This window comes from Equus caballus, chromosome 22, assembly GCF_041296265.1.
Source record: "Equus caballus isolate H_3958 breed thoroughbred chromosome 22, TB-T2T, whole genome shotgun sequence".
NCBI lineage: Eukaryota > Metazoa > Chordata > Mammalia > Perissodactyla > Equidae > Equus > Equus caballus.
Genome location: NC_091705.1, coordinates 35,555,922 through 35,686,790, shown reverse-complemented (window position 1 = coordinate 35,686,790; position 130,869 = coordinate 35,555,922). Strand labels below are relative to the sequence as shown.

Genomic DNA, 130,869 nt, shown 5'->3' with positions numbered 1-130,869 from the left:
TGCCCTCAGGGTGGGTACTCTGAACTTCCAGAATGATTCCTCCTTCTGCTATCCTCAGTATCCTCTTATTCCTGCCAGGTCAGTTCTGTCTGCCTGGCAGTTTTACCTGGATAACATTACTCATATCCTGAGGTTTCAGGTAATGCAAGGCAGGTTTCCTACTCGTGTAGTTTCCCTAATTATATCTGAATTTCTACCATTTGTCATTAGTATCTTGAAATTTATTTAAAAAATATATCTTCCCCCAGATGAAGAGATTATAGACTACCTACTATGTATCTAGGCTTGTGCCTCTTCCTCGCCCAGAGGACAAGATATTCTCACTTGGATGGATGAGTCAGCACATCACACTTACCAACTGGATAGCCCAAGGAAAGGCTTTGGAATGTGATGCAGCAAAGACCAAGGCCAGGCAAGGGACTAAGGCCTAACAGAACACTGGCCACTGTCCTAGCGCTCAGAGCAATGAGAAGGGACAATGGCCCAGGGGCTCAGTAAACGTCCCTCAGGAGTGGGACTTTGTACTGACCTTCAGGTATAGGAAGGACTTGGAGCTCTTTTGAGTGAAAGTGGTTATTTCTTCCTGACAAAAAAAGTAAAGAAGAAAAAACGTTAGGAACCCCCACAGGAAGGACTAGGGGAGGAAAGGGTTGTCCTCTGGGGTATCCTTGATATTGTGAGGGAGGAAAAACAATTTCTCCTCTACCCTTCTAGGTTTTGGCTGAGATCATTGCCCCCTGCAATAAAAGACAGATTAGCAGGAGAAAAACAAACAGGAGTTTAACAACATTTATTCTTCCTGTGTACGTGGGAGATAACCAGGAAAACTGAGTAACTCCCTGAAATGTCCAAGTCCTCACCTAAGTACCATCTTCAGCTGGAGATAAAAAATGTTGGGGGGCCAGCCCCATGGCCTAGTGGTTAAGTTTGGCATGCTCTGCTCTGGCAGCCCAGGTTCATGGCTTCCGTTCCCAGGTGCAGACCTACATCACTCATCAGCCATGCTGTGGCAGCAACTCACATGTAAAATAGAAGAAGATTGGCACAGACGTTAGCTTAGAGCTAATCTTCCTCAGCAAAAAAAAAAGAAAAAAAAAAAGATGTTGGGGGAAGGGAAAGGTCATTTATGGGAGGTTACTCTGAAAGGCACAGTAACAAGGGTAAGGTTGTTATGCAGTTTTAAGTTATTGCCTTCTCCAGTGACAAAGAGTTTCTAGAGATTTAGAGTCATCCTTCTCTTCCTGGTACAGAGAAGAGGACACCCTTACAAATGGAGATTTCCCTTATAAATGTAAATGTCTCTTACAAAAGAGTAACTTTTGCTCAGTTTTCAGAGCTTCTCCTGTGTCTGCACCTTCTTAAAAATAACCAGGCTAGAATAGTCCTTATGCCAAAGAGGTGTATTTTGGGATGACAAATTCTGCTCCCCTTCAATATCGTTTCTCATTCATGCCTTCATCTGCCAAGTCTGGGTCATGAGAGGTGGAAGGGAGAGATGTTGCTTGGCCAATATTAACAAAAGAATAATTGCCACGGATAAGTGGAAGGGCACCAAAGGGGTCAGTAAAATGTGGACACACAGGGCCCGTGGCCTAGTGGTTAAGTTCAGCGCGCTCCACTTCAGTGGCCCAGGTTTCGTTCCCAGGCATGGACCTATGCTGTGGCGGCAACCCACATACTGAAAAAAAAAAAAAAAGAAAAGAGGAAGATTGGCACAGATGTTAGATCAGGGCAAATCTTCCTCAGGCAAAAAAAAGAAGGTTGGCAACAGATGTTAGCTCAGGGTGAATCTTCCTCAGCAAAAAAAAAAGAAAAAGAAAAAAGAAAAGTGGACACACAGACAGCACTGCCCTTCTGCCAGACACATAGAGACAGAACACAAGGGTTATGGATTGTGTAGACTGAGCATCACTGAACTTTCATCTGTGCCACCCACTGAAGAAGATATGAAGCCCATATTGTCCTTCCTTGTCATGGTGGTTAATGTTAAGCCTAACCTGAAGGATGGGCTGTGGAGAGAACACCAACATCTTTGTTACTGACACTGAAGTGGTAGTAAATGCTGAGATTATCACCTGTTAGCATAACCCATCACTTTTGCCCAGCGGCACCAAGTGTATATGTCAATGAGTTACCGTAGAAGACACTCTTGGTACTCTGATCAGACACCCATCTTTCAGCTCCTGCTAGTGCTGTGGTTAACGGTGTACACCTGCAACCTTCCCCAGCTAATTCCTCTCAGTTGCTGGGAGTCGCCTCAGCTAGATATGCCTGCCTCTTGGGGTGATGGAGCCTACTACAGGGATACAGAGCCTGACTCCTTTGCCTCCAGGTGGGACAACTCTGTAGAGAGATATACACTCTAGAGCTTTGTCTGAGGCCGAAGGTGGACTTTACCTGAGATCGCATCCTTGCTCAGTCCCTGCCATAGTCTGCTTCCCTCACTCCCTTAGACATTTTCGCTGAAGGGCATTACCTTGTGAAGGGCACTCCCTCACACGCACCTGAGATCCTGTCTCAGGTCTGCTTCTAGGAAACCTGATCTAAGACTAGGGTGACCAAGTCATTGTGGTTTGTTGAGATTTTCCTGGTTTTAGCACTAAAAGTCTCACATCCAGGGAACCCCCTCAGTCCTGGGCAAACTGGAATGGTTGGTTGCCCTGCCTAAGACAATTGTCAGGTTTAATTTAGAAAAATGCCCCATACATATACCCCTGAACTCAAACCTATTGGCCTCATTAGTTCCTGAAAGATGTATTTGTGAATAGGGTATTAAGACTATATTTCAGTTGGATTGTGACTGGTTAATGCAATGGGCTTCTTTCTCCTGACATGGAACAATTCTGGGTGTAGAGTGATCCTAAGACCCTCAAAATTGGCATCAGTGTATGAGATAAATAGCTTGATGCCTAAAATAGCAAATTCTAGAAAAGGAGCTTTAAACAAAATGGTTACTGAAGTCCAATCAGCCTGTCCACACTACCTCCCTCCCCCAACAAATTCCAAGGAGCTCAAGAGGGCATGAAATCAAAGCCAATTTTGTTCCCTAAAATGCCCTTGTGTAAGGCCTGATAACATTGGATCAATTCACTGAAGCACTTGATAAGCATGGAGAAATCTTAGTCAAGTCTTGCTTATTAGCTTTGAATTTCCAGATATCTTCAAAGTTGATGGACAAGGTCAGGCAGGAAGAAAGAGCTTTCTGCAGGATCTATCCTTATCTCTTGCTGCAATAATATATGCCTAAGATAGTTTATTGGGACCTATCAGATTTGACATTAAATGACAGATAACTTCAAATGCACATACTCAGACAAATGACAATCCAGCAGCATGAGGAAACATTCCTTGTGTTCCTCCATAGTCCTGCCTAAAGCAATTATATTTTCAAGATGAAAGAGTTCATCTGATTCACCCACCTCTCTTTTTCTCTCCATCAGCCACTGATAGTTGGCTGGGGCCCCAGGTAAGCAATTGCTTAAATCTTGAGTTTTGACTTTTTTTTTCTTATTTAAAGACATCTGTTTTTCCTCCCTTTGAACATTTGAAGGGATTTTATCCAGTTCATCTGATGCATTCCGAAGAGGCAGCCAGTTTTAGGGGGACAATTAGTTCCTTGACAATCAAAACATCAGAACTGTACACTTTTGGTTACTTCTTCTAGTTCCCTTTCTACTTGGGACAGAAATAGGAGGATACTGGTAGTAAGGTGGTAGAGCCAAAGAATGCACACTCAACTTCATCAGCTCATCTTACGCATCCTGTAAGTAGTTACTTTTCTTCCGTGGGGACTCCTAATGTTCTCCAGCCTCCCGCTCCAGTGTGTCTGAGCTGTGCTCCCGGCCCATGATGCAGTGTCAGTGAGGATTGCCCTTCACCATCATAGCAGTATTTCACCTTCTCCCAGATTAGAGATCCTGTTTCCTAGCTCCTACCTCTCCCTCATTCTTAACAACCTCATTTTGGTAATACACACCCTACAGGAGCATCTTGAGAGAGGTTACCTGAGAAATAAATAAGCAAATAAATAAATAAAAATTTTGAGACTTCTCATGCCTTCATTCTACCCTTACATTTAACATAGAGTTTGGCTGATATATCAGTTTGGATTAGTTTTGACTACATATAACAACAGCAGCAAAGAAAATAGTGGCTTAAATAAGAGGTTAATTTTTTTCCAAGCATGAGATTCAGGATTCCAGAACAAGTATGAAGACAAAGCTGTGGAAGATCAAGGCCCCTTCACCTTTCTGCTCCACTGTCCTTGGTATGGGGCTTCCATTTTCAGGGGCACCTCACGACCCACAAGGACTAAGAAAGATATTAGATAGTCCCCTCACCCAAGTATAAACTTCAAGACAGGTTAAAAATTTAAATCAAAGTAAGAAAATTCAAACCATAGCAAAACTAGAGGAAAATGGAACAGACTATTCCTTAAAACTGGAGGAGGAAAGACTCTGTGGTGTTAATAATAAAAATGACATTGTAGTGTAGCATTTCCGGAATATTAATCCAGTTATTTTTTTTCATTCTCTGCAATTCCTTTTTTTCATCAAGCCCTTTCCCCCATGAAACTAGGACATGAGGCTGAGGTTTATTTCCCCAGGGAAAAGGGATCACAAAACAAACCAGTGAGAGCAGAGTCACGTTCATGGGTTCGAGGTTTTGAACGCTATTACTGGTACTTGAGAGAGAAAAGTTGTTTTTCGGTTTTTGTCTTGTGTTTGAAATGACAAAGACTTGGCTTTGACTGTCAAGTGTATGGAGTTTATACAATAACCTTAGAGTTAGGAATAAAGCTAAATAACTAAAGAACAGTTTTTGTTTACTGCAAAAGTTACAAACATCTCACCAGTTGGTGGGAGGCAGAACACTGGAGTGGATTAGGATAGAAACAGAAACATCTAGATATGTTTGGAAATTCCAAAACAGAAAGCAGACCTACAGTTAAATGGGATATTTGAATATGAACATATTTGTTTTCTATTGCTGCTGGAACAAATCACCATAAATTTAGTAGCTTAAACAACACAAATTATTATTTTACACTTCTGTAGGTCAGGAGTGAGACACCGGTCTCATCAGATTAAAAAAAACGTCAGCAGGGCTGCTTCAGAATTCAGTTCCTTGAAGTTACATGACAGATCTCCATTTCTTTGCAGGCTGTCAGCTGCAGGCTGTTTTCAGCTTTTGGAACCCACTCAAATTCCTTGGCTAGTGGCTCTGTCCCTCCATCTTCAGAGCCAACAATGGCGAGTTGATGGATTTCTTTAGCAATATGTTTGATTTCTTTCCTCTTACTTACTTGTTTATTTATTATAGGTTTCTGGTTTCTGATTACCCTGAGGTTCACATATAATATTCTACGTACATAGCAATCTATATGGAGTTGACAGTCTCTTTAGTGAGACTTCTTTCTAAAAGCTCTTCTCTTTTACTCCCCTCCTCCCACATTTTATGTTTTTGAAATCATATCTTATCTCTTATTTTGTATATGTCTATCCATTACCCTCTTATCATTGAAATACGTAATTTTAGTACTTTTCTCTTTTAACCTTCATAATATCTTCATAGGTAGTTGATCTACTACCTTTACTGTATTTTTGCCTTTACCACTGGTTGTATTGCCTGTTTGGGGTTTTTTTGTTTTTTGTTTTTTTTTTGGATAATTTTCTTATCCTTATTTGTGGTCTTCTCTTTCCCACTTAAATAAGTCCCTTCAGCATTTCTTGTAGAACTGATTTCTCCATGATAAACTGCTTGAATTTTTGCTTGTCTAGGAAACTCTTTATCTCTCTTTCCATTCTGAATGATAACCTTGATGGATAGAGTATTCTTGGCTGTAGGATTTTTCCTTTTAGCACTTTAAATACGTCATTCCATTCTCTTCTCACCTGTAGGGTTTCAGCTGAGAAGTCAGCTGATAGCCTTATGGGCTTTGCTTTGTATGTCACTTGCCTTTCTCTTGCAGCTTTTAGGGTTCTCTCTTTATCTTTAATTTTGGATGTTTTAATTATAATGTGTCTTGATGTGGGCCTCTTTGGGTTTACCTTGTTTGGTGCTTTTTGTGCTTCCTGTATTTGGATGTCTGTTTCCTTCCTTAGGTTAGGAAAGTTTTCAGCTATTATTTCTTCAAACAGATTCTCTGCCCCTTTGTCTCTCTCTTCTCTTTCTGGGACACCTATGATACAAATGTTAGTGCACTTGATATTGTCCCAGAGGTCCCTTAGACTGTCCTCATTCTTTTTAATTCTTTTTTCTTTTATCTGTTCAGCTTGGTAATTTCCTCTAGTCTTTCGCCCAGCTTGCTGATCCATTCTTCTGTATCATCTACTCTGCTATTGAGTCCCTCTAGTGAATGTTTCATTTCCAGTATTGTATTCTTCATTTCTGATTGGTTCTTTTTTATATTTTCCAATTTTTTGTTGACATTCTCACTGTGTTCATCTAGTCTTCTCCCGAGATCAGTGAGCATCCTTATGAGTTTTTGTTTGAACTCTTTGTCAGGTAGATTGCTTATTTCTGTTTCATTTAGTTCTTTTTCTGGATTTTGTCCTGTTCCCTTGCTTGGAATGCATTCCTTTGCCTCCTCATTATGCCTCTTTCTCTACTTATATCTATGTACTAGGTGAGTCAGCTATGTCTCCTGAGCTTAGAGAAGTGGCCTTATGTAAGAGATGCCTTTTGAGGCCCAGCAGTGTGCTTCCCTCTCATCATAGTCCAAATGTTCCAGGAGTGACCCCTGTGTGGGTTACTTGTGTCCTTCTGCTGTGGCAGGGTTGCTCTTACTACAGGAACCCAGGGAGTCTAGGCTTTCCCTCCCTGGCTGGCTGTTTGTAAATCAGGTTTGAGGAGCCCCAGCACCGTTGGCTACAAGGTCTAATAGCACACTCCTGTTGTATCTTTCCCATTAAATGAGTAAGCACCCAGTGTAGCTGGTTGCTAGGTCCAGTGGCTTACAATTACTGTAGGCCTCTGGCCTGCAAGCTGTTGTCAGATCTCTTAGGATTGCAGCCGAGTGGGGCTGGCCCCAGGCACAGGATCACCCAGTTGTTTCAGGCTTTGGAAGGTGGGGCCAATACCTTTTGTGGCTGTTTAAGAAGCACAGGTATTCTGCCACTGATAAGCCCCAACCCCCACAGGTCCACACACACCATCAACACTTGTCCTGGCCCATGCACACTTCCTGAACCCCTGGAGCATACCCAGTCACCCCACTGCAGAGGTCTCCACCTCTCCACCACCACCCCCAACAGTTAACCTGGTCCTCACACAGGCCCTGCCCCACAGAGGTGGACAAACTTTCTTGCCTGTAGAGGATCCAGGTACCCAGTCTATTCAGGCTGAAAAGTTGCCTGAGGGCTTGCTGTTGGGTGGGGCCAGTCCCTAGGGCAGGCTGCCTGCCCTAGCTGAACTGGATTAAATCTGCACTCTAGTGGGTGTGGCAGACCCCTGGGCTAACAGGCCAGGGGAAGAACTCCAATGGCATCTCCCAGCATCTGTGTCAGCAAGCCTGTACTAGGTCACAACAAGGGCCACCACCAATGTCTCTGTCTCTGGAGAGGTCTCACCTCTCAACGAGATGCACCCAGAGCCTACCAGGTGAGTCTCTTTTCACTAAAGGACTGTGCACCTTTCTTTCTGGTGATTTTAGGTTGCTCTCTGAGATGGGTGAATTTTTGCCTGGGTCCTTTAAGAGCTGGCTTTATTCCACTTATGTGGATAGCTTTTCTGGGGGTATTCCCCATTGTAGTTAGTAGACAGTGACGCCAGATAGTATGACACTAGTCTCAGTTGTGCTGAGTCTGAAGGGTGCTTACTGCAATAATATGCCCCTGCTAAGGTCCCCACTTCTCTACAGAGGGCTGCATACCTTAGGGTGGCTCCTGCCTGGCTCACTGTGAAGCTCTGTTCCTGGCAAAGATGGTTTTTTTCTCTCCAGAAGGAATTTCTGCCTCTTCTGCCTCAGTCAGAACTGACCCTTGTTGTGGGGGTTCTTTTTATCCAGTTTTCAGTTCTTTCCCTGGGGTAATTTTTCCAAGAAGAGTTTTCAGCTTGTGTTTGTGGGAGTTTTCAGTTGTGTTTGTGGGAGGAGGTGAGTTCAGAGTTCACCTATGCTGCCATCTTGACAAGATCTCTCCAATGGCAAGTTGAGTCTTTCTCACACTTTGACTCTCGCCTCCTGTCTCATCTCTCTAACCCACTTCAGCTAGGAAAGGTTCCCTGCTTTGAAGGACTCATGATTACATTGGGCCCACCTGTTTCCCCAGCTCAAGGCCCCTACCCTTAATCACACCTGCAAATCCCCTTTACCATGTAAGGTGATGTAGTCACAGGTTCCAGGGGTGAGGACATGAGCATCTTCAGAGAGAGCCGTTATTCTGCCTACTAAAATGTGTTTATCTCTGCTTGCAAATAAACCTCACTAAAATGATTTGATAAGAAACATTAAGACACAAGGTCAAAGAGAACAGGAGAGGAAACATAGTAAATAAGCAATTTCAAGAAATTGAAAACTGGAAAGCAATAGATAAATTAGTAAGTATCTTACTAAACTGGAAGAGGTAAAACCAAACTGCCTGGAGAATATGTCTGTATTGTATTGAGTCTTGGGCAGGGCTAGGGTGAGGACTGGAAAGGCAGCTGAATTAAGCCAAAGAAGCACAAAAAGTCTCAGTAACTGAAGGCACTAAGTGTCTCTGAAGATGGGAATGTGGATGTGGTTGAGAACTTGTTAAATGAGCAGTTGAACCTTGCTTTTATTGATTTCTTTATGTTATATATGTAAATTAAGCAATTTTTCACAGTCCTTCAATCCCTCGAAACTATTCCAGAGTCTTTGAAATTCAACTTCTTCACAGAACTGTCTCCTTCCTCCATTGCATTCTTCTTGAGATATTTGAAGATGGTCAACACCATCTGCTGTATCAACCTGGTGCTCGATCCCCTCCCACAGTGATTGTGGTTATCAATCTATATACATATTGTCTCTAGCATTCAAAAATGTTATGCCATGCTCCAGTGACTTAAGTAGAGCCTTAAGAACTTTCATAATTTATTTTCTTGTGCATAGAAGAATCATGCACAAGACATGAAAACATGTATGTGGCAAAGCTTATATCTTTTATGAGTTCATCATTCTCAATATGCTGAATACTTACGATTTTTCTTCTAATATTATATGCTTTTCTAGTCCTCTTTGGCTCATGCACTTTATTCACAAGGTTTTAATTTTCACAGAAGATATTTGTACTTAGTAATGTGAGGGAGATGATACCAACAATGCACAATATGTTTAAACAACGTGAGCATGAAACAAACTGAATGACGACTCAGTGACTATACATCCTCTTGCCTGGATTCACAGGTAACTTAAATGATTTTGCCTGCACAGTTCCCTAGCATATTTTTTGAAAAATCTGAATCGAGGTGATGCAGGTAAAGTCAAACTCTTTCTCTTAACCTCGCCAATGCATCAAAACTTGTATTTTTTTTGTTCCAACAATGTGATGGAGCTTCTCTGTTGGACTCCAGGTCTTCCACAAAGGGTCTCTCATCTGTGAGTGATCATCTAAATGAGTGTTTTCCAGTGGCTCCTGGACTGTGGCCAAGTGGGGCTAGAGCCAGTTCACAGGCCACTTCAGGGTCCTATGCCGGGACCGAGGTCTGTATGCCTATCACCCAACTCCTGGGTGAAACTCCTCCCAGGATCCCTGGGTGTAGGGTGTTGGACCCCACAGCTCCCAGAAAGGTGCTTTTCTTCTTGGGTGGATGCCAGATTGTTGTTGTGGAGGGATGGGGGGGGATTCCAGCAGGGGCGTCTTGTTCAGCTATCTTGCTGATGTCACTCCTGAAAATCACTTTAATGAAACTGAGTGATATAAAGTTGATATATCTATAGAAAATTTAAATTAAGTATGCTTAAAAAATGGAATATGCTGGTATCATTTAGGAGCTAATTATTGTGAAACACAGAAAACTTTGGGGAAATTTAGACTTAGAAAAAGTTGTTCCACTTCAATTTTTGTGGTCAATTTTTAAAAGTCTCTGATGATTTTCAAATTTCAATTTACTTATATTTACTGATATTCTTAAGTCGCTTTAAAAATGCAGTAAAATAGGGGGCAACCCGGTGGCATAGTGGTTAAGTTCAGGCTCTCCACTTTGGCAGGCCACCTCCCAACCCCCGGACCTATGCACCACTTACAAAGCCATGTCGTGGCAGGTGTCCCACATATAAGATGGAGGAAGATGCACACAGACGTTAGGTCAGGGCTAATCTTCCTCAAAACAAAAACAAAACCCAGTAAAATGCTTATATAATAAATGTGTATATATATTTTTTATTGGGGAGTTTAAAGGTATCTTTCATGACAAATAAATGATACTGGTATCTATCTAGGTGTGGATAGCTGATAATACCTTATTAAATTTCTTTGTACTTTTCTGTTTTTCAAATTTCTAAAGGAAAAAATTTTAAAATTACAGAGAATTCGTTTCTGCAATGAGAGGAATATAAAGTATAAGAGAAGGAAAGTATCTCATGAGGCACCAATGCCCAGCCAAGGAGTGGTGGACAGAGAAGGAGAGGAAGCAGAACTGGATGGGGTAGTTAGAGAGCAGTCACGTGTTCTCCTGGCTCCGCACCCTGAAACTCTTCTCTTCCCCCAGCTGAACCTGGTGAAATCCTGGGGCTCCTCCCAAGCTCATGCTCAGACACTCAGAGCCAACATCATGAAGTGGTTGGTTCTCCAGCTGCTGACACTCTACTGCTTGGGGATCCTGCCAGCGTCAGGAAACTGGAAGGAAAGAATTGATTCTTTAGTTGAATTTCCAATTTACAGTAGGTATTCTGGCTGGGCTTCAAGGCGAAGTTGGGTAGAAAACAAAAGGATCTTTCCTAGTCCAATTGCAGGGAGGAACCAGGGGCTGGCAGATATAAAAACATTGGCTCCTTTTTTAAGCCAGGATACTCAAGGAAAGCTGAATGTTTAGTTCTGAAACTTGAGGGTCTCCTGACACTACAGGTAACAGAACGTTTGATGTGTGTTGTGGGGGCTGTAGTGGCCACATGGTGTTTTTGTCCAGGAGGACATTTGCGGTTGAAAGCTTCACAGGGTTCAGAGCCAGTGTGGAGGGTGCCTAGCTTGAGCTAGCAGGAATTTATGTCCTCAGTTAGGAGTTCCAAGGATGAGCACCAAACTGGAAAAAGCCTATTAATTATTTCTTGAAATACGCCCTTTGTTTAGGGACTTGAGTATTTCAGAACATCGGGCATGGGGAGGAGAAATAAAATGCATGCTTGGTGAAGACAAGTTTGGAACCAGTGGGGTAAAAATTGAAATCAGCAGAATTTAAGTGGGTTCCATCGTGTAATATTTAGCACTCTGGACTCTGAAATCAGCAGAATTGAGGGCAGAGTAGTGGGTTAATAACTAGTGATAAAGGTTTCCAGGGGGAAGAGCGAGGTTTGGAGGGCCATCTCAGCCAGGGGCAGAGCAGTGGAGGTGCAAGGCAGTTTCTTTCCCTGCTCTGTGACTCAGTTCCTCCCACCCTTTGAAACAGGAGTGGGAGACTAGAAGGTGTCTTGGCACCCTTTGTTCTGAGAATTGGGTTTCAGGACTCAGGTTCTGTGAGTTTAAATTCCATGGGAGTACCTTCAGGGTAGGTGGGTTGGTTAGAGAGTGGGAGCTGGATCTTGACTCCAGGAACCAAAAAGGCCACCATATTCCTTCTCAGTTTTTCCAAAGCTGAAATTGAAACCCTGCCCAAAGATTCCCACAGACGAGCATTGTGTCACCAATTGTCAGTTACACTCGGAATGTCAAATTGGTCATCGTTGCTGCAGGGCCTTCTGTGGAAATGTCTGCATGCTTCTCAAAGAAACTGGTAGGATCTAAGAAACACCTTTCCCTTGGCATTTGGTTCTCAAAGACTATGGCCTCCCAAACTGTGGGCAGACAGACAGCAGGAGACTATGCCTCCTCAGTCCCAGTATCCAATCCAGCCTGGGGACCCCTGCCTCTTCATCCAAACCTCGGAGCCCCCACTTTCCACTTGCAGGCTTAACTGATTTATCCAAACTCTAGGAGGTCTGACATTTAAGTCTCTTTGCTCATTGGACTTAAAATATCCTAAGAGAAGCCTTGAGTGGATATCTCCTAAACAACAGAAAACATCCTCCTCCAGGGTTTGGACGGATCTGTTACACTTAAAGAAATGTGCTTCTCTAGACTGTGTGGCTACTGAATACCTACCCCTTCTCTCTTCCAGGAAGCAGCAGTAGGAACAATAAAATCAGCAACATGATGTCCACTGTTGAGCCCTTGAACCGCCAGTGAGAGTTGGAGAATACCTGGGAGGCCTTGGAAGAATGCTACATGACCTTCAGTAGAATTGTCTTCTTGCCCCAGCTGTGGATAGGGGAGTGGACCCAGCCAATGTCTCTCCTACCTGCCAACTCTCTTCCCTGAACTATTATATTTTCAGGCTCAATTCCTTGACAAATAAGCTGTGACAGTAACCTAGAACCTCTGTTTCTTCTTCTATAGTCCCAGTTCCATTCGCTGTCCCTAATCTTTTACCTAACCCCCCAATGCCTGCCTCCAGTTTGGATCTCCTTGCCTTCTCACCCTTTAGAGGCTTGATCTCCTTAGCAGAACTTCTGAACTCTACTCTTTGTTCATGGACTAATATAGCTGGGGAAAACTGCTAATGTGTGGGATGTTTTTATGGCTACAGAAAACCTTGTCCCTCTGAGACTCGCAAAACTTGATGCAGCCTTTCTCCCATTATTTCAGGCCTGTGATTCTAGTAGTTCCCCAAAAGCTTCCTCTCCTTTTAACTAATCCATGGAGGTATAATCTTCCCTGAAGGTGACGGCACCAATCGTCTAGAATCGAAAGGAAATGCCATTGGCCTCCCTAAGTTCTCTTCCCAGACAATGCCTAATTTGTTACCATTCTTTATTCAATCATTTGGGGTCTACAGGGATTTCAAATGTAAGAACTCCTACAAAGAAAAAGCATCCTTCAGAGAACTTACCACGTGCCCAGGCTTGTGGCAAGGGCCACTCCATGTGAGTAGAGGTGTCACTAACTCTATCTGTTGGCATATAGCTCAAGGAAGAGTTAAGTCTTATGATCCAGACAAGTAGAAACCAGGATGGGGCATGACAAGAAGGGACCAATGGGACATACAGGCAGTGCGTTAAAGTATAGAAGACAGGGGTTGCTATGGGTTGTGGTATCAGGCTTCCTGGAAGAAGAGATGATTGGTCCTACCTTGAGGGATGGAGAGGAAGTGTATAGCTCAGAGTGACAGTTATTTTCCTCCTTGACAGGATTAAATATAGAATTGGGAGCAGAGGGGAGGAAAGGGAACTTGAAGGAAATGAAAAGTTGACACCTTATCTTCCCCCTGCCCCTAGCAACAACAGATGAAGTTGCAAACAAGCTTGGATCAGGAATTTGCTATTAAGCTCTAGGTCCGTGGCATGTTATAGTCTGCCTTTTCTGATTTTCCTTTCTGGTCTCTGTTATACCCACAAAACCTGTAGGCAGAGGTATCGTTTGCTAAAATTAGCAAGGAGAACCAATAGGGAAGACTGTTCACAGGCTGAACCCACCTGAGTTCACTCGGTAAGTTGAAGACAAACGGATACACAGACTTCATTCTCCAAACACCTCTGTACTTGAGTCTCCTGAAACACATCTATGTCAGAGGCTGGAGATGTGCTTGAAGTAGGGGTTCCAGTGGGGAATAGGGTCGGGGAGGGGCACTGTCCAGAGACAGCGTTAACTGAGATGGGCAAAGGAGGACAGATCCTTAGTGTTCTCCTGGATGAGCAAGGGGTGATTGCCTTAGGACAAAACCAATGAACTGTTTCCTGCTGAGCAGTTAGAAATGAGAAGCAGTTGAGAAAAAACTCTGGAGCCACCTGGCAGATAGGACATTTTCCTTCACCCCCAGGTACACCAAGGAACACTCTGAGCCTTTGCAGTTGGTTGCCTTGCTTCAAAGCCTAGAGCTAACCCACTCTGGATGCTGCAGAAGTGGGAGGTGACTGGTATCCAAAGGTGTGGACTGGGAGTCCTCCAGGGGGGTCTCATTCTAGCTTTACTGGAAGGATCGGTCCCAAGTAAACTGGCCTGCCATTGTCAGAAGCACGGCTGACAAGCAGACAATTTTAACACACTTCTCTCAGTAACTGATAGACTAATACAAAAAAAAAAAAAAACTTAGCAAGGCTACAGAAGATTTGAACAACTGTGAATAAATAAAAGAGTAACCAATCAACTTATCTGGAAACGAATTCAGAATTACTGTGGAATATACATTCTTTTCCAGAGCACGTGGGACATTTAAAAAATGTCTCAACAAATGTCAATAAATTGAAATCAAACTGACCACTGTGGAAATAAGCTAGAAGTAAATAAAATAGCTAGAAAAATTTTCCATTAATTAAAAATTAAGCAAAACAATTCTAAGGAACCATGATCAAAATGAAATCACAATAGGAAACAGAAAATATTTTTAACTGATAAATGAAAATCTGGCGTACCAAAATATGTGGATACAGAGTGATGCCAACAAAATGGTGACATAGGAGACCCCAACCTCTGTCCTCCAACAAATATCAACAATTAGACAGCTATCTAGGAGCAAAAACAGCTCCGGGAGAGTCTAGAGTCCATTTAAGCAACACACTGGAACAAAACCCCTGAGAATAACCCCATGAGAAGGAAGAACAGCTACATTTTGCCTGCATCACCCTATCCCCTAGGCCAGCGTTGCTCAGCACCAAGAGGAAACCTCCCAGTTAGAAAGAATTCCTTTCACTAGGAAAGGAAGAGCGGGAGGAGGGGACAAGTTCTCAGCCTTTTGGGGTTTCTGTTTCACCCCACCCAAACCAGCAAAACTGAGAAATAGACACAGGTAGGAAAAAGGAAGAAAACCAGGGCCTACCGGTAGCAGCCACACAGTAGGAGTGATTGTGATACACAGTAGGAGTGATTGTGATAAACAGTGAACTTCTCTGCAGACAAACCCAGCAGATTCCACCACTGAAGAAACTAATGGCCAGCATAGCCACCACAGACCCCTGAAGATGTCACTAGATTTTGCCCCACAGGTATTCACAGTCACTGAACCAGACATCTTAGTCCCTCCCTACTCCTTACCCCCTACTCCAACTGGAGCCCAGAAACCGTATTGGTAGCCAGTCCAGGCCTCTGTGGCTGTGTGACTGCAAAATGCCAACCTAGACCCCCACAGCTGACCACCACCACAGTGTGCATGCTTGGGGCTGGCCCCTCCATCTGTGCACTTGCATGCTACCAGCCTGACGCCCATGACAGGCCTCCACTGCAGTGCACACACCCCGGGGGAGATTGTGAAGCCACAGGAAAGCACGCGGACAGCTAGGGTCCCTGCAGCTGCTTGTGGTCCAGGCTCAGGATGTGTCTCTAGTCACCAGCCTGCACCACTGCACTCGTCTGCAGATAGCCCCTCCAGCTGTGCAACTGCACACCCCTGGCCCAAACCCAGGCTTTCAATAACAATCACAGGCTTCCAATGCCATGTGCCCATGACAAGACCCAGCAGCCACGGTTGTGCATTCCCACCGCCAGGGTCCCTGCAGCTTCCAATGAGCCCATAGTTGGCTCCTGCACTTGCTGCATGCCCTGCCCCACCCCCACTATGTATGTGTCTGCAACTGGTGCCTACCACTGCACAGGCACCTCCAGCCAGCCCCTGCAGCCAAGAGTGTGCACACCACCAGCTCTGGCCACCAACACTGCCTGCCCTGGTCCCTAACTGCTGGACCTGGAGGTGCTGCTGAGGATCACAACAGCCCTTGAAGCCACTCCGGCCCCCCCGAAGTACTCACAAGGGCCACACAGTTGTTGATGCTGTGAATTCTGTCAGCCTGAGCCAAAGAGACATCATGCTCCTCTGGACCTGGTGCTGCCATATGCCCCTGCTTGACATCCTGCACCACTAGACCCAGGGTCACAACACGCTCTAGTATGCTCCCACCTGCAGGTGAAAGCCTTCCCTTATTGTAGTCAGTCAGTAAAGTATGGAAGTGTTGACTGCTTCTTCAAATGCTCAGACATCTAAGCAAGGCTACAGAGATCATGAAGAATCAAGGAAACACGACTCCACAAAAGACATACAGCAAACCTCTAGTAAATGGCCCCAAAGAAATGGAGATCCAGGAATTGCTCAAGAAATAATGAACAAATTTGTTCTAAAGATGCTTAGAGAGCTGTCATAGAACATAGATAAACAATTTAACAATATCAGGAAAACAATTCAAGAACAAAATGAGAAGTTCGACAAAGAGATAGAAAAGAACCAAAATATTTTGGAGCTGAAGAGTATAGTGATGGAATTGAAAAATTCAACAGAGAGCTTCAAAAGCAGACTTGGCCAAGCAGAAGAATGAGTCAGCTGGCTAGAACACAGATCAATTGAAACTATTCCATCAGAGGAGTAGAAAGAAAAAAGCGTGAAAAGGAATGAAGAAAGTCTACAGGACTTATGGAACACCATTAAAAGAAACAATCTATGTATCATTGGAGTCCTGGAAGGAAAAGAGAGGGAGAAAGAGGAAGAAAGTTTATTTAAAGAAATATTGGCTGAGAACTTCACAAACCTTGGAGAGATTTGGACAGCTAAGTTTATGAAGTTAATAAGTCACCCAAAAATTTCAGTCCAAAATGATCTTCACCAATACATCTTATAATTATAAACCATCTAAAATCAAAGACAAAGAGAAAATTTTTTTTAAAGGTAATCTGCATTTTTAAAGGTTTTTTAATATTAATGCTAAATATTAATATCATTTTAATAAGCTATTAAAGAAAAATGTCTTATTTCTTCAAAGAAATATAAAACAGAACATAAAGATTCTGGGTAACTTGAAAGAATGGCAAGACAGTTCTAAATTCACAGAAATTGGCTTCAACTATTTTCTTTTTTTTTTCAGTTTCTTTTTTTTTGTTGCAGTAACATTGGTTTATAACATTATATAAATTTCAGGTGTATGTCATTATATATTTCAATTTCTGTGTAGATTACATCATGTTCACCACCCAAAGACTAATTACCATCCATCACCACACACGTGTGCCTGAACACCCCTTTCGCCCTCCTCCCTCCCCACTTCCTCTCTGGTAACCACTAAACCAATCTCTGTTTCTATGTGTTTGTTTGTCATTGTTTTTATCTTCTACTTTTGAGTAAGATCATATGGTATTTTACTTTCTCCCTCTGATTTATTTCACTTAGCGTAATACCCTCAAGATCCATCCACGTTGTTACAAATAGCCAGATTTCATAATTTCTTATGGCTGAGCACTATTCCATTGTGTGTATATACCACATCTTCTTTATCCATTTGTCCCTTAATGGGCACCTAGGTTGCTTCCAAGTCTTGGTTATTGTGAATAATGCTGCGATGAACATAGAGGTGCATGTATCTTTAGGCCTTCGTGTTTTCATGTTTGACAAAGAGAAAATTTTAAAAGCAGCAAGAGTAAAAAAAATTATTTTTTCATAAAAAGGAACCCTTGTATGGCTATCAGTGGATTTCTCAGCAGACACTTTTCAGGCCAGGAGAGAATGGGATGGTATATCCAAAGTGCTGAAAGAAAGAAACTGCTAACAAAGAGTACTTTACCCAGGAAAGTTGTTCTTCAGAAATGAAGGTAAGATAAAGACTTTCCTTAACCAACAAAAGACGAGGGTGTTCGTCAAACTAGACCTGCCTTACAAGAAATGCTGATAGGAGATCTTCAAGCTGAAATAAAGGGACAGTAATCGGTAACATGAAAACGTACAAAAATATACAACATGCTGGTAAAGGTAAGTACATAGATAGATTCAGAATACTCTAACACAGTAATACGGTGGTGTGTTCACCACTTAACCCTAGTATGAAAGTTAAAGGACAAAAGCATGAAAAATAGCTGTAGTTACAATGATTTGTTAATGAATACATAACATAAAAAGATGTATATTGTGACACCCAAAAATTAAAAAGGTGGAAGTAATAGGGTAGAGATTTATATGTGATTGAAGTTAAATTGTTGTCAGCATAAAATAGACTGTTATTTCTATAAGATCTTTTATGTAATCCTCGTGGAAACCACAAAGCAAAAACCTCCAGTAATCACAAAAGATAAAGAGAAGGTAATTAAAGTGTACCAATATTTAAAATTATCAATTCACAAAGGAAGTCAGCAGGAGAGAAAGGAAGGAGCAAAGGAACTATAAAACATTCAGGAAATAATTAATAGGATGGCATTAGTAAGTGCTTATCTGTAAATAATTACTCTAAATGTAAATGATAGACTTCTCCAATCAAAATGCATATAGTGGTTGGATGGATAAAAAAACAAGAGCTAACTATATGCTGTCTACAAGAGGTTCACATCAGCTTTAAGGGCATACATAGGCACAAAGTGAAGGGATGGAAAAAGATATTCCATGCAAGTGGAAACCAAAAGAGAGTAAGTGTAGCTATATTTTTTACAAAATGGACTAAGCCAAAAACAGTAATAATTACAAACAAGGTCCTTATATAATGATAAAGAGGTCAATTCATCAAGAAGATATGTCTATTGCAAACATATATGCACCCAATATCGGAGCACCTAAATAGATTAAACAAATGCTAATGGATTTGAAAAGAGAACTAGACAGTAATACAATAATAGTAGGGGACTTTAGTACCCCACTTTCAACAATGGATAGATCATTCAGACAGAAAATCAACAAGGAAACATTGGACTTGAACTGTACTTTAGACCAAATGGACCTAACAGACATGTACAGAACATTCCATCCAATAGCAGCAGAATACACATTCTTTTTAAGTGCACACGGAACATTCTCCAGTATAGGTCATGTGATAGGTTACTAAACAAGTCTTAGAAAATTTAAGAAGATTGAAATCATACCAAATATCTTCTCTGACTACAATAGTATGAAATCAGAAATCAATAACATGAGGAAAGCTGGGAAATTAGTAAATATGTGGAAATTAACACACTCCTGGGCAAACAATAGGTCAAAGTAGAAATCAAAAGAGAAATTAAAAAAATCTTGAAATAAATGAAAATGGGAGCACAACATACTAAAAACTATGGGATGCTGCAAAAGCAGTTCTAAGAAAGAAGTTTATAGAAATTAACACCCAAATTAAGAAAAAGAGAGATCTCAAATAAACAACCTAACTTTACACTTCAGGGAACTAGAAACGAAGAACAAACTAAGCCCAAAGTTAGCAAAGGAAGGAAATAACAAAGATCAGAGCAGAAATAAATGAAACAATAGAAAGAATTAATGAAACTAACAGCTGGTTTTTTGAAAAGATAAACAAAATTGAGAAACCATTAACCAGACTAAGTAAGAAAAAATAAGAGAAGACAAATAATTAAAATCAGAAATGAAAGAGTGACATTACAATTGATACTACAAAAATACAAAGAATCGTAACAGACCACTACGAACAACTATATAACAACAAATTGGATAACCTAGAAGAAATGGGTAAATTCCTAGAAACATTCAACCCGCCAAGACTGAATCATGAAGAAATAAAAAATCTGAACAGACCAATATCAAGAAGGAAATTGAATCAGTAATCAAAAATTTTCCAATACAGAAAAGCCCAGGATCAGATGATTTCACTAGTAAATTCTACCAAACATTTAAAGAAGAATTAATGCCAATTCTTCTCAAAGTCCTCCAAAAAATAGAGGGGAGTGAAACTCCCAAACTCATCTTGTGAGGCCAGCATTACCCTGATGCCAAAGCCAGAGAAGGACACTACAAGAAAAGAAAACTACAGGCCAATATCCCTGATGAATATAGATTCAAAAATTCTCAACAAAATACTAGTAAACCAAATTCAACAGCATATTCAAGATTGCAACATGACCAAGTGGAATTTATGCCTGGGATGCAAGCATGGTTCAACACATACATCAATAAATATGATACAACATATTAATAGAATAAAAGATAAAAATAATATAATCATCTCAATAGATGCAAAAAAAGCATTTGACAAAATACAACATGCTTTCATGATAAAACCTCAACAAACTGGGTAGAGCAGGAACATACCTCAATATAATAAAGACCAAATATGACAAGCCCACAGCTTGTCATCATATTCAATGGTGAAAGGTTGAAATCTTTTCTTTTAAGTTCAGCAACAAGACAAGGGTGCCCTCTCTCATCCTATCTTACACATATTTATTCAACATAGTACTGGAAGTCCAAGCCAGAACAATTAGGCAAGATAAAAATAAAAGGCATCCAAACAGAAAGGAAGAAGTAAAATCTTCTCTATTTGCAGATGATATAATCTGACATATAGACTATTCTAAAGAATCACCAAAAAACTGTTAGAACTAGGAAACAAATTCAGTAAACTTTTAGGATAGAAAATCAATATACAGAAAGCAGTTGCACATCTATACACTAACAACAAACTCTCTAAAAAAGAAACAAAGAAAACAATTCCATTCACAATGGCATCAAGGACAATAAATAATTTAGGAATAATTTAAACAATGAGGTGAAAGATCTGTACACTGAAAACTATGAGACTTTGATGAAAGAAATTGAAGATGATACAAATATCCTATGTTCATGGATTGGAAGAATTAACATTGTTAAAATGTCCATGCTACCCAAAGCCATCTATAGATCCTTTGGATAGATCTATAGATTCAATGTAATCCCTACCAAAATTCCACTGGCATTTTTCACAGAAATAGAAAAAACAATTGTAAAATTTGTATGGAACCACAGACACCCTGAAGAGACAAAGCAATTCTGAGAAAAAAGAACAAAGCTGGAGGTATCACACTTCCCGATTTCAAACTATATTACAAAGCTATTTTAATCGAAACAGTCTGGTATTGACATAAAATAGACACATAGATCAGTAGAACAGAATCATGAAGCCCGAAATAAGGGACAGGCCTGGTGGCATAGTGGTTAAGTTTGTGTGCTTGGCTTCTGTGGCCTGGGGTTTGCGAGTTTGGATCCTGGGACAACACACTGCTCATCAAGCCATGCTATGGCAGCATCCCATATACAAAAAGTAGAGGAAGATTGGCACAGATGTTAGCTCAGGGACAATCTTCTTCACCAAAAAAAAAGAAGCCAGAAATAAATCCTTGCCTATACAGTCAACTAATATTTGACAAAGGAGCCAAGAATACTCAATGGGGAGAGGACAGTTTCTTCAATAAATGGTGTTGGGAAAACTTGATGACTACATGCAGAAGAATGAAATCAGACCACTATCTTACAAGATACAGAAAAATCAACTCAAGATGCATTAAAGACTTTAACATAGACATGAAATTGTAAGCTCTAAGAAGTAAACATAGAAAAAAGCTCCTTGACATTGGTCTTGGCAATGACTTTTTGGATATGACACCATAAGAATAAGCAACAAAAATGAAAATCAACAAGTGGCAATATATCAAAGTAAAAAATCTTTGCGTGGCAAAATCAGGAATCAACAAAATTAAAAGGCAAACTATGGGATGGGAGAAAATATCTGCAAAACATATATCTGATAAGAGGTTAATATCCAAAATATATAGGGAACTCAAACAACTCAGTGGGCAAAAAAACAATGATTTAAAAACATGGCTTCATACAAATTTTATGATTGCTTTGTCTATTTTTTCCAGAGAAGAAATACAAATGGCCAATAGGTACATGAAAAGATGCTCAACGTCACTCATCATCAGGAAAATGCAAAGCAAAACCGCAATGAGATATCACCACACATCTATTAGAATGCCCATCATCCAAAGGACATGAGCTAACAAGTATTGGCAAAGATGTGGAGAAAAGGGAACCCTTGTGCACTGTTTGTGAGAATGTGAATTGGGACAGCCACTATGGAAAATAGTCTGGAGTTTTCTCAAAAAGTTAAATAGAACTACTGTATGATCCAACAATCCCACTTCTTTCCATATATCCAAAGGAAATGAAATCAGGTTCTTGAAGAGATATCTGTACTCCCATGTTCACTGCGGCATTATTCACAACAGCCAAGATATGGAAACCACTTAAGTTCCATTCAATTCATGAATGGATGAAGAAGATGTGGTGTATATATACAATGGAATATGGAATATTATTCAGCCATGAGAAAAAAGAAATCTTCCACTTGTGACAACAGGGTCAAAACTTGAGGGTCTTATTCTAAGTGAAAAATGTCAGACAGAGAAAGACAAATACTGCATGATATCACTTACGTGTGGAATCTAAAAAAAGCTTAACTCATAGAAACAGAAAGTAGAATAGTAGGTACCAGGGGCTAAGGGTTGGGGGAAGAGAGAGATGTTGGTCAAATGCTAAACACTTCCAGTTACAAGCTAAGTTCTGGGTATCTAATATACAGCGTGTTGACTATAGTTAATAACAGTGTATTATATACTTGAAAGTTGCTAAGAGAGTAAATCTTAAATGTTCACACAAGCTTCTTGAGTCTATAGGCTTATGTCTTCTAACAAATTTGGAAATTTTCAGCCATTATTTCCTCAAATTTTTTTTAGCATTGTACTCTTTCTCCCCTCCTTCCAGGACTGTGACACAGATGTCAGAACTTTTGTCATTGTCCTTGAGACTCTGTACATCTTATTTCAGTATATTTTTCTCTGTTGTTCAAATTGGATAATTTCTATTAATCTGTCTTTAAGTTCCTTCTCTTTTCTCTGTCATCTGCATTCTTTTTTTTTCATTTATTTGTTTATTTTCGGATGTACATCATAATATATTTCAAATTCTGTGTAGATTACATCATGTTCACGGTCTGAAAACTAATTATAGTCCATCCCCTCACATGTGAGCTTAATCACCCCTTTTGCCCTCCCTCCTGCCCCCTTCCCCTATGGTAACCACCAATCCAATCTCCAATGCTATGTGTTTGTTTGCCATTGTTTTTATCTTCTACTTATAAGTGAGATCATATGGTATCTGACTTTCTCCCTCTGACTTATTTCACTTGGCATAATACCCTCAAGGTCCATCCATGTTGTCACAAATGGCCAGATTTCATCACTTTTTGTGGCTGAGTAGTATTCCATCGTGTATAAATACCACATCTTCTTTATCCATTCGTCCCTTGATGGGCACCTAGGTTGCTTCCAAGTCTTGGCTATTGTGTGTAATGCTGCAATGAACATAGGGGTGCAAGTATCTTTATGCCTTTGTGCTTTCAAGTTCTTTGGATAAATACCCAGCAGTGGGATAGCTGGATCATATGGCAGATCTATCCTTAATTTTCTGAGGATACTCCATACTGCTTTCCATAGTGGCTGCACCAGTTTGCACTCCCACCAGCAGTGAACAAGGGTTCCCTTCTCTCCACACCCTCTCCAACATTTGCTGTTTCCTGTCTTGTTAATTATAGCCATTCTGACCGGAGTGAGGTGATACCTCATTGTAGTTTTGATTTGCATTTCCCTGATAGCTAATGATGTTGAGCATCTTTTCATATGCCTGTTGGCCATCTGTATATCTTCTTTGGAGAAATCTCTGTTCAGATCTTTTGCCCATTTTCTAATTGGATAGTTGTTTTTTTTGTTTTTGTTAAGCTGTATTAGTTCTTTGTATATTTTGGATATTAACCCCTTATCTGATATATGGTTTGCAAATATCTTCTCCCAATTGTTAGGTTGTCTTTTTGTTTTGTTGACGATTTCCTTTGCTGTGCAGAAGCTTTTTGTTTTTACGCAATCCCATTTGTTCATTTTTTCTTTTGTTTCCCTTGACTGGTCAGACATGGGACTTGAAAATATGCTGCTCAGACCGATGTCAAAGAGGATACTGCCTATGTTTTCTTCTAGAAGTTTCATGGTTTCTGGTCTTACATTCAATTCTTTAATCCATTTTGAGTTGATTTTTGTGCATGGTGTAAGGGAATGGTCTACTTTCATTCTTTTGCGTGTGGCTGTCCAGTTTTCCCAACACCATTTATTGAAGAGACTTTCCTTTCTCCATCGTATGCTCTTGTCTCCCTTGTCGAATATTAGCTGTCCATAAATGTGTGGGTTTACTTCTGGGCTCTCAATTCTGTTCCATTGATCTGTGTGTCTGTTTTTGTGCCAGTACCATGCTGTTTTGGTTACTATGGCTTTGTAGTATATTTTGAAATCAGGGAGTGTGATACCTCCAGCTTTGTTCTTTTTTCTCAGGAATCCTTTGGCTATTCAGGGTCTTTTGTTGTTCCATACAAATTTTAAGATTCTTTGTTCTATTTCTGTGAAAAATGCTGTTGGAACTTTGATAGGAATTGCGTTGAATCTATAGATTGCTTTAGGAAGTATGGACATTTTAACGACGTTAGTTCTTTCAATCCAAGAGTACGGAATATCTTTCCATTTCTTTGTGTCTTCTTCAATTTCTTTCAACAATGTTTTATAGTTTTAGGTGTACAGATCTTTCACCTCTTTGGTTAAGTTTATTCCTAGGTATTTTATTCTTTTTGTTGCAATTGTAAATGGGATTGTGTTCTTAATTTCTCTTTCTGCTATTTCGTTGTTAGTGTATAGAAATGCAACTGATTTTTGTACGTTGATTTTGTATCCCTCAACTTGACTGTATTCCTTTACTGTTTCTAAAAGTTTTTTAGTGGAATCTTTAGGGTTTTCTAGATATTTCTCTGTCATCTGCATTCTGATATTAAGCCTAGGCAGTGAGTTTTTAATTTCCATTATGTTCTTCCCTTATAAAATTTCCATTTCATTCTTTATATCTTCTGTCTCCTTGCTGAGACTATTTTTCCATCAGTTTCAAGAGTGTTCATGATTACTTGCTGCAGAATTTTTATAATAGCTGCTTTAAAGTCTATGTCAGATAAATATAACATTTATTTCACCTTGAAATTGGAGTCTTTTTATAGTCTTTTTCCATATGAATTGGTATTTTCCTTTTCTTTCATATGCTACATAATTTTGGAGTATTTATGGGGTATTTTGAATATTATATTATGAAACTCTGGGTCTTGTTTAAATCCAATAGAGAAGGTTGATATTTTGTTCTCAAAGGTAACTGAAATGGTCAGGTTCAGGTTGAAAGGTTCATCTGTCTTCTGTGGGTTGTGGTTCCAATGTTGGTTCAGTTCAAAGCCTTTCCAGTTCATTTAGGTCTTCCCTGCATAGGCACCACCTAGTGGCTAGTCTGGGACCCAGGTGGGGTGTATCTGTTAGTTCATTTCTCAAAGTATGTCAAATAGGATCGCATCCATACATGCACAGCTTGGAGGTGAATCCAGGAGTAAATAAACAACTGCATAAGTTCACTTTCCTGAGCTCCCCCTCCCTGTGATCTCCCCAGTACCTTCTGTTTCCCCAAGGCTCCTAACAGCTGGGGCTTTGGTTACCCTGCTCTGCTAGGCACTTGCATAACTGCATCCACTTCCAGGGCAAGGGGTGGGAGAACAAAGAGAGAAAAAACAAACAGGGCAATGAAGGTCCACCCACTCTTTTAGAAGTACAGCTGCACCCAACAGAGGAAGATTTCCCTCCCTCCGAGTTTTGGCTCTTTCCACCTGCCCAATACCCACTGCTGCCATCACAGCCATAGGATTTCTTAGGAGCTAGGGTGCAGAAGAACAAAGGAGAGAAAGAGAAAAAACGGGATTTCTGGCCCCCTTCTGAGCATTACAAATTCCCTTTCCCATGCATGAAGCCCAGGTTAGAGGGTTTCTCTTGAAGTTCTCTATCTGCACCCTAGCACTTATTTCCAGGTTGGCCTGGGGATACCAGATGGAAAAAATCGCAGCAAACTCATGGCCAGTAATGTGGTGCTTGAACTGTAATCTTCTTTCCCAGCTTGCCTACAATTACTTACTTTTCAGTTTTTATAGCTGTGTTCAGTGGGAGAGACAATGAACCAGAACCAGGAAATAGTTTTTATCCCTGGGAATGAGCTCACCTTTCTTCTACTAGCCTTTAGTGTGAGAGTCAGTGTTAATCTAATTCAGAGCCAGGGTAAGTCTGTGGTTTATTGGTTTATTGTCGCTGTAGCAACCTTGAGTGCACCGCAAAGTTCAAATTCCATCTTCAGAACACACATACCTGTGTTTAGGGTGAAGCTGGGGTCCCAGAGGGTTTTTTTCCAGATGACTGCTCCACTCTCAGCTTTGTGCTGTGTCTCTGAGAATGACTGTTCCGAGTTACTTGTCACTGGTGCTTTCAGCCTGGTGGGGGTGGTTGGGGTCTGTTCTGACTAAGCCTCAGTCTTACGCACACATGGTGTCCTTGGGTCTTAGAGATGTGGTCTTCTTAGTGATCCTGCCCTTCCCCCAGCCCCAGGACAAAGTTCTGAATCTGGTGAATATTTTTGCCCCTCCCACAGCCGCAATGAGATTTCACTTGAACCCTTAGGACAATAGTGTGCTCCTCTCTCCCAAGATGAAAGCTTTCACTCAGTAGGAAAGAAAGGAAAGCTTCCAGATAGAATTTCTCACCCCTTCTGTAGTGGCTCCTGCCCTTCTGTCCCCTCCCCAGTTCTGTACCACAAGGGAGACTTTTTTAGAACTCTAAAAATTTTCTCTAAGAAAGCCCAGTGGGATTCCCGGAGAAAAAGTCTACAAGAGGGTGTGGACTCCTCCCCGGTATTTGCAGCCCCAGGGACTTCACTTTCTTTTGCCAGTGCACGCTCAGCCTCCAGCAATTTGCCAACCACCCTAGCTGAACTCTTCTTACTGGTGCCTGGCTGGATGTCCTACAGGTAATCAATGCTCATGGCTTATCTCTCCCTGCAGGTGCGTGTCTTTCCATAGATTCTGGACTGGTTGTTTGCCTTGTGGTCTTAGCACTCTGGTGAGTTCAAGAAAAGTCATCCAGCTTTTTTCAATGTAAGTTTGGGAGGTTTATTCAGCTCTCTACATCTCTGAGCAGAAATCAAAAGTGTCTTTTCTTTTATTATTAATTGTGGAAAAATACACATCATACAAAGTTTACCGTCCTACCTATTCTTAACTACACAGTTCAGTGGTATAAGTGCATTCACATTGTTGTGTAACCATCACCACCACCCATCTCCATAAGTCTTTTCATCTTGCAAGACTGAAACTCTGTACCCATTGATCAATTATTCCCCATTTCCTCCTCCCTCGGGCCCTGGAAATGCCGTTCTACTTTCTGTCTCTATAAATTTGACTACTCTAGGTACCTCATGTAAGTGGAATCATAGAGTATTTGTCTTTTTGCGACTGGCTTATTTCACTTAGCATAACGTCCTCAAGGATCATCCATCTTGGAGCACGTGTCAGAATTTCCTTCTTTTTGAAGGTTGAATAATGTTCCATTGGATATACATTCCACACTTTATTTATTCATTCAGTAGAGTGGGGGAAAAAAGACTCCTCCAAGAATTTTTAACTACAGGCTAATTTCTTTACATGACAGTGGAACAGGAATTAGCGCATGTGTGTAGTCTGAGAAATCTGAAGCTATGAATTCAACTCAAAACAGCCTGAGTTGTTAGGGTAATGTGTAAAACAAACTGATTTTGGAAATGCTTTCTTAAATACAGAATTCCAAGAAATTCTATCGATAAAGTACCTTTAAAGACAAGCTTTGATTAAATATAAGAGCTCTCAAGAAAAAAAAATCCACACACAGTTTAAGAAAACAAGAAAAGATGAAAGTCAAGAGAAATAGCAGAGATTCACAAAGGATTCAGATACTGGTATTATTGTATACAGAGTGCAAAATAAAAGTGCTCAGGAAAGAAAACAAAAGATGGTAGTAACAGCATGACTAGTCAAAGAGAACATAAAAATGACCTGAATATTTAAAAAGTACCAAATAGCATACCCAGAAATATATAACTGAAGTAAAAAAAACAAAACAAAAAGAAAGAAATCATTTGATCAACAGAAGATTTCTCCAGAGTTGCCAGGGAAGCCTAAAGACAGTAGAAATATATTTTCAAAGTGCTAGCAGAAAGTAACTGTTAATCCAGTTCTGAATACCCAGTGAAACCTTCTTTTTAAAAACTTTTTCCAGCTTTACTGAGATATGATTGACAAATAAAAGTTGTTTGTATTTAGGGTATATATTGTAATATTTTGATATAGGTATATATTGTGAAATGATTACCACAATCAATCTAACTAAAACACCCACCACCTCACAGTCACCTCTTTTTTTGTGCATTGAGAACATTTAAGATCTACTCTCTTAGAAAATGTTGAGTATGCAGTACAGTATTATTAACTATAGTCACTATGCTGTACATTACATCTCCAGGACTTATTTGTCTCATAACTGAAGGCTTGTACCCTTTGACCAGCATCTCGCCATTTCCCTTCCCCCTTGTCCCTGGCAACCACCATTCTATTCTCTGGTTCTATGAGTCCAACTTTTTTAGATTCCACATGTAAGTGAGAGCATGCAGTATTTACCTTTCTGTATCTGGCTTATTTCACTTAGCATAATATCTTCTAGGTTCCTCCATGTTGACGCAGATGACAGAATTTTTTTAAGGATGAATAATAGTCATATATATCACATTTCCTTTATCCATTCATCCATCCATGGACGCTTAGGACACTTGGCTATTATGAATAATGCTACAATGAACATGGGGGTGCAGATATCTCTTTAAGATAATGCATTAATTTCTTTTGGATATGTACCCAGAAGTAGGACTGCTGTATTACATGGTAGCTCTATTTTTAATTTTTTGAGAAACCTCTATACTGTTTTCCACAGTGGCTGCACCAATTTAAATTCCCGCCAAAAGGGCACAAGATTTTCTTTTTCTCCACATCCTTGCCAACACTTATTATCTCTTGTCTTTTTAATGATAGTCATCCTAACGAGATGCGAGGTGACATCTCATTGTGGCTTTGATTTTCATTTCTCCAATGATTAGTGATGTTGAGCACTTTTTCATATATCTATTGGCCATTTATATGTCTTCTTTTGAGGAATTTCTACTCAAGTCCTTTGCCCATTTCTTAATAGGGTTGTTTTCTTGCTATTGAGTGTTTGACAAAAAAACAAAAATGAAAGAAATTTACAAATACAGAATCTGCAAATAATGACGATAGACTATAGAAAACTTAAAATAAGATTGTAGAAATGAATCCTAATAGGTCATTAGTGTCCATAAGTGTCAATTAATAGGTAAAGATTGTAAGACTGGATTTTTCTTTAAATGTAGATTTACATGGTTTAAAAATAAGTTCAGGGACCCACCCCACGGCCGAGCAGTTAAGTTTGCGTGCTCTGCTTTGGTGGCCCAGCGTTTCAAAGGTTTGGATCCTGGGCATGGACATGGCACCGCTCATCAAGCCATGCTGAGGCGGCACCCCACATGCCACAACTAGAAGGACCCACAACTAAAAATATACAACTATGTACCGGGGGGCTTTGAGGAGAAAAAGAAAAAATAAAATATTTAAAAAATAAAAAACAAGTTCATGGAAAGGTTGAAAGCAAAAAGGTGGAAAAATTCTAGGCAAATTCTAAGATGAATCTTTATTTTAGGCATAGAGAGGAGGTCACTAAATAATGATAAAAGATTCAATTCACCAGAAATACATTCGTATTTACCTAAATCAATAGAATCAGAATATATTAAACAAGCATTGATGGAATTGCAGGCATAACTTGAGAAATCTATGGCTGTACTGAAAGTCCTCAACACACCTTTCTCAATTATTGACAGATCAAAGAGACAAAAAAATTAGAAAGAGTTAAGATATTTGTATAACACACTATAGAGATATACAGTGATCCACACTCCACACTTAGAGACTGCCTTTCCTCAGTCTAATAAGAATGCAGACAGCTGAGTGGGAGTTATTTAGAAGGTTGTGTCTTTGGAGGAGGCGTCTACTTACTCTGCCTGAGCTTAGGGCGAGGCGTATTAAAGAGACCCATGGAGCTAACTGCCTTCCTCAAGGTCTCCTGCCCGGTGACTGAGGCTAAAAACACATTCCTGGTTGAGTAGCCGTGGAGGAGACACGCCATGCCATTGGGATGAGGGAGACATGAGCAAGGAGCTTTCAGCCACGGAAATAGGACCTGAGGCTGGGTGTGCTCCCAGTGGGGGAGCAGGAAGGGGTAGTGGGATATGGTAGAGTCATAGTGGGGCCTTACCTGTAGTTCTCAAAGGTTGTAACCTGGAAATTCACATTCTTCCCCCAGATTCTGGCCATCTGTAGACCTTTCCATTGCAAAATGCTCCTCAGTTTACTGCAAAGAGCAACCTCTGCCATGTGGGGAAACTGGGCAAAGAGGTAGGTTCAATGATAGGGTGCTGGGGAAACTTCTGACTAATCAGGCTCAGGGACCGAGGAGCCCACTGGGTTTGAAACATTATCCTAAGGGAAGTGGGAAAATAGGAAAAGTCTCCCTACCATCATTCTAAACGACTTCAATTCTTAGGGTTCCAGAAATTTAAGCTAATTACTTGAATCTCTTAAAATATCTTGCAATTTTATCACTACACATCTATTAGAGTGACTAAAATAAAAACATTTACACTACTGAGTGCTGGCAAGTATGTGGAGCAAGTGGAACTCTCATACACTACTAGTAGAAATGCAAAACAGTACAGCTTTTTTGGGAAACAGTTTGGCAGTTTCTTATAAACAAATGCTTATTATATCCCCCAGCGATCCCACTCCTGGTATTTACCCGGGAGAAGTGACAACTTATGTTCATACAAAATCCTGTATGCAAACGTTTGTAGGGGGTTTATTCATAACAGCAAAAACTGGAAACAATACAAATGTCCCTTAACTAGTGAATGGATAAACAACCTCTGGTACATCCATTTGATGGACGATAACTCAGCAGTAAAAAGAAACAACACACAACAACATGCATGAGTCTCAAGTGCATTATGAAAACATGCTGTAAATATTAATAGTTTTAAAAAATTGCTACATAACTTCTAAAAATGAATCCCTTGGGGTCAAAATACCATATTAATTTGATACCCACAATCATCCATTTAAAAAATACGTGAAAAGCACTTTGACAGTTGGAAATTTTACAACACTTCTTCTCCTCGAATTCCTATTTCCGTTCCTCTTGCTGCACAGACTTTTAATCTAGTGGAATATAATCTTAGGCTCAAAAGTCTTTTATTCATCACCTTTTCATACTGCTATGCAATAAAAACACTTATAAATTAAAATTTAATTTTTTCATTTACTGTGACCATAAGACTCTAGGAATAAAATTTTTGCTTATGGATTGATTTTTTCATTCCATTTGTTATCCAAATAACATAACAATAATAAGTATATAAATAAATACATTGAAACTATTGATAAATCAAAATTTTATTGATACACAAAATTCTATAGGTGGTGCATCTCTTAATGATATGTGAGTGCACAGGAACGCAAGGAGTTTTGTTACAGGTGTGTCACTTGGTTCTTTGAACTTCCAGTAAGTTGCCAAAAATCACATAATGCTCTATAATAAAAAAATTATTTTAATGATGAAATTTAAATATTAACCAACAACTGGATTAAACTCTCTTTTAATTTTTATAAAGGCAGTGAATTAGAAACCTTATACTTAAAAGAATTTGTTTCCTAGTAATTAGAATACTGATCACAAATCAAAAGTGATTTTCTTAACTTTTGGAAAGTTTACCAAAAAGGCTTTACCAGCACTTACCGAATGATTAATAATGTCCTTAATTATACCTATTACCCTTTTATTTAGACATCTTATTTAATCTGATATACTCTGTAAGTGTTGGAAAGTTTGAGTACAATTAACTTTGATAATATATTTTTTTATAAAATGCTTTTACCTTATTCCATGCTCTAAATATTTTCCTTTTTTAACTTTGATGTCACAGATTTAACTCAGGATTTTTATGAAAAAGTGTTAACCAGATCAACGAATTGGCAAAGTCAGTCCTCAATCAACCAAATCAGATGACTTTCTCCCACAGAGACTGACTTCATTTTTCAATTGAAATAAATGTTTTAATACACATACCTGTAGCAACCATCACATTTCTGAATTCTAGTTCTAGGATAGAGAGCTAAAGGGATAGCGAAGCGACTTGCTATGAGTTTGTCACTTTAGTAAAACAAGGTACTGACCCCTTAGTGTTTCTCACCCACACTTTCTTTGCTTTGCTCTTGGGGAAGCATCCTCAGGAAAAGCATTCTCAAATTGTTGCTTTGTTTGGAACTCAGAAGTTTTTACACTTTGGGGACACGCAAGAGATAGGTAAGAAGTATGACCCTCTTTTTTTTTTTTTTTTTTTTTTTTTTTTAAGAAGAAGGACTTTATGAAAGAAAGATAGCAAATGAGAACTCCAGACTGCAGCAGGCTCTTTCTCAGGCTGACCAACTTAGGAAAAGTAAATGTGGAATTTACAAACCAGGACATAATGTCCTTAAATCTATCTGTGCCTGTGTACCATCTGGAAAATCCTTCTGCTTCCTCCAGGGTATGGGTGTGCCAGCATGAGTAGGACTGATTTAGTTGAATGCACTCATTTTCCAAATGCGTGGATTGAGATAAACAACCCAAACTGACATAGTGAGTTGACGGTGGAACCTGGACTTCAGTCAGCGTCTCTCCATTCCTACTGTGTTATTTCTGCAGCACTCTGTGCCGATGCCTTCTGGGTCTGACCTACTTCTCCAGAGGCCCCAGTGAGCAACACCTCCGTACGCTTTGATTTGTTCTCCACAGGGCCCATGTTTTGTAGTTTCTTGCCCAAATAAATCCCCCTCCAATCAAAATGGATTAATTCTGCTTTAGAGTTGCCAGATTTAGCAAATAATAATACAGAATGACCAACTAAATTTGAATGTCAGATAAACAACAAATAATTTTTTAGTATAACTATGGTCCTTTATTGCATGGGATATATTTATGCTAAAAATTATAACTAGACATCCTATATTATATTTGGCAATCCTATTTATCTGTGTCTCTCCCCCATGCCACTCCATGAGTTCTGCTTCCTACTAACTGACTACAAGCTAATCTGATCAACTAATTCTCAAGACCAGGTTAGTAGGTGTTACTAGTTAAAGGGTAAAATTTCAAACCAAAAGAGTGACTTGATCTTAAGAATTTAAGGCACCATAGGGCCTTTTGGCTAATCTTTTGGGGAAACTGATGTAATGACATACACAGTCTTTGACTAGGAACTCAAAAGCTAAAAAGACAACAGGTACCACCTTTTTTTGCATTCACTCTATTATTTGTTTACTGACTAAAATATATTAAGCACTAATTATATGCTAGTCACCACACTTTACACAATAGTTCAATCAATTTTCATATCTATGAATTTCGTGTTACTACTATTTGCTTTATGAAAAACTGAGGCTCAGTGAGTTTAAGTGACTGAGCCAAGACCATATAGCTGGTAAGTGGGGGGTCCCAGATGTGAACCGAGTCCAACACCAAACGCTAATTTTTTGGCCATTCCATACCACTTCATGAATAGTCTTCACACTATCTCATCTAATCCTTACAATGACAACAAAGCTTCCAGGTAGGTTGTGTCATTCCCATTTTCTAGATGAGGACAGTGAGGATCCAAGGAACAGCCACCGGTATAAGTGGCCAAGCCAGGACCAAAATCAAGATCACTGTGTTTGGGGCCATAATTCCCATATCGAACAGTCCAGGCATCTTATAAAATTTGGAAAGGATACAGGATTCAAATTTTAGGCAGGGGGGAGGATAAACTGCCATGAACTTTACCCATAGGCAACAACATAATATGGCTCCAGGAGTTCTGGAAAAGACTCTACTTCTTTCTCAATGTCTGAAGTTCCACCAATATTAGAGATGCATACTTTGGCATAAAGACATTCTCTCTCGCTCACTTGCTCTCTTTCTCTCTCTCCCTTCTTTTCTGCCTCTGTCTCTTTCTCTCTCTCTTGCTGTTTTTAAAATGCGTTTACTCCAAGAGAGGTAACAGTGTAAGGTATTATCGCTTCTTCACACGATAAATTGAAAAAATACATAAGGGCCAGGAAGAGCCAAATGGAAAATGGAGGTTTGAAGGAGCAGGGGAACAGCATCTGTTTATGTGGTTGTTTGGGGGTATCATAAGCTCCTAGGCTTGGATAACACCAGACAGAATAAGAGGGATCCCTTTGTCAACCCAAGGTTATCTGGGATCTTTTTTGCTCCTAGGGCACTAAGTCCCAGTGGGATATGCCCAACTCCTCCTGCAAATCTCATACCATCAGTCTCTTGTCATGAGTGGTGCAAAGAAAAGACGCTCACTAGTGCCTGGAGTTGCCCCAGGAGCGAGTGTGGGCAAACCAGCCCTGCAACTGTTCCAGACAAATCCCTGTGATCATTCAAGTGTGGCCTCTCACTCAGGAGCAAGACAGTGGGCAATTGTCTGGTAGGACATTTTAAAGACCACGGCAGAGTGTGGGGCCACTGAGAGAGTCTTGGGATTGAAGGTCCTGCCCTACTCGCCACGTGTCCTCAGAGAGATCCCTTCGCCATTATGCGTCTTGATTTTCTCATCCGTGAACTAAGGGAATTGATGGGTCATCTCCAAGGTTCCTCTGCATGTGTTTTGGATCTCTCTCTGGCTCATGCTTAACCCCTGCCTCTTTTCTCATCCCACACAGGCAGCTTCCTCTCCATAGCTCCACCTTCTCCTGGAGAAATGTAGCGCTTTTGGTGCTTCTCTTCCTCTCTTTGGAGCAGACATCTGCATCGCTGAGCAAAAAAGTCAAACGTGGGTTCAGAAAAGCTGCAGCCATTCTTGCTTAGGAGGTGTTCTTGGGGACTGAGGGTTAGACAAAAGACAAGGACTCGTATTGGATGAGGCCACTTCTACTGTGGCTTCAGAGAACTAGCCCCACTCATTCACCCAGGGCTCTTCAAATCCTTCCCTCACCTGCTCCCCCCAAAATTATTACCCTAACTTTTCCTGGTATGTATCTTTTCCAAGTTTAATTTTTTAAATTAATCAGTCTCTAGGCAGGAGCCTGAGGGCAGAGGACCAGTGAGGAGGCTGTTGCAATAGTTGAGGAGAGAGATGGGAGGAGGTCAGGAGTCAACCTGAGGAAGTAGTAGTAAAGAGAGAGAAGAGAGGGAGTTTGGAGAGAGATTTAGGAGACAGAATTGACTCAAGTCCATGACTGATAGGATGCTGGGGTGATGGAGAGGGAGGAGTGAATCTTGAGGTTCTAATAACAGACTGGGGGACTGTTGATGCCAAAGATCAAGATGGAAATAGAGAGAGGAAGGTGCTGCTTAGATATGGGGAGACTCTAGTTCAGTTTTAAACATGTTGGAACAGAGGTGCTTATAAGATGCCCAAATGATGTTTTCCCCAGGTGGTTGGATATAAGTGTCTTTAGCTTGGAAGAGAGGATAGGTCTGGAGGGAGATATTGGAATCACAGTTGGGATCATGAGAATGGATGTGATCACTCAGGAACTATGAGTCAAGTAATGATGGGGCTGGGCTGAGACCAAAGTCTGGGGAGCATCCTCAGTAACTGCAGAGGACCCCGTGAGGTATGTATCAGAGAGGAGACTGTACATGTGAGGTAAGTGGCTGAGAAGGGTGACAAGGAGGAAGGAGGATTGTAAGTGAGGTTCAAGCTGACAGTGGGGGAAGGAGCTACAACAACTGGAACCAAAACAAAGGTTTAAGTGGCCCCAGGAAGCAGGAAAAAGGTTGAACTGGCTGGAGTCCACACTAGTGAGAGGGGAAGTTTGTCTCCATAATGCCAAGGTTTCTGTGCCTCTTTACCTCTATGGAGGTGTCCCTATTTGATTTGCTTAACTCTGTCTGTGCCCAAACCCAGAACAGGTTCCCAAGTAGTAGCCTACATCATGGTGCCCAATTTCCTGCTCAGGATCACCTGAGATCCTTTTAAAAATTTGAGTCCCTAGGCCTCACTGTATAGAGATTCTAATTCAGTCCACTGTCGATATTTTCTGAAAGATGCACAGATGATTTCAATGTACACTCCAGATTAGGAGCCGTGTACTCTTCTTAGCTTCAAGTCATCCTTGGAGGGTGCCTTAAGAGTGGTATGGGGGTAAGAAATATAATTGGAAAGTGCTAAAAGTCTTAGTGGCCAGTCCTCAGGGAAGATGTGGGGCTTCTGGAGTGAGTCATGGATTGGCAGTCCTAGACCTGCCCCTAGCACACTGTATTATCCTATCTGACCTAATCTTTTTTTAACCTATGAAATTAGGAGGTTGATACTAATGATAAATATGATCTTTTCAATTCTAAAATTTTGTGATTCCAAGACTTAGTAGTATTCTAAATTATCATTCCTCTCTGGTCAGATTCCACTGGGGAGATGCTGTTTAGAGCCATGGAGCCATATCAAGCATTATGTTAACTATCTGTTGCTGTGTAACAAATTAAGAAGCGTCAAAAGTCTAATGTGGTACATCTGGGTTCTCTGCTCAGGTTCTCACCAGGCTGAAATCAAGGTGTCAGCCAAGGCTGCAGTTCTTATCTGGGACTCAGTGTTCTCTCCCAAGTTCACTGGTTGTTAGCAGAATTATTTCCTTGCAATTTTAGGACTGAGGTTCCCTTACCACCTGTCAGCTTCTTGAGGCCACCCTCACTAGGCACTTAGCTGCCTCCATCTTCAAAACCACTAATAGCAGTTGGATTCCTCTTATAGTATGAATCTCTCTGACCTCTTCTTCTGTACCAATCAAGGAAAAAAATTTTTAAAGGACTCAACAGATTGGGTCAGCTAATGTCTGTATCTTAAGATTAACTGACTTGGGACTTTATTTCCATCAACAAAATCCCTTCACAGCAGTACCTAAATGAGCATTTGATTCAATAACCAGAGGAGAACAATCGTGGGGGTGCAACTTTAGAATTCTGCCTACTACAAGCACTGAAATCAAGAAGCCATGTCTAGCCCTAAACAGGGGTGAAGCAAATCCATATCTGCCAAGCTCTTACCATGTGCCAGGCACTGTGATAAGTGCATTATGGGTATCATCCCACTTAACCCTTATAAGCAGCCTGTGAGGTGGAGATTGTAATTCTCATTTTACATATGGGAAACTTATGACTTAGACAAAAGAAAGACATTTTTTCCAAGATTATTTAGCTAGTTGTATTGGAGTCAGGCTCCCAAGCCAGATCTGCCTTGCATACAATGCTCCTTCCACTTTACCGTTTCTTCTACCCTTAGTGGTAACTGCGAAGTCATATAGTGACACTTTGCTGTTGAGCTCACAAGGAGTCAGGAGTCAAAATCAGACCTCATGACTTCTATTTCCATGATATTTCCACCACTCCTCACTAATTAATTTCCCCTGTCAACTAAGATACTGGAGGCAGAGGAATTAGGCATTAAAATATCAAGTTTCTAAAATAGAGATGAGATCTTGAATTTAAGGCAAGGGTCTTGGTTCTTATCCAACCCCCTGCCCTGGCGTTCAAGATGCTTCCCCTTCAGTTCTACCTGGGCATAAATTCCTGATTCAGATCTATCTGAATGGGCTAAGAGTGGTGAGAGGCAGGCTCAGTCCCTAAATACAAGCAGAGCAGAAACTGAGGATGGAAGGTAGAGGATACGGGTGAGAGAATTTCACTATTGAGAGACAGCTGAAACTCTCAAGGGAGGTGAATTTGGACATTTCTTTCTTGCAGACAAACCAGGCGAGTGCCCCAAAGAGAGGCTTACCTGTACAAGTAAACTTCCAGACTCATGCAAAACGGATTTCAACTGCCACGAACACCTGAAGTGCTGCTCTTTCGCCTGTGGAAAGAAGTGCATGGATCCATATCAAGGTAGTGGCATCCAGGCTGGGAGCAGCGGTGCCTCTTGAGGTGTCCTACTTCCTTCTCTGTCCAGAACTGGCTGAATGATTCCCTTGAATGGCAGGACAAAGAAGCCAGGGTTCATGCTTTTCTGCTTCTCTAATTAGACTACCAACTCTTAAGTACAAACGATGAGTCTAGGCATGGTGGGCATCAATAGGATAATATTAATGTTTGGTCCCACATTCTTTGGTCCAACGTTCAGTCATTCACGAATAACTAATACTTGTTTCATGCTTACTGTGGATCAAGAGACTATTGTTGGCACTGTGGCAAACATAAACCTCAGTCAACTTAGTTGCTAGGGTTGTTTTTGGATCCTTTTCCCTTCAAGGAGGTTTTCTGGTAGCTCGAAGTATTGAACATCTAATAATAGGGAACTATGCATTTTATATAGATTCATTCATTCAACGAATACCTATTGCCAACGCCCTTTGGCCAAAGACCGCCAGGAACACACTTGTAGTTGAACAAGTTGGGTTTATTACTTGTTGTAGTGAAGTCGAATGTTTAACATAGACAACATGAGGCATCTCAGGAAGAAGCTGTTAGAATCTACTCTAGGATTGAGGCTTTGCTTGGGTAATTTGGGGGAGAGTCTAAGGAAATTGGCCATGAAAACCCTACGAACAGCAGCAGAGCATTGTCTGATACAGCACCGGAAGATGAGTGGAGGGCACAAAAAAGACTGGGCAGGCTTCTGCCCTGCTGCACACAGGGTTGCTTGGAGTTGGAACCCAATGAATAGCACTAACAACAACTAAGGAAGCGGGGTTTGCTCTAGATTGGGTGCTGTCAGAAAGCGGGGGCATTTCTGTGATTGAGTATCTCAGTGAATCTTATCTATAGAGGGCAGGCTAGAGTGAGGATAAAGCTGAAGTTGGTAGAGAAGCACAAATCATTCATAGGTGTTTGATATTTTGTAGGTTTCACAGTGATATTTGCTTGGTCTCACTTTATCGTTGTCTCAGAGTGACCTTGTTTGATGTGAATGTCCTGTGAGATTGTTTATGTCCAACAGGGAAGCAACACGGCTTGGCCATGAGCATCGGATCAGTTTCCAGACGTGAGGGGCTGTTCTGTTTTCCTCAGGATTTCATTCCTTCTGTGTGCTAGGCACTTTGTTAAGCACTTTAGATATAGTTGCTGAACAAGTCTTGCCCTCCCAAAGCTCAGAGCAGTGGAGAAGAAAGATCAGCTCCAAAGCATTCTTGTGTGCTCTTCACTGTATCATTTGCAAGGTAGAAATAATACTCAGAGATGCTGTGCAACAGAGTATTTGTAGTAGAGCTAGGACTAGAACTTATTGACCATAGCTCATTCTGTGACTTGGATAGTAACACCATGAACTCTACAAAGGCTGAGGGCCTGACCCCTTCTCTTTTTTGCTCCCCTTTATGTTCTTCCGTTTTTGCTTCTTGCCCTCAGAACCCTGCTCGCTACCCTTAGACCCAGGAAACTGTGAAAGTCCTGCCAGACACTGGTATTTTGACTTTAAAGATCATTTATGCAAACCCTTTGCATATAGAGGCTGCGATGGGAATGCCAACAACTTCTTCAACAGGGAAGACTGCAAGACGGCTTGCTCATTAGCGGGTAAGTCTCCCATCCCTGGCGATCTGAGGGCCTAGTCTAAGCAGAAATAGTATTCCAGCACACTTACAGGCTCAGGATTTGGGGTTAAACTGCCTTGGTTCAAGTCCTAGCTCTGTCATTCACGGGCTGGGTGGTCTTGGGTCAGTTGCCTGCCTTTTATGAGTTTCAGTTTTCCTGTCTATAAAACGGGGATAATAATAATACTTGCCTAATGAAGTTGTTGTGCCAAAAAATGAGATAGTACACATAAAGTGTCAATAAACTTTGGCCAAGGGGACCTGAAAGCCTGGTCTACCCCTTGGAAGCAGATGTTTCCTCATTACATTGACCTGTTGAGTATCTCTGAGGACTCACTCAAGAATGAAGCATAGACAGGCCAGCTCTGAAATCCCATGGAGCAGCAGTAGAACATGGAGTCGGTGAGGAGTAGGGCGGGGTGAAGGTGAAGACTTCAGATTCATTCCTTAGTATAAAGTACCATCACCAGTAATGTTGGGAGACAGTGTCCTACAGAGCTTAGATGCCAAATGATCTGGATTAAAATCTTACTCTTCCCACTTGGTGCCAATTTCTTCACCTCTTTGAGTTTCAGTTCCCTCCCCTGTAATACTGGAATAATAGCAAATACCTCATCGAGTTGTTGGTAGGATTATATGTGATCAAAAACACAAAGATTTGACATGGTGGCCATCTAGTAGTTTGGGCTCACTAAATAGTACAAATTGAGATGGTGGACTGTTGATCTTCAAAATGTAGCACTGTGTGATTTACAATGCAGCATTAGAATTTTGACCTTAGTTTCCGTGAGGCGGGCTGATAAGTGTACCATTACCACCATTTTACAGATGAGGAAACAGCGTCACAGAAGTAAAGTTAGTTGCCTAAGGATTCACAGTAGGTCAGAAGTAGAGCGAGAATTTTAATTCCATGGGCCCAGTGAGCCTGAATGGCTGAGGAAATCCTGTGGCCTGATGTGATGAAACTCGAATCACAAGCTTCCCTTTGTGGGAGTCTGTAAGGAATCATGGCACTGTGGACAAGACCTTGGTTCTCTCTCAGGAGCCAGCAGGAAGAAGAGGCTAAGGAAAATGGGCTTGGGCTGGTTTGTGGGCCCAAGAGAGAACCCGACAATAGCTCTGAGAGTTAAACACACCACAGGCTGTCTGAGTTTGACTTGAAGAAGAATAAAAAAAAGAAACACTTCCTGTCCTTGTAGAATTTGCAATCAGATGAGGAAAACAGGAGACATGCACAAAATCTTGAAGAATGGATTTAAATGACATCTTTGTCCTACTGACCCACAAAGTTGTATCTCCAGCTCGAATCTGAGTCCCCAAATCCAACTGCTTACTCTGCACCTCCATCTGGATCTCACAAACACCTCACACTTAACTTGTCTAAAGCTGGAACCCTAATCTTTGCTCTCCCACCTCAAACCTGCTCTATCCATAGTTCTCCCCATCTTGGCTGAAAAAAACTCCTAAATCACCTTTGATGCCTCTCTTTCTTGATCAACATCCATTAAGTTAGGAAATCATTTTAGTTCTACCATGAACATAGATTCAGAATCTGACCACTTCTTCCCACCTCATAGCTGCCACCCTGATCTGAGGTGTCATCTCTCACCTGGATTACTGCAACAGCTTCCTAACAGGTCTCGCTGCTTCTCTCCTTCCCTTCTTATAATCTATTATCAACACAATAACCACAATGATCCTTTCAAAATGAGTCAGATCACGTCACTCCTCATTCAACATAAAACCGAATCCTGTAAAATGGCTTACACTGATTTATGTAGATTTCACATAGTTACTCCTATTTTATAGAGAAGGAAACTGAAATCACTCATTGAGTGTCAGGACTGGGACTTGACTTTGAGGCTTCAAACACCAAGCGTAACTCTCTACTACATCCCATGATACAGTGAGGCATCTCATTCCTCTATAGCCTAATGTAGGTGGACAGAATAGAGTGAACCAAGTTGCAGAAAGAGATACCAGTTTTGAAGAGAAGGAAAGTTGTTTCAAGGGTGATGGGATGGGGTGGGGTTTGAAGGAGCTCACATCTGCTCTTGTTTTAGCCAAGAAAGGACAGTGCCCACTCTTCCCTTTAAAGAATCGTATGATGTGTTCAGCTTTATGTAAGAGTGACATCGATTGTCCCCAAACTGAAAAATGTTGTGAATCCATATGTGGCTTTGTTTGTGCCACGGCCTGGACAGGTAAGGACTGGGGATATACTTCCCAAAGTCTGTTGGGCATATGCTAAGGATGCCATGCTGTCCCATGGAACAGGGGATACCCCTTAGGTTGACTGTAGAGGTCTCTTGGGAACCTTTCTCTTTTAATGCCTAACCAATGCTCTCATGTTGCCCTCCTGATCTTGGGAGACTCTTGTGCTATCCTTCAAAGCCAATCATTCCCCAAAACTTATTTATTCTGAGTCTCACTCTTCAATGGCCTACAAGGTGACAATATTCACTTATTCATACAAAAAAAAATCATAACCATTAGGTATATTCCTAGTAAGCCCCTATGTCTGCATAGAACTTCAGAGCATGCACAGCATATTCACATCCTGCAAGGTGTGCTGGGGGAAAGATTGGTAGCAAGATGCTGTTGGGCTAGAAGTGAACTCTGTAGTCTCTAAGACTAGTGCTCCTTCCCCCACATAGTGCTGAGATAGTATGGTCTTGGGGATTGTCAGTGTTTTGAGGTATAGCATGCTATGGCAGAAGGAGTAAAAGCCTTTTCAACTGACTTCAACTTTCCACTGGTTTTCTGTATGGCCTTAAGTGACTCACTTCCCCCATATGGTCCTCAATTTTTACAATTTATAAGACAAGGAAGTTCTAGATGCTCTTTAATACTCCTTCTATCCCCGGTACTCTGGGATCTGATAACTCCAACCCGTTAATTCTGTAGGGGCAGGCAGGAATCTTAACAGATTTTATAAGTTGGCAATGGCCAAACTTTTTGATTATCCTGAAATTGTTACCCACACAAAGTTGATATTCTGTCTCCTCAACTCTATTCCTACTCTGGGGGAAGGGTAAGAGGCTTGATCAGAAGGAAACCCTATTTAATGTTCCCAAGATTCCTCAAATTTGTCTCAAACTATGATCAAGTATTTCAAGGTCAAGTGTCTTGTTTTACCCAATAAAGTCAAAGCAGGTTTCTGCCCACGCAAGCCCACAGAGTGTTCCAAGATTGATAAACCCAAGTGCCTGCGGGATGATGATTGCCCAGTGTCAGAGAAGTGCTGTTCACGTTGTGGACTGAAGTGCATGGAACCCCAAAATTGAATAGTAAGTGGAAAACATTATCATCAAAGTAATTAATTATGAGTAGCATAATAAAAAGTTATCAATTTTGTCCTGTATTCAACTACTTTACCAAATTGTCTTATTAAGTATAACAATATTTAATGGAGTTACTTTGGCTTCATATATAATCATATTATCTGAAGATGACAATAAATTAGACTCTTTTTTCCAACTCCATGACTTACTTTGTTTTCTTGTCTTCTTATATTATGTAGGACCTCTGAAATAATGTTGAAAATAAAGGCAATGGCATCTATCCCTGTCTAGTTCTTTATTTTAAAATCAATGTCTCCTGTTGTATAAAATGACATTTGTTGAGTTTGGTGATAAATAGGTTTTATCTCACTTGAGTTGTTTCCTTTTTATCCATTTACAATTACTATTGGAAATTACTGCTGAATTTTATCCAATGCTTTTTAAGCATCTGGTCATGTAATGATTTTTCTTCTCCAATTTGTTGGTATAATAACTTATATTATTAAATTTTCATTTGTTGAACCATCCTTGCATTCTTGGAATGACCTTAATCATGTTGAGGGTATACTTATATTAATGCACTGTTGGTTCTTTTAGTGAATAGTTTATTCAGAATTTTCACATCTATAGTCAAAATAAAAATAGGTCTATGATTTTTGTTGTGCTATTTGAGTCATATTACTTTCAAAAAACTAGCATGGGGGGCTGGCCCCGTGGCCAAGTGGTTAAGTTTGCGTGCTCCGCTGCAGGCGACCCAGTGTTTCGTTGGTTCGAATCCTGGGCGCGGACATGGCACTGCTCATCAAACCACGCTGAGGCAGCGTCCCACATGCCACAACTAGAAGGACCCACAACGAAGAATAAACAACTATGTACCGGGGGGCTTTGGGGAGAAAAAGGAAAAAAATAAAATCTTAAAAAAAAAACTAGTATGGGAAACGTACCTATTTTTCTTATATCTGTAATATGTTTAATAATATATCAATACTCTGTTGTTTGAAGGCTAGACAAAATTCATCTCCAAAAGCATATTTTAGGTCCTTCCATAATGGTATGCTTTTACTAATTTTTTGTACTTCATTCATAGTCTGTACAGGCTCTCTACCTCCTCTTCTATAAATTTTGGTCTTTTGTATTTTGCTAAAATTGATCTATTGTCTCTTTATTTTCAGATGTATTACTTTACAGTAGTATAAATTTCTCTCTACATGATTCTTTTCATATCTTTAACTTTGGTTAATGTTTTCATTTGTGCATCATGTTTCCACTCCCTCACACCTATCCACCAACCATTCAATCCATTTACTCACCTATCAATCCACTCATCCAGCCCTCCATTGAAATACCTTTCAACTTATTTATCTTCCCGCCCATCCTTTCACCCATATAACCATCCACTTACTCTTCTCATTTATCTTCCTTCTACCTATCTGGCTGCTCATTTTATATTCAGCCTTTCTCCTATTTACCTGTTATCTATCTACCATCTTTCACACACACACATTCTCTCATACCCACAACATACTTCATGATTTCTACCCCCATCTCCCCTCCATCCACTTACCAAACCACTCATCTGCCTTCCATTCAAACAGCTTCCATCAATAGACCCATTCAGGGATGGCCTGGTGGCATAGTGGTTAAGTTCATATGTTTTGCTTCGGTGGCCCGGGGTCTGTGGGTTTGGATCCTGGGTGTGGACCTACACACCGCTCATCAAGCCATGCTGTGGTGGTGTCCCACATACAAAGTGGAGGAAGATTGGCACAGATGTTAGATCAGGGACAATCTTCCTCAAGCAAAAAGAGGAAGATTGGCAACAGACATTAGCTCAGGGCCAATCTTCCTCACCAAAAAAAAAAAAAAAAAGTCCATTCATCTTATCACTAACCTATCCATCCTTATGTTCAATCCAATCCTTTTCTTCACCTGGTCCATTCATTTACCCATCTATATCCATGCATTCATGTACCCAAATGTCCATGCTACCTTCACCCATCCTTCTTCCTACTCATCCAATCATCTTCCCATTCATCATGATATGAGCCATGCATCCATCCACGTATGTACCTACCAATCCCATACCTACATTGCTCATCCAGCAGAATGTGCTGAGTGTTTATTCTGGGCCCATTCATGTTCTAACTGCTAGATTCTAGACACAGACTTGTTCAATGGAGCTCAGAGTTTATTTGGAGGAAACAAACATGAAACTCAGTAATACAGTTAGAGGCACAGGGAACAACATGAAAAGCCAGTGACAGGAATTTAGAACATGTGACAGGTCTTGGTCTAATGAATAAGTAGCAATTTCCGGGTAGAGGCCATCTACATTAGTGCTCTTTGAGCATATTCTGAGCATAAGATTGGTTCTAGAACAGAAGTGTGACTGAGGCAGAGATAGGGCACCATGACCATCAATGAAAGGAGGTAAGGGAAGGAGGGACAAAGCCCAGGTGGATCCTTACCCAGCTTACTCCAATAAATTAGGTGAGGGAAGGGACCAGAAACATCATTCATGCCAGACCTCAAAGATGTAAATTTCATCTCATTTACTTGGAAAGTGAGGCCGTTGAGTGGGGCTGAAAATTAGGCGTGACAGAATGGGATAGAACAACAAGAAATTCTGAATTTTCATTTACTTTCAAGAAAATTTAGAGAAGAATTCAACCTTATTTGGGGATCCTGGGAATCATTTGGACATTTACAGACTCTGTGGGTCTTTAGCCTCTATCTCCACTGAGACACCTTCATCCCCTTTGGACTCACTGTTCCTCTCTACCTTCAACTTCATAGTAAAATATTATATCCACAGCAATATCAGAAGATTCCATAGTGACCTATGACAAGAACATTCAGGTCCCTCTTAACTTTATCTCTGACACTCACTTGCTGGGTGACATTGAATGGACATCTTCACTTCTCTGGGACTTCTGATCCCTATCTGTAAGATGAGGAAAAGGGACTCGATGGGCCCCCAGAATCCTTCCACCTGGTATTTCAGCTTTTCACTCTCTTCGGGGCTGAGTTTGGGAGAATGCAGGTCGTAGAGTAAGAGGAGTAGTGCTACTTAAGACATCTTGGTTGTTCATTAGAAATTCTAGTCCCTGATCTCTTTGTGGGATCCAGTGAGATTGTGAAGTTGGTAGGATGAGATTCTGTACTGTAAGCACCTGACATTAAGCTTTTTTATTGTAAGTGTCTAACATTCAGCTTTTTCTTGCTGAGGCAGCCATTTCAAAAACATCCATCTCAAATAAACACATTGCCAGCTGTATGACACAGCTTCTAGCAAAACAACTAGATAAGGGACCAGGCTACCCCTTCCATGAAGTTCCCTTTTCAGAAAGCCCTGAGTAACCCGGATAACTTACTGCTTGAATGGCCTTGTTTCTCCCTTTCCACATCCTAATTCCTGCTTTTATGCTTTAAATTCACCAATAAAGAGTGAACTCATTAAACCCTAGATACCCTACCCTTGGACCTTAATAAAGGCAGAGCCCCAGGTCTGCAGTTTTTCCCTCTTTCCCTGCTTACAACCTTGCTGCGTGGCCCTCTGGCCTACCACGTACCCTCCAGACTTGTGAGTAGTAAATCTTGATCTTCAAAGTTCCTTGATGGTTTTGCCAAAGTGAATCTGGTAATCATAATAAGAACCACCAGGGCTGATCCAACCACAGCATTGCCCCAGTGGTGGTGGGGGAAACATCTGTAGGGCTCATTATGAGTAAATATGGCCCACGTGAGTGCCTCAGACATTCCTAGCAGAGAATATCACTATCTGTAGGCTGAGACTCACACAATGTATCTCCCGTGGGAGTTCTGTCTGTGATCCTAAACTTTGTGATCATATTGTCATCTGCTAATGATAAGGCTGACTTTGTCTGGCTTCTGTTCACCATGTAGGAGAATTGAAGAAGAAACCTTGGCCCAAAAGTGCACCACTTACTTAGGGAAGGAAATGGGGACCCTACAGATGACATTTACTCTTTAAAGACTGTCTCCCTTCTACCAGGGCTGATTGACTGGCTGGTGGTGTGGATTCTGTGGCTGTAGGAAAGCTGCCGAGTACTCCAGCACTCTCCTTCCAATAGCCCCTCCACTGGTCCAGTTAGAATGCAGCATCTCTGCTGCATTATTGACCTCTATTCAGTTGTAGTCTCTCAGGCAGGTCTCTTCATTTCAGAGTTCCTCCTCAGACAACAGGGAGTTTGTACCAGATAGAAGCTCCCTATAAGCTCTGACATTCTCTCCTGCTCTCAAAGCAACACAACCTTGACAAACACTATCTGCAAAACTATGCTATCCTCCTGCTTCCTCCTCCACACCCCACTCTGTGACAACATATTTACCCTTTGGCCTTCATCAAAGAATGTAAGTGACCCAAAGAGAAAAGGGAGCAGGATGGGAGGAGAGTGCGGGAGAGGGAGAAAGGGACACAGAGACCATGGAAGAACCATAGAAAAAGAAAAAAGTCAGACATAGACACAGGGAAACAAAGAGATACCAAGAAACCGATAGAGACACATTGTCAGAGACAAACAAAAGGGCGTGCAGATAAAATGGAAAATGACTGGAGAACGACGATGCTTCACAACTCTCAAAGTTATCAGGAAGAGGACCTCTCATGGTAGCATTCACTCCTAAGGTAGCCTACAAAGTCAGACAAGTTTCTCCTACTGCCCCTGGTTGACCAGGGGACCCATTCTAACCCTGAAGGCTAAGGATCAGAAGCCACCCAGTACAAGACCCTTTCCCAGGGCTGTGGGCTATAGATGCTGGCTAGTCACATTGATGACCTCAGGAACTTGGTGTTCCCCACAGGAAAGGGAGTGGCTGGCTTGACTCCAGCTCTCATACCCAAGCTACTACTGAATGAACAGACTGGACAAAGGCAGACAGACATTTACACGTTCTGGAACTGCCAGACAGGCCAGCTTTTCTTCAGAATGGAGTCTTCCAGACTTTTGAGAATCCTGGTGCTATCCATCCTTCTAGTGAATGTCCAGGGATCTAATCTGAGTGGCTGGCTCTTTCCAAGTAAGTATTGAGGCATCAGCCCTTGCCCTGAAGAGAGGGAAGATCGCTGGGAGGAAGGAACATGGAACAATTCCTCAGACTTAAGTTGCTTTCCACCATCTTAGCCCTGGTCCCTGGTTGGTAGGGGAGGGAGATGTTTGAAGTATTTCTTCCTATTTCTCTCTCTGTGGAAGATTCCTTCCATGGATGCAAGAATCCAGACCTGAAGCAACCCCTACTTCCAGCCCCTTTGAAGTGGAGGGTCTTTCTCGGGAGTGGAGGGAATCACAAGGATCTAACATTTATGGGAAGGGCTACGGGAATCTGGGTGAGGGACCTTCCCCTCACCCCACAACAAAAATAGCCTCCTTTCTTGGGACATCATTCCTATCAACTCCTGATTCTTTCAAATGTATTTCGTTAAAGTGTCCCTGCATCACCAAGGATTCCTTGACTTTGGGATCAAGGACAGTATCCAGAAGTTCCTTTGAACTTAAGACAGTAATACTCCATGACTCTATAGTAATAATGACAATTGCTACCACTTACTGAACATTCAGAAAGTAGGGATTTAAAGAGAGGGATGTGGAGTTAGACTTGGTAGGTCCAATTCTGGTTCCACCACTTAGTAGCCATGTAACCTTGGGCAAGTTACTTAAACTCCATGTGCCTCAGTTTCCTCAACTGCAAAATGGCGATATTAATAGAACTTACCTCATAGAGCTATTTTATGGGAATTAAATGAAATTGCAATTTAAAATGCTTAGAAGAGTGCTTGGCTTGTGCTAAATACCTACAAATGTCAGTTACTATCATTGTAAACCAGTTACTATGATTATAGCTTTCCACATTCTGTCTCATTTCTTCTTTACAATTCTATAAGGCTAAAATGGTTTAACAAAAGAGGAAACCTAAGTTCAGAGAGGGTAAGTGGTAAATCGAGGGTTAGAATTTAAAAACCCGACTATCTGACGCCAGGGGGAGTGATATTAATCACTGCACAATGGTGCCCCTCAGAGGAACTCCAAAATGATGACTCCTCAACCAGGCCAAAATGGCCTGATTATCTTAGACCGGTGGCTTTCAGTGGGGCGATTTTGCCTTCCAGGGGACATTTGCCATGTCTGGAGACAGTTTTGGTTGTTACAACTGGGGAGTGCTACTGGCATCTAGTGGGTAGAAGCCAGGGATACAGCTGAACACCCTACAATGCACAGCACAGCCCTCCTCTTCCCTTCAAATAATTATCTGGCCCGGGGCTGGCCCCGTGGCCGAGTGGTTAAGTTTGCGCGCTCCGCTGCAGGCGGCCCAGTGTTTCGTTGGTTCGAATCCTGGGCGCGGACATGGCACTGCTCATCAAACCACGCTGAGGCGGCGTCCCACATACCACAACTAGAAGGACCCACAACGAAGAATATACAACTATGTACCGGGGGGGCTTTGGGGAGAAAAAGGAAAAAATAAAATCTTTAAAAAAATAATAATAATAATTATCTGGCCCAAATGTCACTAGTGTCAAGGTTGAGAAATCCTGCCTTAGAGGGGATGGGGGGAGGGGGAGGCACTAGGGACGGGCTAAGAAGGCAGAGAGTGAGGGTGGTCAGGAGGGAGCGTAGTGAAGGCAGTGCCGGGAAATACATGAGAGCACACTGAGGAAAAAGACTCCTGGGGACGAGCAAAGTAAAAGCAAACTTCCCTGGCTTCCCAGAATTGTCTTAGGTCTGGAGAAGAGTGGGCAATGTGCCCTCCACACTCATGGTTGTAAGCCTGTCCCTTCCCTAGGGAGATGCCCCAAGATCCAAGAGAGATGTGAATACCAAGAAAGGGATGAATGCACGACGGACGAAGAATGCCCGGACAAAACGAAGTGTTGTGTCTTCAGCTGTGGAAAAAAATGTTTAGACCTCCTACAAGGTAATATTACAGCCTCAGAACAACCAGCCCTCCACCCATGCCCTCACCTTCTTCCCACCTAAGCTGGCATTGTCCCTGGTTTGCTAAGGGCTGGTCTCTGAACAAGACTCCTGGGCTTGGGAGACCTGGAACTTAAATTCATCACACCTCTAAGATGATGTATGACATTAGGTAATATCTTCATCTTGTCTGGCCTTGGTTTCCCCAAACAAAAGATGGGTGCAGGGGTGGGATTGAACAGGATAGTCTCTTGGCTGCTTTTCTTCCTTTATGTTTTTTTTTTTACTCTTATGATTTTCTGAGTCCCCAGGTGGCCCTTGTTGGCCCATTATATTCCAACATTGTTGCTGCAAGTGACAATTAATTAGTTGGTATTTCCTAGCTTATTGCTCCAGAGTGACCATCTCTCTGCCTTAGCACCAGGAAATCATCTCCCTTGACCACTCCAGACCCGAGGGTTTTTCCTTGCTGCTGCAATCTTAAATTCATGCCCATCTCCCTGAGCTCCAAAAAGACTATCAAAGATTCTTTATTTATTCATTTAACAAATATTTATCAAATGTATCTGAGACTCATCATAGGATTTGACCAGTGTGGTCGGGGAAGCTGAGGAAGACCTCTGTGAGAAAGCAAACCTGGAGTTGAGTTCAGAGGGATAGGTAATAACTTTAGGCAAAAATTGGGTAGAAGGGCTTTCCAGGCAGAGGGAAAAACATGTACAAGGCTCAATGGTGGCTCCTAGGGAGACCAGAGAGAAAGAGTGAGCATGAACGTGGTAAAGGGAAAAAGATCCCCCAGTAGGTAGGGTCTGGTGAGCTAGAACCTCACCTGGATTCTAAGACTGATGGAAATCCATTGAGGTGGGTGGTGACATGACCAGGTTTTAACTATCCCTACAGAGGCGGAATGGAGTGTCTTGAGGGACTTCAGGATGAAAAAACATGGTAGCTTGGACTAAATAGGTGGCTGAGGGGATGAAGAAGAGTGGAATGTGTTTAAAAGGTGTTTAAGAAGTAAACAAAACTTGACAATGGAACAGAGTGGGAAGGCAGGAGGGTGGTAAGTTACTCATTTGCCTGCAGGTGAGGGATTCTGCATCCAGCCTTCCTGACCTCAGATCTTAGCTTCAGTTTTCACCAGCCTATTTAACTTGGGCAAATTATCACTTTCCTTCACTGTGTCTCGGTTTCCTCAGATCAATGTTGAATGCTATTTGGAGGATCAAATAAGCTGATGCACATGAAGTGCTTAGAGCAATGTCTGGCACATAATAGCCACATGATACATGTTGGCTTAAACTATTCATCATTCTTGATCTGGAGCTCCCACGCCTTTTCTTTGTCTCTTAAAGCATCTAGTACACAGTAGGTGCTCAATGAATGACTTATTCATTCAGGTCAGGATGCATTTGGTTTTACCCTCAACGCTCTGTAAAATCCTATACTGTGCCAGACCGCCTGCTACGAATGGGGTTCCAAGATGAAATCAGACACAATTTCTGCTCACTAGAAGCTCACAGATGAGACTGAAGATGTAAACAAATGATAAACATGCACACGAGATTCAGAAGCATGGTAGAAAAATGCAGGATTGACTCAGGCACCTGTGGGGGTGTGGGATGTAGAATGGAGTCAGAGACACCACAGAGGAGCTGATGTCTGAGAAAGGTTTTGAAGGAAGAATAAGAGTGTCACTAACGAACAACAGAGGGGCGGGCAGGGGGAATATGGAGTGAAAGGTGTGGAGGTGTGTTGAAAAGGAGCATCGTGTGTTGAAGATCATGGGAGCATGTAGGTCAAAAGGGTACTATGGTAGGAGAGGAGGCCAGAGCCACCAGTGGGAGGCAGAGCATGAAGGGCCTGTCGGTCATGGGGAGACCATCATGAAGTCAAGATCTTAGCTGTGGAATGATATGATCAGCTTCGTTTTAGATCCAGCATGTCCTTCTCTGTGGTGGGCAGCGTGAAGGATTGATTGGAGGGGCCAGGGACAGAGGCAGGAAGATCAATTCGAGGCTGTATCAACAGCCCAGGCATGAGACACTGAGGCTCAGATTGAAGAGAGTGGCAGAGAGGTGAGCAATGAGGAGGTGAAAATCAGCAGGACTTAACTGTTTAGCCGTGGGTATTTATCCTCATGGAACTCATAGTTTAGTTGGGACCTATATTAATTTGCTACAGCTGCCATAACAAAGTGCCACAAACTGGGTGGCCTCAACAATAGAAATGTATTGTCTCACAGTCCTGCAGGCTGGCAGTCCAAGATCAAGGTGTGGGCAGGGTTGGTTCTTTCTCAGGTTGTGAGAGAGAACCTGTTCCATGCCTCTCCCCTAACTTCTGGTGGTTCGCTGGTAATCTTTGACATTTCTTGGCTTGTAAACCTCTGCCTTCATCTTCACATTGTGTTCTCCGTGTGTGTGTGTGTGTGTGCGTGTGTGTGTGTCTTTACCTTTTGTATAAGGACACCAGTCATATTAGATTAGAGATGCACCCTACTCCAGTATGACTCATCTTAACTAATGACATCCATCACAACTCTATATTTCCAAATAGGGTCACGTTTTGAGGTACTGAGGGTTAGGACTTCAACATAAGAGTGGGATGGTGGGGGGAGATAACGCAACCTATAACAGGACTGAAGCAGGGAGAAAAGGTGCTTGACTATTGGAAAAACCACCCCCTGCCTTCCCTGCATGGACCTGCCCTGTACTTATGATCCCATATTCTCTTTTCTTGGCATGGGTTGGAGGGCAGAATAAGTGGCTTATAGTTTATAATTTTTTTTTTTAAGATTTTATTTTTCTCCTTTTTCTCCCCAAAGCCCCCCAGTACATAGTTGTATATTTCGTTGTGGGTCCTTCTAGTTGTGGCATGTGGGACGCTGCCTCAGCGTGGTCTGATGAGCAGTGCCATGTCCGCGCCCAGGATTCGAACCAACGAAACACTGGGCTGCCTGCAGCGGAGCGCGCAAACTTAACCACTCGGCCATGGGGCCAGCCCCTAGTTTATAATTTTCAAGGCACTTCCATATCTTTCATCCACTCAGGGCATATTTGTTGACCTGCTACTCTCTGCCAGGCACTATGTTAGAAGCTGCAACTTCAGATACAATCAAGGAGCTCACAATTAGAGGACCGTGAGGGTGGTCTCACTTGCACCTCAGGACAGCCCTGTGCAACAAGCAGGGTGGGATTTTGTATTCCCATTTTACAGAAGAGGAAGTCAAGGACAGCACAGGTCACATGGGTCAATGTGCACACACTGAATTAGGAGCAGAGCCTTGAAACCAGAGTCTCCTCACTCTCAGGGGAGACAGTGAGGCTGGTGACCAGAAAGGAAGGGGGAGACCAATGTTCTCCAGGGATATGGACATCCAAACAGCACCACTCTGGGGTCTCTCTGCAAATGTGCACAATATATCAATGGAGCTGGGCTCCTGAGGTGTCACATAGTGGAAGGAGCCCACTCAGTTTCATCCATGGTGGTTGCCAGCAGAGACAATAACAGAAGATTTTTTGGGGGTGGGCACTCTAAGTTCTCAATTCTGGGGTCTCCCTGCAGACGTATGCAAAATGCCAAAAGAAACTGGCCCCTGCCTGGGTCTTTTCCAACGTTGGTGGTATGATAAGAAATATGATACCTGCTCCACCTTCATCTATGGTGGCTGCCAAGGAAACAATAACAACTTCCAAAGCAAAGCCGTGTGCCAGAACATCTGCTCAAGAAAAGGTGAGTCCCAGGGGACCCAGTCCCATTCTTGCTAGCACCACGCTGGGAAGTCTGGGTGTTGGCTGGTCTGTTCCAAGATGGTTATATCCTTGGCAGATTACATGCTGATAGAACGAGCTCCCATCAGGAGGTAAGAATGCTCCTTGCAGAGGGCTGGCTTTCTGGGAACTGAGATTGGGAGTGGATGTGGTCATGAATCAAAGGTGACAATGCATGAGGGGTGGAGGGAGGATGCAGATGTGGTGAAATCTCAGAGACCAACTTCAGAGAGGTCACAGGACATTCAGCCTAGCACTGGACATGTTGACTAACCACCCCTTCCAGGCCGTTAATTTCCTCATCACAACTCTTCGCCAGCAACCCACTCCCATCTACAACCCATTTTTTTCCTTTAAGGAGATTAATAGCTTCCCAAAGCAAACCCACTTCTTTTTAATCTCCTGTGAAAAGATGTACAAACGTAACTTCTAGGCTAGTTCCAAAGATTAGCTGAGCCCATGATGCTCAACTGGTCCTGTCCTATATTCTCAACAGGTTTACTTCCCTGAATGCATAAGGATACACCAGAACAACAACCAGGATTCGGCTCATGAGCCAAGGCTCTGTCCGTGTGCCTGACCGATGCTCCTGGTTGGCTTCCACTGTCCCACTCTCAGCGTTCCAAGGCCTAAGCTCTTCCAAAAATGGAACTCCGGGATCTGCCTCCCCCTTCCTCCATCTCAGCCTCTTTTCAGACATAATATCCTTTTGTTTTGAACCCATCTCTACGCCTTCTTATTTTATGTCCAACTTCTAGAGCCCCCTATTTATACCTATGTAGCTTCCAATTTTTCCCAATAAAGTGTCTGTTTACCCCTGTGCCTCTGAGGCTGAGTAGTTCACATCTGTTGGCACGTTACAGTCTGCAGAGCTTCTGCGGGGTCATAAAGGCTTCTGGTGATACCATTAAAGGGAGTGAAGACAATCAGAACTTTGAGAGTTGAAAGCTCCAGGGATGTTGTTATCCTCTGTTTCTTCAAAAAATTCTGAGACCCTTTACGACAGGAGCCCACGGGCATTGCCTTGGCTTGGATCCCCCAGAATCCAGTCCTAGGACAAGGGCATGGATAAAAGTAGTTTATTTGGGAGATCTTTCAAGAAGCACAAGGTGGGGAGTGGGCTAAGTGATAAGGGAAGAGAGGAGTCGATTATGGCCTGATTACCACTGTGGGAAACTGCCGCTTAATCCTACTGTGGAACTTGTAAGGAAGCATGTAAAATATGCTTCCTAATTTTCTTCATCTGTCTCCAGTGATGGGGAAGCTGAGGTGTTAATCCACTGATTCTCATCCCCTACTGGATGCCTGGGAGTATTAAATCTCTAACTCTGCCATACTGTTCCCCATGCAAGCTAAGCAACCTCCCAGAGAGCCAGAGAAAAGTCCTGGCAGAGAAGTGGAGACTCTGACCCTTGAAGCAGGAAGATATCAATGCGCAGTGGCTATTATTCAGCCATAAAAATGAATGAAGCGCTAATACATGCTACACTGTGGAAGAACCTCAAAAACCTTATGCTAAGTGAAAGAGCCAGACACAAAAGGTCATATACTATATGATTCCATTTATAGAGAAATATCCAGAATGGGTAAATCCATAGAGATAGAAAGTAGATTAGTGGTGGCCAGGGGCTGGAGTACGCTGGGAGGAAAGAGAGTGACTGCTAGTGGGTATGGGGTTTATCTTTTGGAGTGATGAAAATGTTTTGAAACTAATAAAGGTGATGGTAACACAACATTGTGAAGGTACTAACGAGTCACTGAAAAGTTCACTTAAAAATGGTTTATTTTATATGATGTGAATTCCACCTCAATTTTAAGAAATGGATGGGAAAAAAAATGTGCCCTAGAACTGTCTCCTGCAGCTGCAAGTGAAATCAGAGGTGAGCCAAGAGCATGTCTACTGATGCTTCAAGCCTTAAACTGAAAAGTTCAATGGAACAATCTTCAGGCCCCACTGCTGCATCTGGTTCTGAGGTCATGGCTGACATTTATTATTTCCCTCCTGCATCACCTCTTGCAAATTGCACCTGATGATAGAAGCTCTCCATTAGCCCTGATGTTCTCTCCTGCTTTCAGAGCACCATGATCTTGCAGCCACTCTCTGAAGATTCAGTTCAGTCTGGAATCAACCTGTCTCCTCCCCCACATGCTTCTCATGGTTATAGCTTTACTCTTTGACAATAGTTAAAGAAAAAAGGCAGCCCAAAGAGAAGAAAGAGGAGAACAGAAGGGAAACGAGGGGCAGGAAGTAAGAGACCCAGACAGAGGGACACTCACGGAAAGAGATGGGCACAGAGTAAAACAGGCAGAGAGAGAAGGAAAATAAACAGTGTGAGAAAAATAAGCAGACAGAAAAATAGACAGGAGCAGAGTGAGATCGGAAAGACAGAAGAGAACGGCGGTACTCTTGATTTCCAAACAGCCCCCCTACCCCGGGAAAATGGAAGACCCTGGAATTGGACATCTCTTTCTGCTAAGGGAGTCTAGAAGCCCTAGACAGGCTTTGACCCTCTCCCTGGTTGACCGGCAAGCCAGAGAGCCTCAGCGACCTGAGGATTAGGAGCTGCCTATCAAGAGCCCGTCCCCCAGGATTGGTGTTGTGGGTGCCAGCTAGTCCCACTGATGGCCTCGGGGACTTAGTGTTCCCCAGCGGAGGGAGTATGGCTGGCTTGTCTCCAGTGGTGTGTGGCTCCCGGAGTGTTAGGCTGTGCTGGGGCAGCGGAGGTTCAGGAGCAGGAGCTGCTGAGCGGCAGTTCCTAGTTTTGGTGCCACCAGCCAGGCCAGTCCCTCCTAAAATGGGGCTCTTGAGACTTCTGCCAATCCTGGTGCCATTCATCCTCCTGGGGGCCATCCAGGAACCTGGGCTAGTTGAGGGGACCTTTAACAGTAAGTATTGGAGACTCAGTCCTCCCAGTGGAGAAAGGGAGCTTTGCCGGGAGGAAGGAACAAGGAATGCTACAGATGAGGAATGTTTTCCCCACCTCAGCCTGGGATCCTGAGTAGGAGAGAGGGGAGATATTTGGAGTTATTCTTTCAGCACCCTTCCTCCTGGTAAGATGCCCTTGGTGAATGCAGGCACCAGAGTCTGTGGCAGCTGACTCCCCACTGTCATTCTGAGAGGAATTCTTCCTGGAAGTGCCTGGACCTGGAGCTCGTGAAGTGGACTAAGGGAACCAGGAAGCTTAAGGACCTTTCTCACAAGAAAGGCCCTTCCCCCTAGCAGCACCCTCATCAGCTTCCAAATCTTCCTGTTGCAGCCCCCCCAAAATCTCCCCACACCCACACCCACAGGGAATCCTTGCCTTTGGGGTAAAGAATGGTCTCTGGAAGTCCCTTGGAATGCTGAGATGTAAAGACCCCCATAATTAGCAGTTGAAATATACTGAGCACTCAGACAGCAGTGGAGCCATGCATTGCAGGTCGAAATCTTGGCTCCATTCCTCAGCAGCCGCATGACCTTGGGCAAGTTCACATAATCTCCCTGTGCTTCAGATGCCTCTGTCTATAAAATGTGACGATTGATAAGACTTACCTATAGAGTTGTAATGAGGATTAAAAAGAAAAGGACAATTGCACAGTAAGCACTTCATCAATATTAGTTATTGTCATTATGCCCCAGGCAGCTTGACAATGGCTTTACAAACTTTGTCACATTAATCCTCAAAACAATCCTATAGGAAAATGAGGGAATCAAGGTTCAGAGTTGGTGCCTCCCCTACAAGGGTTGCACAGAATTCAAAAGCCCAGCCATCTGACTCCAGAAATGGAGATCTCAGTCACCAAGAGCCACAGCGCCCCCACCCAAGGGAACATCCAAATACAGGAGGTCCGGAATAGTCCTAGGGGAGAGCATCCTTCTCCCTGAAATCTTATGGGTGGTGGGGATGGAGGTAAAGCTGGGTTTAGGGATTAGATGAAGAGTTATTATGGGGTTGGGGATGGGGGCAGTAGTGTGAAAATCCTGAGCCCCCTGAAGGTCACTACCTTCTGGGAACAGTGAAGTGAAAACAAGCTTCCCTAACTCTGCAGTGGTGCCTTGGGCCTGGGAAGGAAGGCCTCTGGCCCCTTCAAGGTCCCTTCTTCCCCTCCCTCAGCGATGTGTCCCAGAACCAGAGTAAAATGCCTACATGAAGAAAGGGATCAATGTACGAAGAACAGACACTGCCCAGAGAACATGAAGTGTTGCAGATTTGGCTGTAGAAAGGAATGTTTAGACCTCAACAAAGGTAACTCAAAAATCCCCTGAACTATCCAATGTCCTCCCCCTCCCCTTGCTTTCTGCCCACCTGCACTGGCATTGCCAGACCCTTTCCCTGGTTCACTGATGGGTGATCTCTGACCAAGAGTCTGGGTGCATCTTCTACTTGACACAGATTCTATCAGTGCTGGACTGGAGTGGGTGTTGGGAGACACAGGTTTTATTTCATTTCTGCCCTTACATAGGTATGTGATGTGGGTAACATAATTTTTTTACGGGCCTTAGTTTCCCCATCTGTAAGAAAGATGAGCATATTAGACCACATGGTCTCTTGGCTACTCTTCTGTGATCCTCTGAGATGCCAAGTAGCCACATAAGTCTCATCAAACGCCAACATGGTGGCAGGTGATATGATAGCTATAAAAAACAGGTATATATTAGTATTTCCTGTTTGTTTCCAGGCCTCTCTGTCTATATAAATCTAGGAAGACTTCCCTTCCACCTTTGACCTCTTACACTCTTTCCTCTCATTTGCCCATATCATTGTTCTAAAGAAGACTATGGATGTTCTATGCATCCATTTATTCATTCAACAAATGTTTACTTGTGCCCCTGACACCTGTGATGGACTCCACTTGCTCAGTGTAGCCAGGGAGGACAGGAAAGGTATTCCTGTGAAAGGAACCCATGATTTAAGATCTGAAAGATGGGTAGTAGGCAGGCAAAAAATTGGAAGGAAGAGCTTTCCAGGCACAGATAATTTGCCTATTGCCTGTGCAAAGACCCTGTGGGAGGAGACAGTATGCTCAGGGTTAGAAAGGTCAGAGAACGTAGAGTGAGCATGAGCATGGTAAGAGATGAGAAAGATAAAGCTGGACTAGGTAGAGAAGGTTTTGATAATGCAGGGCCTTGCCAGCCAGATTAAGAGGTCTGGTCTTGATCTTGAGAGCAATAGACTATCTACGTTCAAATCCCTTACCACATATGTGGCCTTAGGGAAGTTGCTTAGCCTCTCTGAGCCTCAGTTTCCTCATCTGCAAAATGAAGACAATGAGAGGACCTACCTCATAAGATTGTCTGTTAATATATGTCTTGTGCTAAGAACAGTGCCTGACGCTTTCATAAATGCTACCATTATCGTGCTTCAGACTATGAGGTTCTAAAAAACTCTATTTGTACCTCATAGCACTATGCACAAGACAGTTGCCCAATAAACGCGCCTTGATGTTCAAGATGCATTTGATTTTTTACTGTGAACGTTCCTGAAGTATCTTCTCAGTGCCAAATTATCTGCTAGGAACTGGTATACCAAGTGACATAAGGCACAAACCTCACGTCCTCATGGAGGCGTCAGAAAATATGAACAAGTAATTACACGGAAGTGATAAATGTGTTTGCAAGATGGAGAAGCAATAAGAAAAAGCAAGGAGTGAAGAATGGAGCCAGGAAAGACATCAGGAAAAGAGGAGTTTGATATCCGGGAAGGGTTTTAAAGAATGAACAGGAATGTACCTAGTGAGCAAGAGACAGATGGACATATGAGGTATGTGCAAAGGCAGGGGGATGTGTAAGGACATGATATTTTTAGAGCATTCATGCCTGCATTTGCACATGCCTGGAATGTTCTCTAGGGAGACAGGCACCCAAACAGCTCTGCTCCCAAATCTTCCTGCAGACGTATGCAGTATGCCAAAGGAATCTGGCCCCTGCATGGCCTTCATGCCACGCTGGTGGTATGATAAGAAAACTGAGAGGTGCTACAGATTCATCTATGGCGGTTGCCTAGGGAACAATAACAACTTCCAATCTGAAGCTATCTGCCGAATCATCTGCCAAGGCAAAAGTAAGTCCCGGGGTCCCAGTCTCCCATGCTCACCTAGGCCACACTAGAGGGCTTGGGTGTTGGCTGGGCCAATCCAGGAACTTGGCAAGCCTGGGGCTGACAGAACCAGTCCAATCAGGAGGCAAGAATGCACCTCGTAGAGGTTAAGTAGAGGATGTTTTGGGAAAGAGAGGGTAGAGAGCAGTAGTCAAAGTTGGCAAGTATGAGATGAACAAGGGGTGTAGAGAGAGGAAGCAGAGGTGGTGGAGTGTTTGATAACAAGTCAGAAGAAGGCCCAGTGAACCAGCCCAGTGCGGGGCACCATGCACTAGCAAATCCCTCCAGGCCTTTCTTTCTTACTAAACCTTGTCACCAATTCTCTTCATTTTCTTTTTTAAGGTGATGATAGCCAGGACAAGCACATGCTTTATTGACCAAACCAGGACGCTTTTGAGAGTGGAAGGGGATGCCATTAATTATTACTTTGGGACAACAGGCATAAACTGGGACTCTTACTAAAAAAAAACCACTCTATGAGCCCCAAAAGTCACTCCACTTCCGTTCTCCCTTCCTACGAAAAGATTTAAAAATTACTCCATCTCCTTTTTGCCATTAACTGCAAGATTTGGTTACTAAGGTGAGCAAGGCCCAAGCATCTCACTCTTTTCTATTCTGCCATCTCGCAGAATCGTCATCTCCCTGGCTAGGATAAGGAGAGCTGGAACAACCTCCAGGATCTGGTTCATAATCCAGGGCTCTCTCCATGTGTGCCTGATTGATGTGCCCCATTGGCTTCCACTGGCCAAGTCTCAGCTGCCAAGACCTTGGCCCTTCCAAAAACCAAACCCCAGGATTTTCTCACTCCCTTTCCTCCAGCTCAGCTTCTCTTCAAACACAATGCCCTTCGCCCTTTGACTCCTTCTCAGTGTGTCACCGTATCTCTTCAACTTTCAGGGCCCCCATTTATCCTTTGGAAGCCTCCAGTTCCTCCGAATAAAGTGCTCTGTGTGGTCTGATATCTCTGAGGCTAAATAATTCACATCTTCTCCCTCTCTGCAGGTTTAGGAGAATAAGAAGTCATTGGGTCTTCCAATGACAACAAAAGAGGGAGAGAGGAGTATGAAAATCCTGCAAGTTGAGAACTCTGGTGACACTGTTGCCCTGGTAAAATTGTCATAAGATGCTTAAGAATGGAACCAGAGCAGATACAGTCTTTGTATGGTCAAAGCTTATAAAATTAGGGGGTTCCTTTAAAAAATGAATACAAATTAAATTAAAAAGTGAGTATTATTTCAAAGAGAAGAGAAATTGACACCAACTGCAAATTTTAAAAAGCTAACAAATACCACAAATTGCACAAAATCTATATAAATTAATTATTAATTTTTTACATTTATGACATCAATTCTGTAAAACTCAATTTCCAAGAAAAAAATAATTCAGTCTTTTGTTTAACATGGCTGATCAAAGAATGATTATATTTTGATTTTGATTATAGTTGGGCTGCATAAAATACATGGCTGAATGCACAGCCATACCTGATATTTGTAGTTCTATGACAGATTTGTGCCCTAAAAATGCAGAAATTTTCATAAATTCTCTTTTGTACAATTCCATCAAAAAAGAAGAAAGTACGTGGTGCATTTAAAATTGTACATATTGAATTATCAAGTATATTCTTGCTAGTAAAGAATGTCTGTTCGGAGCAGGCTTCCATAAAAATGGATCTTTTTTTCTATTCATAAATTTATGTATCTGATGTTTGGAAGAATTTTCAAATCTTGTTTCTCCTCCACCACCCACAACCTTCTAGAGTTAGGTACATTCCATTACAATATAACTTCTAGCCTTAAAGTCATGATGTCAGAGAAGTGGCACAGTAGGCAATAGGAATATTGCTTAGAACCATTGATATACCAGGAGAGATAGTAGCAACTTAACGATACGTAGAAATGAGAGTAACCTAAATACATCCCACTAACTTCAAACCAAATGAGTTCCCCAACTCAACTTCCTTTTAGTTGGATGTCAAAAATGCCAGCAGCCATTCCAACACCACCTGACCCAGGAGAAGTGTGCCATAGGAAAAGTCAGAGTGGGAAAGAACAACAGTCTAGTTGATAATGGTTAGAATATCTTACTTTTACAAATAACACAAATCATTTGTCCACTCCCAGTGTCTTCAAAGGGCCCTGCTCAAGGGAGGGACATTGAGGCTTGAGCTCCATCAACTTCATGGTAGGTCCACCTCTGAAAGGGTTCATGGGCTTGCTTCCTGGACCTTCAGTAAAGGACACAGTTTCATAGTACAGCATAGACACCATAAAATAGAAGAAAACTGGGGAGGTGCATGAGAGGAGGAGACATGGGGAAGCAACGAGGAGACAGACAAGGAGGGAGAAGAGATATTGGACAATGTGAGAGTTTAAAGCAGAATCCAAAAAATCTTTCACACACCTCCCATCTAGAGGTAGAGCCTATTTCCTCTTCCTTTGAATTTGGGCAAACTGTGACTTCTTTGACTGTCAGAGTAAAGCCAAATGAGGCTATGTGAATTTTAGGCCAGAAAAGGCGCAACTCCAACTTAATCCTTTTAGGATGCTTGTTTGGGGGTACTGGGGACAGCTGCCAGGTCCAACTACCCTGAGGCAGCCATGCTTGGGAGGCCTGTGTAGGTGCTCTGGTTGACAGCCCCAGATAAGCTCTACCTGAGAGCCAGTGTTAGTTTCCAGCCATGTGAATGAGCTCCCAACCCAACCGAGCCTTCAGATGACTATGGCCCCAGCAGACATCTGGCTGCAATCATGTGAAGACCTCAAGAGAAAACCATCAAGCTGATTCCTTCCCAAATTCCTCACCCACAAAATAGTGAGGAAAAAAATGTTTGCTTTAAACCGCTAAGTTTCAGGAAAACATATTCACAGCAATAGGTAGGTAATTGAAACAGATGGGAAGGAAGTGGAAGGAGGGGGAGAGGAAAGGCATGGAGAAGTCCAGAGGAAGGAGAAAGGAGTACCCAAAGGACTTGGCAAGATAAGAAAGCTACAGGCTTGAGAAGGAATCCCCAAAGCAGGAGACTTGGTCACCATTGCACCTCCAAACCTGGACGTCTCTTTCTAATAAGTTCATTGTTTAGTATAATTTGAGTCAAGAGGCTCTAAAAAGAGTCTGGGATCCACTCACTGCTGAGTAAGACCTTTCCTCTCCCCATCTCTCAGTTTCTCTCTCTCTCTCTTTTTTTTTTTTTTTTTTGAGGAAGATTAGCCCTGAGCTAACATCTGCTGTCAATCCTCCTCTTTTTTTTTGAGGAAGACTGGCCCTGAGATAACATCCATGCCCATCTTCCTCTACTTTATATGTGGGACGCCTACCACAGCATGGCTTGCCAAGCAGTGCCATGTCCACACCCGGCATCTGAACCGACAAACCCCGGGCCGCTGAAGCAGAATGTGCAAACTTAACCGCTGCGCCACTGGGCTGGCCCCTCAGTTCCTCCCTCTTTAGAAAGAGTTGGTTAAACTGATGATATTTCTGAAAATGCTGTCAGCAAACACCTACATTAGAGTTACTTGGGGGAGGGGGTGATCTGTCTAAAATTTGGGTTCTCCAGATCTGGGAAATTGCCATCTCTAGGAGTAGAGCCAAGGAATCTGCATTTCTAACAAGTACTACCAAATTATTTTAAAGTTTCAGAACCTGTGGATTGGGTGATACTTAAGGGCCAATGTGTCAGGGGGGAAAAAAATAAAGGCTTAAGAAGTCTATTGGTGCCTACTCCTGGTGCAGAGGGAGATCCAGAGGAAATGTTAGAATCATTGAAAGCGGGGAGCAGAGCAGGGCAGAGTCGTGCTGAAGACTTCCTAAAAGACTGCTAATTTGGCAGTTTTGCAGGGTGACCATTTAGCCAAGTGGTCCCTGTGTGTGGCATCTCCCACCTTTACATTGCTCTTGCCTCCACACCTCCGTGACAGTTAGTCTGTTCTCCTCGGAAGCCTGTCCTAGTCCTGTGCATCTTTGGGGTCCAGGTCAAATTACCAACGTCATCACTGGTCCGCATCCTGTGGAAAGAGCACTTATCTGAGAATGAATAGATCCAAACATGAATTCCAACTTTGCCCCTGGTTGAATGTATGACCTGTTTGGGACAGGATAGGGTGAAGGGATGCTCCTCTTAGGACCTCTTTTCCCATCCACAAGATGAAGGTGATGGACTAATAATGTCAAAGAGTACTTCTATATTTGAGAAAATATGGCAGCTGGGGAACCATGCCAGGTCAGATAAGCACCTGATGCTTGTCCATACCATTGGTACCTTTCAATCCTTGGTTGAGATTGACATACATGAATGACTGGAACAGAATCATCTGTCCTAGGGGCCTATGGACCAAGAGGTCCTTGGAAATGGCCTGAGCGTACCCTGCAGTTGACAGTGTCTGCTCACCTCTGTGCTCAGGGATGAACTCAGAGCCCTCAGGGCTGAGCACAGGGAACCCTCTTCCCGACAAGGACCTCAGTGGAAGATGCTGTGTCTCTTTGTTGCCAACTGTTTGCTCATTACTCTCTACCCATTAGAACCCGGAGGACGCCTCAGGTGGAATCTGTAGGTGTTACTCATGGTGCTGTGCAGACCCAGGCCCCTCATATTCCCCCTCCTCCTTATTCTCTCCTCAAAGCTGCCTCCAGAGCCAGAAATTCGCAGAGGAAGCTCTAGATAGTTTGGAAACTCAAGGAATGTCCAAGCTGAGGGGACTAGAGAGCTCCACAGCCTCAATAACCCTCCTTTTTTGTACACATGTATAAATGGAAGCTTCTAGTAGCAAATAGATTTGTCCAGGATCACACAGCAAATAAATAGCAAAACTGGAGCTGAAATCCAGGTGTGAAGGGGAGCAAGGTGTTGTCAGATCCCACCACCTAGTTAGAAATCAGGGTGGATATAGTAGCTATTTGTCATTTTGTATTTAAATATTCAGCATTTTAATCTCACTCCTACAGTTGAAGAATTTCCTACTCAGAGAGTCTTGGTGTGAGGTAAAACCGGCATTCCACTATAAAAGCTGAAAGGTCCGTGCTTTCACTTTATCAGTCAGGGCTCAGTAAAGGACATAGAAATGATACTCAGTGTTTCAAACGGAGAGGATTTAACTCGGAGAACTGGTTACATGAGTATTGGGAAGATGAAATACCAAAACGAGGAGAGGCCGAGGTACCCATCACTTCTGGATTTGAGAGAATTAAAGATTTGGGATTATCAGACCCAGGGACTCATAGAAGGGGCCCAGGCACAGCTGGTGCTCACACCTCTGGAAAGACAGAGAGGTAGGGGCTGTGTGGTTGGCACTCAGTCTTCTAGAATGCACTGCAGCTGGTGTCCAGACCTCTGAAGGGAACCTGGCTCAAATGGTGCTTGGTCCACTGAGTCGGGGGCACAGCCAGCTGGTGCTGGTATTTATGAGGTGCAATGTATCTGGCTTGAAAAGTGCCTAAAGGATCCAGAGACTGGAGGTGTAACTCTTTTCTGCTGCTGGCAAGATGCTGACAGGAGCCACAAACAGGAAGAAAAACCCTTTCTCCCCTCATTCCACCTGTCAGTTTCCTCTCAGTGCCTCCTATTCACAGAGTCTAACTAGATACAAACTGGCAAAAGAGGGAAAATTAAGTTTGCAGAGTCCCATTCTCAACATCACAGAGAAGAGTATAGAAGCTGAGAGACAGTAGGTAATTACTATCATGCTCACTTTCCCAGACTCTCTTGCAGCTAGGAAATAGGTGCTTGTCTTGGGCTCAATCAGACACTCCCACCTCAGACATTGAATTGGGAACTAGTAAGTAAAGAAGCAAGGACAACGGAGAATTCATTTGATGACAGTAGTGACAGCAGACAGCCTTATCCTGTTTCTGGGGGCAGCAGTGGCAGGGACTATGGTGATGGCATTGATAGTGCAAGATGGGTACCCAGTGTTCAGTGTTCTGTTGACTGTGGCACTGGCTTTGTAGCCTTCCTTGTTCCCAGCATTCTCCTTATTTTCCAGTCCTCCTGCTGATCATCCTGTGAACTATCACAATTTTTATTTTTAGAACACATATTTTTTAATTTTTATTTATTTATTTTTAAAGATTTTATTTTTTTCCTTTTCCTCCCTAAACCCCCCCGGTACATAGTTGTATATTCTTCGTTGTGGGTTCCTCTAGTTGTGGCATGTGGGACGCTGCCTCAGCGTGGCTTTTGATGAGCAGTGCCATGTCCGCGCCCAGGATTCGAACCAACGAAACACTGGGCTGCCTGCAGCGGAGCGCACGAACTCAACCACTCGGCCAGGGGCCAGCCCCACTACCACAATTTTTTAAAATAAATTTCCTTTCTGCTTAAAATAACCAGAGTTGCATTTGTATCCAGAAACCCAGACTGATATAGCAAGCACAGCACATGGAGCGGCCTCTGAGCCTGGAAGTCTCAATGAACAAAAGAGAACTTTTTTTCTTGCCAGAGGTTGTCATCCTCATGTGATGTGCAATGGAGTCCCTCCACATAACTGGTTCCTGGAGCCTGTCATCATGCGATGGGCCCTATGTTCCTCTGGGTTAAGTTTTATCTTGGAAGGGGTGCCCTTTAGAACTTGAATGCCAAGAAATGAGTAACACTGAGGTCATTTACTATCTTACTTTCTCATTGGAAGGAATTGGACATTAGGAAAGAACTCGCGCTAGAATGGGAATCAGAGAGCATTCTCTCCAAAATAACAGAGTAAACCTAAACTAGTTCCATGAATAGTAGAAAAGGCTTTTGGCATGGGAAACTGGTCTCTAATGCTGGCCCAAGCCCTTAACCTGCATGCAACAATAAGCAAGTTGTTCTCCTCTCTGGGCCCCAGTTACCACCTGCACCACCGGGAATGTATAAAGAAAGGATCTTCCCCCTGTCTCACCTGGGGCACTTCCTTGGCTCTCGTTCTTTCCATTCCTAGTGATGTTCAAGAAGATATCAGTGGTAGTAGTGTTGGAAATAGGGTGGACCTGTGCAGAGCAACAGGAGAGCAAGTAAAACACTGTAGACCAGACACCTTCCAGGAAGACCTGAGACTCCGAGCCCTTGTCCTACATCTTCCTCTCATTAGGTGAGCTGCACGCCATGTGAAAACATAACGTAAAAAGAGAACTGAGCCCACATGACTGTCACTGAGACCTAGGTTTGGGGCTTGGCGGGCAGTTTACACCCTTATTCAATGGGATATACATTTCCAAATCAACAAGTACTGCCATCTTAGCTGTCCTAAGATATCTCAGACATGATACAACTTCAGCAGGCTCTGTGAGGAAGATAGGCATCCATTTGTCCTTGTAGTATCTTCTTAATACATTGTCTGCCTTTGAGTAGGTCATGAATTTTTTTTTTTAGCCACATCATCTAAGGCAGTGGCTCACCAGTACCAGTATACCAAGAGTCCAGCGATTCTAGAGTCTTCCAAAAAACCAAATTAAAAAAAGAAAGAAAGAAAGAAAGGTCCTAAGGTAACCCTGATGTATTCTAAGTTTGGAACTACCGGTCTAAAACTCTTCTGATTTAATATCACATTCCTGATAAACATTGTTAAATGTAGATCACATCATTTCTAATTCATCATATTTATACTTTTGCCCATTCTTGCCTCTTTCTGCTGTTAATTTTTGCTCTAAAGACTCATTCCTCTCAATTTGCCATTCCTGTTAAGCATTGCTCAGTAGACAGTGCATCATTCATGATTTGTCATATTTATCATTTTACACAATTTTTCCTTGCTTTTGCTATTGATTTGCTCCTTACCATCTACTTTAGCGTATTAATTCATCAAGCAAACTGAGACTTACTTAACTCAGTGTTCCTCCAAGATCATTGGCAAAGTGAAAGGATGACATGGAGATGTCAGAAGTATGCTTAGATTCAATGTACTTTATTTTTCATGTCTAAAGAGTCTCCTCTCTTCCCCCAACCACCTACCCAAAGCTAATCCATTGTTGAATTTTGTCGTTGACCTTGGCTCTCCTTCATTCACTGTACTACAGCCTTACTAGTCTTTTTTCAGTTTCTCATATGTGCTGAGTTCCTTCCTGCTCCAAAGCATTCACATACACTGGTGCACACATTTGGTTTCCTCTTGCCTTGAGTCTTCATCAGGCATCCTATACTCCTCCGACATGGTCCTTATCACAGTATGTAGCTATTTTAATTGTGACTTTACTTAATGTTTCTCTTCCTTCCAGACATTAGACTCTATAAGGACAAAGTATTGTGCCTTTTCCACACTAGTGCCTTACACATAATAGGTCCTCAACAAATATTTGTTGAATGAACTAAAATGAATCATAAAACCCTCCTTAATCTGAAAAAGCAAAAGGGAAGGACTGGCTACTGGAACAGGGACCTGTCTATAAGGGACTTCCTAAAATGAGCCAAGGTGAAGGGTCCCCCACATTGTGGGGACATAACAAGAGGGAGCTGAGGGAATAAATGCCCCAATCTTCTCTCCTTCTTCCTTCTGATCTCTTGCCTGGGTCGCATTGGGTGGTTCCAATCAGAAGCCAGAGAGCAAGACAACTTGTTGATGCAGCCCAGACATTTGGTCTTCTGAGGCATGGAACAGGACAAGAAGAGTGGTGAGTGGATCTGGAAGGAGAAAGAAAAAAATCCAAACTTATATCTCTCATTCCTCATCATCGACTCTTGGGTTTCATCCAGGTGAAAAGTTAAGGTCCCACCACAGGGGTTGCACAAGTCCCATAGGTCACAAAACCATTGTGGGAGTTGTCAGTTCGGTCTCCTACTCACCCAAAATCTAAAATGTTAGCCATCACCAGTGTTCTCTGTATTCAGAGGAGAAAGGGGAATATAAAGAAACAATTAACATAAAATGGAGCTGTTGCAGACCCCACTCCTGTAGCTAGTCCTGAGGCTCATGGTTGATAATTAGAGCTGCCTCCTTCCACCATCCTTTCCAGGTTTCCTTTACCTTTTACTAGCTAGATGGGATGCTTTACCTGGTGAGGTGATCCCAACCTTCATTCTGTAGATTCTGAGTCCTTGATGATCTTTCCTTTATGGAGTATCCCAGAGTATTTCATTGACTGGGAATATTGGGTAAAGAAGTGCTAAGAGGTACCAGTGAATCCCCTTGGGTTCCAGAAGAACTTCCACTGTATAGTAGCAACTCAATTTACCTCTGGTTAGTGACGCCCTCAATTTTCTCTCTGTTAGTTAAATGGCATGAGGAGACAAAATAGCCAGGGAGCAGTCTTTGCTCTCAATTCAGCAAAACTATGACAGTGTCCTCCCGTAGAAGCATTCCTCCCTTGAGCGCCAAGACCACCAATCACTGAGCTCAAGATTGGGAGTCTGGGAGACAAAAATTCCCCCAGTGGTTATTAGATGTCAAAGTGAGAGGAGAATCCCAGCTTCCTCCCTTGATTCTGGCACCGATTTATTGTGACTATAGGGGAGATGGCACCATATGCAGGCCAGTGATTTAATGCATACACCCCATCCTGTAGGGCAGTACTCCAGACTCTCATGGTATTGTCTCCCACATAGTACCACAAGTTAACCTTTAACAGGACATTCCATCATTTTATTAGGTGAACTGGTTTGGGGTAAGAAAGAATGTGTTTTCGAACTGGATATTCATAGTTCTCCATTTTTCCCTTTCCCGGTGCATACTCTCCAGGGCTGTCAGAAAAAATCCATCTGATGCCACAATTTTTACCATCATTATTTTTGTCAGTGTTGCCACCATGATTGCCACTACGAAATGCTTTAGTTGCTACCTGCAGTTAATCCTATGCCACTACCAGTAATAATTTGATTAATCGCTATGCTACCACACACCATTGATTATTCATTCCAATTTTTCCCTGGCTAGGAGATTTTCTGAGCATTCCTGAAATATGTGAGCAATCAAGAGTCAGGGCAGGAAGCGTGGCATACTTAGCCTGGATACTATGGGGAAGATTTTATGAAGGAAATTTATAAATGTATAGGCAATAAAGGCCACAAAGGAGAGTATAGTACCCCAGGGCTAGTAGCAGCAGTGTGCCATTGCCACCCCAAGGCCTGAAAGGATGAGCGGTGGAAAGTTACTGGTACTTAAAGCAGAAGGACTGTGTGGAGGAGCCAGCTGACAGGTGTTGATACTTTTGGTGAAAGACTCAGCCAGTCCACGGCCACACCAGAAGAAGGAAGTGAGGGGAATTGACACCTGGATCTGACTCTCCTCCTATCTTCTGGTTTCCTCCTGGTGCTACCCACTGGCTGAGACCAACCAGAAAGCAGAGGACAAGGGAGCCAGCCAATAGATGTCATCCATATGATGTCATCAACCTCCGAGGGCACAGAGCAAAGTGGAGAAGTAGGGAAAGTAAACCAGCATGGCACGTGAGTGATCTCCAGCACAGGAGCCTTAGAAGGCTTGGACACCACTTCTCACTATGTTGCTATTTCTTGAATAAAATAAAGTTAAAATCAACTTTAGAAATAATTATTCATGCCTACTAATTTCTCACAGGAGTCCTTCAAGACACGAACGTGATGCTTCATCATCTGGAGCTGCTACCAAGACCTATCTTCCTAGGATCCTCACCACTTGGACCAGAGGTTCTTAATCCTGGGCTGCAAATAAAATTACATGGGGAGCTTTAAAAAAAATACTGATGGACAGGGTGTAGGCATGGGAAAGGAGGTGGCAAAGGAGGGAAAGAGGAGAGTAAGATAGCAGATAAGTAGGACGTTAAGAGCTGAGAGGAAGCAACAGGCAGAAGACAGGAAATCTTGCCTGTCAGCAGTCAATACTTGTAACAACTGGAGGAATGAGTGCCTCAGTCCTGAAGGGGCATCTGGGTGATGATCCATAGAACCCACATGATATTATATATTAGTATGAGATTTTGTAGGTATTAGATCCAGGAATTCCTAAATCCTACCCAACTTCTCACTTCTTCTCTCAGGGAGTTCTCAACTTCTGTACAAGACTAGAGCCAAATATGAAACAAAGTACTGGTACTGATACTAGCACTGCATATATAGCTGCGCACAGGCACTGCATCTCAAGAAAGTGGAGCAATCAAATGTATGTGAGGAAGAGGCTCAGTAGAAAGTAAATGTTGTCCTTACATCCAAGAGAAAGACTTCCAGTAATGGTGACCTAAAGTGGTCAGGTGATTCTTCTCCACAGAAAACAAGTATAAAAGTGGATGAAATTGTCAAAAACAAATCAAGGCACTGGAAATTTACCAAAGGAAAATAAACTTTGAGAAACATTTATTCTCAGAAAACAGAGCTTCAGTTCCAAGAAGCTCAATGAACCCCAAGTAGATTAAACACAAAGAAAACCACACTTAGACACCTCATAGTCAAATTTCTGAGAGACAAAGAAACATATTTGAAAACAACTAGAGAAAAATGACTCGTGACATACAGGTGACCAATAAAACAATTAATGGCTGACCTCTCATCAGAAACAATGAAGGCCAGAAGCCACTGAAATAATATATTCAAAGAGCTGAAAGAAAAACAACTATCAAACAAGAATTCTATATCCAGAGAAACTATCCTTCAAAAAGAGAGGCAACAAACCATAATACAATGATAACTAGTACCTATAATACATGAAGAACTCTCAAAATCTGGAAGTACACAATCCAATTGGAAAAAGGGCAAAAGACATGAAGATATTTCACCTGAAAGGAAAGGAGCACATGAAAGGTGTTCAACACCATTGGCCATAAGGGAAATGCAAATTAAACCCACAATGAGATATCACTACACACCTATCAAAATGGCTAAAATAAAAAAGAGTGACAATAGCAAATGCTAACAAGGCTGCAGAGAAACTGGATCACTCATACATTGCTGTTAGGAATGTACAATGGTAAAGTTACTCTGGAAAATAGTTTAGCCGTTTCTTATAAAGGAAACATTCAACTACCATGCAACCCAGAAATTGCACTTTGGGGCATTTATCCTAGAGAAATGAAAACTTATGTTCACGCAAAAATCTGCACATGAATGTTCATAGTAGCTACATTCATAATAGCCAAACACAGCCCAGGTATTCTCCAACAGGTGATTGGGCAAACAAATGGTGGTATATCCATGGAATACTCAGCATGGAATACTAAGGAATGAACTAATGAGGGATGCAACAGCTTGGATGGATCTCCAGGGAATTATGGTGATTTAACAAAAGCCCATTCTAAAGGGTTAAATATGTGTGATTCCATTTACATAGCATTTTGAAATGACAAAATTTTAGAAATGGAGAACAGATTGGTAGTTGCCAGACGCTATGGATTAGGGGGCAAGACGAGTGGGAAGGAGAGAAGTATGGTATATAAGGGCGATGTTAGGGATCTTGGTACTAATAGAACTGCAGTATCTTGACTGTGGTAGTGGATACACAAATCTACATGGGATAAAATCATTTAGAACTAAGTACATATGCACATACACTCGTACACAAACGAGTACAAGTAAGACGAAAATCTGGACGAGATCAGTGGGTTGTTTCAATGTCAAAATCTGAGTTTTGATCTTATACTATTTTTCATTTCTTTTTCAAAATGTCACCATTGGGGAAACTGGATAAAGGGTATTATTTCTTACAACTACATGTGAATCTACAATTATCTCAATAAATTTTTCAACTAGAGAAAATAAAGGCTTTCCCACATAAACAAAAACTGAGAGAAGTTACCGCTACCAGACTTGATCTTTAATGCTGAAAGGAGATGACACTAAATGTGATTTAAATCTGAAGGTAAGAATGAAGAACACTAAATGGTAAATATAAAAGAGAGTGTGTGTATATTTATTCTTTTCTCTTAATTTCTTTAAAACTGATGATTGTTTAAAGCAGTAACTATAACACTGTATCATTAAGTTTATAACATACATAAAGGTAATATATAAGACAAAAGCACAAAGGAGGGGGCAGAAAATAGAACTATACTGGTACAAAGTTACTATATTTTACCAGAATTAAGTCAATAGGGAGACGTTCAATTCTGTCTCCGTCCCAAGGCTAGGATTGCTAGGATCTCTTGACCACACCATACCCTCTTCCTCTCTCTGTTAGGAGTTCCTTCATTCCTCTACCACCAGACTCCACTTACAGAGGGAATAAAACCCAGAAGTGGACAGACATTGAGTTCATGGAGAACCGATGGTCTCTCTGGGATATGAAAAGCGATTGAGTGTCCCTCAGAGGCCTCTCTGAGGGACAGGAGACCTTTGGTGGAGTTGTGGTAGGACGATGCAGTGTAATGATTTAACAAAGGCTTGAGTCAGAGAGACTTGAGTTAGATCTCAGTCTGGCTACTTATAAACTAAATAAACTTGGGCATATCTCATAACTTCCCTGAGTCTTGGATTCCTCATCTGTGAAATAAGAAAAACAATAAAACCTGTGCCATGGAGTTTTCGTGAAGATCATACAAGAGGATTTATGTAGTGTGCATAACATACTGTCTGGTAGGTAGGACATGTTTCATAAACAATAAAGATTAGTATTATTACAAGAACAAACAGTGCAAAATTGAGGGCATCCCGTAATGATCTCAACCACTCAGATGCAAACCTTATAGGGTCACAGCTTTCAGGAAAGGGGTCAACCTGGAACTCCCCATAGTGAGAATTTCCTGTGTCTTATGGATAGTTCCAGTCTCCGGGGATCTAGAGACAATTTCTCCTGTACCCTACAGTCTCTATTTATATTCAAGCTATTTGGCATAAAATGCTAAAAATTATCCTTTGCTAAAATTTCCACTTGGATTTCTGAAGACACAAATTGACTCTTAAAGTTATCAACCTTATTTTGCCCCTGGGACATTTATTTTGAACCTAAATAAGGTTAAAAAAAAAAAAAAACCCAGAAATAAACTCTCTTGGTATGTGCATGTTTATGATAAAAGTATTTGTTACATGTACAAGCAAGTCTTCTCTCTAAGCCCCTGTTCCTCTATTCTGTAAAATGGAGGTGACAACAATATCTATCCCAAAGACTTTTATGAAAACGTAATGAGACAAGGCAGAAAATTCTCTGACACCTAGTTGGTGCTCAAGTGATGTTAGTCTCCTCCCTGCTCCTAGAAAAGATAAAGGTTATATGGAGGTTAAAATCTGAGTAGGGAAACTTTATTCTTTCAAAATCCCACCCACATTTACTCCCCCCATCCCTACAGCACCCAAATCAGTGGGTTTCAATCAAAGGTAATTTAATTAAGTCTGGACACACATACATGGTGGGTACAGGGTTAGGAAGACTACTTTGATGAGTATAAGTACTAGATCACTAGCCAGAGCTTCCTGCTAGATTCTCTGGTGTGCTTTTAATAAATCTTACCCTTGCCCTCCATCTCTTGGAATTATAGTAACCTTACCACCCAAATCACCTGAGGAAGGACCGAGTCACTGCGTCATGGTCAAAGATCCCCCAGGGCAACCCAGATACAGAGTGTCTGGTTTTCAAAGGCCAGTGCCTCCTACACCCACCCACAGGCCTATTCAGTCAGATAAGTACAGGCACACCTCATTGAGCACTGCCATCACTGCATGGAGTCCTTATCATGCTGCTAATGTTGGAAATATTTTTATAATTAAAAAAGTACTGATATCCACAACTCTTCTGCAGGGTTTCCTAACCTCGGCACTATTGACATTTGGGGACAGATCACTCTTTGTTGCAGGGCTGTCCTGTGCATTGTAGAATGTTTAGCAACATCCCTGGCCTCTACCAGTGGGTCTCCTCCTACCACCGATTTTATGACTATCAAAAATGTCTTTAGACATTGTCAAGTGTTCCTGGGTGGCAGAATCACCCGATCCTTGGAAAAAAAACTTCTCTTCTGAATTGTGTGTTAAAAGGCCGATCCTCACTTCTTGGTCAGCTGCTCTAGAAGAGGGAGCACTGTGGTGAGCTCCCACCAAGGAGCACCCATAGGCAATCCTGCCTTTCTTCTGCCTGAATGGTAAATGCCAGTCTGTTGACTCTGCAGGGCCCGCCTTCTGCAGTTATTTTGGCTTCTGATGAACTGATTTGACCACCAAGGGAGCTAAGGAAAGAGATACCAGGGATAATGCTTGTGGACCCACCAAAGTACAAAAGAAGCTGTATCACTGAGATGTTGAAATGCAGGCTTCAGAGGAGCCTTCAAGGACATGAAGGTAGAGGAAGCAGTGAAGATTGGCAGGTGAGAGAAGGTTGATCAAACACTGTGTTGGGAGAAGCAATGGCTGAGGAATGAGCATCATGGCTTCAGGGGATTTAAAGAGAAGGAAAATCTACCAGTAATTGAAAGATGGGTAAGACATTTCTCTACGGATCACGCACGGTGCTGCTCCAGTTAGCACTCCCATTTCCAAAAAACCATCACACACACACCTGCAAATGGCATATACCTGTGTGTTCCGTTACAATGTATGAAGCCTTTGCATATTCATGGAACACTTGTGCCCATTCTGGGAAGTATGCTAAACCAGCATAATCAATCTCAATTTATCGATGAGAAAACTGAAGGTCAGGGAGGTTAAATGGTGCCCAAGGTTAAGAGCACTTGGACTCAAAAGCACAAACTCAGACTTCAGATCTGAGGCTCACTAAATCCCACTAAAGCATGCCAGCTTTGTCTTCTAAGAGGACTCTGGAAAGGAGGTGGTAGGGAATGTGCTGGCCCCTGGTGATCGAGTCACGCCTCTAGTCAGAATGATTCTCTAAACCAAAGTTTGGCCCTCCTTCTATACTGTACTTTTGACATTTCTGTTTAAATATACTAAGTCTGCACCTTCTGCAAGTAGGTGACTGTTTCTGGCCTCCGGACAACGTGTGTGTTGTTCCCACAGTTCCATGGGAGACTCCAGATGGGAGGGAGGCAGCACCTAAGACTATGCCTGGCACACTGTGGGAGCTCAATAAGGGTTTGTTGAATCAATCAGTGATACAAGGGCATTGGAGCTGGACAGACCAAGGTCCCAGTCCTGGCTCTTTACACTTGCTATCCATGTGATAACGATCAAGGTAGTTTACCCTCTCCTCATGCACAAAATGGGGGTTCTAAGCCTTGCAGGAATCCTCTGAGGGTTCAAGGGAGATCATGCGGGAAGAGTATTTTATATGGTGCCTGAAAAGGTAAAGGCACACACTAAATGGTAGCTGTGGTTTTATTATTGTCAAAGGGGCTTCCACTCTGAAATGTAGTAAAGTGGCCTTGGATAAAATCATATCAGACAAGACCAAAGGAGAAAGGCAGAGCTGTGCTTTGGCCGGACACTCTGCTCCAGGGGTAGCCCAGCCTTGTGAATAGCAGGAGTTAGGGGTGAATGACCTGCATGTGGGGCCAGGTTCCTCCCTCTTGGTCCTCTTTCTCCCTAAAATGCCAACCCCAGGCTGGGCTACTGGCTGGGTAGCAGCATACAGCTCCAGGTCTCTGTCATTTCTCCTGCTTCTCACTCGGTGCCAAAAGCTTCAGTCAGATGGGAAAAGGTTGGTATGGAACATGAGAGCCCCAAAAGCAACCTGGAAATGGGGCGGGGGACCCAGCAGCACAAAGAGAGCCCATTTCTTTTTTTAAAAAATTATTTTGTTGAGGTCATATTTGTTTACAACATTGTGTAATTTCAGGTGTACATTATTATATATCAGTTTCTGTATAAACTGCATACTGCTCGCCACCAATAGTCTCGTTTTTATCAGTCACCATGCATATGTGCCCCTTTACCCCCTTCATCCACCCCCCAGCCCCTTCCCCTTTGGTAACCACTAATCTGTTCTCTTTATCCATGTGTTTGTTTCTCTTCCATTTATGAGTGAAGTTATACAGTGTTTGTCTTTCTCTGTTTAGCTTATTTCACTTAACATAATACTCTCAAGGTCCATTCATGTTGTTGCAAATGGAACGATTTTGTCTTTTTTATAGCTGAGTAGTATTCCATTGTGTATGTATATATATACACATATATACATACACACACACACACACACATATATATATACATATCTCACATCTTCTTTATCCATTCATCAGCTGTTGGGCACTTGGGTTGTTTCCACGTCTTGGTTATTGTGAATAATGCTGCAATGAACATAGGGGTGCATAAACCTCTTTGTATTGTTGATTTCATGTTCTTTGGATAAGTAACCAGTAGTGGGATAGCTGGGTTGTATGGTATTTCTATTTTTAAGTTTTTGAGAAATCTCCATACTCTTTTTAATAGTGGCTACACCAGTTTGCATTCCCACCATGAGTGTATGAGAAAGAGAGCCCATTTCTTATCTCATAGGATAAGGAGTCAATCAATTCAGTTCATCAAATATATATGAGGCATGTATGATGTGCCAGCCACTGTCCTAGATGTGGAGGCTAAAGCAATGAGTGAAACAAAGACCTTGCCTTTGTGGAATTAATTTTCCAGTGGGAGAGAAACAGAAAATACCTAATACACGTAACAGACAGTAAAAGGCTGCAGAAAAGAGAAAAAGTGGAGCAGGGAAAGGCAGATCCAAAGTCTGGGGTGGGGCTGGTGGCAAGCAAGGTGAGATCGAGAAGGGGAGATATGGGCCAAAATGTGAAGGTGAGCGCCTTAGGCAAGTCAGACCTACCTGTAAGAAAAGTTTCCTTTCAGGCCTACTTTCTCTGCTGAAGCTTAAAATCTGCAAATGGAAGTGGGGAGATGAAATGCAGTATATCCAACATAATCTGCTGGAAATGAGGACAGTTAGCAGTAGTTTTCACGATTTTTGAGCAGCCAGTAAGATTTCCTTTAAAATATATATATATTATAATGCATGATTGTAAAAGTAATACCTATTCTTGGTGGAAATTCAAACATACAAAAGTATAAGAGAGAAAGCAAAAATTTGTCAAAATTTTACCTTCCAGATCTAAGTTCTTCATATGAAGTTGGAAGTCCTAATAGCTAGTAATTGCAAGGATAAAACTATTCACGTAAAAGGAGAATAGAAGGGGCCGGCCCGGTGGTGCAGCAGTTAAGTTTGCGCTCTGCTTCGGAGGCCCTGGGTTCGCCAGTTGGACCCCAGGTGTGGACCTATGTACTGCATATTGAGCCGTGCTGTGGCAGGTGTCCCACAATAAAATAGAGGAAGATGGGCATGGATGTTAGCTCAGGGCCAGTCTTCCTCAAAAAAAAAATTTTTTTTTAAGTAAAGATAAAGAAAAGGAGAATACAAAGTAACTTGTTAATCCTGCCTCAGAGGATCCCATGGCTTTTTTTTTCTGTTAACAAATATTTACTGAGAACTAAGAGCCAGGGCTGCTAGGTACGTAGACTGCAGAAATGAGTATGTTGAGATCCCTGCTCTCAAAAGTCTTTTTGGTTAAAGAATGGAAAGAGTGACTGAGAGAAGCTACTATTTATTGATGCTTTTCTGTTTATCGATGCTTTCCATTGGTTATCCATAACCCTTCTGCAAGCCTAAAATGTGGATATTACACTCCCATTTTACAGTGAAGAAAATTGATCATCAAAGATATAGGTCATTGATCCAAGATCACACAACTATAAAATGATTAAGTCAAGTTGGAACCCTGCTCTCAGATTCAAAGTCAGTCTTCCTTTCACTGTAGAACATCTATTCTAGAATGACTATGAGACAAGAGGTAGAAGCCTGAGAGAGCTTACTCATCAAATTCCATAAAATCAGACCTGGAAGGGTCCTCAGAGTTGATGGGTTTCAACTGCCTCATTTTACAAATGAAGAAATGGAGATTTGGGGAAGTTAAGTTGATATGATATCCCAAGGGCAGGGTAAAGATTTGAATCCACTTGAGTTGGATTCTCAAGTCTGGGGTTTTCACCACATCAGGATCCTCCCAGAAGTGAAAGCCTCACCTTCGGTGTAGAAGGATAAGGCCACAGCCTGGTGGGCCAGGTGGACCGAGCAAGAAGAGGTCCAGAGCTCAGCTGCTATGGACATCCTCACGGTTGCACCCAGGGCCACCCCAGCCCCTGGCATATGGGGCTGACAAAGGTAAGGTGATGGGTTTGGGCTCTCTCAACCACTTTCTCTCTTCAGGGTCAGAGAATACTGTCTCACGAGAAGCATGCAAACTTCCTACGGAAAAGGGCTCATGCCGAGGCTCAATCCCAAGGTGGTTTTACAACTCAAAAACTTATGACTGTGAGCCGTTTTTATACAGAGGCTGCGATGGCAATGGCAACAACTTTTTGAGGGAAAAACTTGGGAGGAAGCCTGAAAGAACACCTGATTTCCTAACAAGAACACAGCCCTCTTTGAAGTCAGGATTGTTCTAGGGCAATAAAAGGCATTTTTGTGAACACAGATGCATTCCTCCACCCCAAATTTATTCTCCCTTCTGTGTTGCTAAAGTCACTCATCCCTGTACCTGAAATTCTACAAATATTGTCAACATATTTAAAATCTCAAGACCTTTTTTTAAAAATATATACGTACAAATACAGTGGGGAAATTGAGTTAACAGTCATTCACACTTAGAATGAATTACTTCTTAGCATATAGGAAGATAAAGGTTTTGAAAGAGAGGGGGCTGGATTTGAAAACCTGGGGCTTGGTATTAGAAAGGCCTAAACTGGACAAGGAAAGGATTTCTGGAGTCCTGTGAAACAACACAAGGGAATAACACAAGCCAGAAAAGAAAGATAGGAATGCAGGGAGAAACTGAAGCTATTAAGGCAATTTTTAACTTAAAAATTAGTGAAATTTTATGAAAGCCCTTATCTACTAAGGCTATACCACATCTTCCTGCCACAGGCTACACGGGGAGAGCAGCGAAGAGCCTGGTCCTGGAGTCCATTGGTTTGCTTTAAGCAACACCAACGGTTACAGCTTGGAGAGAGAGGAGGAAACGCAGGGATCATCTAGTTCAGTTATCTCAAATCTCAGAGGGAAAAATGGAGGACTGAAGATAGGCAGGGACTTCTCTAAAATCACAGGGTGGAATGAGACAGAGGCATCACTGATCCTAGGAAAACACCCTTTCTTCTGCATTGCAATGTCCACTCCATGATTTTCCCAGACTTCCTCTGTACTCAGGGATGGAGGGCATAATTGAAGATGGAGAGTTCATTTGGGTACTCGCCTTTATCTCCAATTCTGATTCAGGGTCCTTCCCTCAGGTCCAAGACAGCTGCTTCCCATTGCCCAAGGAAAAATAACTACCATCACTTAAGCCAGGGACTGCGCTAAACTCTTTATAAACAGTCCATATAAACCTCAGAGTAACTCTGAAAATTAGACTGTGTTCATGCTTCTCAAAGTGTGGTCCAGGGACCAGCAGCCTCCAAGTCACCTAAGAACTTGTTAGAAATGCAGAATCTCAAGCTTCCCTCCAGACTACTAAATCGTAATCTGCATTGTAACAAGATTCCCAAATGACTGGTAGACACATTCAAGTTTAAGAAGCAGTGGTAGATGAGGAAACACAGATAAAACAAATTGGTAATGTTTGCAAGGCCACACAGCTGGAAAATGGCAGAGCAGGTCAACGAGCCCATGTTGGTCCACTTCCGAAATCCATGATCTTAACCACTATGCCACACTCCTTCAAAGACCTCAGAATTTGCCCCATGGGGCTGATTTCCAATCAAAGATATTTTTCAAAAGATTTCAAAAGTCCAGCTTTTGCTGCAGAGACAACAGACATATTTTCCTCCCACTCTTTCTTACTCTGGCTCAAAGAAAGGCTAGCAGGGCCACTGTGTGAGTGGGTGGCCAATTGGACAACGCTGGGAAACAGGATGCCTGGATCTTCTCCGGGAAGAGCCTGAGACAGAATCCTAAATGTCTCTCATGACCACTGTCTTCTATTTCCAGGAGAGACAAAGTCACGCCAGCATACTGAGCACTTCAACAAAGGAGAGATTGCCTCATTCCTAGTCCCTAGGCTCCAGCCCCTCCACTCCCACACTCCCTCCCTGCTTCTCTACATCTCACTATGGATAACATTCTCCACGGCAAACACCAATCATATATCCCACCAAAATGTTCTAGAAACTCCTGAGTTGTGCAATATCTAAATCACTGGCTCCAAGCTCTGTCTCCCACCCATTAAAACACGAGAATTATCCTGCCTTGGGATCATTGTCTTTATAATCCAACTGTGTCTTTATTCACCACTGCATCTCTGGTGCCTAAAATTATATCAGTGTACCAATATTCAACATCACTCAACAGCTCCAGACTAGACACACCTTCAGAGTGGGTGGAAGTAGACAAGGAATTCCACACACCTGTGCATCACTTACCCACTATTCATCTGCCCTTTAGTGATCTACCCATCATCCTTTATTTTAAACTGAAATAGCGTTCTAGCTGATCTCAGGGTTTCTGCTCTTGTCCCCTCAGTCTATTCTCAACAGAGTAACCAGAAGGATCCTTTTCCATCATGATACTCCTCTATTCATAATCTCTCAATGACTTTCCATCTAACTCAGAGTAAAAGCCAAAGTCCATATGAGTACCTGCCTCGGGTTCCTGTCTGAGGGCCTTCTGTAGATGCTGTGGGAGAGCACTCATATTCCCCTTCAGTAATGAAGCACTGATTCCTCCAGCCGCTGGGAGTTTGATGGCTGATGGCTCTCAGTGAGTCCCTCTACCCCTCTATGGAAGCCAAAGAGTCTCACTATTACCTCTCTTCCTAATTGACTGCTTGAGTGTGAGCATATGACATGGACTCAGCCAACGGATGCTTCCGTCCTGGACTTTGAATCTGGAGGGAATGATACAAAGACCCAACAAACTGAGAAAGTTTTTATCATTGTGGTGGGGGTGGTGAAAGTCTGGGGGTGACAGAGCATCGAAGGCCCAACAGTGGCAGTGCCATTGGTAGCAAGGATAAAACTACTACAAACTCAGAGATGCTCAAAACGTATGTCTTTTAAAAAAAATTATGATTGGCCTGAATTTCTGTTTTGAGCTCCCATTTGACCATGTAATGGAAATCTCTGTCATTTCATTGGTTTCGGCCACCACCTACCCCCAAAGTTAATTCTACATTCCAATACACTTGCTCAACTTCTAGGCATCAGATGGGAGATGTGCTTGATGTTTGGTCGTCATCATATAGACACACTTTTTTATTCCTGCTGGGTGCTCAGATATTTTTCCAGCATCTTTCTCATCTGACAAGAGGTCACCTGGTGACTTATATTCTCTGCTTGCTGCTTTCTAGAGCTCAGGAAATACCTGGCTGCTGTGCACCACCTAGAGCTATAGAAAACTCAGTGGGACTCTCTAAAAACCCTATACTTAGGCACCCCATGTACCAATTTCTGATCTACCTGGCAGAGGTTCTCAGTTCCAACTTTCTCCTAGTTGTGGGAAATATATCCTGTCTACAGTCACTTCTTCTCTTGATTCCAAAATATACCAGGTACTCAATTGCCCCAAAGGACTTAGCCCAGGGCCCCTTCTCAGGGTCCCAAACCCCATCTATTTCTCTTTGTTCTCTTCTCTCTTCCTTAAACTTCCAGTGGGGAGAATTTTATACACCTGCTGGTGGAGACAGGCAGGGAGCAGACATTGGTAAAATCTGCTTCCGATATATCATATGTTCTTCCAAATCTTTGTCTGAGGTCTACACCTCCTCTTTTCACTCTACCAGCCAAGAATTTAAATATTTTGTGAAGTATGTTCTGTTGTGCCGTCCCTTCCCCAAGCATGAAGTAGAATACCAGGCTGCCAGGGATGGGGGATAGACCAAAGAAAAGTGGATCTATAGGGATAAAAGTCCAATTAAATTTTATCTACAGGAATTAAATTCAATTAGCATCTCAAAATAATATCCGTCTGCATATGCCTTTACTTCTTTTTCTACATAAAGAATATATACAGTATTATTTTCTATCAGGGCTTTTATGCAGCATTATGTTATAAGCATTTTCCCAGGTCAGTGAATATTCTTCAGTGTCATTGTTAATGGCTGTGTAATATTCTAACGTCCAGAGCATTGTAATTTACTTAGCCAGTTATCTACTGTTGAATGTTTGTGTGTTTCCAAGTTTTCATCTTTGTAAAGTAACACAAGGTTAAACAGAAACATGGCTTTTAAACACCTTTTAAAAATAACATCCTGACTGAATAAGACATCTCACTCACATGTCCCCTCTAAACAACAATAATTTGGCATCCATCCATGGACAAAAGTGCTTTTGTGGGACCTTTGGGATCCAGTTGGGGACTGTGAAACCCCCAAGCAGTCCAAGACTGAGGAGAGCCATTTAGAGAATGCAGGCCCGGACCCGGGCAGCTGACTCACCTACCATGGTCCTGGCTACAGACCCAGAAGCAGCTCCATACCCCTGAGGACTTGGCAACAGCCCCATTTGCCTTGGTCCTGTCACCAGGACTGTATGCCAAGGGACCCAGGAGGAGTCATGCCCACCCATGTGTTGGATAACAGGAATACAGAATTCAGTCCTGGCTGTAATGTCAGGACACTGTGAACAGGCCCCAGCCCCTGTCAGTCTCCCTCAGGGAGCCCCTGGAGGTAAGCCCACCAGACTTGCTCAGACTGTTGATTCTGAAAGGGCCCAATAACTAGGGTCTAGCCCATCCCAGCCACAGTCCTCAAACAGTCCTGCTGGTCCAGGAACCCAGCAGGAGACATGCCCATCTGTGCCCCTGGGGATTCTGGAAGGGCCCTGTACTCGACTCCAGACCCCTCACAGCCGCAGTCTGTGAATAGTCCTACTGGCACAGGGACCAGGAAGGAGACACTCCTGTCTGCACCCCTGGAGATCCTGAAGGGCCCCATATTCAATCCCAGCCCCTTCCAGCCACAGACCATGAGCAGTTCTGCTGGCACGGGGACCTGGTGGGAGACACGTCTATACCTCAGAAGATCCAGAAAGGATCCTATACTTGGCTCCAGCCCCTCCAGCCAGGATTAGGGAGCAGTCCAGCCCACCCAGGGATCTGGTAGGAGACACCCCCATCCATACCTCCAGAACCAGGTCTATGGACCTCAGTCTTGGCTGTGGAACCTAAAACAGCCCTGGGGGCTCAGTTCCAGTCCCTCTCAGCCATGGTCGAGGGTTGGTCTTGCCCACCCAGGGACTCATCAAATGACCAGGCAGCAGCCCTCCCAGGGACCTGGTGGGAGCCACACCCACCTCACTTTGGTAATAGCCTTGCTGACTGAGAACCCGACTGTGGACCCTGAAGCGGACCCTTGTCCCAGCAGCACACTCTACTGAACAAGGTACTAGAGGCAGTCCCATCCACCCGGGGACCAGACAGGATCTACGCCTGCCTGAGGCCCTGGTAACAAGCATGCCAACCATGGACCCCGCTGCAGACCCAGGGATAGCCTCAAAAGTGGCTCTAACCCTGCGTGACTGGGATTCTGGAGGTAATCTTATCAGCCTGGGGGAACCAACAGAAAAGTATTTTTACCTACCAAAACCAGTCTGTAAAGACCGGAAGAGGTGTTTGCTCCTTCAAATGCACAGACACCAACACAAGGCTACATGAATCTCGAAGAATCAGGCAAATAAGACGCCACCAAAGGGACTAATAAAGCTCCAGTCACCAGCCCCAAAGAAACAGAGATCTATGATCTGCCCACCAAAGAATTCAAAATAATCATCTTAAAGAAACTTAAGGAAATGCAAGAGAATATATATAGATAACTAAACGAAATCAGGGTGTTTTACAAGGATGCAATTAAAGTGTTGACTGGTTGGGGCTGCATTTTTCATCTCAAGGTTCAACTGGGGAAGGAACCACTTCTAGCTCACTCACGTGATTGTTGGTAGGAGTCAGTTCCTTGTGGGCTGTTGGTCAAAGGCCACCTTCAGTTCCTTGACAAGTGGGCCTCTCCAGAGGGCAGTTCAGTTCATGGCAGCTGGCTTCATCAGAGCAAGCAGTGAGAAGAACCAGAGTGCTAGCAAGACAGAAGTCACAGTCTTTTGTAACTTAACCTTGGAAGTGACATCCCATAACTTTTTATTACATCATTGCTCATTAAAAGCAAGTCATTAGATCCAGGCTATATTCAAGGAGGGGATTACACAAGAGCATGAACCCCAGGAGGTGGGGCTCACTGGGGGCCACCTTAGAAGTCTGACTGCCACAGGGAATAACTTGACGAGAGTCACACGTCAGTGATTGCTTAAAGTCTCAGTTCTTGGGTCTCTTCCATTTCCCTTCCTTCTTCTGTGATATTTCTTCACAGGTGAAAGCTCAAGGCTCACGGTGCCTGCCCCTATGTGTACAAATACCCAAGTGGTCTTACATCACTAAGTCTGGATTCTGAGAAATGTTGTGTTATAAAAGTTGCTGAGATGGAAAGAAAAACAGAAACTACCAGAAAGAAGAAACTGCCAGAAGGCCAGTGGGTGCCAGATGAGCTACATAAGCACTGGGAATAACACTCTTGACGTAGTATTGAGGTCTTATTAAATTTCTCTATCCACGTATGCTGGAGGAAAATCTTCCAAATGCCCCTTGGGACAGTAGTAACCTCCTCAAGGCTTTTAAAAAACTTGCTGGGAAGAATGAAAGAATACTTTAGGAGCATACGTTAATGCAGATATATAGAACCTGCTTTCACCAGTTAAAAATATTGCGGGAAGATTTTCCTATATTATTAAATATTCTGCAACACAATTGCTAAAAAGTGTAGAGCTTTCCTTGTATGGATGGATCATAATTTATTTAAGCAATTTAAGTTAAATGTTAAGGTTGTTTACGGTCTCTCAATATAATAAGTAATGTTGCAAGGATAATAAAACACTGTGGGCATTTCTGATTCACTTATGCTAGATGCTAAGTGGAATTTCTAGGTCAAAGAGGACATGCGTTTTAAAAGCTTTTGATACATAATACCTTCCATTAAAATTTTAATAACTGCCACTTATGATGTGTGAGGAACCAAGCTAAGTTTTTTTGCATACGTTATCTCATTTAATATTCCCAACAGCCGGGAGAATAAGATCCTATTAATATCTGTGTCTTACAAATGAGGAAGTTGAAAGTCAAGAAGATAAATTACTTGCCCCAAATAGCAGACTGGCAGGGAATGAAGCTGGTGTTTGAATCAAAGTCTGACTCTAGGGCCCATATTCTTAATCAGTTTGCTATTAATAAAGTTCAGCTCTGCCGTGACCAGCACGGCAGAGGTAAGTCCCTGCTTACCTCTCCATCCCATAAAATCCCCTGGATCTCTCCACAGGACTGCACAGAGATACTCTGGGCTGCCTGCTTCTACCTTTTCAAGTTTACATTTTGTGGGTTCTTGAAAGCAAGGATCTTGCCTTACACATCTCTCCCCCACACTGAGCCAAAAAAAGTGACATGCACAGAATAAGTACTCAATAAAAACACGTTGATTAGTTTTTCAGAAATTATACCATGGAAGAATGGAGGGATCTGGAATTTATTTCTCCGAATTAAGGTTTTAAGCTGTGAGTCAATGCTATGATTCTTATCATCTCTGAATTATGGAAGTGAGAAAGGTAAGAAGGAAGGAGGGAGAGAGAAAGGGAGGGAGGGAGGAAGAAATAACACTGATAAAAGACAGTCAACTCATACCCAGAAACTCTCACTGATGGTTCCCAAGTTGGAGACAATAAAAACAAGAGCTGTGAGTAGGCGGCCCAGGAAAAAGTTATGAAAGAACCCTCAAGAGTAAAAACCCCTACTCACTACTGAAGGACCTTGATAGAAATGAGAGAAACCACTAGGGATGACCACTTTATCCTTCTGAACTGGGAAAAAAGTGGAGGGGACGCAGAATGTGATAACTGGGAGTTATTGTCCCAAGCAATAAACCAAAACTAGAGATAAAGCATAAAATACATAAGATAAGATTGAGAGATCAAGTTAGAGGAAACAGATTGATTAGTTGAAGCCCTCAAGAAATCTCCTCCTCCCTGCTCGAACTACTAATAGAGAGCCCAGCACACAAGGCACTATGCGTCTTCCTCCTTCGACAGGAAGGTGAGGATGCGGCTGCTGTGGAGAGACGGTGAGTGAGACAGGATGACCTGAGTGAAAGCAGAGTCCCAAACTCTGCCCAGAATGGGTGGGTTAACGTGAAGCCTAAGGGTAGCCCCCTCTTGGGAGTAGGATATTCCACTAAAGAGATGGAATAAATCCTAGCATAAGACATTTAACCAAAACTCAGAGAAGAGATTCCCAAAACCTCCTACAAAGCTTACCCCTTACCCCCACCTTGCCTGCGAACTCAGAGGAGTAGATGGAACACAATACCCGCTCCTCACACTGTAGCTAGAAAGGGAAGCCCAAAAAGGTCTCAGTAAATGTAGAAAATATGTCAAGGATGGAATTCAAAACTTATCATTTAGCAACCGTTAAATAATCATTGATTCAGGCAAGAATCATCAGTAGATGCTAAAACTAGTGAGTAAAATTTTGAGAAGTAATAGGGTATTTACAGAGTCTCAAAGCAGCTTCCAACATGAAGTAAAGACTGATAAGAGAATGAAACATGCTCTGGGGACTTGCGGACTTGGTTCAAGAGCTGTCCCAGCTCTTGCTGCTTCCCCAGGAAGGATTCTCAGCAGCTGGCTCTCCACCCCCAGGCACCTTGGTCTTGCCCAGCCTCCCCCTTTCTGTCTTTAATCCCCTGACCTTGCCACTCCGTGGGTGGGGTGGCAACTGAGTCACATTTGTGGGAGGCCAGGATCTACTACTCTCAGTGGGGGCCTGGGTATGGCTACAAGGGGGTCGGAGGTAGGCATGAACACCCGTGGTGTTTCAGGGAAGGCCATGGCAGCCACAGGCCCTGTCCTGGGACGGCGGCACTACGAGGCATTCAGCAGGCCACTCACCAGGGGCTAACCTCTCGCCCACCCCTGATCCAGGAACTGAGCATGTCCCAGCACAGAGATTGCAATCCCTTGGAGATGGTCCAATCCATGGGACTGTGAAAAGGGGAAGACTGATTTCCTCACCCCTAGTTGGGGCACAGAGCTTCAGTCTGGCAGCTGGGGGGAGGAGGAATCCAGCAGCAGGTGGAATGCTCCTAGACACAATACCAAGTATCAGAACAGGGACCTCGGGCACCTCTGAGGGTCTGCATTGCCCCCATGAGCATCTCCATGTCTGAGGGAGAGTGACTTTAAATAATAACTAAAAAGCACCATGACCAATCTAGAGAGAGAGACTGCAAGAAAGGAAAAAGCCTTATACGTGAATACCTTTAGTGGCACACTTTACCAAGTTTTTTGAACAAGAGGCCCCACATTTTCATTAGCACTGGGCCCCATAAATCATGCAGCCCAGCCCATCTGAAGACTAGGTAACAGTACTGTATCAATGTTAATTTCCCGAATTTGACTATTGTACTGTGGTTATTTAAGAGAACGCGTTTATTTTAGGACATGTAAGGGATTGCTTTCATTTTAGGAAATTCGCTGAAGTATTTAAGATGTCTGCGACTGACTCTCAAATGCTACAGAAGAACAAAATATGTAGTGTGTGTGAAGAGAGAGGGAGAAAAGATTAAAGAAAATATGGTAAAATGTAAGCATTTGATGAGTGTAGGTAAAGGCTCTACAGGAAAGCTTGGCACTATCATGCAACTTTTCTATGAAAATTTGAAGTTATTTCAAAATTAAAAGTTGAAAGAAAAGAATAAAATAAAGCAAAAAGAAGAAAAGAGCCAAGGAGAGATCACCCCAACCACATCAGAGCTACTAGGAGGGGGCGCTGTAGTGCCCCATGAAACCATGAGCAAAAGACAGGCTGATTCTGCAAATGAGCCGCAGCTGAATGGGAATTCCCCAAGACGGAGGACAAACTGTCCTGCGATAAGCGTGTACATGCCTAACGCATACATTAACATGTTGAGAGATTTATGCTATTTCAAACCAGCCTCTGGTCCTACAACAGAGATCATGAATGAGTCAATCTAGAGATTTCCAAATCATTCAGTCAACCCATGAGTCTGTGTAGATTGCCACCTGGAGGTTGGTTAAAGTGGGTCCCGTGGGTGCCATCCAGGCTGCATGGAGGTCCGCCTCCTGAGTGGAAACCTCTCATTAGTGAGTGGTGGTTGTTTTCAGAATGAGGGCAGAGGGCAGCTGCCTTCAATCGTCTATGCCCCTGTTGGTGCCAAGATCCTAACCATAATCCTAAACCTCACCCTAACGCGTAAGAAACACAGGCTTTGGATTGTTCATCTGGTGAAAAATCTCCAGAGGGGTGTTCAAGGCGTGAGGGCCACAAACACTGGGGGCAAAGCAGCTCTAGGGGCCCCCTCTTTTTGTGTAATGAACACACCCCAATAAGCCTGGTTTGGCTGGACCTTGGGCTTCTTTGGGGTTGATGTCCCAGCTGTGGGGGATATATAAAGACTTCTATGTCTAGGATCTATATGCTCTGCAGGCAGGACCTACTAATGCTATGCTGTTCTGTGGCCAAGGGAGGCCCTGCGACCCCCGAGTACCACGTTTAATAGCAAACCAGACCCTCAACAATGGGTTGCAGCCATGCATGGAGGTTTAGCGTTTTGTCTGCATCACTGTTCACGTTTTCCTCACCCTCTCTCTTTTGCCATGACCTTGTGGTAGAATTATCAACTGGATAAACACAATCATGGGGCAGGAAGGGGGGTATTTGTTATGTTTGAAAAATTATTATTTTGTGAGTTAGAGTTTCCTGAAGCTGTATCAATAGACAGGACAAGTGGAACCACACAGCAGCCACAGGAGCCGTCATAGTGGGCACAGGCCAAGCTGCAGGAGCACTGGGGCTGGCAGCTTGGGGGTCGTCACACCACTAGATGAAGAGGGGAAAAAAAAAACCCCAAAAATTACACTCATTTCTTCCCTGCCCTGTTGCAGTAGCCTGACTACTCTCCCTGCTCCCACACCACCCCTTAGAGTCCATTCGTAACATAGCAGCCGGAAGTATCTTTTTTCAAACATAAATCAGATCATGTCATCGCTCTGCTCAAACCCCTCCCATGGCTCCTAAATTCACCCAGAATAAAAGGCAAAGTCCTTGCAGTGACCGCAATGTTATCCATGATCCGTGCCCACACTACCTCTCCGACCTCATCTCCCTCAGATTCCCCAACCTACAGCAGCCACTTGGCTGCAGAAGTTGATCAAAGAAAGGTTCTATGCCAGTGGGTCCTCAGAACTGACCGAGTTTTCTTGCCTGATCCACGCCACGCCTCAACCCTCTTTCCCCAGCAGATTCTTCCCGTTTGTCACTGGGATCCTGGGTAACCTCCACCCCTGGTTCTCCCCATCTCATCTTCCCCAGGAGTTCCCTGGGCCAGGGCCCCCTTGAAAAAGCCCCATCCCATCTTAAGGTTCTGGTGGAGGGCCTGAGGTTCCATCTCCCTTGGACCCCTACTCAGGGGGACCCTGTGCAGTCTCCTTACTCAGCAAAACCTCAACAGCAAGGTCTGATATTCACTGTTGGCACTTTTTATTGAGCTAAATCAGGAGTAGCAAATTTGCCTGCCAATCTCAGTCAGTGGGTAGCTGGTAGCAGCTGCCTGGAGTCTGGTTAAGGATTCTGTGGCCACAAATAGGCTCCTGGAAAGGAGCAGCATGAGTGACAAAAGTTTTGCGGCATGAGCTCTGGTGGAAGGAATGATGGCACATGTACAAAAGGCATACCTCTGCCATCCCTGAGTTAGACATGGCCCTGCCCAGGGCTCTTTCAGAATACAAATCTGGGGAAAGCGAGGGGAAGGTGGAGGGGGTGGTAGCCACACATTTAGTCCCTAACAACTCGACCCAGCCTATCACTGGATGCCTTTGTTTCTGCCTAGAAGGTCTGGAGAGACCTGAGCATGGTCAGGAGTAGAAATCAGAAAAGGGAAAGCTAGGAGAAAAGCTATACTGCCATCTACTGCCAAGCGGCAGCCTTATACACTGAGCACCCCAGCACATAAAGAGACTCGCTCCTACCCAGGAGACCCGATCACCCTGTAGCCCCAGATTGGTGGATGAAGAAGCCCTTGGTTCTTGCCTGGCTCACGGCCTGGGGCAGGGACTCTCAAGAGGATGAGAAAGATAAGGCCAGTCAAACACCAAGCAACCAAGCCTTTCTGTCTCCAGTTGCACTCACGCTGCCCTGATCTCTTATTCCACGGTGGACGGAGGAGCAGGGAAGGACATAGGGCCAGAGTCACTGCCATTACCTCCTTCCTTCAAGCTAGATTGAGTGACAAAGCAAGACAATACAATGTGCTTAGTGCGCTACAATTCATGTAAAAGGTGGGGTAGATGAGAAGTTTATATCTAAACATCCTTAGACAGATGGAGTTAGACAAGAGGGATGGAGTGGGAGACAGGTAACAAGAGGCAGAGGGAGAGAATAATAGATATAGAAAGAAGTGACAGAGATAGAGGATGAACATAGAGGAACAGAGCAGGGTATTGAGAGAAGGAGTAGAGAGAGGAGGTGGGGAGAGGGAGCTGGAGTTAGAGCTCTGAAAGAACATTCAAGAAAAGCAACCACAGCAGTTGTCTCCATAGGGAACAGCTGGGTGGCTGGGGGTGGAGGGAGGGAGTCAAGGGTGAAAGATGCTTTTCATTGTATATCCTTTCACTATCTTTTGAATTTTGATCCATGTGAGTATATTATGTATATGAAGTAACGGTTTGATTTAAAACAAGAAGCAGCAGCAAGTGACCTGGTGGAGTCTCGGTCTATAACACAGACTGCCACCAACCACTGTGAGCATTGTTCTGCGGATCCAGGAGATCTCACAAACAAATCTCCCAGCCCTGCGTCTGCCACACAGTATGTGCTGCTGCTGTTAGAACCCCCAGCAGTGAATCGGAGTGACTAGGCAGCATTCCACCATCTCTCCGAGCCTCAGTTCTCTCTTCCATCACCCGAGCAGAACCACCTCAACCTCACAGGGCTGGTGGGAGGATTCACCTGGCAAAGCGATACCTCACACGAGAGGAGCCCTGAATTTATACTCTTTGTTTCAGAGTTGGTCCCTCCCTGGACTTCATGCCTGGATGATCTGGTCGCACCCCACCCCACGTCACCCCAGAGTCAGGGGAGGCAGGGACAGAAGGATAAGAACAGAGGCCACGGTTACACCAGTGCTAGAAGTGGTCACTTTATTGGTTGGAAAAGGAAGAAGCTGTGGTCAGCTCAGGAGGGAGGGCAGACGCCAGGAAGAGGGGAGGGCAGCTGGGCAAGAGCCAGACAGGGCAGGTGGAAACTTCCAGGCCCACATTCCTCAGGCTGCGGTGGTTGGAGCTGGAGAAAGAAAATCATAACAATAGCATCAACAGCAATAACCAAAATACTAGACCAGAATACCTGCAGCATAAATTCTGGACCAAAGCTCCCCCGACTCCACCACACCCACCCCCACACAGCAAAGCCTCACCTTCTTTTTTTTTTTTTTATATGTGACTTGCATTTTTTTTTTTTTTTTGAGGAAGATTAGCCCAGAGCTAACTACTGCCAGTCCTCCTCTTTTTGCTGAGGAAGCCTGGCCCTGAGCTAACAACTGTGCCCATCTTCCTCTACTTTATAAACGCCTCACCTTCTTGAGGCCCCTGGGGCTCTGTCTGCACTTCTCTGCAGGTCCTAGACTCACCTCTTCTGTGTCAGACCATCCCCAGGACACACCCGGGAGTGCCATGGTCCCCACTGACCACTGTGGCCTCCTAAGGGGCCATTGTCGTCGTTTATGTCCCTAAGAATCCCTCCGCCACCAGGAAGTCCCACCATGCTCCATTCTCAGGTTAAGCTGTGATTAGCTGATTGATGAGATCTTATTTAGCTCATTTTATAAGCAAAATAATTACAGCTCAGGGAGGTGAAAGGCTAGTTAAGTATCAGAGCTGAAATGTGAACCTGGGTCTTCCTGACTGCAAAGCCTGTCCACGCTGTCAGCACACAGGCAGGCAAGAGATGGCTGGCACGACTGGAGAGCTCTGGGCCTAGGGAGACCGTGGTTCCCTCTCAGGCACTGAAGAGCACACCCTGAAATAGCAACCACAGGGCCTTGGGCACGTCCTCCACTCTCTCTGGCCTCAGTCTTCTCACTTGTGCAATACTGGCTTTCATCAGTGACCTGCCAGGCCCTTGGCCGAGAGTTTGTCAAGGGTGCACATGATCAACAATGAGATTCAACCACAGGCCACTTCCAGGTTCTTCCTCCTTCTGGTTCCTCTGCCTGAAACAGCCTCCCCACTGTACTTCAGCAGACTACCAACCCTTCACACATCCTTTAGGACTGGCTCAGGGGCACCCTCTGGGAAGCCTTCCTTGACCACACCTGTTCCCTCCTCCCCCCACCCCTGCCTGGGTGAGGTTTTCCTCCTCTCTGTTCCCATAACACTCAGCCCTTCCCTTCACTGCAGCACTGACCAGAGGCACTGGGAGTGTCTGTCCATCCATCTGCCTCAGCCTGCAATCTCTGTGAGGGAGGGCAGTGGTCACCTTCTCTCCCAGCATCTGGCACAGAGCTGGCGGCACGGCACTCGATCCCCCAACGGGCCAACTAAGCATGTGCTTTGGATGTTGTTTTCCTTTACTTCCTTGCATTTACTTTAGGGCGCCATATTGTTTTATCGTTAGTTTAGGTGGAGGAAGAGAGGCTCCACAATCCTTTCCTCTCAGTGTCAGAGTCACTAGAGGTGGCTGAGGGTAGCGCTGGCCTGCCACAGAGTAAGTGCTCGTCACACTTCAAACACGACCTTGAGGAAGTGAAGTTAGCTGATCTCTACCACGTTTGTCCTGAAAAGCCAAGCTTTTTGGCGAAAGTAAAGATCAACTCTTCCACCTCCTAGTGGCCATGCAAAGAGCTCCCTCCTCCCCAACCTCTCCAGCCACTGTCCCCGCTCCCAGGACACAGCTGCTCTCCCCCAGCTGCTGACTTATTTAAATGCATGTTATGGAAACAAAGGAGTAAATCTTCTCGTTCCCTCACAGTCCGATTCATCAGTAAATATTGTCCCATCTACCTTCACGTATGTCCCAAACCCAGCTACTCCTCTCCCCTGTCTGTCATCTCCCACCTGGTCCCTTGCAGGAATCTCCTAGCTGGTCCCCTGCTTCTGCCGCGGCCTCTACAGTCTGTTCTCCACAGAGCGGCCAGAGCGATCCCTTTCAATCGAAGTCAGAGTATGTCCGTTTCCAAGGGCACAACATCTCCCTGTCAAGACGACAGTCCTTACAATGGCCTGTCAGGGCCCTCACGAGCTGCTCCACTCACCCTTACCTCTCTGACCTTCTCCAACCCTCTCTTCTTTTTTTTTGTTTAGGAACACTGGCCCTGAGCTAACACTGTGCCCATCTTCCTCTACTTTATATGTGGGATGCCTGCCACAGCATGGCTTGACAAGCAGGGCATAAGTCTGCACCTGGGATCCGAACCAGTGAACTCCGGGCTGCCGAAGTGGACTGTGTGAACTTAACCGCTGCGCCACCGGGCCGGCCCCAACCCTCTCCTCTTATACGCTCTCCCTGTGCACCCAGCTCCAGCCTTCTGGCTTTTCCTGGTATGCACCAGGGAATATGCTCCTTTTGCATCTGTCGCCCCCTCTGCCTGTAGTACTCTGCCCAGACATCCTCACAGCGGCCTCCGTCATTGCTGTCAAGGCTTCGCTCAAATGCCGCCTTCTTGGTGGGGCCTTCACTGACTGTCCCATGTGAAAATTACACCACTGCTCCCTGCCCACCCCACCCCCACCCCAGTACCCCTCATCCCACTTCTATTTTCTTTTTCTCCACGGCACCTGCCTCCCTTTACTTGCTTATTGATTTTGTTTATTGTCCGCTAGCATCAGACCATCAGAGAGACATTTCCATCTGATTTGTTCACTCACGGAGCATCCCTAGCACCTAGAGCAGTGCATGGTATGTGACAGACACTCAATAAATATTCGTTGAGTGGATGAAAGTAAATAAATGGACAGATAAGTGATGAGCGGTATGTTCCCCTAGGTCCTCCTTTTCAACCTGCTGCAGCTGTCATCACATGCAGGCATCAATGCACTTCCTTCCCCCCCACTGCCTCCCACTTACCTTAGAAGTGGGGTGTGACACAGGATACCTTCCCGCAGCCATTTAAGCAGCATTTCTTCTTGTCGGGACACTGGCTGTCCACCTGGCACTGGTCCTGGCAGAGGCCGAGCTGGGGGAAGTTAGAGTCCACAAGGGGACAGGAGCCTTGCTTTTCTGAGTAGAAAAGGAGTAAGGAGAAGTGAGCAGAGTGGAAGCAGGGAGATGCACACTTACCCACAGCACACAGAGCTGCCTGCCTGAGCTCATCTTCGGGGGCCCAAAAAGATCGCCTGCAAACCCCTCCTCCTTGTGCTCTCTCCATCAGTGGTTTTGCAATCCTAGGACCCCAGTTTGAGTCCCAGCTCTGCCTTTTCCTAACTTCCGTGCCTAGGGCCAGAAATCCCCCAGAGCCCCAGTGTCCTTAGGTGTCACATGAGATCTGAGCTGCCCACATGATGGGGTTGTTGTGCAAGCGATGGAGGCAATATACAAATATTACTTCTCCCTGAGGAATCAAACTAGGATGATGATAATGAGTAACTATAGCAATTAATACTTCCTGAGCTCCTTCTATGTGCCAGGCATTATTCTAAACATTTGACATACATCAACTCATATAATCCTCACAATAATCCTCAAAGAGGGAGAGAGAGGTACTGTTAATATTTCCCTACGTTACAGATGAGGAAACTGAGGCCACCAAGAGGTCAAGTAATTTGCCTAAGGTCACACAGAGTAGAGGCAGGACTTGAAATCCAGGAATCTGGCTTCAGAGTCTGTGCACCACACACTATGCTACTTGGTAAACTGTAAAGTGAAGAGTGCATGTGGGGGTTATACACCTTCAATCTCTTCACTCACTCCCATACACTCACCCCCATTACAACCACACAGCACCACGGCCGCCCAAACACACTCACTCATCCATGCACAGACAAGCATTCTTCCACTAACACACACACACACACACAAACCCCATGCTCTACTTCCTGGGTCAAGGAGAAGGGAGCCAGGCTCAATTCCCAGAAGCCTCAGGAGCAAGCCCAGCCAGACACCAAACACAGGCGCAGCCTGGGAGGTTAGCTGCAGAGGACAGGAGTGGCTAACTTCCTAGCACAAAGAAATCCATTCCCTTGCAAAGGACAAGAGCTCTCGACACTGGGCTACCTTAGGATAAAAGGGAATCAGGAGTGGTTTACTGACACAACAGCCACTGTGTCGAGAGCAGATACTCTCTACCATGACATTTTACATGTTATTTCATTTAGCTCTCACATCAATTCTATAGTTTGGGATTATCATTCCCACTTTGCCGACAAGAAAGCAGAGAGGAATAGCGAGCAGGTGTTAGAACTAAGACTCAGCTACAGCTGGCAACTACAGCTAGAACTAGCTGTCACAGCTAGCAGGTGTTCGAAGTAAGATTCTAGTTCAGGGGGCCATCTGGCCCTGTTCTTCTTCCTGCCTCAGTCTGTCCATCTGAGACAAGGGAACAGCGAAGCCTCTGCCTCCCAGCAGAGCCTCCTTCTCTTGTCCCTCCACCTCTCTCATCTTTCTGTCTGTCCCTTGCTTTCTCTCCCAATCTTCACCTCTCCTTCTGCTCCTCCTCTCTCTGGTCTGAATTAGAGGCCTTCAGACCCAGAAGCTGCCCCTGAGGAGCCAGTCCTCCCTCCACCCGCCACCTCCCTGCTCATAAGTGTTTGAGGTCTCTAATTACAAGACTTCCCAGCCCCTGCTGGCATCTTTGGAAAACTAACCAAGAGGGAACATCACAGGTGCTGTGTTCTGGATAAAGAGCAGGAGTCACAATATCTTGGTACTCCCAGATACCTTGGTACCGGCTTCTAGTCCTCAGTGTTTCCCCCTGAAAAATGAGAAGCTTGGGTTCCATGCTGTCTAAGACCACCTCCTGCTCTGATGGGAGTCCCCATAACCTGCCGGAGCGACTTGAGCTCTAGGAAGTGCCTCTTATGGAGCACCCAAGCTTTCTCACACATTCTCTCTCGCTCAGTCCCTAAAGTGGAAGAGATTGCTTTAAAGATGGGGAACGGGCAGGGGTGCTACGGGAGGAGTCCTGACTTTCTCCAAACCACTCAGGCAAAAGTTAAACCCCCTGCTGTGACTCCTGCCCAGCCACAGGATGTCGGTGTGACCTTGGGCAAGAACCTTTCTCTCTCCCACGCTCACTTCCACATCTTTAAGATGGGCAGGGCGCTCTCTTAAATCTATAAAATCTCCTTCCGCCTAGGAATCCGGGGAGTCTTGTCAGGTCAGGCACCCAAGTACTTCCCCCAGCGCTGGGGGAGTCCCCAGGGGAGGGACTCCGAGAGGGATGAGCCCCCCAGGCCTTGGGACCCAACCCACCCACCACCAGCCGGGGAGGAAACTGTGAACTGGGTCCCCTGAATCTCCCGGAACAACGCTCCAGCTGTCGTGTGCCCGGAAGCCCGTCACGCACCAGAGAATTGAATCCAGCTGGGGTGGGGGGGCAGCCCTCTCCCCGCTGCGCTTCAACTACGCCTTTGTCTCCCCCGGACCATGCGAGGGAGAGCCAGGGCGGATCTGGTTCCATCCGCCTCAATTGTGCCCGGGGTCCGTGGGTGGGGGAGCACCCCTCTTCCCGGAACCCTGGCGCTCCCGCCTCCTCCCAGCCCACTGCCGCCCCGCCCGCCCCGCACGGCTCGCCCTGGGGTTACCATTGGGCAGGTGGCAGACGCTGGAGCAGCCAGCCTGGCAGCACTTGAGGTTGTCAGCGCATTCTCCATCCGAGAGGCACTCCTTCTTACAGGTCGAGTCCGCCTCTAGCTTGGGGCACACGCCCTTTTTCTCTGCTCCTGTGCCTGGGAGGGGAGGCAGGGGGACGGTCAGTGGAGGACCGGAGCCCCAGTCCCAGAGGATGCCCACCTCCCGCTCCGAGGGTCCCAAATCTCAAGCTCTGAGGAATTCTCAGCCTTTGGCCTTAGGCGTTTCCCTTAAAGCCTTCAGAGGGCCCCACCTCCAGGCCAGGGGTCCCCGACACTTGGGAGTACAGGAGTTACCTAACTCTTGGCCTCAGAGCCCTCAATCCTTAGGGAACCCCCGCTCAGCTGAGCATCTAGGAGGTTCCGCGATGTCTAGGCAGAGGGTCCCCCCTCCGGCCACTGAGCCTCCGGCTCTAGCACAGAGCCTCTCGCCCAAATTTCAGCCTTCAGTGGTCTCCCCACCTCCAGCACATTGGGCCCCACACGTTAAGCTCCACGGTCACCACCTTTAGGCACCAGGGATCCCCAAATTTTAGTCTTCATGGGTCTCCCCACTTCCGCCCCAGGAATCCCCACTTCTCCAGGCCCCAGAGAGGCTGCTTGCGCCTCTGCCCGGCCCTGTCCTGGCGCTCCTGGCTCTGCCCCCCGGGCGCCAGGCCTCTCCCCGCCCCACTCACCTGTGACCGCGGGGTGGTCAAACAGCAGCAGGCCAAGGAGGAGGCCGGCGAGAGGACCGAGGCGGCAGGCAGGCATGGTGCTGAGCCGGGGTGGGGTGCAGGTGTGAGCAGCCGCCAGGATGAGGGGATTTAATGGCGCGCGGGGGGGCGTGGGGTAGGGGCGGGGCCGAGCCAGCGGGGATAGAGGGCTCCGAGGGCACCGCGGGGGGGCTGCCACCTCAGGCCGTTTCACAATCCCCCGGGATCAGGTGTTACTCTTGGCCCGGGTGGGAACCAGGAACATAAGCGGCTTCCAGGCCCGGCAAGGCACAGCTCAACCGGCTGCAGCCGGACCCTTGTCCACTCCTCCTTCCCCTCCTCCCTCCTGGGGCCTCCCAGCAGGGCAGCGGGAGGCAAGGGCTAGGCCCAGAACTCCTGCATTCCCATTCTAAGACCCTGGGGTCTCCTAGTAATGCCCAGGGTCCAGGGAAGGAGGAGGAAAGGGCAGGGCCCCCAGGGAGCCAATCGAGTCTGGGAATTAAGTGGTTGGATTTGGGGTCCATCACATCAGAGTGCAGATCCCTCTTAGGGATTAGTGGTGGAGGTCTAGTGTAACAATACAGAGCACACAGTAGGGGCTGCAGAAAAAGCAGTTGTTATTAATAACTGGAACCCATTTGACACAAGAAGTAAGGCCCCTGAAGATGAAAGACCAATTAAGAGTCTCGAGCCACTTTGGGTGTGTGTTTCTCTCTCCCCCTCTTTTCCATTCCAAACCCACATCAGTGCTGACTGTGTGCCAGGCTTTGTGTACATCCTCTTATGAGTATCATGTATCGTCCTAGCAAACCTGTGAATGGAGAGTTACTATTATCATGAGCTGCATGTGACAGATGAACTGAACGCTCAAAGGTTTAGATCCTTCCCCCCAAGGTCCCAAGCAAAGCTATAAAGACAAGGTTTTGAACCCAGGGCTTCTTTCCTCCAAGCCCCTGTTTTTTTCCATTCCATCATAGGCATTCCCTAGGTGGCCACTACGTGACACATACAGGACAAGACAATTGGTGTCGAGAAAGTAATTAAAGGAGCCCTGAGCACTGGCCTTGGGGCGACAGGGTGTGGGTGTGACTCCCACCTCCACCACTTCTCAGCTGAGAGGCTGTAACAACAGGCCCTCCAGCACCGGTTCAACGGACCCTATCTTATCAACAGAGTCAGGAAGAGTGGCTTTTCAGGAACTGAGACTCCTTGTCCAGTTCAGGCCAGTTGAGACCACCAACCCATCAACTGGGCCTGTGCGAATACCCAATCAGTGACCTTTTTGACATCAAAGGGCTGAAAACTCCACCCTCAGATCATACTCACACCACCATTTTGTGAACCTGCACCCTGTGAAGAGGCATGAAGCCTGACTGTTCTTGTGCAGATCGCCAATTACCTCACTTCCCCTTATCGCCAATCATCCATCCTCTGTCCTTCATCCCAGAAATTTTGCCCTAAGCCCTGAATGGGGGAAACAGATCTGAGAGCATATGCCCCTTTGTCCTTGCAGATCAATCTAGCAATAAAGCTTTTTACTCTTCCCCAAAACTGATGCTGTAGTAATTGGCTTTTTTACAATGTGCATCAGGGAAGAGAACCCCAATTTTGTGTGGTAAGAATTTTCGTGACCACAAAGGGATTAGGTCCTGCGACTGCCTGCCCAGGGCTCTGGAGCCCCCAGTGGGGTGTGGGGTCTTTTGCTGACCCTAAGTGACCACCTAGACAATTTTGTCTGGAGGCCTGGCTGATTGGATTCCTGTCTCCCGCTGTGGTGCCCCAGGCCCCCTCAGCACTCTTTTTCCCTTCGAGAGAAGAAATACCTCCAGGATCAGACATCTTTTGGGTGAGTGACCTTGTTAAAATGTGCCTATGCCTAAATTATCTAATAATTTTGTCAGGATTGTGGGTTAGAGCCCCCAATGGGGAGATTTTTCCTGGGCTAAAGTCCCAAGGCTAGAATTGTGGGTTCAAGCCCCACTCCAAGGGAAACAGTAAAAGGCTTACAGCTTCTGGGGCACTCAAAGGATCAGGTTAGGGTCCCGAGCTCTGGGCAGGGTCCCAGGGTACCCTGAGTTAGAGTCCCAGGGTATTGGATTTCTGTGTCTGTTCATGTTTATCCGCGTCTGACTGTTTTATTAAAATTGGCTCTTTGGGGACTGAATTTCTTGGTGATTATAATAAACTCTTTTTAGAAATTACCTTGTTTGTTGCAGCCATCTTGGGAAAAGCCCCCTACAATGGGAATAACTATAAACACCTGGAAGGATAACCCAGGGTAATTTAAAATTACAGTGGCCACTTTGGACTGTTTTGAGCATCCAAACCGAGGAATAGGGAAAATCTTTCGTCTTTAAAGAGTCAACTGCTCCCCTTTCTGGCACAATTGTTCAAAACCTAAAGGTTCCAGAAGCTGTAAATATTTACAAAGAACTGCAAAATCTTACTAAGCTTGTTTCAGGTCCTAAGGGCATGGCTCCATAATCGTCAGGTTGACAGTCCCCAAAATACAATCATACAAAAATATGCTTGCTCCCCATTTTGTGGTCATAGGTGGTCGGACAGAAATGCGAGTTGCACTCCCTTTTGTGGCTAAGGGTCCTACTAAGCTGCCATCAGCCTCAGGGGAATTACATTGTTCCTTAGAAGGAATGTTCTGATTAGATAAGATCATTTAAAAGTGCACTTTAAAGCAAATAAGTCAAATTCCAAAGTAACCTTATTGCAGGTTTTGTTGCAAAAAGAAAAAAATAAATTATAAAAGGTACCTTAAAGAAAATCCTATTAGGTCTTGGCTTTATGGGCATCTCATTATCTACCTTTGAAGAAGGGCCTAAAGTGAGCCCCTCCCAGAGTTAATGAGACTCAGAGATTTTCTGGAAAACTGCTACACTAGAAATTACTGGAATTGTTCAATACTGCCAGGTATAATTACTGCTCATCCTGGCTGAAACCTGACAAGATATTTGAAAAGATCTAGCAACTTATGATCAGAAATTCAGACAAACTGGAAGCTGATATTCAGAGCCTGATAGGATTTTCTTCCCAGGCCTCCTTCCCTAGGGGAAAATAAAACTAAGCACCCAGGGGAAAGAAGCAATTTAGAGATGATGTGGTTAGACAGGTAGATCAACCTATAAGGTCATTTAAGTTACAACCTGATTTCTGAGGAATTAAGAGCAGCTATCCTGAAAAAAATACTTGCAAAACTAGAGATGCAGCTCTAGAGGCAGTTCAGATTCCACCCATTTCCTTCACCTCAAAAAGTTTGCAACCTCTCCAGGAACTGTTATCTAGCCTATCACCAATTCCTAAGACTAAAGGGAAAAAAAGGAAAGAAAAATGAGTGAAAGAGCACCCTCACCCAAAATCTAGCATCTTAAGTGTCTTCTCCACAAATTTAGTAGAAAAAGCTTAAAACAAAATTTGGATTCAGTTATCCTTTCATAACTAGTGAGCCTTATATTACTGTACCTGATTCATGGCAGTAATTTTTAAAAAATAGCTGTGGAGTGTCTATATATGTGTGTCTGTATATTTGTTATATATATATACATATATATTTATATGTATATATGTGATTTAATTTTTTACCTCCAGATTGTATAACTTCTAAAAGAGCTCTATTTAATTGGCTTAAAGTAAGCACTGATATAAATGTAATAGAAACTAACCCAAATGTTTTTCAAGCTGATATGACATAAAATAATCTTTAGTAGATGAAAGCTTATTTAAGTTTGTTGGTTTGATTGAAATAGACATGTCCTTAAAGTTATCAACATTGGATATGATGCAGATATGCAGCCTTTATTCTACATTTATTGGTCAAATAATCTCATGTTATCTCTGTTACAAAACTGGTTAGCAAAAATAATAACTTAAAATGATAGCTAATTCTGCCTCATGTCTCATGAAGTTTTGTAGGCAATCTACATAATTATTGGGAACAAGTAAACTAAATAGATGTGAAAAAGATAAAAGTATTGGGTGAACTTTTTAACAATAATTATGTGTTATGGTGTATATACTTAACTTCAAAATCTCTTTGGTAACTTAAGACTTTAAAGTTTTTCTAAGTTAAATTAAATGATAGAAAATTCATTGTTTATCTAGGTCATTTTCAAATAATAAAATACAGAAACATTATTGCTATGAAGTAGCATGTTTCTAGAAATTATGAAAAGTATTTATAAACTTGCCAAGCCACAGAATATTAATGTAAAATACAATTTGTAATTGCTTACTTCTTAGTTTTCACTAAAAATTAAGGTCTGTAAGGCTTAAGAATTTGAATTAATATATATGATTATGCCACTAAAAATTAATAAGGAAAACATCTGTCTATTCAAGGAAAGTAAGATGTATATTTTCAGTAAAGAAGGTATAAAGAATGGAAATAGTTTTGTTTTGTTAACAAAGATAAATTTGTCCTAAAGTACTAGGAGGGAAGAAAGACGACATGGGACAAATTCTGAAGATAAAAAGAAAGTTATAGAAGGTTTGTGGAAGAGGAGCCCTGAAGAAAGAGTCTTGTGCATGGTCAAGCTGGCTAAGATTAAAATGAGTTTAATTAAGTGAATAAGCTTTAACATAAAAAGTAAGCTGGTACAAAAATTAAAATTTGGTTTTTTCTCTCTCTTAAAGGGATAATTTTCCTGGACTTTTAGTCTGTTCTCAATAAAGAGATTATGAAAAGGTTTTCCTTTCTTTTTGAGTAAGTCTACCTAAAAGACAGAAAGTCTATGTTTTGTCAAAATAGTTTCCTATATTCAAAAAGGTGAAGTCTCTCTATTAAGAAAACTAAGAGTTTTTTTTTGTTTAACTCTCTCTGTTTGCCTTTAACATCTTCTTCTGTCAGCTTGGTTAAATAGACAACTAAGCATTATTTCCTATCTGACCAAGTGTTTTGAAACCTTTTGATATTTTTGACAAACTTCCCCAAAATTCAAACTTTGAAAATTTCCAATGGGGCCCTCGGATTTCTCAAAGAATTTGCTCTTTCTACAAAGAAGGAGACATCAAACTAATTAGGTTTATTTGGTATGTTAAATTACATTGGAAGCATTGTTAAATAAATGATGGTAACCCTACTTAAATTATATTGTGTGGGTAAATGTTATTAATATGAGTCTTAAAAATTATATAAAATTTCTAAAATTCTGATCTGTCCTGGTTGTCAGTGATAATTCTAGTTATTGTCTTAAAGTGTTGTATGTCACAGAAATAAGCAAGTTTCTTTGTCAATTACCCTTTTGAGTCTTTTGTCATTCACAGACAAAATCATTTTTTCACTCTGATGTTTTTGCAGATGTATTTCATATTCAGAGAGATTCATGGAAAGGACTCTGACTCTTGCCCTAGAATGCAGATTTCTGGTAAACTTTCAGATTATAAAACTGAGTGGGGTAAGAAATCACAGAACTCTAATGGAGAAACAGACGACCTCATAAAACTGCCAACCAAAGACCAAGATCAGGAATTTATCACATGGGACTGGAAGAACTGATAAGAATGATTATCATTTTTATGACTTCTTGTTTGAGATATTGCTGATTTTTAATGTTTTGTTTTTCCAGATTTAAGGAAACTTTTACTTTCTTCAGCTAAATATGACTTATAGTAATTTGGTAAATTATACCTTTGTAAGCAGAATTGAAACTTTTATCTTTTTCTCCCTACGTGATCCTTCCAGAATTTGGAAACTCTTAGTGAGTGAATATTCTTATATTCATGGCAATATAGTTACTTATGTAAGTTCAATAAGAATCTGTTCTCCTTATCGCATGACATAATTGGAAACATTGCTTATATTACCAAAGCTTTGACTGGAATGTCATATTTGAGAGGAACATGCACAGACTTCAATATGACCAAAACAGCTTTAAGGGACAAAGATTGACTGTATGAAACAAATAAAGGTGAGTTAAGAAGGACGCTTTCCTGGCAGGTGCAAAGAACCTCAGTATATTTTGGGGAACCTCAAGAGAAGAAAGGAATTCACCCACATCTATAGGTATTGTAGGTAGAGTCTCATGATAAGTCCTTAGTTTGGTTTTCCTGGCCTCTAGAGGCCTTTAAAGTTCAATCTGAGATTCCTTATGAAAAGTTCCAGCAAAGCTGATTTTTTAATTATTATTATGTTATTGCAGTAACATTGGTTAATAACATTATATAAATTTCAGGTATACACCATCATATTTTGATTCCTGTGTAGATTACATCATGTTCACCACCTAAAGACTAATCACCATATGTCACCACACACATGTGCCTAATCACTCCTTTTGCCCTTTCCCTCCTCCCTTCCCCTCTGGTAACCACCAATCCAATCTCTGTTCTCTATGTGATTTGTGTTGTTGTTTTTATCTTCTGTTTATGAGTGACATCATATGGCATTTGACTTTCTCCCTCTGACTTAGTTCACTTAGCATAATACCCTCAAGGTCCATTCATGTTGTCACAAATGCTTGGATTTCACAGTTTTTTATTGCTGGTAGTATTCCACTGTGTATGTATACCACATATTCTTTATCCATTTGTCCTTTTATGGGCACCTAGGTTGCTTCCAAGTCTTGGCTATTGTGAATAATGCTTCAGTGCACATAGGGGTGCATGTATCTTTACACATTTGTGTTTTCATGTTCTTTGGATAAACACCCAGAAGTGGACTACCCGGATCATATGGTAGTTCTATTCTTAATTTTTAGAGGAATCTCTGTACTGTTTTCCATAGTGGCTGCACCAGTTTGCACTCCCACAAGCAGTGTATGAGAGTTCCCTTTTCTCCACATCCTCTCCAACACTTGTTGTTTCCTGTCTTGTTAATTATAGCCATTCTGATGGGAGTGACATGATATCTCATTGTAGTTTTGATTTGCATTTCTCTGATAGTTAATGATGTTGAACATCTTTTCATGTGCCTGTTGGCCACCTGTATATCTTCTTTGGAAAAATGTCTGTTCAGATCTTTTGCCCATTTTTCAATTGGGTTGTTAGTTTTTTTGTTGTTGAGGTGTATGAGTTCTTTATATATTTTGGATATTAACCACTTATCACATATATGGTTTGCAAATATCTTCTCCCAATTGTTGGATTGTCTTTTCATTTTGTTGATGGTTTCCTTTGGCAAAGCAGATTTAAAAGAGTCTATATAATCAATTGCTACTCTTGCTGTACTAATGTAAATAAATGGGCCAAGTTTATTGAAACTAGACTTATTTTGCCAACTGTTTAGTCCTAATTTGGCTATCTTTGGTGAAAATGATGGTGATTTTGGAGAGAAAAATCATGTTTCAATAGAAACTATAGTGCACATTTGTGGATATTAGATTCTACCTCTGTTAATTGTCTTTGAGGTTTTTGTTTTCTGTCTGTAAACTGGACTGGATCCTGAATTCTTTTAGTCTCCTGAAATATGTGGCTACAAATCTCCAAACTAACATTTTCAATTTTTCCTTCATTTTCATTTAGAATCACTGGGAACTGAAACCACCTTTTTTCCCTGAGGCCCCGCAAACTGAAGCTGGATAACTTGATATAAACTTAAGAGAGATTCATGCTGTGTAAGCCACTCAGAAAGATACCTAACACCCATTGGCGTCATCAGAGAATTTCAAAGTGCAAAAGATGCTTCCACCCTGACTTCTAGAAATCTTCTTGACTGGCTGCCCCCTGGGCTCAGAAACTGGCTTATAATTTGCTCTAACCATTAAACTTGTTTTTCTTTTTGTTTCTATAGAAATGCTTCTTACTTGTTACTGGTTACTGCTTACGCAATATAGGTCGAACTTTGGGAGCCCACCTGTATCACTGTCTTACTAAGAGACTGCTTCAATGAGATGGAACAACCTGTGCCCCTTATAAGCAGGAAGAAGCCAGAGCAGTCATTACCCTATACTCCTTGAGATTGAGGAATGAACAACAAAGAGGGGGGATTTGTAAGCATGGGCCCTCTAGGACCAGTTCAACTGACCCTATCTTAGCAACAGAGTCATTAAGAGTGGTTTTTCAGGAACTGTGACCCTTGTCTACTTCAGGCCAGTTGAGACCACCAACCCATCAATTGGGCCTGAGGGCTGAAAAATCCTCCCTCAGATCATACTAACACCACCGTTTTGTGAACATGCATCCTGTGAAGAGGCATGAAGCTTGACTTTTCTTGTGCAGATCGTCAATTACCTCACTTCTCCTTACCTTCAATCATCTGTCTCCACACTTCAGACGTCCTGGCCCTTCATCCCATAAGTTTTTCCCCAAGCCCTGGATTGGGCAGACAGATCTGAGAGCATATGCCCCTCTCTCCTTGCAGATCAATCTAGCAATAAAACTTTTTTCTTTTCCCGAAAACTGATGCTGTAATAATGGCTTTTTAAAAATGTGCATCAGACAAGAAAACCTCAATTTTGTTTAGTAACAGGACCTTGAGTGAATCACTTCTCTTTTCTGAACCACCATTTTATCATCTACAAAGATGATAATATAAGAATTCAAGGAGAACAGCAATGTAATGTTCCTGCCGTGGAGGAGCTGTGTACTCCTTGAGGGCTAGGCCACACTGATTTACACAGGAACCCCAGCCCTGACACATAATGGGTACTAGATAAGTGGCTGTGAATGCTTGATAAATGGTGTCTACTGTTACTAAGGAGACTGATATATACACCCCAGGCTTTAGAATCCAGGCTGGTAAATGCCAAAACAGAGCTACCCAGTGAGTTAGATAAGAAGTGCCTTAAACATAACAATCTGAAGTTCTATAAACCCCAGGAGGATTTTGCTGCTGGAAGCTAGAGGGAGTCTGGGGCAGTGACCATTGGGTTGACAGGTGAGTCGGACTTCGTGACATGAGTACATCCACCACTTTCCCCACAGATGGATCCTGGCAAAAGTGGCTGAGAATGCCTCCCCCAGCTTCTCATGCCCAGTCTGGGGACTAGGGGACCAGAGACATGCCATTGTTGGGAGGGGCCAGTGCTGTTTACTCTGCCTCAGAGAACAGTCAATAGCAATGAGGCAGGAGGCAGGTAGGGGTGAAGCACTGGGCGGACTCCTGAAACTCTGTCTAGGGCACACAGAGGACACTTTGACTAGCAGACGGATTTAGCGTGTAGACCCAGCTGGCAGCTGGACATTCAGCCTCAGGCACTTCTGCCCACAGCTATTTCTGGGACGTACCCAGCTCCCCAGGCCGGGAAACTGCCTGGCTTCACCCGGCCCCTGGTCTCTCTGGCTCACCTGCTGATTGGCTCTGTCTTACAGGAATGCGGATTAGGAATGAGGCCAAGGGGATGCGGTGGGGCAGAAGGATGGAGAAGAAAGTTTCATCGGTCAATGGCCCATAGTGTGCAAAAGGTGTTTCACTTTTGTGATGCTGGGTGCCATGATAGGTATATTCATATATTTTCTGTTCTATATAAAACGTAAAAGGGGCAGAGTCTTTAGAGCCAAATACATCCAGGTTCAAATCAAGGGTTGGCCACTTCCTGGCTGTGGGACTTCGAGCAGCACTTCACTATTTGGACCGGCATCTTCCTCCCACCAGGAGTAGCATCACAATTGTTTTGCAGGATTATTTCAAGGATTAAAGGGAAGGAGCATAAACCAGAGTTTGCAAATCTGGCTAGAACATATATATGTTAGCCTACGCAGTACATTTAAAAAATTTGAATGTGTTGCCGAGATATGAACGTGAGAGATTTCACATAAAAATAAGTTTCTAGCTTCTCTTGGGAAAAAAAAAAAGAGATCTGGCAACACAGTCCCACAATCTTACAAACAACCATCAACTAGAGCGGGGGGTCTCAAACTTGAGCAAGCATCAGAATCACTCAGTGGGCTTGTTAAAACACAGGCTTTGATAGACAAAACTTAGACTACTGGTGGTGAGCACAATGAAGTCTATCCAGAAACTGATAAATAATAATGTATTTCCAAAATTACGCAATATTATAAACCATTATTATCTCAATAAAATTACTGGGGGAAAAAAACCCAGGTTTTGAGATCACCACCCCCAGAGTTTTGATTCAGTAGGTCTGGGGAGGGACCTGGGAATGTGCATTCTAGTGTTTCCAGGTGCTGCTGATACTGCTGGGCAAGGGACTACACTTTGAAAACAATGAACTAGAGCTAAGTAGACTTGCTCTTGGGGCTGGCCCAGTGGCACAATGGTTAAGTGCACACGTTCTGCTTCAGTGGCCTGGGGTTTGCTGGTTCAAATCCCAGGTGCAGACATAGCACCACTTATCAAGCCATGCTGTGGTAGGCGTCCCACATATAAAGTAGAGGAAGATGGGCACGGATGTTAGCTCAGGGCCTGTCTTCCTCGGCAAAGAGAGGAGGATTGGCAGCAGATGTTAGCTCAGGGCTAATCTGCCTCAAGAAAAAAAAAACTGCTCTCTGTTTATAAGGGGAGCATTCTCTCCAATTCCCCATAATCCCCACCATTTCTTACTGTCTCACATGTCCCCACCCCCACTCTAACTACTTCCATGCACATTACTCTCCTGGCCTAGAGGGTGTTTAAAATTGTGACCTCCTGCGTAAGTGCATAGTAAGTGTTCAAGAAAAGGTAGCTTGTATTTATTTAACAATCTTATGAATTAAGTGTAATTATTCCCATTTTACAAATGAAGAAACTGAAATTCAGCTAGGCAAATTCAATGGTTTGCTGGAGGAAACACAGCCAGTAAGTCAGGAGGAAGACACTTGCCATAACCTCTTAGTCACGTAGTCCCAGTTATTTCAATATGACACACACATGCATCCATCTGAGGTTAACCAAGATGATGCATCAAAAATTTCGACATGACTTTATGAGTGTAAAATAATGTTTCTCAAGGAAGAAAAGGAAGACAGGAAATACGAAAGAAGGAAAGTTTTATAATGGGAGGTGATATTAGTCAGCTATAGACCTGCCGACTCTAAGATTGTAAACAGGTTAACATTCAAGATTTGAGAAACTCCCAGGAAGAAAGAGGATGTCTTCAAACACACAATGGGGCCTTGTCCTCTTGGACTGTTGGATCCACTTAAACTTCCTTCACTCTACAGAAGGCTCTCCTTGTCATGTAGCATCCATTGGTCCTTGTTCTGATAACAATACCCTGATTTTGCTTTGGGGGAACGACTCTTCCTCCTCCTGGGATGGGGTGGGGGGGTCCTGACAATCAAAGTGCCTGCCCTATCTCCAGACAAAGAGTGGCCAATCAGATACTCTGCCTGGAATTTTAATCTTGAGCAATAAGTGACATAGACCTGAAAATGTATGGAGCTCATTCAGAGGTGCTCTGGGATAACCACAGTTCTGCCTTGTTTACCATCCTTTCCGAGCTGGGTTCTTTTAGTGTCCTTTCCATAACTGGCTTCTTTTAGCATTCCCTGAAGTTCCACAAGCTAAACGAAATCAGTTAGTGCTCTTGGTTGCAAGCAGAAGAATCCACTGGGGGCTAACTTAAGGGTTCAATGATGAAGAGGGAACGGATGCCCACCACATCGCCACACCATTCTCACAAATTCCTTCTCTGCTTAAAATAGCCAGAGTTAGTTTCTACTGCTAGCAACCAACAAGACCTGACTGTCTGTACTGGGGTCGCCACCATGTTCCTCATTTCCAAATCCAATGGCCTTTTCTTGGCCTCTTCCTCCTCTAACCCACAGTTAAGGCCCTCATGGCATAAACACAAGTGTTCAAACCAAATTCTGCATGCAAAAATGTTTTTCCTTGTGGCGTCAGTGCAAAACCCATGAAAAGCAGAGCTTCCCTATTTGAAGTGCTTTGAGTCCCCTCTTGTGAAACTCCAGCACCCTTGAGGGCACAGCTTTCAAACTTCTTTTAGAGGACAGGCTTTGGAGTCAGAGTCTTGAGTTGAATTCTAACTCCTGCCATTATTGGTTATGTGACTTTGGAGAAGAGATTAAACCTCTGAGCTTCAGCTTGTTTGACTTAAAAACGAGAATAAAACCTCCCAGGGTTGTTGTGAGGTTTAGACGGGGAGACGGATGTGCAGTGCTTGACACACAGTACGTGCTCAACAAGTGGTAATGCGTATTATTATATTATTGTATTATCCCGCTCTCATGGTTTCTCAGAGATTCCATAGACTCAGTGACTTTTACCACTACATCAAGATAGGGAACTCATTCTGCTATTTTTGCCTTCCGGGGTACCCAGCAATCCCCTTACCTTCTCTGAGCCTCAGTTTCCTCATGTGTAAAACGGAATGATGACACCCTCTCAGGACACCTTTGAAGAGTTATCTGTGATCACGAATATAAAGTACTAGCAATGTGCCTGGCACATAGTAGGTGCTCAGTACATGTCAGTTTCCATCCTCTCACCCTGTCTCTGAGTCTACAACACTCAATCGCTTTTTCCATTCTTCATCTTGGTCTTTTTCATCCTTAGGTTCTGGCTTGGCTCTTTGACTAGGGTAGAGTATTTCCACCTCAGTAGCCCATCTTCTCAAACTCAACACCATCATCAGTTAGACCAGGTAAGGCTCCTGCCTCATCGTTTGGGGCAAGAGGTTCACAATCGCAGCATCACTGTTGACTCTTCCTCTTCTTCCCTGTCCGGTGTCACTAAGTCCAAGCGTCCTTCTGAACATCTTTCACATGCATCTATTGCCCCCTCTGCAGTGCACGCTCTTGTTATCTCAAGCCTGGATGATCATACGCACCTCTATCTCCTTCTTAACTCCATACTATTGTATATCCTCGCTTGGCTGTCTAAGTTTCATCCCAAACATAACATCTCTGAAACCAAATTCTTGATTCCCACCACGTCCTTAACCTGCATCTCAGTAAATGGTGACTCAGTTTTCCCACCGCTCAGGCCAAAAGTCTTATAATTATCCACAACTTCTCTCTTTCTTTCATAATCCCCAGCAATATAACAGCAAAGCCTGTTGACTCTGGTTTCAAATATATAAATATGTCCAGAATCCACTTCTCACCATTTCCACCATTCTTGCCTGGTCCCAATATTGTTATGTTGGCCGCCCTTCTGTCTATTTTATCCATTTTCCACATGCAGACACATATGTGTCGGTGTCGCAATCCAATGTACACATCAGGATAGATGCGGAGAGGGCTGATGGCCACTCTGAGTTTATTATAACCAGCGTTTCAATATATACATAGCTTACATCTGGTAAACATACACAGGTGTTCTGGATGAAGTAATTAACGAATGCCAAGAATTCTTAGCGATTTCTCAAGGAGCCCTCCCTTGGCCTCTGTTTTGATATTATCATGTTATTGCTGTGCTCCTATATTTTTATCTGGGAGCAGGCAAGGTCTCTTAGGCAACGGTTCCTCCTGCTCCCGATATCGATATCGTTTCTCCATCTGTGCCCCCGGGCGGCCGCTGCCTGGCTTAGGTTGCCCCCCCGGAGGTCTTACCTGTCATTGGCTAACCGGCCTTCTCACCTCCAGGTCACAGTTTGTTGGCAAGCCTTTTCCAGTGATTATTAACCCTTCCTGTGTCAGGGGCGGCTACAATATGGGCACTCCAATGGACAAACCCAACTAAGCTCCCAGCCAATAGCCAGCACAAAATGCCAATCTTGGAGGGGACCATCATGGATGTCAAGTCCAATCAAGCCTTCAGATTACTGCAGCCTCAGCCACCATCTGATTTCAACCTTATAAAGGACCCAAGCACGAGCAACCCAGCTGATCCAAGTCAACCCACAAGACCACGAGAGATAATAATGAGTTGTTTTAAGCCACTATGTTTTGGGGTGGTTCATTACACACTGATGGATAACCAGAACAGTGATAAAGCAGATGAACAAGACATTCGCACTCATGGAGCATACTCTCCAGGGAAGAAAATAAACAAATAAATTAGTAAATGGAAAATACCATTGCATATATGGCTAAACACTATAAAGAAAATAAAGCAAGGTCATGCCATTGTAAGTGAGGGGTGGTGGAACCAGGGAAGTGCTCTCTGAGGAGGTAACATTTGAACTGAGACCTGAATGACGTGTAAGATCTATCCATGTGATCGTCTGGGGGCTGAGTGTTGCAAACATTTTAAAAATTAGGTTAAAGCTCCTGACATAGTCACCTTTGTGTGGAGGACAGCCCTTTTTCACACATCTAGATGTTTTCAGATGGCGGAATTGGCAGCTGGGGTACTTTCAGTCTAGATTGGCATTTGTCAGACCCCAGATAAAACACAGAGTATTACACGTTGTACTTTATAAATGGTGGTTAAATGGAACTGTCCAAGCCCTTTTTGTAGTTGTGATGCACCGTATAACTTAAATAAGGGCTTCCCTTAAAGTATTCCTTCAGTAAAATTCATATAGTAGTTTGCTGCCCATGATGAGCAGAAACTGAATGTTCGTCACTGGGCTTCTTTGACTGATCAGCATGAGGTTCGATGCGCATGTCTTATCAGTTCAGTGTTTTCACCCTTTTGGAACGAGTCACACGCAGAGGTGGTTTATTATCCAGTCAGCTTTACCTTTAATCTGCTCACAGATATTTATTTACCACTGATTTTTTTTCTTTAGCGTTGGTAGGATAAGAAAATGAAATATTTGCTGTTCATTTACGACACGATTGTGAACTCGAATTTTTCCTCAAAATAAAATTCCATTGTTTGAAAAAAAGGCCAAAGCAAATCCAAATGCCCTCAGGCAGGAACAAGCCTGATGAGCGCCAAGAACAGTAATAAAACCAGTGTAGCTGGAGCAGAGTGAAAGCCATAGGAGAGGAACTCAAACGGCGAGGCAGGGACGAGATCAGTAGGGTTCTGAAGGCTGTGGCAAGCAATGTGGGATGTCTTCTAAGTGCAATGGGAAGGCAGGGCTAGTTTCAGCTGGGATGTTGGGGGATGAAATAATCTGATTTATAATTTGAAAATCACTCTGGCCGCTCTAGAAGAATGGATTGTAAGAGGGAAGATGTGAAAATTGGAGTAGTAGTAAGGAGTTTTTCTCAGCGTTCTGAGCAAAGGATTAATGGTAATAGTTCCTTATATTAGGCAAAGGGTCATGAATCACAGTGAGAAGACAGGTCTTATTTACTAGACTTGTTGCTCTAATTAAGATAAAGTCACAGAGAAGGACAATGTGGTTACCAACACATCTGTTACGATGCCTAACCCTGTTTGTCTTAGTCTGTTTGAGCTCCTATAACAAAGTGCCATAGACAGGGTGTCTTATAAACAACAGAAATTTATTTCTCACAGTTCTGGAGGCTAGGAGTCCAAGATAGGGGGGCCAGCATGGTCAGGTTCTGGTGAGAGCTCTCTTACAGGTTGCAGACTGTCAACTTCTCATTCAATCCTCACGGGGCAGAAAGAGAGCTAGCTAGCTCCCTGTCCTTTTCTTAGAAGGGCACTAATCCCATCCATTGTCATGACCTAGTTACCTTCCAAAGGTCCTACCTCCAAATACCATCAAATTGGGATAAGAGTTTCAACACATGAATTATGGGAAGACACAGATATTCAACCCATTGCACTATTTTTCTGGATCTTCCTGGGATGGAAAGGACGGGGACACACATGACTATCATGTGCATCTCAAAGGGAAGCATGTTGGAAACCAATGAGATTTTCCTACCCTGAGGCCAAGAGTGATGTGGCAGTTTTAAAACATTACTGGAGAAGTGGAGTCTATGTCCCCTTCCCTTGAATCTGGGCAGCTTTGTGGTTGCTTCAACCAACAGAGTAGAGTAGAAGTGATGCTCTGGACTTCCAAGGCTAGATCATAAAGGTCATGCAGTTTCTACATTTTTTACTGGAACACTAGTTCTTGGAGCTTCCTTGGAAGAAGTTTGACTATCCTAAGGCTGCCATATTGTAAGGAACCCCAAAGCATGTGGAGAAGTCACATGTAGGCACTCTGGTCCAAAATCTCAGCTCCAACAACAAACACAGCCTCAGAGTGAAGGGATGGAAGATGATACTCCAAGCTAATGCAAACAAAAGAAAGCAGGTGTTGCAATACTTATATCAGACAAAGTAGACTTCAAGATAAGACAAGTAAAGAGAGACAAAGGGGGCAGTATATAATGATCAAAGGGACAATCCATCAAGAAGACATAACACTTATATCTATGCACCCAACGCAGGGGCACCAAAGTATATAAGCAACTATTAACAAACCTAAAAGGAGATATTAACAGCAACACAATAATAGTAGGGGACCTCAACACTCCACTCACATCAATGGATAGACCATCCAGACAGAAAATCAACAAGGAAACAGTGAAATTAAGTGAAAAGCTAGACCATTTGGACTTAATAGACATATATAGAACAATCCATCCAAAAACATCAGAATACACATTCTTCTCAAGTGCACATGGAACATTCTCAAGGATAGATCGCATGTTGGGAAACAAGGCAAGCCTCAATAAATTTAAGAAGACTGAAATAATAGCAAGCATCTTTTCTGATCACAATGCTATGAAGCTAGAAATTAATTATTTAAAAAAAGCTGAGAAAGGGACAAAGATGTGGAGACAACATGCTATTGAACAACCAATGGATCATTGAAGAAATTAAATGATAAATCAAAAAATATCTGGAGACAAATGAAAATGAAAACATACCATACCAACTCATATGGGATGCAGCAAAAGAGGTAGTAAGAGGGAAATTCATCGTAACACAGGCCCACCTTAGCAAACAAGAAAAATCCCAAATAAGCAATCTCAAACTACACCTAACTAAATTAGGAAAAGAAGAACAAACAAAGCCCAAAGTCAGCAGAAGGAGAGAAATAATAAAAATCAGAGCAGAAATAAATTAAATTGAAACAAAAAAGGCAGTAGAAAGGATCAATGAAACAAAGAACTGGTTCTTTAAGAGGATAAACAGGGCCAGCCCGGTGGCGCAGCAGTTAAGTTTGCACGTTCCGATTTGGTGGCCCTGGGTTCGCCGGTTTGGATCCCGGGTGCAGACATGGCACCACTTGGCAAGTCATGCTGTGGCAGGCTTCCCACATTAAAGAAGAGGAAGATGGGCACGGATGTGAGCTCAGGGCCAGTCTTCCTCAGCAAAAAGAGGACGATTGGTGGCAGATGTTAGCTCAGGTCTGATCTTCCTCAAAAAAAAAAAAAAGAGAGAGGATAAACAAAATTGACAAACCCCCAGCCAGATTTACAAAGGAAAAAAGAGAGAAACCTCAGATAAAATTAGAAATGAAAGAGGAGAAATTACAACAGCTACCACAGAAATACAAAGGATTATAAGAGAATACTATGAAATGCTATATGCCAACAAAATGGGCAATCTAGAAGAGATGGATAAATTCTTAGACTCTTACAACCTCCCAAAACCGAATCAAGAAGACATAGATAATCTGAATAGACCAATCACAAGTAAGGAGATTGAAACAGTAATCAAAGACATCCCCAAAAATAAAAGTCCAGGACCAGACGGCTTCATTGGAGAATTCTACCAAACTTTCCAAGAGGATTTAACACCTATCCTTCTCAAGCTATTCCAAAAAATTAGGGAAGCTGGAACACTTCCTAACACATTCTACAAGGCCAACATCACTCCGATACCAAAGCCTGACAAGGACAATACAAAAAAGGAAAACTACAGGCCAGCATCACTGATGAACATAGGTGCAAAAATCCCCAACAAAATATTGGCGACCCGAGTACAGCAATATATCAAAAAGCCCATACATCATGATCAAGTGGGATTTATACCAGGGACACAGGAATGGTTAAACAGTTGCAAATCAATCAATGTGATACACTACATTAACAAAATGAGAGTAAAAACATGATCACCTCAATAGATGCAGAGAAAGCGTTTGATAAGATACAACAGTCATTTACGATAAAAACTCTTAACAAAATGGGGCTAGAAGGAAATTACCTCAACATAATAAAAGCCGTATATGACAAACCACGGCCAACATCATACTCAATGGGGAAAAACTGAGCGCCATCCCTCTGAGAACAGGAACAAGACAAGGATGCCCACTCTCACCACTCTTATTCAACACAGTCCTGGAGGTTTGGGCCAGAGCAATTAGTCAAGATAAAGAAATAAAAGGAATCCAAATTGGGAGTGAAGAAGTGAAACTCTTACTGTTTGCAGACGATATGATCTTATGTATAGAAAACCCTAAAGAATCCATAGGAAAACTATTAGAAATAATCAACAACTACAGTAAAGTTGCAGGGTACAAAATCAACTTACAAAAATCAGTTGCATTTCTATACTCTAACAAGGAATTTACAGAAAGAGAACTCAAGAACGCAATCCCATTTACAATCGCAAAATCCTAGTGGTCTATAATATTTGCACTTTATGAAACGGCTCCAAAGTGCTTCTAGAAGAATAAATATGTGAGCAGAGCAGTACTTATAACCTACATTTACACACTGATTCTCTTAACAAATATTTAACTGAGCACTTATCCAATGCCAGCACCTTTGAGAGCACCGGCTGTACAACAGTAAGCGGAACGGACTTGTCCCTGCCCTGCTAATGCTTCTGGTCTGGAGGGGAGGCTCTGTTCTAGAGAGCCGTGTACCCAGGGCTGGTGCTGGGGAGTAATCTGCTGGGTTATCCGGGAAGGCTTCTTTGAGGAGATGGCCTTTAGGCTGAGACCAGAAGGCTAAGGAAGAGGCAGCCAAGTGAAAGTAGGGCCCCTTCCTCTCCCTCAGCGTAAGGCAGCTCTCCTTGTGCCAGGTTGTTGTGTTAAGCTTTCATATGAGATGTCTTCTGTTGAAAAGGTTATGAGGCTAAGAAAACTTTGCAGACCCTTACCGTGGCGCAGTGGCCCCGTGCAGCCCCAGAGTCGGGACCGGGGTGAGACGGGGAGCAGCGGCAGGTCCGCCTGACCCCTCCTTCCTGCCCCCAGCTTCCCAGGCTCCGACAGCTCCAGCTACTTTGTGCGGCTCTACACGGAGCCACTGCTGGTGAATGTCCATGTCGCAATCCAATGTACACATCAGGATAGATGCAGGGAGGGCTGATGGCCACTCTGAGTTTATTATAACCAGCGTTTCAATATATACATAGCTTACAGCTGTTAAACATACACAGGTGTTCTGGATGAAGTAATTAGCGAATGCCAAGAATTCTTAGCGATTTCTCAAGGAGCCCTCCCTTGGCCTCTGTTTTGATATTATCATGTTATTGCTGTGCTCCTATATTTTTATCTGGGAGCAGGCAAGGTCTCTTAGGCAACGGTCCCTCCTGCTCCCGATATCGATATCGTTTCTCCACCTGTGCCCCTGGGCGGCTGCCGCCTGGCTTACGTTGCACACCACCCCCCCCCCACCCACGGAGGTCTTACCCGTCATTGGCTACCCGGCCTTCTCACCTCCGGGTCACAGTTTGTTGGCAAGCTTTTTCCAGTGATTATTAACCCTTCCTGTGTCAGGGGCGGCTACATTTCCCTGCTTTTTGTTTTTTAAAGCAAGGAAGGCGTCATGTTGTGCTGAGGCCAGAAGGCCCATGATAACCAATGCTAGCTCTTGTTGACTTTGTTGTTTTTTCAGGGAGCAAAGCAGACGTAAAACATAAACTATTAACATGGATAATATCAAAATCACACCAGCATTAACAAATATGCGTAAATTGAGGCCCGAGAACCAATTGGAGGGCTCTAGCCAGTGTAACCCATTTTCAATGTCTTGAAATATTTTTTGAGAGAACACCTTATATACTTCTTGTAACTGCCTCTCTAACTGAGCTTGTAGCCCAGTGATGTCATTGGCCAGGGAGGTATTAAATGCCCCCTGTAAATGTTTTTTTATTTCTTGCCAAGATGTCAGCGAGCTATTATACAGTAGGGGGGTAACCCATTGCATGGTAAATTGCCAGTCACATTTTAGTTTCATACGCATATATAATACATGTTGCTGCTCTCCCAACCACTCTACTGCTGCCTCTAATGCCTGCAATCCTGACATTAGCCCTTTATCAATATCTACCTGTGTCTGTAATTCTTGAGTGACATTTACCAAGACGGACTCCACCTTATGGGCTGTTTGAACACTGTTAACCAAGGCAGTAGTAGCTGTAGGGGCTGATACAATGATAACCACCGCGGACACAATGAATGCGATTAGCTTAGCCAAAAACCGCTTAGGGCATAATTTTCTCATGGACTCAAGGAGGATATGTAGAGCATGCTCTTCGGACCATGTCCGACTTAGAGAAACAGGTAACCAAATATGTGCTCTCCTTTTAACACCACTAGATAGGTCACATTCAAGGAGGTTACATTACAATGTGTTAATCAGAATACCAATATGGGGGAGAAATATTAACCACATACATACCAGAAGATTCTTGGATAGCAGTGACACTGTTTCCCCATAATAACACATAAGGATGAGTGGTACAAATCATAACGGTATCAGAAACATTTTTGACCAATGTTAGTAAATAATTGCCAGTTTCATTTACATACTTGCCATGGGACAATCGTCGTGATATAAAAGGCAACCCGACCCTCCATATTCCTTTGTGAGGGGGCTGTGCACTGTCTCATTGTAAGATAGTTGTAAAAGGGGTCCAGATAGGCCATGTTCGCTCCATCTTATAGGTTTCTGACTTGATCTGTTGAAGGCCCAAGTATGATTGTCACTCAAAAGATGTCCATGAGGTCCATAATCCAGCACGTTGGCCCCAAAGATGTTGCCCTGCCTTGGATATGCTGTACGGTAAGGGGACCACTGTACTGAGTAATGTTTGTAACACCAATCAGTTTTTGGACGGCAAATTGGGATGGAAGGAATTTGTGTGACATTACTTTTGTCTTCGTAAGATGTTGATATAGCAGTAATGTATGTCACATTGGCTGCCTGTTGTCCTTTCTCAGGTTGGTAATACAAATACATTTGTTCCTGAAAGGTGACACATGTTGTGCTTTTGTTTTAATAAACCATACAAAAAAGTGAATTGTTAGCATACATCACCAGAGGTTCTTCTTCCTTTTGGTGCAGGCCTGTATGTTGTTGTCGGGGTACCCTGGTTCCTCCTGCCCAATCAGAATCATTAGAGGACAAAGGGGGTTTGGCATGCCACCAAGTAACCAGAGTAGAGAGAGGAGGATTAGGAATAAAGGCCCAATATGTGAGATTCTCATGCTCTGAAATCACCTCAACATGCATTAGAGAAGAAAAGAGGAAAAAGAAAAAAAGCTGATTTACTTATCCGTTTGTCCATTTTCCGGTTATTCCAGAGCAGGCCGTGTGCGTTTTGATGGAATGCACTCAATGCCTTTATCTGTCAAAACACAAAGAGCTCCTCTCTTCCCACATTTAACCATAAAAGGGCCCTCCCAGATATCCGTGTAAGGACGTTTTAATCCACACTTTGCCAAGATATTGTGTCAAAACAGATGTGTGTAATGCGGCCTTTGTTGGGCCATATGGTTCTGAGTTTGACCCATATATCTTTCTGCAGCTGTTGTGCCATCCTCTGCTAGATTCAAAAAATTTAAAGTAAATAAGGCGAGATTGAGAATACCTTGCGGATCATTCTTATAATACTCATTTCCCCCTTTCATTTTTTGTAAAGCAGCCTTCAGCGTTCTATGACATCACTCAATAATAGCTTGTCCCGTAGAATTATAGGGGATGCCAGTTTTATGGATAATAATCTCCAACTTGCACAAAATTGGTGGAAAATTTGCGCTGAGAACTCGGGACCATTATCAGTTTTAATGCATGTAGGAGACCCCACGAAAGCAAATATAGCAAGCCAATGACGAACGACTCGTTTAGCGCTATTTTTTGTATGTGCCGATGCAAAAAGAAATCGAGAGTGAGTGTCAACAGAAGCGATAATATACTTGAAACGTCCAAAAGATGGAAATATTGTTGTGTCCGTTTGCCAAAGATCATTGCTGTGTAGTCCACGAGGGTTAACCCCATCAGCAGCGAAGGGAGAGGTGGCTAGGGAAGATTGTTGACAGGCTGGGCAACCAGCAATTATTTGTGCAGCCTGTCGTTTTGTTAAGTGAAAGCACAAGCGCAGGGCTGGAGCATTGCAATGATGTAAGGCGTGAAACGAACGTGCTGCTGTAAACGCAGGACAGTCAAGTCAAACATTGGCTACAACAGAATCAACAATATCATTCCCTTGAGATAAAGGACCAGGAAGAGGAGTGTGAGAGCGTATGTGTGCAATAAAGCAGGAGTGAGTTCGCTGGGACAACAATTGCTTGATTTTCAGAAAATGAGTGAAAATATCTTGTGTGGTTTGATGAAAGTTTAAAACGGAGGGCAAAAGCGGGACAGCATTAGCTACATAAGCAGACTCCGTAAGAATATTCAAAGGAACAGAAGGAAATGTGCACAGCTGCCAGTTCTGCAATTTGAGTAGTTGAGTGTCCATGAGAGACTTTGGTCTGCCAGTCATTATTAGCAAGCCAAGCTATACCGGCTTTTCCAGTTTTTCCGGAGCCATCAGTGAACACGGTTAAGGCATCAGGAATAGGTTGGGAAGAGATAACCGAGGAAATGATCAAATTGAGAAGATGTGCAAGGTAAAAAAAATGGTCTGAGGGTCAGCGCCTCGCAATTGTCAACACCGCAAACATCCCCTTTGAATAACCTCTGCTAGTCCATCAAAATATGTATAGAGTATCTTAGCTGGTGTGTGGGACAAGTATATCCACTCCAAGCATTTTCTAACCTTGCCTGCTTTTTGAAAGACTACAACAGTCGGACTTTTAGGTGTGTTTATCACATAAAGGCATAAGGGAATTTCTGGATCAAAGCGATTTAAAAATTGGGAGATCAGAGCCTTGTTTACTAGGCTTACTTCTTGTTTTGTCTCAGGGATAAGAGTGCGCGTAGAAGAGGGGGAAGAGTCACCATGTAGCACGGAAAACAAGTGACTCAGAGAATGTGTCGGGATGCCAAGAAAAGGACGTATCCAATTGATATTTCCTAAAAGCTGTTGCAATGTAACTAACGTTAAAGTATTGGGTATGGAAATAGAGGGAATGCATGGCTTTACCAGGTGTCTATCAATCATTAATCCTAGAAATTTCCAGGGGGAGGTAAACTGTACCTTATCTTGAGCCATAAGCAGGCCTTTGCCTTTTAGCAATTCAATTAATTGTTGGTATGCTGTTAACGAAAAATTTTTAGTTGGTGCTGCTAATAAAATATCATCCATATAATGGTAAAGTTGTATAGTAGGGTATTTGCTTCGAAAAGTTAGTAAGACATATCCTACTAATTGTTGGCATATGGTAGGACTGTTTTTCATGCCCTGAGGCAAGACCTTCCACTGATATCTCAGGGGGACCTCTTGATTGTTATAAACTGGGACAGTGAATGCGAGCTTTTCCCTATCAGCAGCGCACAAAGGTAGAGAAAAGAAACAGTCTCTAATGTCAATAACAACAATTTGCCAATTCTCAGGTATTAAAGAAGGGTTTGGCAATCCCTTCTGTGAAGCCCCCATAGGTTGCATGACAGCATTAATTGCCCTTAAGTCCTGGAGTAATCTCCATTTTTCAGATTTCTTTTTTATCACAAATACTGGGGTGTTTGAGGGTGCAATATGGCCTAATTTTAGTTGCTCCTGTACTAGCATCTTTAAAGCCTGTAATTTTTCTTTTGGAAGGGGCCACTGATCTATCCATACAGGCGTGGCAGTTTTCCATTGAATAGGTATGGGAGGAATGTTAATAACATCAGCAGCCCCCAGGAAAAAGGCTTAACGTTTAGAGATAGTTGCCATTGAGAAAGCAAATCTCACCCCTGTTGAGGAAAATAATCCATAACCAATCTACAAATGAAAATTTGGGTGAGTTTATTCTGAGCTTAAATCTGAGCATTATAACCCGGGAGAGTCTTTCCACAAAGGAACAGAGCACTCCAAAGAAGTGGGGGTACACAGGGTGGTTATATACCCTCAAAGAATATGTTTCATATATGATTGAAATGTCCCTTTTACAATAGTCACAAGGCTGCTCTGTCAGCACAGCCATTGATGGAAACGGCAGATAGGTCTGCTGTTTCAGTGAACCCCGCAGGCTGGCAGGTCTGTTGCCTCGAGCTGGGCGGTCACGGATGAGCGCTACAGTCAGTTCCCAGCCTAAAGAAAGATGCTTAATCTTTAAGGAGATACCAACGTTGGGAGGGGGAGGGAAGTTGCACCTTTATCTCAAAATGTCTAAGCAGATATACAATGCATGCTCAATGGCCACAGTCAGGCCCTTTTGGAAAAACAAAGTCAGGCCGAATTAGGTTTATGCCAAATGGCTTCCTCATATACTCCAATATATCCTATTGCTTGCCATTTTTATTTGTCACCCCCATAGGGAGTATGGAGTTGGAAGAACGTAGGGTGTAATTAAGGCAATTCTGTTTTCAGGTCCTCTGACTTTTAGTACTTGATCACTTCCCTCAGGCATCATAAGCCCCCCTACACCTTGTACAGATGCAGAGGTTTGCTTTTTAGGCCAATGGGGAGGCCAAGTGGGCGAGGCTATAAAGCACCGTCGCCAGTGTGGCTGAAGGCACTGGCGCCCCTCTTGGCAGCAGAGCTTCCCAAACTTCGTTTTTCGGGGCACTGGGGAGTGTGCCCCGTTTCGAGTTTCCCGACACCGAGTCACGGTTGATTAGATTACCATCTGCATTAATTTTAGAGCAACATTGATTCACCCAATGGAATCCCCTTCAGCACTTAGGACATGGTTTAGAAGGCAGCTTTTTAATATCGGCTGGCCCTCCTTTACCAGGGATATCTTTTGGACCGTACTTGCATTGTTTTGCACGGTGTCCAGGTTTTCCGCACTTAAAACAGGCATTATCAAAAAGCACCTTTGGGCAGCTGCGAAAACGCTGCTGCCATTACTTTGGCCACATGACTATGAGTTCCTACTTCCTGACACGCTCCAGCATATCCCCTAAGGTGTGAGTTCGCCTTTTAAGGTGAGACATAGCAGACTGGCAATCAGCATTAGCATTTTCAAAGGCTATTTTCAACAGGATAATTTGAGCTGCTTCAGGATGAGCTATTTGCCTCTCAATTGCCTGCTGGAGACGGTCAATAAATTCTATGTTTGGCCCTTGTCTGACATTCACAAAGGAATTGGTGGCTTTGTCTGCCCCTGAAGGGGGAGTTGCCTTCCAGGCTGCTAATGCCACCTCTGAACATTGTCTATGCAATATTCCATTTGCCTCAGCCTGTGCTTGAGGCGTCGCATATTGGCCAACCCCCTGTAGCATGTCGGCACTGATTGGGAGAGGGGGGTTTAAAGATAGATTATCCATAGATCGGGATACAGATATCTCATTATACTCAGACCTGAAAAGAGTATATTCAGCATGCAACAAAAGAGTCTTTGCGAGCAAAAGCCAATCACAGGGTAGCAGACGATAACTGGCTCCCAGTGCCTCTATCATCCCGACAGTGAAAGGTGACTGCACTCCATTCTCTCTAATGCTCTTTTTCAGCTCCTTAAACACCCCAAAAAGAAGGGATTCATGTTCTCTTCACCCATGATTGACCATCACGGGGAAGGCACAGGAAAAAACATCAGGATCTCCACGATTTAATCCTTCCCGAAGGCAATTATGAACCACACTATACTGCCCGGAATCAACATACGGGGCGGGTGGAGCACACGGAGGAGCATCAGGCAAGACAGGAGGGTTCTTGAAGGCGAAATGCCTCTCTAAAAGAGGGGGGAATGGTAAATCATCATCGTCTGAGGACGTTTGTTCAAAATTTGTCTGAGACTTACTAACAGCCTTTTTAAAAGAGTCTCTTGGCGGCGAGCAAGGCAGAGCAGACAGTGGTGGCGCCTCCTCAGCTTTGCCTGAAGGGCGCTCGGGTGAAAGAGGCCGAGTTTTCCTCATCCGATAGATCCCACAAAAGGAACAGTGCAGTACGTACTGTTCCCCAAGTCGTTAAGATATGTACATCCTTTAAAAGACCATGCTCAAAGCGAGACTTTAGTGCCTTGCCAGCCCTTTCCCACAGCTCAATGTCCAAGGTGCCATCCTCAGGGAACCAGGGGCAATGTGTAGATATTGCAATATCCTCTGTAACTCGGCGGGAGAAACCGAGACTGAAATCGAGGCGTGAGCAGGGGACAAGTAAGGTATTAACATCAACTGAGCTATCCTTGTAAAAGTTCTATCACATAATAACTAGATAAACGGAGGATGATTTTTATTTCACCTTGATAGTCAGCATCAATTACCCCGGGAATGATGTTTAAGCCCTTCAAAGCTGAGCTAGAGCGTCCCATTAAAAGCCCAAAATATCCTGATTGTAAAGGTCCCCATACATTGGTAGGAACAAGAAAGGTTTCATCAACACAATCTATGACGACTGTCTCTGAAGCCTGAGATCCACTCCGGCACTTCCTGACGAGGCCGCCACTAAATCATTCACATAGAGTCGGCCTGCTGATTGAGAGCTCCCCAAATGTGGTTTTTCGGGGCGCTGGGGAGTGTGCCCTGTTTCGAGTTTCCCGACGCCAAGTCACGGTTGCTTAGAGATATTGCCAGCAATATCCTCTGTGACTCGGAGGGAGAAACCAAAACTGAAATCGCCTTCAGCAGCCGCTGAAGTGTCTTAAAGTATAATTTCTGCTGAATTGCCAATTGTTGGCCCATCATTCTCATGGCGGGCCGCCGAAAGGCGGTTGAAATTCCCCCATATCGTTACTTACCAATAATGCCGCCGATCTTGGATCACGTCGGGGTCACCATACGTCGGTGTCGCAATCCAATGTACACATCAGGATAGATGCGGAGAGGGCTGATGGCCACTCTGAGTTTATTATAACCAGCGTTTCAATATATACATAGCTCACATCTGTTAAACATACACAGGTGTTCTGAATGAAGTAATTAGCGAATGCCAAGGATTCTTAGCGATTTCTCAAGGAGCCCTCCCTTGGCCTCTGTTTTGATATTATCATGTTATTGCTGTGCTCCTATATTTTTATCTAGGAGCAGGCAAGGTCTCTTAGGCAACGGTCCCTCCTGCTCCCGATATCGATATCATTCCTCCATCTGTGCCCCCGGGTAGCCGCCACCTGGCTTACGTTGCACCCCCCCGCCCCACCCCCTTCCCCGAGGTCTTACCGGTCATTGGCTACCCGGCCTTCTCACCTCCAGGTCACAGTTTGTTGGCAAGCCTTTTCCAGTGATTATTAACCCTTCCTGTGTCAGGGGCGGCTACAGTGAACCTGCCAACGCCGGACTTCAGCATGCCCTACAATGTCATCTGCCTTGCATGCATGGTGGTGGCCGTGTGCTGTGGCTCCTTCTACAACCTCCTCACCCGAAGCTTCCACATCGAGGAGCCCAGCAAGGGCGGCTTGGCCAAGCGACTGGCTAACCTCATCCGGCACGCCCGTGGCGTCCCCCCGCTCTGAGACTCACCCTCTTCACAGTGGGGTGACTGTTTCTCTCTGGGAAGGGATAGTGGCAACCCCAATGGCTCTTTCCGCCACTTGCTATCCCCAGAGTCGGCTTTTGAACCAAACTGCCCCTGGACTAGGCCAGGGCCTAGAGCTGCGCTGTCTGTGCAGTAGCCACAAGCCAAATGTGGCATTTGAATTTAAATTAATTTAAGTTAAAAGTCCATTTCCTCAGCTGAACTAGCCACATTGAAAGTGCTCAGTAATGAAAAGTGATTCGTGGCTACTGTGTTGGACAGTGCGGACAATGGTTTCCGTCACTGCAGAAGGTTCTGTTGGACAGCGCGGGCCTAGGTAACAGGGTGTGCTGAAGAATTCGTATCACTGTGTAGTAGCTGGAATTTACTGTTGTGGAATAAAAAGTGGCTGCTTCCTGGGTTCTTTGCCTGCTGTCCTTGAAGGGCTGGGAAGAGCTGGGGACTAGGGCTTGTTTGCTGGGTGCCTGAATAGGACCTCCTACATCCTCTGCCTGCAAAACACCCCAAACAAACAAACTCCCCTACCTCCTCCCACTCCTGCCAGAAATTCCTTCTCCTCATCTCCGGCTCCCCCTCCCCCACCCCCACCCTCGTCTGACTGTAATTCCCAGAACTCCCTGGGTTTAGAAGTGTTTATGTAGGCATAATCCATGACCATGAACGTGAAGCATGTCCCGCCTTTCAGGGGCCCTGTCACCAAGGGTAAAGCTGGAGAGACAGAAGAGCGAGGAGTGGTGTTCTGACCAGTCTGTGCATCAGATTATTTGGGACTCTTGTGGAAATACTACAGATTCCTGGGGTCCAGAGCCTATGAATTCAGGTGGTCTGGGTGTAGCCCAGCCTTTGAATGTTTATCAGGGTCCTCAGGAGCTCACGTTGTGGGTGATCCTTAGGCCACCCACAGGCTTTGGAGCCAGGCTCATTGGATTGAAGCCTGCCCCTGCCCACCTGCCCTTCCGGTTATGTAACCCTGGGTTCCTGTTAAACTGGTCCTTAGGTAGATGCCTGCCCCAGCCCCTACCTTCTGTCTTTTCCTCTGGCACGCTTGGCATCAGCTGTCCAGGTTGATGGCCAGCCCTGTGCCTCTCCCAGTTTGTACATCCATTGGTTTGGCTTAGGATGCCCTGTTCCACCAACCACACACGCTCCACACACATCAGCTGCCTGGTTATTCTTACTTACATAGCCGGGTGAGATGTTTCCTCTAGGAAATCTCCCGTGATAGCAGGCTGCTGTAGATGCCCCTCCATCTGCTCCCACAGCTGCCTGGATTTACCTTTACATGCTCCTTATCACCCTGGCTGTTACTGTCCTTTAACTTCCACTGGACTCTGAGCTTCCTTGAGGCTCAGGGGCTGTCTCCCGTCTGGACCTGACCCAGCTCAGGACGTGTAGGTTCTCACTCAGCAGATGTAAATGTGTGAACGGGTATGGGCTGTTCTGGCTTGGGATCTGGGGTGTGGGGTAGGAAGGGGGAGGGCGAGGGGCACTCTAGAAACCCACAAATAGGAATGCAACAGTCTTTAACACAGTGTACTGCTGAGGTTTGTACAGCCAGCAGAGATGGGGCTTTTCGTGTTGCCTCTGCGAACATACAAGTGATGTGTGTGTATGTCTATGTGCATCGGAAGGGAAGTGGTGAGCTAGTCTAGACCATGGGCAAAAGCAACTTGGTCAAGAGACGTTTACTTGAGTTTACTTCCAAAGCAGTGAATAAGCAGGGTGTAAGTGAGATAAGGACTCGGGGCGGGTGGGGGAGGTATCTGAAGCTGGGTGTTCTTGGCAGCCTTGGTGGAGCTGGATGCCTGCCAAGGCAGAAGAGCGTGGAGTTGTGGCCTGGCTGTCCCTTATATACCCCCAGGCAAGTGAGTACCTAGAAACAGCCTCCACTGCCATGTCATAGGTAATCTGTGCACTGACAACACCCACATATCTCTACTCTAGACCTCCTCCCTGAATTTCAGACTCACTTACCCAACTGCCTGCTCGCCATCTCCACTTGATGTCTGAAGGCATCTCAAATTTACTATCTCCAAAACCGAGCTTCCGATATTCTCCACCCCAACCCCAAACATGCACATCCATGGTTGGCTTATCCCTGTTAATGGCGCCTCTCATCCTTCCAGTTGCCCAGGCCAAAAATCTTGGAGTCATCCTTGATTCTTCTGTCTCACACCCGTCAGCAAATCTGTGTGCTCTACCCTCAAAGACAATCCAGAGTCCAACTCCTTTTCACCACTTCCACCATCGAGTTTTCGGTCAGGTCTTCCTGGCCATCCCTATTTTAAATTGCTACCCAGCTACAAGCTCGCTCCTTTCCCACTTCGTTTTCCTCTGTAGCTCTTACCACCATCTAACATACTGCATGTCTTAGTTTTCTTGTTTATTAGTTATTAAACTCCATGGGGCCATGATATTTGTCTTTTGTAGCTGCAGGGTCTGGAACGGTGCCTGGTATGTAGTTTGAGTTCCAGTAATTGCTGAATGAATGAATGAATGAATGAATGAATCTATGAATATCACATAGCAATTTTGCTGCTGAGCAAGTCGGGTCACGCAAACATCTGGGTTCTGAGCCTTGGAATTCTTGCTGTGCCAGCACTGGGACAATCTTCCCTTACCCCTGCGCAGTGTCTGGGCATTTCCATTTATGCTCATTTGGTGGTTCTCCCAGGGTAGGCCTGGCCATGGCCTTCTCCAAGAAGGTCAGCACAAAGCAGCGGCCTCTGGGGAGAAGGGTCAGAGGCACTGAAGGCCAGGTCGGTCAGGCCCCCAGAGCACTGTGATGTGAGCTCTCTCCACACGGCTGGGGCTGTCTGGTGGAGCTGCTCTGGGGATAGCGCTCAAGGGAAAAAGGGAACTTCTGGCCTCTGAGGGCTCCCCGGGGAAAAGAACCCCGAGTGAGTAGACGAAGGGGACTTGCGGGAGTGGAGCTGCCGGCAGAAGAACTAGTCTCCTGGTATCTTCCCTCAACACCTGGCACAGTTCCTTGTAACCAACGCTATTCCATTTGCCGGACAGAAGCACCAACACTCAGTCACCGCAGACCTACCAGGACACTTCCAGGACATGGCAGTGGCCCATCGTCTCTAAACAAGGCTTGGAGAGAGAGAGCTGGCTTGAAGGTCAGACCGGCTTGGCAACAGCTGCCCCTGGGATCCACCTGCCAGGTGCTCTTCTAAGGCTCCGGGGGGGCGGTGGGGGAGCAGGGGAAGCAGGACACCCAGAACCTGGCCCCTCCCTACCCCCAATAACCAGGACCTGAGGAGATGGCCTGGCCTCAGCCTTCTCTATCTGCACGGGGACAAGGATGGTTGTTAATGCATTGAGAACTGGGTGACGGGTGGAGCCCCTGCCCTGGGAAGGAGTGCTGCGCATAGGAAGAAAGAGGCAAAGTCCATCAGCCTTAGACTTCCCAGCTTCCCTGCCTCTGCCTGTGCGCCTTCCGTTAAGGCCTTGCTGACTCTGTCCCTGAGCTAGATCTCCTTCCATGGAGCCTTTCCTGACCTTTCCCGCTCCTACAGTGATCCCCTCTCCAGCTGAGCTCGTAGAGTCATTCATTTGTTCATTTATTCATTCATTCACCCTCTGACCCATCTTTCCATCACTTCTTCCATTCATCCACTCATTCAACAAGTATTTATCTACTATCTCTCATGTGCCAAGCACTGATCTGGGCACTGGGGACACAGCAGTGAACAAGAAAGGGAATCCCTCCCCTCCGGGGGATTACAGTGCAGCGGGGGAGACAGACAACAAAAGCCTAGATGTGTTAACAAATAGATAGTGTAATTTCCCTGCACTCGGTCTGGGCGTTTCCATCTATGCTCATTTGGTAGTGCTCTGTTCCTTCAAGAAAAGTAAAGCAGAGTGAACATGAGAGGGATGATCAAGGCCCCTGAGGAGGTGATGAATGAGCCGGGACCTGACCAAGTGAAGGAGAAAATCCTGAAATCCTAGGGAAGAGCATTCTAGTCAGAAGGAACAGAAGTGCAAAGACTGCAGCAGGAACATGACTTCTGTGTGTGCAAAACAAGAGGAGTCTGGGTAGCTGGACTTGAGGGAGGGGGGAAGGGAGGTGGGGGTGAGTTTGGAGAAGGTGACAGGGGCAGATGGAAGAGGCCCCCGCAGGCAAGGCCTCTGGGTTTTATTCCACACGTGGTGGGAGCTAAGGAGTAGCGCCGTCTGATTCACAGGTATTTGTTTCTGTACTTTTTTGTCCTCCTGGTGCACAGAATTGGGTGGCTAATTCTTGCTTCATACTCACATCCTTGGTCCATGCGTGCTCCTTTTTCAGGATTATTTCTATGTGTATGCGTGTATTTCAGCGCAGTAAGCACCCGTGAACCTACCATCCAACAGGAAAACTAGCACCTTGATAGTAACTTGATGTTTAAAAGGCCACTCTGGCTGCTGTGTGGAGAGTAGCCTGTAGGAGGTAACCGGCCAGTAAGGAGGAGACAGAGTCATCCAGAAGAGGGGCCTGGGGTGGTAGAGGTAGAGGTGGTGAGAAATTGACTGAGTTTGGGATGAATTTTGGAGGTAGAGCCCCCAAGACTCACTGTTGGATCACGTGACTATGGACCATGCATTCAAGGATGAATTCACTAATTATTAATTCAGTGCTTGCTGGTAAGTGCTTACTATATGTTAAGTCCTTTGCACGATCTACCTTTGACATGGTCCTTGCCCTACTCACAGCCTAGAGGTAGAGAGAGAGAAACACATACGTCAAATCAATTGGAATAAGTGCTGTGACCCAGTGAATCCAGGGAACGGTTCATTCGTTTTTCTGGGAGAAAAGAAAATAATGGTTAGTTATGACTTGGCTCATCGCAAGGGCTTAGTTCTTCTTATCTCATCTCTTGAATTGATCTGAGCTACTGATTAAACTCTTTAGTGTGTGTAAGTGTATTTTTCTACTTTAAAAGAAATATCTTTAATAGTCATATTTTTAAAACTGTATAAACTTCAGCGTACGCAAAGTATTTCAAATATCGGTCAAAGGCTATCCTCATTGAACCTTCCAGAGCTCAATCTCTGGGTAACAGTTAAGAATATGAAAGGGAGTGGGGAAATAAAGGGAAAAACATTCCCTTTCTCTCAAATATGCATGTATTCATGTCCATTTAATTGAAGCATTTCAAGCCTTGGGAACAGCCCAAGGTCTAGATTCCATTCAACTTTGGATCCCACCTTGAGCCTAGGGCAAGGCTGGCTACCCAGCACATTCTTCCTGACATGATTTCCTATGATCTAGATTGGCTCCTGGCCCACCAGAGGGGATCTCAGGACATCCAAAGTGGGTGAGGAGTGGGAAAGGCACCAGGAGTAAATTTAACCAAGGAGGTGAAGGACTTACACAATGAAAACTATAAGACATTACTGAAAGAAATAGATGATGACATAAAGAAATGGAAAGAGATTCCATGCACATGGATTGGAAGAATAAACATAGTTAAAATGTCCATCCATACTACCCAAAGCAATCTACAGATACAATGCAATCCCAATCAGAATCCCAATGACGTTCTTCAAGGAAATAGAACAGAATCCTAAAATTCACATGGGGCAACCAAAGACCCTGAATAGCTAAA

The 130,869-nt window shown here is 43.6% G+C and overlaps 3 protein-coding genes and 2 long non-coding RNA genes across 23 annotated transcripts; 3 read left to right on the top strand and 2 right to left on the bottom strand.

The window, feature by feature from the left end:
* Positions 1–12,852: 12,852 nt before the first annotated feature.
* Positions 12,853–47,709, top strand: WFDC8 (WAP four-disulfide core domain 8). 14 transcript variants are annotated; one of them, XM_070247153.1, is made up of 8 exons: positions 12,853–13,640; positions 26,819–26,876; positions 30,219–30,310; positions 34,661–34,770; positions 37,680–37,820; positions 39,279–39,446; positions 41,527–41,667; positions 42,611–42,943. In XM_070247153.1, exons 3-8 carry the CDS (start codon positions 30,252–30,254, stop codon positions 42,748–42,750), a joined length of 759 nt encoding a protein of 252 aa, XP_070103254.1. In that variant the 5' UTR covers positions 12,853–13,640; positions 26,819–26,876; positions 30,219–30,251; the 3' UTR covers positions 42,751–42,943. The 14 variants fall into 14 exon arrangements, with proteins under 14 accessions (XP_070103254.1, XP_070103257.1, XP_070103258.1 ...); XM_070247156.1 differs by lacking the exon at positions 12,853–13,640 and adding an exon at positions 25,963–26,042; XM_070247157.1 differs by lacking the exon at positions 12,853–13,640 and adding an exon at positions 26,296–26,384.
* LOC100630144 (eppin) lies at positions 47,600–80,553 on the top strand. Of its 5 annotated transcripts, none has more exons than XM_070247146.1 (6): positions 47,600–47,787; positions 49,549–49,680; positions 53,241–53,408; positions 57,541–57,672; positions 59,320–59,487; positions 78,519–80,553. In XM_070247146.1, the coding sequence occupies exons 1-6, from the start codon at positions 47,697–47,699 to the stop codon at positions 78,755–78,757; spliced, it is 930 nt and encodes a 309-aa protein (XP_070103247.1). In that variant the 5' UTR covers positions 47,600–47,696; the 3' UTR covers positions 78,758–80,553. The 5 variants fall into 5 exon arrangements, with proteins under 5 accessions (XP_070103247.1, XP_014590667.1, XP_070103249.1 ...); XM_014735181.3 differs by lacking the exon at positions 78,519–80,553 and adding an exon at positions 59,866–60,484 and having other exon boundaries at positions 47,604–47,787; XM_070247148.1 differs by lacking the exon at positions 78,519–80,553 and adding an exon at positions 60,153–60,484 and having other exon boundaries at positions 47,605–47,787.
* LOC138920083 (uncharacterized) lies at positions 60,532–84,680 on the bottom strand. The gene is made up of 5 exons (XR_011430740.1): positions 84,228–84,680; positions 67,992–68,107; positions 66,393–66,480; positions 63,402–63,524; positions 60,532–61,747 (listed from the first exon to the last, which is right to left on the bottom strand). It is a non-coding gene; the product is annotated as an uncharacterized lncRNA (long non-coding RNA).
* A 6,843-nt stretch (positions 84,681–91,523) lies between these two features.
* Positions 91,524–98,002, bottom strand: WFDC2 (WAP four-disulfide core domain 2). The gene is made up of 4 exons (XM_001503275.5): positions 97,870–98,002; positions 97,148–97,291; positions 94,473–94,625; positions 91,524–91,691 (listed from the first exon to the last, which is right to left on the bottom strand). The coding sequence occupies exons 1-3, from the start codon at positions 97,943–97,945 to the stop codon at positions 94,474–94,476; spliced, it is 372 nt and encodes a 123-aa protein (XP_001503325.1). The 5' UTR covers positions 97,946–98,002; the 3' UTR covers positions 91,524–91,691; position 94,473.
* Positions 98,003–98,190: 188 nt separating this feature from the next.
* LOC138919992 (uncharacterized) lies at positions 98,191–105,621 on the top strand. Of its 2 annotated transcripts, none has more exons than XR_011430576.1 (3): positions 98,191–99,733; positions 102,324–102,484; positions 103,196–105,100. It is a non-coding gene; the product is annotated as an uncharacterized lncRNA (long non-coding RNA). The 2 variants fall into 2 exon arrangements; XR_011430577.1 differs by lacking the exon at positions 102,324–102,484 and adding an exon at positions 105,358–105,621 and having other exon boundaries at positions 98,865–99,733; positions 103,196–103,805.
* Positions 105,622–130,869: the final 25,248 nt, after the last annotated feature.

Coding starts and splice junctions, on each gene's coding strand:
- WFDC2 (XM_001503275.5), bottom strand. CDS start 97,945: ATGCCTGCCTGCCGCCTCGGTCCTCTCGCCGGCCTCCTCCTTGGCCTG. Junction 97,292..97,869: donor TGACCACCCCGCGGTCACAG/GTGAGTGGGGCG, acceptor CTCCCCTCCCAG/GCACAGGAGCAGAGAAAAAG. Junction 94,626..97,147: donor CGTCTGCCACCTGCCCAATG/GTAACCCCAGGG, acceptor TTTTCTACTCAG/AAAAGCAAGGCTCCTGTCCC.
- LOC100630144 (XM_070247146.1), top strand. CDS start 47,697: ATGGAGTCTTCCAGACTTTTGAGAATCCTGGTGCTATCCATCCTTCTA. Junction 47,788..49,548: donor GAGTGGCTGGCTCTTTCCAA/GTAAGTATTGAG, acceptor TCCCTTCCCTAG/GGAGATGCCCCAAGATCCAA. Junction 59,488..78,518: donor AATCATCTGCCAAGGCAAAA/GTAAGTCCCGGG, acceptor TTCTCTCTTCAG/GGTCAGAGAATACTGTCTCA.
- WFDC8 (XM_070247152.1), top strand. CDS start 34,599: ATGTGTTTTGGATCTCTCTCTGGCTCATGCTTAACCCCTGCCTCTTTT. Junction 34,771..37,679: donor GCTGAGCAAAAAAGTCAAAC/GTGGGTTCAGAA, acceptor TCTTTCTTGCAG/ACAAACCAGGCGAGTGCCCC. Junction 41,668..42,610: donor TTGTGCCACGGCCTGGACAG/GTAAGGACTGGG, acceptor TACCCAATAAAG/TCAAAGCAGGTTTCTGCCCA.